Here is a 144,179-nt window from a genome sequence, read left to right as displayed (position 1 = left end):
CAGGACATTTGCCCATTCAACATTCTCTTACAGACAGCTAGGACAGAAGTGTGAACTTCTGTTGAGTAGTTCAGAGAACCAAGAAATCCCACCTCTGACTGGCCCTGCCCCCATCTATTCTCTGCCTCCCATTGAGTCCCAGCTGATCGGCTGGGTCTTCTTTGGTTGCCCTGCACAGGAGAAGGGAGCTGGAAAGCAGGTTAGTGGGGTGGGGAATGAGTGGGGATTTTACAGTATCTTTCCCCTGGAGTGGATGGGAATGGAGATTTTGCAGTATCCTTTCCCTGCCATGCCCACCAAACCACGCCCATCACATCACGCCCACCAAACCACGCCCACAGAACCGATAGTAAAAGAATTTGAATCCCACCACTGATTCAGGGGCTTCAGTGTAAGAAAGTCAAGGTGGCAGCCAGTGGTGGGATTCAAATTTTTTTTACTACCGGTTCTGTGGGCGTGGCTTGGTGGGCGTGGCAGGGGAAGGATACTGTAAAAACTCCAGTCAGCGGTGATATTTGCCAGTTCTCCAAACTACTCAAAATTTCTGCTACCGGTTCTCCAGAACTGGTCAGAACCTGCTGAATGCCACCTCTGAGGGCAGCTGAGATGTTGTGAGGCATATAAAATTCAGGCAGAGTTTTGATTGCATCGTCATGGCTGCCATCTTGACTGGGTGTCGAATGTGACCACACAAATTACCTTCTCTTAGTGGGTTCCCCAGTTGTATTAAAAAGATTTTCTAGTGAGAAAAAGGGGGGCCCTTTCCTGCTTGGCCAAGGCCAGGGAGAAGTGCTTCCATTACTGCAATTCAGGCAAGGCAGATCCCAAAACAACAGATGGGTGGAATAAGACATTGCTGCCTTTGGAGAAATCCACCCTTTTAAACATGTATCAGCTTTGAAAAAGTCGCAGAAATAGTCGCCAAATAAAACAACACAATTCCAAAGCAACCATTTTTTTTTCAGTTTGCATCACTTTGTGATGCAAAGATTGCACATTGCAGATTTGTCAGAGTGCATTCATGAACTGGAACAGAGCATGGTAACAAGGTCAGCCAATGAATAGGCATAGCAACTAAGTCAGAAAATGAGAACTGTTTGGAAACTGAAACTAGAAGTAGCCTAGGCGTGATTCTATATTAAGTTCTGCAGCTCTGAAGTTGTGTTGAGCTCTGAGTCTGTCGATTGAAGATAAATCTAACTTGCTTGCTTGCTTAAGACTGGAGCTCTGCTCTGAACTTGCAACATGTTTCTGTCTGAGTTTGCTCCATGTTGGAGAAATCCACAACTGGTTTGTAAAATCTACTTATTATGTTTATAAAGATGTTAAATAAAGCATCAGCCATCCGTGTTTATTTTTCTGCTGCAAAACTCTGAATAAGATTCTACCAAGCTCAATTGGTAGTGTTGACTCCTCCTCCTCAAAAAGTAGTATTGACAATAATGTCAATTTTTTGTTAAGAGATAGTATGAAAGAACAATCAATAACCTATGAGAAAACACTAATTCTGCTGCATCTGAGGAAATCTTTTTGTGAAACATTATTAATGTTATGTTGCATTGGTTGCAATCACTTTCATATTTTAAGATCCCAAAGAGCTTTGCAAAGCTACCCTTTGTGAATGAAGTTGGCTGCTTGCAGTTATGCTCTGCCTTTTATTTATAGTTGTATTACTTTATTTATTATTATATTAAATAACATTATTAATGTTTGCTGAGAGATCAGATGCTCTTTAAAAATTTTATATGGGAGTTATATGAGAAAGAAAATAAGTTCAGTGCACGAATGAAACTGTTTTGACTCAGCCCTGAAATTTTTAAGCAGTAGGTTAAAACTAAATCCCCCTGAGGCAGTGTTTTGAGAATGCTAGGCTTAATACATAAAAGGAAAGATGATTTGAAGCAGATCTAATATTAAAAGTATTGTTCCGCTTTAATATTCTCTCTCTTAGCTCTTCAAGTAGAAAGAGAAATGAGAAGTTGACTTGATGTTGCTTTTGATGACTCTGAACAGATCTTCAGCAGGGAATTAGGCAGCTACATATGGTTTTGAATATTTCTCTACCCACCTAAGAAGCAGGGATTTATATGGCTTATTTTTATATACTTGCTTTTTAAAGAGTGGGATTAGGTGGGATTCAAAAAAATGTACTACCATTCTGTGGGTGCGGCTTGGTGGGTGTGGTGTGGCTTGGTGGGTGTGGCAGGGGAAGGATATTATAAAATCTGCATTCCCACCCCACTCCTGGGGGAAGGCTACTGCAAAATCCCCATTCAGCCAGTTCTGACAAGTTCTGGAGAACCAGTAGTGGAAATTTTGTGTAGTTTGGAGAACCAAAAAAATTGGCCCCACCCCCATCTATTCTCTGCCTCAGCTGATTGGCTGGGTCTTCTTTGGTTGCCCTGCACAGGAGAACGGAGCTGGAATGCAGGTTAGAGGGGTGGGGAAGGAATGGAGATTTTGCAATATTCTTCCCCCAAGAGTGGGGAGGGAATGGGGATTTTACAGTATCCTTCCCCTGCCACACCCACCAAGCCACACCACATCCACCAAGCCATGCCCACAGAACCAGTAATAAAAATAATTGAATACCACCAGTGGACTAAGTGAACTGTTGTAAGCCAAGGACTACCTGTAAGAGATCATTCAAGTTTTTCAAACAAGAGAAAAACAAATCTGCCGTCCTATGAAGAGAAGATGTAATTTTGTGACAAGTCTTTTGTTATGTCCAATATGCTCAATTTATAGCTAAAGAGAAAGAAAGAATGCTAAGTAGTCTCAATGTCATAATGGCCCTTTTTTGGATTCAGGAATTTTAAAAAGCCCAAGTCTTCCCTTCTGCGTTCTCATCAAGTCTCATTTCTGAAGGCATTCAGAATGAAAAGAATTCAGTATTGCATCAGAAAAAGAATTCTGTGATTAATCTGAATTGTCTTACACTTTCCTCAGAGTTATCATTAGCTGACTAATGGAAGGTTGGGATATCTCATTTTATTATGTATCCATACAAGCCTCAAAGGTTTATGTTTTTCCCCTCTTAGGATATTATGAAATTGGTTGTCAGTCTGAAGGCGTTACAGTCCACAAACATTGCACAGCATTTACAGATGGCAGATTTCTTCATTTTCTACTGCCTGGCTGGATATGAATGAATCTCCTGTATCTATCATTTACACACCTCCTCACTGCAATGTATCCAAATCATTTATTAACGATTTGACATACACTTAGCAAATTTAGCAAATATCTTTTGAGAGATTCCCCTCACAAGGCATCCCACACAAGACGCATCAAGATTCAATCAAGAAAGCAGATTATGATATCACCAGACATATCCCTGAAAGGCAAACATCAAGAAACCGCATCTCGGTTACTTTGGCCATGTAATGCGAGGGAATTCACTGGAGAAAACAATGATGTTTGGAAGTGTTAGTAGTAAAAGGAAACCAGGTCCAACATGGACAGTTCTGGGCACTGATATGCAATAACCCAAAGAAATATAACAAGAGTTTATTTATTTCTGTGCAATCCATAATTTTCTTTATAATCATATTATCTGTGGGACTACTCTTTCATTTCCAGTTTGGGGCATACATTATTCTAGCTGCTGTGAGTATATGTATTATTATATATTCAATGTCTTTCTTATATTCACCTCTGATTATCCCTAATAACAACATTTCAGGCTTAAATTCTATTTTTAAACCAATAATTTTTTGAAACCAGATCCTTATTTTATTCCAAAATGTAGAAGCTGAAAGGACATGTAATAACAGCAGAAATGGTGAGAAAAGGACAAGGAAGATCAAAATTGGTCAGCACCTAGTGAAGATGAATTGCATAGTTTTTGGTTGGAAATATTGGATTAGTCTAATTGCCAAGCCGTTTAACAACATACAAAAAGGAGGTGAAATTGAAGAGTGGCTAATATCTGGCAAACTCTTTCTGATAATGAAAGATCCTGCTGCTGGCCAATTATCTGCTTACCAACAACTTTCAGACTGCTTATTGGTGTGGTAGCTGATGCCGTCCAACAGCATCTAGTTGAAAACAATCTCTTTCCACCTAAATAGAAAGGAAATAGCCCAACCAAGCAAAGGAGCAAAAGATCAACTCCTGATTGACAAGATGATTCTTGAAAACTGCAAGAGAAGAGAGACTGACTTGAATGTACCATGTACTGATTATAAGAAGGCATTTGACTGCCTACCTTATCCATGATTGGATAAGTGCCTAGAAATAACAGGAATCAGTAAAAACATCAGAGGCTTTGTGCTAAGATTGATGGCACAATGGAAGACACAGTTGCTGGTCAATGATTGGGAGAGGTTAATATCAAAAGAGGAATCTTTCAAGGACAATCACTATCACTGCTACCGTTGGTCATTGCACTGATTCCTGCATCAACAAAACTGAATAACTCATCAAACATCAAAAACATCTGCCAGCTGGTCCCATTTCCTTTACATGGGCAATCAAAAGTTGTATGGAAAACTGCCATAGGAAATAGAATCACTGCTCAACACTGTCCATATATAGAGTGCAGCCATGATATTGCAATGGAATTGGGCTGGACAAATGTGCCAAACTCAGCATCAAACAGGGAAAATTAGTGAAAACTGAAGAAATCAAGATATTGCCATATGGAAATAACTTCAAAAGTCTTGATTAAGACAATTACTGCAAATACCTGGGCATCCTTCAGACTGAAAGCATCAAGAACACTGAAGTCAAGAAAAAAGTTAAGAATGACTACAATTAAGAGAATCTTAACTTCCAAACTCAAGGGAAGCAATACCATCAAGGCAATTAACACCTGGGCAGTTCTATTCATTAGATACACAGCAGGCATAGTTGATTGGACTCAAGCAGAACTAAAAGCCCTGGATTGGAAGACCAGGAAAATAATGTCAATGAATCATGCCCTTCATCCATGCATCGATGATGACATACAATGTTAAATTGATGGATCTGGAGTGTTGCACATATGTCAAATGGTTAAAGAAGGAAACAGGGCATTGGAAGAATATTTGAAGGATAGTGAAGAAGATGTACTGAAGCTACTACAGTTAGTCCTCAACTTACAACAGTTCATTTAGTGACCGTTCAAAGTTACAACAGCACTGGAAATGTGACTTGTAACCATTTTTCACAGTGATGACCTTTGCAGCATCCCTATGATCATGCGATCAAAATTCAGATGCTTGGCATCTGACTCATATTTATGACCGTTGCTGTATCCCAAGGTCACACGATCACCCTTTCCAACCTTCTGACCAGCAAAGTCAATGGGGAAGCCAGATTCACTTAACAGCCAGGTTACTAACCAGGTCAGAAAATAGGACAAACCTTACTTAACAAATGTTGAGGTTAACCTGCATAGCAATAGCAATAGCACTGAGACTTATATACCGCTTCACAGTGCTTTACAGTCCTCTCTAAGCAGTTTGTACCGTGTATTGGACAGACCAAACTGGCCTAAAGGAAAGACCAAATGAACAAAAGCAGCATTGAAAGACAAAGTATAACATGCACAGTATATATTTTTGTTAAAAAGGGGAGGGGTGACAGATAATAATGGATAATAACAAGACCTGGCAATGGCCGAGAGCAGAAAAGATGAAGAAAGAAACAGAAGGGCTAATTCTGGCAGCACAAGAACAAGTGCATTCAAAGCAGTGGTGGGATTCAAAAAAAATTACTACCGGTTCTGTGGGCGTGGCTTGGTGGTTGTGGTGTGGCTTGGTGGGCATGGCTTGGTGGGTGTAGCAGGGGAAGGATACTGTAAAATCTCCATTCCCTCCCCACCCCACTAACCTGCTTTCCAGCTCCGTTCTCCTGTGCAGGGCAACAAAAGAAGACTCGGCCAATCAGCTGCGACTCGGGAGGCAGAGAAGAGGTGGGGGCGGAGCCAGTCAGAGGTGGTATTTGCCAGTTCTCCGAACTACTCAAAATTTCCACTACCGGTTCTCCAGAGCTGGTCAGAACTGCTGAATACCACCTCTGATTCAAAGCCACGATTGGGAAGATGGCAACAGACAGCAAGTGCTCCTGCAAAGAAGCTGATAAAGGGTGGATCACCTGGTTAACTGCTGCAAGAAGATCACACAGACTGATTACAACCAACGGCATGACAAAGTACCAGCAATAGTGCATTGGAAGATCTACAAAAAATCCCATTTGCTTGCAAGGAAGAACTGGTGAGACCATATAAAACAGAGGAAGTAAAAGAAAATGAAGACACTAATGTTCTCTGAGATTTTAGAATTTAAACAGGCAGCCACCTGCCACATAACACTCAGATTTAACAATTGTTGATAAGTCAAAAATGCCTGGCTTGGGGATGTGGCAGAACCTGGAAATAGTGGAAAGAGTTTGAGAAGATCGAAAAATACAAAAGGAGTGCAGAGAAGAGCAACAAAGATGATTAGGGCAGGCTAAAACATATGAGGAATAGTTACAGGAATTGGATATGTCTAGTTTAATGAAAAGAAGGACTGGGGAGGACATGATGGCAGTTTTCCATCTGCCACAAAAAAGAGGAAGGTCAACCTATTCTCCAAAGCACCTAAAGGCAGGAGAAGAAGCAATGGATGGAAACTAATCAAGGAGAGAAGCCACCTAAAACTAAAGAGAAATTTCCTAAGAGTTAGAACAATTAATCAGTGGAAGAACTTGCCTCCAAAAGTTGTGTGATAAGATCCCTCCCAACTCTGTTATTCTGTTTTTCTGCTACCTGCAAATAGAAATAGAATGACTGTGGCAAAAGAAAGCAAAGGTAGTACCAGTAGTAATCCCAAAACAACTGGATTATCACTTGAACACCATTGGCATTGACAAAATCATTGTCAGCTTTGCTCAGAATGGCTTATATCCTGAGACGATACATCTAATACCATCAAACATCCAATAGCAGAAGTCCGCGCATCTTAACATTGCCAATGCAATTCTAAGGAAGTCTCTGTCAAAGATTCGGTGTTTGACATGGTAATACTATGCTCTTTAATTAACTGAACACCTTCAGAATGGAACAACTCACCACGACCTGAACACCTTACTGTGCAAACAAGGGGGATAGAGAGGACATACTTCTTTTTTACCCTTCAATGGAAACTAAACAGATAGCATAAATAGCGAAGAATAGAGCTGGCAGAATCTTTCTCGCTTTCTCTGTTTTCTGTAATAAAGGCATTCATCTTGGATAGTATCATCATTAGAAACAGTGGAAATAAATAGGATACATATCAGAAATGTAGAATGCTTGGAGCATCATCTAGAAGATGGCCCATTTCCGAAGATGCTCAAATGTGACAATAAACTAGTCTAGTTGTAGCCGTCTGCAAGTTTTAAGCACCATGTCACCCTTCAGATTTTAGAAGTCCAAAGCACTACTACAACAGGGAAAGGAAGGGACGGGAGTTGTCTCTCCCCAATTAGATCCTCATCAGGGTTAAATGCAAATGGTGACATGTCAATTTCTTTCGTCACCATCAAAGGCAGAATTGGATGCGGATCAAAATGTAAACATGGTCCATGAAGAAGATAAAAGAAGGCAAGTTCCATTACTTCGAGCCCCATTATGTTCACTATTCTTCTAGAGAGTCTGTTGGTTGCCTTTTATCAAAGCTCTATAGAGAGCATTTTATCTTATTGCCTCTGTGTGTGGTTTAGGAGTTGTACAGAGGCGGAGAAAAGGGCAGTCCAAAGAGTGATAAAAAGGGCACAAAAGATCAGCGGATGTCCTCTTCCCTCATTGGAGGAGTTGTATAATATGGGGTGTAGAAGGAAGATACAAAAGATCTTGAGAGACCCTTCGCATCCAGGCCACTCGTTGTTTGAGACCCTACCATCAGGAAGACGATATAGAGTGCTGAAAGCCAGGACAAGTAGATTTAAACATAGCTTTTACCCAAGTGCTGTGATCAGGTTAAATGCAGAGTTATGAATCTGGTGGTCTTAACATATATATATATCCTGGTTGTACAGTTTTTAACTGGTATTTGTTTTAATTTGTTTTACATTGTTATTTGTATATGTCTTTTGGTGTTGTTCAGTTGTATGTTGTGGAAGAGCACCTTATTTCGTTGTTCTCAGGTTTCTGAGTACAATGACAATAAATTTATCTTTAATCTTTAATCTCTTTTCACAGTTGCCAGCTAGAGGCTTCTAGGAAAGAGTTCATGGAAGAAAAGAGTCAGCTTCCCCGTTGCTTCCCGACAAATGTTATTTAGAAATACAGGCCTTCTCATTCAAACATTCCATGCCGCCTTCTCATTTCATAAATATTTTAAACCTTTAATAGTGATGGATGTATCTATTCTCCTTAAATTAAGCCAAGTCTCCATTAAAGGCTTCTTCGCTAGTGGGGCTGAATGAGTTTCTAATTTCACAATTAACATCAGATGGTTTTAATGGCTTGGCTTATGCTGATAAATTTTACAGTTTCAAGGTACATTGAAACTCATCACAGGGAAGAAAAGGCTGCATGTTTTGCTGGCCATGTTTGTATGCTTTTAAATACAAGAGTAAATATTTAGGTCTGTCTATTTTTATTGTCTATTTATTCATTCTATATATTCTCCGTTCTAATTCTATGCTGATTGAAAGTCTTTCGGCGGTCAGCGATCCAGAGTTTATTTTCATTTCCGAAAAAGTTCTGAATCATAATGCAAAGTTTAAACGAATGCAAAAAACCATCCATGCATATTGTCAGTGTCGCTAGCCAGGGTTCTACGGTATATGGGCAAAAATCAAGGTGTCTGTTGATAAATTTAAACAACAAAAGAGTACTAACAATAGAGGGTCATGATTTGCAGCTTGGTTGGCATGCCTTTATCCGGAAGGGGAAAAACAAGTTACATTCAAATTTCCAGAGACATCAAGTAAGGGACACCCTGTTATTTGTCTGGGAGAGAATTAAGAAAAATCATTATTTATTTATTTATATTTATTTTTTTATTTGTCAATTGCTTACAAGATAATAGGTATAAGTAAAAACATAGTTATGAATACATGGATACATATAAGAAAAATAAAAAAATATAAAAGAAACAATAGGACAGGGACAGTAGGCATCTTGAAGCACTTATGCATGCCCCCTACAGACCTCTTAGGAAAGGGGTGAGGTCAATAGTAGACAGTCTAAGGTTAAAGTTTTTGGGGTTTGGGGAAAAAAACCAGAGTCAGGTAGAATATTCCAGACATTGACCACTCTGTTGCTGAAGCTGTATTTCCTGCAATCAAGTTTGGTGCGATTAACCTTGAGTTTGTATCTATTGTTTGCTCTTGTGTTGTTATGGTTGTAGCTGAAGTATTCATTGACAGGTAGGACATTGCAATGTGTGATTTTATATACCATACTTAGATCGGACTGAAGGCAGCATAGTTCTAGGTTTTCTAGGTCTAGAATTTCAAGTCTGGTGGCATAAGGTATTCTGCAACGAGTAGAGGAGTGGAGAACTCTTCTTGTGAAATATTTCTGGACTTTCTCAATTGTGTTAATATCAGATACGTAATGCAGGTTCCAGACTGATAAGCTGTATTCAAGTATTGATCCAGCAAATGTTTTGTATGCTCTAGTTAGTAGTGTGATATTACCAGAGAAAAAGCTACATAGGATTAGGTTAACAACACCTTTTTGGCTATGTAGTTACAGTGGGCTCTAGCACTTAGGTCATTTGAGATGAGTACTCCAAGATCCTTGAAAGAGTTTGGATCATCAACAAGGTCTTGATTATTCAGCCTGTATTTTATTTTCTGATTATTATTTTTTTGCCAATATGTAGGATAGAGCATTTATTTGTTGAAATTTGAAGTTGCCATTTGTTTGACCATTCTGATACATAGTCAAGGTCTTTTTGAAGGGTAGCAGTATTGTCTGTGGTGTTGAATAGCTTTACATCATCAGCAAAGAGAACGCAGTTGCTCTTGATATGATCACAGTGGTCATTTATGTAGAGGATGAAGAGAGTTGGTGAAAATTCCAACCTGGCTATCAACTATGGAGGTAATGATATATCCCAATGTATTAGATATAAACAAGATAGTCAGATATAAAGAGTTATTGGGTGAGCAAGGGGAACTAAAATCTAATCAAGAGTTAAAAGCACAAGGAATAGAGATAGATTGGTGGCCATATTTACAAACCCAGATGAGGTACAAAAAAGATTTAGAGCAATATGGTTTTTATAAAGATCAACAGGGATAAAAGATAAAATATTACATGGGGCGGCGGGGGGGTGGAATGATCACCACAATGTATAACTATATTTTAAGATTTAAAATGGAGGAAGAAACAGTTAAGGAGACCATGGTAACCTGGGCCAAACATTTTAGCTATAGTGTTGAATTGGAATATTGGGGAAAATTATGGGAGATAAATTGTAAGCTAACAATGTCAGCAGCCTACAAAGAAAACTTGTATAAAATGTTCTATCGCTGGCATTGCGAGGAAAATAGCCATGGAAACATGACTTTATACATCACATTGTTTAAGTATGGCCTTCATTTCTAATGGCTCTTTATGAACTGCCACTTTGGGAAGGAGATTCAACAAACCTACAAAATAGTGTTCCTCAACTTTAGTAACATTAAAATGTGTAGACGATATGCTAGCTGAGGAATTCTGAGACTTGATGTTAAGATTGAATCACTTTGCTTCTTTCAAACCTTAATGCTTTTCAAACTTGCCAATGAACTGCGGGGAGGAAACGTGAAATGGAATGTGGAGAATGTATGCAGAGATCGTGAGAGCATGGAAGCCATCAAGTTCACTGCTGCAGGTGCTTGAGAAAGTTGTTAGATCTGGGAGGATGGTTCAAGAACGGAGGCAAGACTCAGATAACAACAACAGCTCTTTATTTGTGACTTCAGATCTGAGCAAAGAATCCCAGCCGCAGCAGCCCCTTATATAGGGCCGGCTGCGGCTAGGCAGCCAATGAAGGCGATTTGAGTTTGCCGCTCTTGGCTGGGCCAATCGCGGCAGCCTGTTTACTAGCCAATCGGATCAGTCTGCGGTGACCAATCACGATCTGCTATTCGTGGGCCAATCAGAGTTGCAGGCTTTCAAGCCTGCTAGTCCGGAACAAAAGTGATGGACTGTTCCCATAACAAAGGAACGTCTCATGATTGGACAATGTGATCATCCAGGAATGGGGAGAAGGAGAAAGTATTGTTTAACTGGGCAAGCAATTACGTGGGAAAAAGAAAGCTGGTTTTATTTCTTCAATACCAACCTGGCATATCCCATGAAGTTTTACTTTGGGGGATTCAATTCTCCCAAGAGTGTTTCCTTGCTTTGAGTTCACTACTTGGGCGGTTGAAGTCCACACATCTTAATGTTCCCAAGGTTGAGAAAAAGGTGTTACAGAAGACAAAACCTTCTAAAGCTTATGAGTCTTGGTGACTACTCTTGTCTTCCACTGTTAAGACTCATCATCAAGGAGGAATGTGAGTGAAAAGCACTGGTGGGATTCAAAAAAAGTTACTACCGGTTTTGTGGGCATGGCTTGGTGAGTGTGGTGTTGCTTGGAGGGTGTGGCAGGGGAAGGATACTGTAAAATCTCCATTCCCTCCCCACTGCTGGGGGAAGGATAGTACAAAATCCCATTGCCTCCCCATTCCATTAACCGGCTTTCCAGCTCCGTTCTCCTGTGCAGGGCAACCAAAGAAGACCCAGCCAATCAGCTGGGACTCGGGAGGCGGAGAATAGATGGGGGCGGGGCCAGTCAGAGGTGGTATTTGCCGGTTCTCTGAACTGCTCAAAATTTCCACTACCGGTACTCCAGAACTGGTCAGAACCTTCTGAATACCACCTCTGGTGGAAAGTATTTTACATTCACATTCTCGTTTTGGGTTTGCCTTGGACCTCGTGGGAATGATGGCTGAAATAGATAGGCCTTTGATCTGATCCATCTTTTTTATGTTTTTATGTTCACAAGGGAGTTGCATAGTCTCACCCATTCATTATTTGGTTATTATGCATAACATCCTATTACGAGGGGAAAAAATTCTCTGGGGATGAAACATTTGTGGGAAACCTGTTTACTTGGCTCTTCCTCCTCTTCCTCCTCCTCCTTTGTGTAGATGAGATCCATGGAAACAGGACAAACAGGAGGGAAAACTGATCTGGCTGGAAACATTGGTTCAAAAAGCATTTGACCTGGCTTAGTGAAGTTTATTGCTCCACCACACAAAAATACTTCAGTGACAGGTTTCTTTCTTTCTTTCTTTCTTTCTTCTCTTTTTGCATATTTCTTCTATAAAAAGCTGTTTCTTCTCAGGCATCAGCTGCAAAGAATCCTTCCAATTAAATTTTAAGGGGAAAAGAAACATTTCCCTTTATTAGAATGAAGCCATCTACAGATGAAAATATTGTGGCATTTTAACCGGACGAGAATTTTGATTTGTTCAACTCTCTCCTTTCATCTCTCTCCTTTTCCTCATTTCCCTTTCATCTCCTCACATACCCCCAGCCAACCTCAATAAAAGGGATTAGAGTGATATCTGAAGAGATTATTTGAATGAATTACACACCGGATTAAGAAAGATCTCGTTGGCAATAGCATTACAATAAAACTTGTGATTAAGAAGGGAGGCACATGTTTCTTTAAAAAAATAAATGAGATTGATGCTTAGTTCTGCACAAAGGCATCTGCTAGCGGGGAGGATCAATCTCCTTCATTACATCTCCCATATTGTAGTTTGTTTGATTTTTTTTTTTTTTTTGGCAAACATGCACATTCATTGTGGACTCAGTTCTGCATCAACCATCCCTTCTATACCTACCTATGATGTTGTGGAATTTGTATCATGACATCTCAGAGTTTCCTCCTTTAAATTCCTGGGAATCTACCTCAGTGAAGATCTTACCTGGAAAATCAACACAACCGGGTGGCGAGAAAGGCCCAACAGAGACTCCATTGCAAAAGAATAAAGTGGAATAGCGACTGATGACCTCCTTTTACCGGTCCACAATAGAAAGCGTCCTCTCATATTGCATTACGGTGTGGTATGCTGACTTGACAGCCGTGGATAGAAAGACATTACAGAGGGTGGTGAGCAGAGGTGGGATTCTACCAGTTCGCACATATTCGCTAGAACATATTCACTAAGTAGTTTGGAGAACTGGTTGTTAGAAGAAATTACTGGCCTAATCCTGTAAGGAAGGCAGGAAGGAAACATTCTGGTGTTGCTTACAGAAACTGCCTCTCCATTAAACCATGTCACATTCTTGGCAGCACTAGACTTCCTGTCTCAGGAACGTCTCTGGGGTTTTTTTCCCCTCCTTTACTGGTACTTTGCTTGTGTGGAGTCACCATTTAAAGTTACAATGGCACTGAAAAAAGTGACTTATGACCATTTTTCACACTTACGACTGTTGCAGCATCCCCCAGTCATGAGAGGCCAGGAGAGGAGATGCGTGCCTTGATGTGAGTGACGTTGAGTTGGCCATGCCCAGCCAGTCACATGACCACCAAGCCACGCCCACCAACTAAGCCACGCCCACAGAACTGGTTGTTAAAAAAATTGAATCCCACCCCTGGTGTGTGTGGGGGGTCACGCATGCATGTGCAGAGTTGCGCAGCACATGTGTGTGGGGTCCTGTGCACATGTGCAGGGGCATGGGGGCCCCCATGTGCATTGCCTTATGGGTGATGGCACGCACGCGCACTTTTGGCCCGCAAGGCCGGAAAGGTTTGCTATCACTGGTCTAGCCTGAAGCCCTGGGTGTGTCCTGTCTACTAACCAGGCCCCATTCTGCTTAACTGGGTTCGAAGAAAGATAGCTGATGAAACTGTGAGGGTCTAATTTTGTACATAATTTTATAGTTGCCCTTAGCAGAGAATACTTTCATTGTCTTCATGACTTAAAGACGGTTGTAATCTATAAGTTCATCGCATTTATTTTGTATTGCTTCTAATGGAAGCTTAGAGAATTCTTACAAGACCATGCAATTTTCCTAGTCTGTTCATTACTGTCAAACTTTGCTGCAAGGAGTTTCAAAATATCCTGTCTTGAATGGATTTCTGCCTGCAGTTTTTGCTTTGCTTATGAATAGAGCTATTTAGATACTTGTCTCTTTCAATAAGCTCTTTATCTCTTAAGTGTTTGGCATCTGCTGTGGGCTATTAAGAAAGACTTGGGGGCTGCTTTCTACCTCTAAAAAGCATGTTTCTCCATTTTTCTCCTTGGGGAAATATAATATTCTGCCTTTTTTGTTATTTTTCCCAAAATATTTCATTCCTCTGGGATGAGGGTGGGGGCTTCCCATGGTCTATGTGTACACCCAGACAGAACCTTTGTGTTAAGAACAGAGATGTCATGAACACAGACCGCCACACCCTGATCTCTTATAAAACAAAACAAAACACCAATTTGGGGGTCTTTCTTACAAACATATGACTTTCCCAGGAGAGAAAAGGTTGTAGAAATGGAGCAGGTTTTCCTTAAGAGTAGCTGACCTGGTCACTTTACATAACCACAAGATACTCCTGCCTTTCTTCCCTCCAATTTCGCTGTGCTGAAATATATACCTTTATTCAAGCTTCACTGCAAAACCCCTTCCTTAGCCCCCACAACCATCACTCATGGCCTCAGGTAATTCCTATTTTTCAGAAGTTGCAGTTTTGCACTGCAGCGATGGAGGCTGCTAACGTCACTGGGTCAATGGCCATTTTCAGATATTTATCTAGCACAAAAGCAGCTGTTTCTTTTTGAAAACAGTGTGTGTAGTCTGGGTTTTCCAGCACAAGGCTGAGTTCTGGGAGTCATTTCCTGGACATTGGGAAAGTTGGTTAATTTTCTGGAAGAGTTTCACCTGCATCTGGACTTCCTGTCAGACAGAGTCAGAAAATGTGCTCCTTAATTCAGCGCAGATGGTGATTATAATAAAATTATAATAAAACATGACATCTTTTGTATGTCTTGCCTAGTTAGAAATATATGTTTTGAAAAGCAGGATCAGTCAAAAAAAGTCAAGAGGGCAGTTGCAGCTGCACAACTGAAACCCTGCCTGTAAAATTTGGACACTCGATGGTTAACTTTCTTTCCAATCTTTTTCAACCAAAGATGCAGCTTTATACATTTGTGTATAAGACCACGATGACACTTTATTGAGTGAGACCAAGGCCCATCTTAGTCTAATATATTGTTTCTCAGCATAGCTGGCAAGCCAGGTGTCTCTAGAGTGCTCACATGTGTTCCTCTGCAACTGCAAACCAGTGGTGGGATTCAAACTTTTTAAAACCAGTTCTATGAGAGAGCGCTTCATGTCAGTGGTGGGATTCAATTTTTTTTACTACCAGTTCTGTGGGCGTGGCTTGGTGGGTGTGGCTTGGTGGGTGTGGCTTTGTGGGCATGGAAGGAGAAGGATACTGCAAAATCTCCATTCCCACCCCATCCCACTAACCTACTTTCCAGCTCCGTTCTCCTGTGCAGGGCAACCAAAGAAGACCCAGCCAATCATCTGGGACTCAGGAGGCAGAGAAGAGATGGGTTCAGGGCCAGTCAGAGGTGGCATTTGCCAGTTCTCCAAACTACTCCAAATTTCTGCTACCGGTTCTCCAGAACTGGTCAGAACTACCACCTCTACTTTGCGTGCATGCGCAGCAATTAAAAAACCCACCAATTTTGAGCTTCGCGAATCAGCTGAGCTCAAAACCAAGGAAATAAAGGACAGGAAAGGGCGGGGCCAGGTGGGCAGGGCCAATTGCTCACCAGCTCTACCAATTCATGAGAACCGGTGCAAACCAGCAGCATCCCACCACTGCTGCAAACTGAGATCCATACAAAATTATGCAGCAAAAATAGCAGTAATAAAATTGGCTAGTCTCTAAAGAGACTTCTTTGTGGATAGTAATTTTATTCCTAAAGGTGTTAACACAATTTTCTACAAATATACAAGATTGTTCAGGATAGATATTAAGAGTCCTGCTGGCAGGTAGCTGTTCCAGCTCAGGGAAGTTGTTTAAATCAGGAAGATGAATAGAATTTGGAAACCAGCAGTTAACCAAGGAAATTGTTTTAGGAATGGTAAAATGATTGAAATTTTTTTTACTCTTGCCAATAATAATTGGTTTACAGAACTTGATACCACTTGAAATTTCCATACTATATCCAAGGATACCATCTACTCAGAGAATTGTCGTAAGGTTATGACACGAATCGCTTTGAGGGGGAAACAATAGTCCAATCAATGAACAATTATTACAGATTAAACCTCAAGAATCGTGATAGGACATGAATCTGATTATAATCGTTAATAATCCACAGCAATGTCAGGCAAGACTATCTCACTTGGCACTTGAATTTACTCCAACTCATTTTATTTTATCAAACCTCTCCTTATGTATTGGCAACATCTTTAACCAGGGATCATTAACACCTAGATCTTTCTTTGTTCACTTTTATTTTGTAGACAAAAAGAGAATTCTATAAATATTTGGAGAGTTTGCATAGTGAGTCACACTATTAGACGATAGAACCTAGAATAACAGAGTTGGAAGAGACCTTGACTGCAGCCCCCTGCTTGAGCAAGGGACTTATATCATTTCAGACAAACAGTTACCCAGTCTCTTTTTGAAAGCTTCCAGCAATGGAGCACTCACAACTTCTAAAGGCAAGCTATTCCATTGGTTAATGGCTCTCACCATTAGGAATTTTCACCTTTGTTCTCGATTGCTTCTCTCCTGGTTAAGTTTCCATCCACTGTTTCTTGTCTTGCCTATTGGAAAATAGTTTGACCCTGTCCTTGTAGGAGCTCTCAAATATTGGAACAGTGCTACTGTCTTTCTCATATAATAAGGCCGAGTCTTTTTTTTTTTGAGCCCCGAAAAAATGGCTAGGCCGTGTTTTCGGGGGGTGACTTAATTCCCCCTCCCTTGCATCTTCGGGCGGGCAGACGGCAATGGCTTGGATGTTGACCTCGCCGTTGGTGGGGCACTTCGTATCGGGGTCGACACAGGCAGCACCATATTCGGGTGTGCAACAAAAGTACTTCCTAACGGCAAGCACCCCCCATTCCCCCCCATTTTGCATGTTTTAATATAGGCCTTAATTTGGGGGGAGGGGCTTAATTTCATTTCATGCCTATAAAACATGCTGGGACTTCCTATTGGGGGAGACCATGTTGTTGGAGAAACAGGGTATCATATCTCCCCTAGTCCTTCTTTTCATTAGATTAGACATACGTAATTCCTGTAACCCTTCTCTGTATGTTTTAGCCTCCAGCTATCTAATCATTTTTCTTGCTCTTCTCTGCACTCTTTCCAGAGTCTCAACATCCCTTTTTTTTTTCTATTGTGATGACCAGAACTGGATGCAGTATTCCAAGTATGTAGTCTTACTAAGGCTTTATAAAGCAGTACAAGAACTTCACGTGATCTTGATTCTATCCTTCTGTTAATGCAGCCCAGGATTACGTTGGCTTTTTTTGGCTACTGCCCTACAACTGTTAGCTCATATTTAAGGGATTGTCCACTAGGACTCCAAGAACCCTCTCGTAGTTACTGGCATTAAGACAAGTTTCACCTAGTCTACACCTGTACATTTGGTACTTCTTACCTAAGTGTAAAGCCTTACTTTTATCCATGTTGAATTTCATGTTGTTAGATAGGGCCCAACGTTCCAGCCTGTCAATATCTTTTGGGATCTTAAGCTTGTCTTCTGGGGTGTGGGCTATTCCTGCCATCTTAGTGTCGTCTGCAAATGTGATGAGTTCCCCTTCAATTCCCTCACTGAGATGGTTTATTTGTATTACTCTGGAACGGGACAAGCTCTATTGCCAAATTAAGAATAATTGCTTAAACTGCAGCACTCAAAATTTACAACATGTAGAAGAGGGGTGTCAAACTCAAGGGGGGAGGTGGCATCCAGCCCACGGGGTGCTTAGATATAGCCCGTGGTGTGGTAATCATCATATTCTGTAAGTCCTCGTACAGTTTTGCATAAGATCTAGGGATTTTACAAACACTCCTCATGGGGGCAGTATTGCCTTTATGATGGGAGTTTGGTCCTGTTTGGGTCTGCAAAGCTTAGAGAGACCAGGTATATCGGTGAAAGTTCACAGTACCCAGCCGAGCCATTCCCGTGGGACTTTCTGTGCTTAGATATTCTCATGGGACTTTTCGCAGCCCTGCTGAGGCCCTGTTGAGGTAATGCTGCTGAGGTAATGTTGAGGTCATTGTTTTGATTTTGTACTTGCATTTGCTTTCTCAATAAAAGCTGGTACCTGGGTTCTCTCAGGGCTGGCATTTGCTCAGACGGTTCCCTGCGTCTCATTTCAAGTGCCAGACCACCACACCGTGGGGCTATCCTGGAAGCAGTGAAGGACCAGCCCATGGTGCCTCTGCAAGTGAAAATGGAGCTCTGTTTTTTTCCGGCAGAGGACTGCAGGAGGCTATTGCAGCCCAAAGTGGAGCTTGGGTGCCCGTTTCCGCTGGCAGAGCGCCCGGGCCACCACAGGCACCCCCGACACAAGTGATGTCAATCTGGCCACGCCCACCCTGGCCACGCCCACCCTGGCCCCGTGAAGGGATGCAGCCCTCAATGAAATCGAGTTTGACGCCCATGATGTAGAGCAAGTCAGGTAATTATGATTTCAGAGAAGTTCCATGCAAATCATTTCTGACCCTGCCTTCTCCTCTTCATAGGCCTGTAGCTGAAAGTTTTAGCTTAGTTTTGCTTACTTCAGAAAATTACAATAATTGTGCTGCGCTATATTCTGCGTCCTAGAGTATCAGTTTGGGCTTTTGCTACTAGAACACACTCAAACCAATGAATGAACATGAACCAGTAACTTCTTTTGGCACAAGCTTTTGGAGGCTAAAACCCATTGTATCAATTGCTGTCAGTGTTCCTCTGTGCAACAAGACAGCTATGAAAAAGACAATGTCCACACAATTAGGAAAGCAACTGAAAATAGAACTGCCATCACTATAGTACAGTGACTGGATTTCACAATCTATTTATTTATTGGAATATTTATATAGCCGCCTACTCGCTTATGGTGACTCTAGACAGCTGTCAACCGTCCCACAGCGTTAAACAACAAGAATATAACTTTGCTGAAAAGCCACATGGGTACGGAAGTAGAAAAACCAGCTCGGATGTTTTCGCACGCAAACAGTAGAAGAAAACTTTTCTTGCCTCAGAGGTTCCCAGTCCGTGTCCTTGGGATCTGGGTCTCTTTCACGCTTCCAGGTGGCACGCTTGCGTTCCGGAGTTCCTTCCCAAACCTCCCTTACATTCCGATGCCTTCCCTCCATTCTCCCATGGCTGTTGTCTGATGGCAAGCAGGGCTACGTAGAGAGTCAACCATGACAGTGGCTTACAGGAAATAAAAACACAACGTAGAAGAAATAAAAATGAATAAAAATAAAAATAGTAAAATAATATTTAAGTAATAACCTTCCCATCCCCACCCCTCAGCGACAATGCACACTCAAATCAGCCATTGAATGGGCTCTCATTCTCCCATTGCAAGAGTTTGAAGCCGATTTGGGAAGCTGGAAACGAGCCGTGGTAGGGAAGAAAGGAAGGAAGGAGGGAGGGGAGGGAGGGGAGGAAGGAAGGTTGGGAGGAGGGAGGGAAGGAGGGAGGAAGGAAGGGAAGGAAAGGAGGGAGGGAAGGAGAGGGAGGAAGGAAGGAAGGATGGGAGGAGGAGGAGGAAGGAGGAGGAGGAGGAAGGAGGAGGAAGGAGGGAGGGAGGAAGGAGGGAGGAGGGAGGAGAGGAGGAGGGAGGAAGGAGGGGAGGGAGGAGGAAAAGGAGGAAAGGAGGGACGAGGGAGGAAAGGAAGAGGGAGGAAAGGAGGAGGAGGGGAAGGAGGAGGAAAGGAGGAGGAGGAGGGAGGGGAGGAGGAAGGAGGAAGGAAGGAGGAGGAGGGAGAAGGAAGGGTGGGAAGGAAGGAAGGAGAGAAAGAGAGGGGAGGTGGGAGGAAGGAAGGAGGGGGAAGGAAGGAGGAAGGAGGAGGGGGAGGGAGGGAAAGGAAAGGAAGGAGCAGCCAAGGAGGGCCTGAGGAAGTGATTGCATAGCATTGGAAAGCAACTCAAACTAACCCCACCTGGAGTTTGTTGAGGCTAAGATGGGAGAGAGAGGAGTATGGCCAGATTCCATCATTCTGCTCTACAGTACAGTGGTGTTCAGGGAATCCTTGCAATGTCTGTTGACCTGGCCTACCTCAAAGGGATGGCATATGTCCCTTATAAAGAGACTGGGGAGAAGTTGACGCTGGAGGCTACTAAAGGGACTTGAGAAAGAAAGAATTGAGCAGGAGGCAAATCTGAGGAGGGGCTGTTTGTGACTGAAAGGGGCCTTTTGTTTTGGGAAATCCAAACCAGGGGTGAAGTTTATTTTTTTTTACTACCAGTTCTGTGGGCGTGCCTTGGTGGGCGTGGCAGGGGAAAGATACTGCAAAATCCCCATTCCCTCCCCACCCCACTAACCTGCTTTCCAGCTCCGTTCTCCTGGGCAGGGCAACCAAAGAAGACCAGCCAATCATCTGGGACTTGGGAAGCAGAGCATAGATGGGGGCGGGGCCAGTCAGAAGTGGTATTTGCTGGTTCTCCAAACTACTCAAAATTTCTGCTACCGGTTCTCCAGAACTGGTCCAAACTACACTTCTGAATACAACTCCTGTTGGTCACCTAACCTTCAGGGCATGCTGTAACTTTGCCCAGCTGTGGTTGAAGTGTATCAAAGAGAAGACATAAAAATAAACACTTCTGAACCGGTACAGCTAATGCTAACTCAAGGCTGAGGATGGGATGATTGGCAAAGATGCTTTCCAGGCATTATATACTAGTAAATGCAGGACCTGTGGCAGCTCCAGATGATGCTGTGGAATATTTATCACTTCCAAAATACTCTTCGTATCTTTGCAAACCAAGGTTGTAAACAAGGTTGGCCTTTATTGCCATCTGCCCTATAGCTTTAAAAATGGAACAGCGGACTCTCTCCCTCCCTCCTTCCCCCCCTCCCCCCCTCTGCGCGCATGTGTGCATCCATGCAGAATAAAGCTATTTTCATGTTTACACCTACCCTACCCACCCGCAATGGTTTAGAATGGCTTTCTGCAATTTCCTCCCATTTCATTTTACATTAACCTCTCTCTAAGCCAAGGGTGCTGTTTGGCGGTGCTGATACCGGCAAACAACTGCTTGCGTCATTCTTTTCCTAGGAGATGCTATTCAAAGGAAGTGTCTTTAACATATTTTCAGCATAAATTGTATTGACGCTGGCTAGGTTTGCTTATAGCACTAATTGAGGCCTGCCTGAATGTACAGTAACACAAAACAAGAAAATCAGAAATGGATTTTGCTTTTGTTTTTTTTAGACAAGTCGACACATGCTGTTGCTTCTGTAAAGTGCTTCCCCCCCACACACACACATTGAAATTGTTCTTTTTCTAACTTCTAAAAGGAAGGCTAAGAATCTGTCAGAAGCCTTTGCTGAGTTCAGGAACAAAAGCTTTTCAGGATCCCGTTTTCCCATCCTGCCTTTTTTAATCCAAATGCAGAGAATCCTGGGTACAGTATATTCTCAATTGATGCTGATTTATGGTGAGAGTCCATAGACTGGGATGAAGCTAAAACTCCAATTAACTACTTGGACATTAATTGTCCTCTGCAACATTGTAGATTCAGTGGCAGATAATGGAGGCATGGATTAAAATCCAAAATACAGGGAGGAGGAGGAGGAGGAGGAGGAGGAGGAGGAGGAGGAGGAGGAGGAGGAGGAGGAGGAGGAGGAGGAGGAGGAGGAATTATTATTATTATTATTATTATTATTCTTTATTGGCCAAGTGTGGTTGGACACACAAAGAATTTGTCTTGGTGCAGATACTCTCAATATTATCCTCAACTTATGACCACAACTGAGCCCAAAATTTATGTTGCTAAGTGAGAAATTTGGTAACTGAGTTTTGCCCCGTTTTATGACATTTCTTGCCACATTTGTTAAGTGAATCATTGCAGTTGCTAAATTAGTAATGTGATGGTTAAGTGAATCTGGTTTTCCCATTGACTTTGCTCGCATACAAAAGATGACCCTGGGAAACAAAACATGACCCCGGGACACTGCAATGTCATAAATGTGAGTCAGTGGAGAAGAATTTGAATGTAAACCATGGGGATGCTACAATGGTCATAAGTATGAAAACCAGTCATAAGTCACCTTTTCCAGTACTGTTGTAACTTCGAACGATCACTAAAAGAAGTGTTGTAAGTAGAGGACTACTTGTATTGTTAAAAGCACAATTTATGTAAGGATAAAAAATGAGAACATTCTACTGATAGTTGTGTGATTACTGCTTGGTCCCCATTTCCTCTATCTTGCATTACTTTCTGCTTGAAAGAGCTCTGCATCATATTAATGTCTTGGCTTGGAAAATGTAAATAAAGAATTCTATTCTATTCCTTATTCTATTCTATTCTATTCTATTTCTATTCCTTATTCTATTCTATTCTATTCTATTCTATTCTATTCTATTCTATTCTATTCTATTCTATTCTGTTCCTTATTCTATTCCACTCTACTCTACTCTGTTCTGTTCTATTCCTTATTCTACTCTACTCTACTCTAGTCTTCTATTCTATTCTATTCTATTCTATTCTATTCTATTCTATTCTATTCTATTCTATTCTATTCTAATTCTATTCCTATTCCTTTCTAATGTATATGACTACCATCTAAAACAAATAAGCCTGGCAGTTTATAAACAACACACACCAAAAACCATACTGTAAAAACCAATATAAAACTAAACCAAAAAAAAAAACCCAATTGAAAAGATACCTGAAGTACAGTCACAGAGGAACCTTTGTAAACTAACTCACAGTCCTCCTAATGCAAAGCAGGGAAAATCTAGGTCTTCACTGCCTTCCAGAAGACTAAGAAGATGGGGACAATTCCAGATTTCAGGGATAAAAGCCGCTGCAGGGCAGGTGCTGTGACAGAGAAAGCATTATTTCCTGGGTTCTACTGGAGGAAAATTGTTTGACTGAAGGGACCTGGAGCAAATGATTTTTGCCAGAACTGGTGGAAGAGGCAGAAATCATTGGAGGATGTAGAGTGTAAGAGAGAAGAGCTTGATAGTGTTATGCTAGCTCAGCTGCCAAGTTAGCAAGAAACAAAATATATGTTAGGTCCACAACAGAGAGATAATATTCAGAAACAGTTTGAGTACTTCCCTAACTTACTGAACAGGAGGAGGAGGAGGAGGAGAAGGTACACCACAATTTCTTCTATAGAATTGATCTCCTAGTCTGGCCTACTTAGTGGAGATGATATCAACTGGGAACCAGTGCAGCTTACGCAATAGCAATATCACATAAGCAAACCTTGCCGCTCACATTATCACATCTACTGCTGCATTCCGGCTGAAGCGTCTATGTGTTTTTCAAGGGCAGCCCCACATAGAGTGTCATGCAGTAATCCAACCAGGAAGTGACTTAGGTGTGAGTAAATGTAAGCAGCCTCCTGATTCAGGAACAGGCACAACTGGTACACAGGAAGTTTTATGCATCAGCTCCCCAAGAAGGAGATGTGAATCTAGAAGGACCCCTGCACTGCACGTCAACTCTGTCTGGGGAACTCTGTTACCGCGTTTAAAGATCCAAGATGAAAAATGCCCAGGAGTGTGTCTCTCTCTCTCTTTCTCTCTCTCTCTCTCTCTCTCTCTCTCTCTCTCTCTCTCTCTGTGTGTATGTGGCAAATCCACAGTCACTCAGCTGCCAGGTTGCAGCCTGTTCCTCTCCCTCCAGGTCTTCAATGGTACTCAAGATCTCAAGGTTGAAATGCAGTTAGAGTACATTTCAAAAGTAATCAATAGCACACTGAAGATACTTAACTGGGCATCAGTGATAGATCTCTTCTACCAATTTCAAATAAATATTGAGTGGAGAGACATCTGAGTCCTGAGGCACTGCCACATCAGAGGTTTAGAGGTAGATCTTTCCTCCCCACCACCGACTGGACCATCTTCAGAGGAAGGAGGAAAACCACTGTAGAACTGTGCCCCATTCTTCAAACTCTTGAAACCAGTCTAGAAGAATGAAGTTATTGTAAACTGCTGAGACCCAGGACAGACCCCATCCTAGCCCTCTAGTCATCCACAAGTACAATTAATGCCATCTTGGTACTATAACCTGGCCTCACACATCTAACTGAGCCACGGTGGCGCAGTAGTTAGAGTGCAGTACTGCAGACTACTTCTGCTGACTGCCGGCTGCATGCAGTTCAGCAGTTCAAATCTCACCAGGCTTAAGGTTGACTCATCCTTCCATCCTTCCGAGGTCGGTAAAATGAGGACCCAGATTGCTGGGGGCAAGATGCTGATTCTCTAAACCACTTAGAGAGGGCTGTAAAGCACTGTGAAGTGGTTTTGTAAGTCTAAGTGCTATTGCTATTGCTAACTCAAACCTTCAGACTGATTTATAGCTCTTTAAAAATAGCTAATATCACTGCCTTTTTTCCCCCTGTAATTGATCAAAATCCAGTGGAGAAGGACATATGCACGGGTTCCCTTTTAACTGAGAAATCCCAATTTTCCAGGGATTTATGCAAGAACCTCAACATATAGGGCAGGCTCCCTACTCAGAATTAAAAATACCTGGAGTGTCTTCTCTACCTGTCTGCATATTTCTCCCATTCTTCTCCCCACAGTGTGTGTGTGTGTGTGAGAGACTTTCAAAATATGTGGGTTTTCTCCACTCTGCATTATATTAATCTGTCAGTTTATATCCATAATGAATCCTACAGTTATGCTTTTTCTTATTGAATTCACTATATGGATCCAACAACATGAAATTCAACGTGGAGAAAAACAAGGTTTTGCACCTAGGCAGGGAAAATCAAAGGTACAAGTACACATTAGGCAAAACCTGGCTCAAAAACAGTAACTGTGAGAGGGACCTTGGGAGACCTAGTGGACAATCGCTTAAATATGAGCTAGCTGTGTGTGGCAGCAGCCAAAAACAAAAGCTAATATAATCCTTGGTTGTATAAACAGAGGTTTAGAGTTGGGATCGTGTGAAGTGTTAGTACTACTTTATAAAAGCACGGTAGGACCACACCTAGAATATTGCATCCAGTTTTGGTCACCACGTTACAAAAAAAGATGTCGAGATTCTGGAAAAAGTGCAAACAAGTGCAACTAAGATGATTAAAGGCCTGGAGACAAAAACATAGGAAGAATGGTTGCAGGGTATGGATACTCTAGAGAAAAGAAGGACTAGGGATGCTACGATAGCAGGATTCCCGTATTTGAAGGGCTGTCACAAAGAGGAGGGGGTCCACTTATTTTCCAAAGTATTAGAGGGCAGGACAAGAAGCAATGGGTGGAAACTAATCAAGGAAAGATTCAACCTGGAATTAAGAAGAAACTTCCTAACAATGAGAACAATTAACCAGTGGGACAGCTTGCCTTCAAAAGTTGTGGGTGCTTCGTTACTGGGTGCTTCATCACTGGACAGCTACTTGTCTGAAATGGCACCCCATTGAACGAGGGGTGGTGCTAGAAGACCTCCAAGGTCCCTTTCAGCTCTATTCTGATTGATCGTATTGTCAATGCTTTCACCAAAGCAAGGAGAGTTTGAATCCACAGGCTAGGATTGTTCATCCTATCACCTTGCAGCATCCTCATTTCACACCAACTTACAAACTGAATTTCCCTAAAATACTAAGCTCAAGTGGGGTTGCACCAAGACAAATTCCTCGTGTGCCCAATCACACTTGGCCAATAAAGATTTCTATTCTATTCTAGCGTTTGAACCGGGCTGTTCTGCTCTTCAGACTAAAGCCGGGAGACGGAGGGGGCACGGGGGAAGAGGCCGGCGGGACTTTGCTCCCGAGTAAGCCCATCTGGCACCGCATCTGGCACCCAGAGGAATCCGGGTAGGGCTTTTCCGCAGGCTAATCGCCAACCCGCTCGGGAGTTCAAGAAGAGTTTCCTCTCCGGCGCAGCCTTGCACAACCCTCCAGAACCGGGGGTGCGGAAGGGACGCCGCTTCGGAAAGTAAGTCCCGCTGTGAGGTCTGATTTCCCCAGAGCTGCTGGGAGGAGAATTACAGAGTTGGAAGGGACCTGGGAGGTCATCTAGTCCAACCCCCCCCCTCTCCCCCCGCTGCTCCGTTTCTGACAAGTGGCCGTCCGCGACTCTTCTGGAAAACCTCCGGCGGTTGATGGGGCGCCCACACCTTCTGAAAGGCAAGCCTTTCCAATGGGTCTCCATCGTTCTCGCTGTCAGGAAATTTCCCCTTATTTTCTAGGCTGAATCAGTTTTCGAGGCTGAATCCATTGTTCCTGGTCCTCCTCGGAAGATGGGAGGGAGGAACGGGAGTTGGACCGAGCGCCCCTCTCCGCCGCCGGCTTAACCTCTTTCAGGCGGCGGCGTAGACCGCACGCTTCCTCCGGCTGCCGCGCCGCTCCTCCTCCTCCCCCCCTCCCCCTCCTCCTCTTTCTCTCCACCCCCTCCGGCTCGCTCGGGCGCGAAGGGAGGGGCAGGGGGTGTCGCTCTGCCCGCGCGGGGAGGCGCCCCGATCCGCCCTCGGCAAAGAAAGCTGGCTTGAGAAGCAGGCGGGCGCGGGCGAAGCCAGTCGCGCTCCTTCGCGGTGATGTCGCTGCTCGCTGGCTCCAGCGCTGCCCGCAGGGGGACCAGGTTGCCGTTCAGGTGGGTGAGCCTCCGCAGGTCCCGTCCCCCCCCGCACTCCCTTCTCCCCGCCGCCGCTGCCGCCTCTCAGCTGCCCCCTTCCTCCTCCCCTCCCTGCCTCAGCCGGGCGGGGCTTCTGGCGCGCGCTGAGTTCGGGAGGACGCCCCCACCCCTCAGTCCCGCCATCTCGCGGTTGGGGCTGCTTGCTTTCCGGAGAAACTACACCGTCTCCCCCTTTCGAGGGTGGGGAAACACGGGCCTCTACGTCCGCTGCTCCCTCGGGCGAAGAAAGACAGCGGGGAAAAGGGTTTCTCTCTCTCTCGCTCTCTCTATCCTCCCTATCTGTCTGTCTGTCTGTCTACCTACCTACTGTACCTACCTACCTACTGTACCTACCTACCTACCTACCTACCGTATCTACCTACCTACTTACTGGATCTACCTAGCTACCTTATCTACCTACCTACTGTATCTACCTACCTACCTACCGTAGGTATCTACCTACCTAGCTACCGTATCTACCTACCGTATCTACCTACCTACCGTACCTACCTACCTACCGTATCTATCTATCTACCTACCGTATCTATCTACCGTATCTATCTATATCTTTCTCTCTCTTTTCCTCACGGCTCAGCCTACCTCGCAGGGGTGTTGTGTGTGCGTGTGTGTGTGTGTATGAGGGATGGACGGAGGACACTCCCGAGAAAACCCCTCACTGTAAAAAAAAACAAAAACAAAACAAGGAGCGCCTTTCTTTCGCGAACGGAGTAAACCCTCAAAAGTCTTCCCTGGAACCGTCTTGGACGCCCTCAACATTTGCCCCCACCCACCCACCCACCCAAAGAAGAAGCCGGGAGGTCGTGCCTCAATTTTAACGCTTCGGGCAATCTTTTCCCGCCTCCCCCCACCCGCCGTCCCCCCTTCTTCCTTCCCTCGAGAGGCGCTCCCCACCTGAGGAGGTCTCGCGCTGCCCCGAGACGCCTCGGGGAATCGGCGGGACGGGGCTGCGAGGGAGGGAGGGAGGGAGGGACGGGGGCGGCGGCGCCGGAGGGTGTGTGTGTGGTGGTGGGGAGAGTCTTCAAGGGCTCCCAGGCGCTGCCTGCCTTCTCCTCTGCCCCGCCCCGATTCCGCGGCTCGCTCTCTTGAAGCGGCTCCGGCTGCGCGAAGAGGCTCCCCGGGACAGGCGGCTGCGGAGCCGGCATGGAAACTCCGCCCTCCTCCGCCCGCCCCCCTCAACAGCCGGTGGCTGCATCCCCGCGCCGTGGAAACCGGAGACCCGGGCCTCAAAAAGACACGAGAGTTCGAAATAGTTTCGTGGAGCCTCCCCTGGTTCTCCCGTTGCCTGCAGGGGAAAGTTGGGACAGTGGATCCCCCCCACACCCCCAGGTTGGCTAAAAAGTGAACTGGGCAATGGGTGCCGCTAGCTTCGAACCTCGCCATTACAGGTAGTTCTCTTACAACAGTTCGTTCAGTGACGGGTCAAAGTTACAAGGGCACTGGAAAAGGGGGGATTTGGGACGGGGGTTTCGCACTTACCACGGTTACAGAGTCCCCCCCCCACCCCTCAGGTGATTTACATTTGGGTGCTTGACACCTGATTCGCATTTATGACGGTTGCAATGTCTCAGAGTCATGTGACACTCCCTTTTGGGACCTTCTGAGGAGCAAAGACCATGAGGAAATCAGATTCACTTTAACCCCTGTGTTACTCATTTAAAGATCATCGATGCTTAACAGCTGTGGCAAGAAAAGTCGTAAAACGGAGCAAATTCACTGAACAGATTTCTCACTGTCACATAAATGTTGGGATCCGTTGTGGTTGTGAGGATTGCCTGTATGTGGAGATCCTCCAATGGAGGGTTGTGTTGCAAAACTCCCATGTGTCAGTGCCAGTTAATGACTCCGGATGACTTAAAATAAAATTTAAGACTTTGGTACAGGTAGTCCTTGAGTTAATACGGCCACAATTTTATGTTGCTAAGTGAAACATTCATTGAGTTTGTCCCCATTTTACGACTTTTCTTGCCCCAGTTGTTAAGTGAATTGTTGCATTTATCAAATTAGTAACCCGGTTGCTAAGTGGATCTGGATTCCCCATTGACTTTGTTTGTCAGAAGGTCACAAAAGGGGATCATGTGGCCACAGGACACTGCAACTGCCATAAGTATGAACCATTTGCCAAGTATCTAAATTTTGATCATGTGACTATAGGGATGCTGCTATGGTGTGAAAAATGGTCATAGCTCACTTTTTTCAGTGCTGTTTGTAACTTTCAATGATCACTCATTCAACTGTTGTAAGTTGAGGACTACCTGTAAGCTCTCACAGTTTAGTCCAGGGGTCTCTAACCTTTAAGACCTGTGGACTTCAACTCCCAGAATTCTTCCTCCAGTCATGTTAGCTCAGGAATTCTGGGAGTTGAAGTCCACAAGTCTTAAAGTTGCCAAGGTCGGAGACCTCTGGTTTAGTCTGAAAACGGGTGACCAGGCAGCCCATAACTACAGTACCAGGGGTGGGTTTCTACTGGTTCTGTCTACTTCTGTAGAACCGGTAGCTCTGAAGAGCAGCAGACATAGAACCGGTTCTATGTCTGCTGATGTTTTTGCCCACCCACCCACCTGGGCTCTTACCTGATCTTTATTTCCTGATTTTTCAACTTCAGCTGGAACGAGGCACAGCTGCAGTTAAAAAAACAAGAAAAGATGGCTGTTTCAAAGGCTGCTTCTCGGCAGGCAGCGTGCTAATGATGATTTATGATGATTTACCAGCTGCAGCAGCTCACCGGCAGGGAAGCTTGTAATTCCCGAACTGATAGTTAACCCTTTCGTATCCCACCCCTGTACAGTACACAATAGAGCATTCCTACAACAGGTACCTTGCAAAGTTGTGGTCGACTCAAAAATAATGGTATAGCAAAATAACAGAGTTGGAAGGGACTTTGGAGGTCTTCTAGTCCAACTCCCCGCTGAAGCAGGAGGCCTATACTATTCTGGACAATTCTGGTTGTTCAATCTCTTTAAAACCTCCAATGATGAAGCACCCACAACTTCCAGAAGTAAGGTGTTCCACTGATTAAGTGTTGTCAGAGTCAGGAAGTTTTATTCTTAGTTCTAGATTGGATCTTTTCGTGATAACTTTCCATCCCTTAAGTTCTTGCCCTGCCCAACCTTGGCAACTGCAAAATGGGTTGACTTCAACTCCCAGAATTCCCCAGCCAGGAATGGGGAAAAGAAATTGTAACCAGCACCCACTATATTTGTGTATGTGTGTGTTTGAATGAGCGTGTGTGGAAAAAGAGAATGAATATGTATATTATACTGTATTTTGACAGCAGGCTTTTCTGGAAGTTGACAAGCTTGCATGCTGTTGCTCCACATCTGGGATGACTGAAGTTCCAAGCAGGAGGGGTGGAATAGAAGTCCTCTAGATTCCCTTCCAACTCTGTTATTCTGTTAATTCTGTTAAATTAGTGCAAGCATGCAGAGCCTGTTTCCTTGATTTTTCTCACAGCCCCTTTAGCAAGAGTGACCACAGGAAGCCTCTGTAATTTCTTCTCAGTAGCCAAGCACTGTAATGGGTTTTGCAGAAGTCTTGTGATTCTGCCTAAATCTTGTGTTACATTTTTTCTGGAGTTGTTTTTCTTTGCAGTCCTGCCCAGATCTAGCCTGTGTTTGATCCTGATCCATTTGGTACCTCTTTCCTGTACCAAATTTGGCCCCATCCTATTGACTGAAGGACAGCTAGTTCTAAGTTCCTTAATATATGTTTATCTCAAAGATGGACTGCCTGCAGGTTTTTTTTTGGTCCTTCTTGTGTGTCCCCAGAACATCCATCGAGCCAACAAGGATAAATTTTCCCAGCAGGACAGTAATAAACCGACAGTCAGGCTGGGGGTTTCAGTTTACTGCTTCACTAGTCACAAATTTAAAAAGACTGAAAAATACAATTAAAAAGCCCCAGCAATAATTTGGTGGGAATGCTCTTTGCAGATAAACCACTTTTATTTTAGTTTGAAGAGATAAGAAAGATGAGAGCTGTGGGGGGGAAAGAGAAGTAATGAGGAGGCAGCAAAAGATTGATGATTTCTAGGGTCAGAATGTAAATGGTACTGTATCTTATTAGAAATACCCTGGTTATCCACAGGATATGGCCAGAAAAGCCGTGATGGTCATGACTGTGCAGCTGAAGCTGTCTGTTTTTTATGTACATTAGGCAGAACTTTGGCTATACCATGGCCGCCATCTTGACTTTTTTGACCATATGAGATCATCATATAAGAGATGAAATCCAGACTAGGAAGCTGAAAAAAAAAATCAAGTAGAAAGGTTTTTTTTCAATGGTACATAACCTGTCACTATTGCCAAGAACAACATGAGTTGATTTGCCACAGGCAAGATGCAGAAATAGAGGAGACCCCTATAGTTCTGTCCCTAATGAAATTGAGGGTTCTTTTTATTCAGTTGCCCTGACTCATTTATTATTTAAGTCACGACTATTTCATGGTTTCTCAACCTTGGTGGTTTTAAGATGGTGGACTTAAACTCTCAGAATCTGGCTGGGGAAATCTGGGAGTTGAAGTTCACTCGTCTTAATGTTGCCACGGTTGAGAAACAACCTTGGATAGGATAAGAAGTAGCAGATGGAAACTTTTTCAATAATAGATTTCCTGTCGGTGAGGGTAATCAGTGAAACTGGTTGCTTTCAGAAGTTGTGGGTGTGCTCCATCATTGGAGGTTTTTAAGAAAAGATTGGAAAGCCATTTGTCCAGAATGATACAAGGTCTCCTGCCTGAGCAGTGGATTGGACGAGATGACCTCCAAAGTCCCTTCCAACTCTATTATTCTGTTTTAGGGATTACAATACTGCAGAGTTTCAGAGGTCCTGCGCTAAATACATGAATTCTCCACCTCGCCCTTCTGGAGAAAGCAATTCTTGTGTGGGATTCTGCAGTTGTTGTTTTGACCTTTCTCGAAAGGAGAGAGAATAAGACTTCCTCAGCCTAAGAAGTTAAAAGACTGGCCGATTTGGACCACCCAGGCTGTTCTCCAAAAATGCATGTCTTAGGACAGGAATTCCTTTGCATGTGCTTCCAAATAAGTGGGAAGAGGATTGAGCTTCCAATGAGCTCTGCCGCTAAGCAGATTGAATTTGGATTTGGTAGCCCCAAGCCAACACAAACATTTATTCCTCTCCGTAGGGCTTCTTAGACCCATCGTGAGGAGCACTAACATTTAAGCAGGAGTGGGGGTTGTGGGGATGCTTTCCACTCCCACCCAATGTTGCCTCCCCATGGCAAAAATAAGCACCAGTCCCTCTCCGTAAGGCAAGTTTAGCCAAAGGCTTAGAACACAGCAGGCTGAGCCATTCTAAGTAACTCATGCTGGTAATGCATCTGCCCCCCCGCCCCCAGCTCCTGTGTGGCCTCTTGAACGGGCTGTTTCTGAACCCAGGTCTAGTCTTTTTCTGAAAGGTTACTAAACCCAGGATCAGAGGGAGCTGAAGAGGGAAGCGAGTCAGAAGAGGGCATCTCCCAGAAGGTTTCCCATGAGAGATGGGTAACTAAGGAGTCCAGCTCAAATCCCAGATTCAGTAGCAGCTAGAAGTAGCCATTGGACAGCCAAGAAAAACTTGCCCACTGAAGCAGATCTTGGGAATCACGTGTGAGTAAGCCTGTGAACCTTTTAATCTGCTATAGGTACCCCATCCTACAACCACACACACACACACACACACACACACACCTGCTTTCAGGACTTGAGTTTCAAGAAAGCATGCTGTTGGCTCCTCTTTCTCCAGGGTAGTCTCCCACTGCAGACTTAAAGGCATCACTGCCCCCGATTCAAGAGAAATCCATGCACCTGTTACCTGTCAGCAATTTCTGATGCCAAGCCCATCATTCCTCAGCTTTGGACCACAGCTGCAGAACCACCTGTACAACTGTAGGAAAAGAAACAGCTGTCAAAATGTGTCGCTAACCAGTGTTATATCAAGATCCACCTCCAGCCCTCTGAAGGGCCTTTTCCTTTGAAGTTGCATCCTGGTAGTTTTAGAAGAAGAACATTGGAAAATGTCACTTAGAGGCCTCCTAGGCAGGGTTGGTTCTTCGGGCAGTAGGAAGCCTGTTCTCTGGTGGAAAGAGGAAAAGAGGGGGAAAGAAATTAGTGAAGGTGAACTCCCTTCTCCTGTGCTTAAAAAGCTTGATTTTTTTTTCTTTTTAATTTGGTAAATTTATATGGCCATCCACCTCACACGAAGTGAATCTGGGCTGCGAAGAAAGTCTTCCAAGCAGACTTGAAGAAGAGAAAAATAGATAGCTCCAGAAACTGAAAAGGATGGAAGTGAGCCAGTGTCTGTTATTTTCTACCTTCCAGAAGGCAAGGTTAGCAAAATTATTTGCTACCTCAAAACCTCTGCCTTCTTGACTGCTCTGCGTACAATTGACTTATGAGTCAACGGTTTGCCATTCTTAATCATTGGTGTCTTGGAGAGATCATTAGTGTTTCCATGACAATGTGACCCTAAGATTGTTCTGGTTATCGTTCTGCTTGGGCTTGATATTTATAGTCACACCGATGAATGGGGCGCCATGGTTATCTAGCTGAAGAGCACTTGCTTCTTCACCTGCCCTGATTTCCTTACAGTATCTGATACGGAGAAGCAATATAGACTCTCTGCCTCTGACTATTGTCTACATTAGTGTTTCTTCTGCTCTCTGGGGAATTTCTGGCAAGTGAGGTCCATACATCTTGTTGACCAAGGCTGAGAAACACTGATCTATATTTTTTTATTTTTTTGTGGACTGATATGCTAGGCAGGGAGAGTTATTTCTCTCCTGGAGTGATTTTAAACTTCATGGATGAATATCTGGCATTTGTTTTAAGTCATTTACTCTGTATATTTGCTCAGAGTATCTCAAGGCGGTGTACTTTCAGGGATAACGAATTGTTTTAAATTTTATAAAATATTTGTCTGCGTTTCTAAGAACTCTTTCTGGAGTTGGACGTTAAAACTAAATAAGGGGAAAATAATTTTTAGGAACTAGTTACCTGCCTAAACTTTGGCATACATGCAATCATATTTCAACTTTTTGTACATTCTTTTTCAGGATGGGAATTATGGAGTTGATCACATCTGGATGGCAGATGTTGGGGAAAGTTAATTTATGTGACGTATTTAATTGGATCTTTCATAAAGATATAATTCTATCATTCCATCTGGTTTGTGTTGTACAATACAAACCAGGCATGGAACTATGGTAGAAGCAAAGTGTTACTCTGGACTGACATACTGCCCCTCACTCATTTCTCATTGCTCTGCATTTCGTAAAGAGGAAATTTAATTTTGAATCTGCTTCTAGCAAGTCTTGAACTGTTAAATGACTGTGCAGAAAGAGTGACTTAAAATGGAAGTTCGGGTTTCTTGTGCTTTAGTAAATGGGTTCGGAAGAATAACGGCGCAATTGCATTCCCTGTCTCAATTTTTAATGTTTCTGCTTTCTCGCTGCCTTGTAGATTCCCTGTCAATTGCAGTGAGCAGGGCAGATTAGTTCTGACATCCAAGTGCAGCAGCTGAGCAGCAACAAAAGAGGAAATTGTAGGATGAAGACAGAGTAACAAGACTGAACAGACATATGGATTTGAAGGGGTACCTAGCATCTGTTGGAAAACTTTGGAGTAGCTGTGTCTTTTTCTAGGCTCCTGGGCCTGCTTCTGTAGCTGATAGACCTGATCCCATGAACAGATATGCGTTGCCTCAGGATGTTCTCAACAGTGGTCCATAAGATCCATTACATTTGGCCTTTCGAATCCAGGTGACTGTGCAGCCCTAACTGATAAGGAAGCCTCTTCTGCTTTAACTGGGAAAGAGAACAACCAAAGTGGCTAAAACAAAACTTGTAGATGGTATTAATCCACAACCAGAGGGGCAAGGATTAGGGTTAGGATTCTATCCCAGAGCAGTAACTCTATTGAATTCTACTGTATAGTGCAATATTAATGCAATGTTGGGGGGTTTTCCATTCAAATGTACAGAATGTGAAGGATGTGTGTTTGTGTTTATCTACATAGTCATAATGTACACTGAAGATGGTTATTTAATTTTGTTGTACGGGGTGCAATGACAACGAAGTAAACTGACTAAGGCTATCGAAAGCTGGTGCCCTTTGAGTCAAGCTCCTAACCTAGTGGTTGAAAAGGAGCCATTCATGCAGTTTTCTTGGCAGCAGAACTGAGTTGGCTTCTACCAGGATTTTTATTTTATTTTTTTACTTCCTACTATAGGAAAGGATAAGATTTCTGGTGGTCTCCCATCTGGGTGAGACCTTTGTTGGCTTTTTCAAGGTTGGGAGAACATCTTGAACTTTGCTTTTATTCCCTGCAAACTTGCTTCTAAGAGGTAATATGCATTTTCTCTGAGCATCCTTTTGTTATGATAAAAGGATGCTGCGATAATAAGCCGTTATGTGCTTGTTAGGATGAGCCTTCAAGCAATAAAAATTCTTATGTATTATATATTCTTGATGGTCTGGCAGAGTCTTAGCGTTCAAAGTTGAGTCAACTCAATGGTCAGTGAGATAGATTTGGAATGCTACTAGTAAGGCATGAAGGGTGAGGAGTATATTTCATTCACACATACACACAAAAACACTATTTGAGAGCAACAGTTTCTGGAAACAGATTCATTTACCTCGTGGGTGTCAAATTTGCTGCGTCACGTTGATGTCATGGGATTTTTCGCAATGTTTTTTCCCTTCGCAGAGCTGGGGTGGGCGTGGCCTGTGCGTGACGCATCTGCCCTGTGGACCACCAACTTGACATCTCTGATTTAGCTGATTGTGTTTGATAGAATCAATTTGGATGATTTTTTCCTCACTCTACGGCATATGATCAGTCACTTTGGCAAATGTTGAATGAGACTGAAATTCTGCTTATCTTTTGGTTGTTTTTTGAGGCTGGGATTTTAAAATGGTGCTAAACAGCAGGTAGCTGTTGTTTTCTTTGCCAACGCAGCTCTTTGTCAGGAAAGCTCTCATTTGTTTTTGACCTCAGGGAGGAAAATGGATCTGCTGCAGACTCATCTTGCATTTTAAGCATCAAAATGTCAGTGATGATATTATTAATTAATAATTCAGTTTCTTGATTGGCATGTATCTTAGCTGAGCAGTAGCAACATGTGTTGATGCAACAATTCAATTTTGCTAAGGTAGTTTACAAATTTCACCAGAAATCCTTGATGATCTAAATGTACTGTGCCATTATATACTGTCCAAATGGAAATAATTTGCATAGGAAATAATTTGCATAGTTAATTAATATTTAGAACTGCTTTGGCATTTAGAATACTCTACAGCATCAGACTTGAGATTCTAGGCTTAGACAACCTTACACTATGCCGACTAAGATTGGACTTAAGCATAGTACATAAAATCATATGTTACAATGTCTTACCAGTTAATGAATATTTCAGCTTTAACAACAACACAAGAGCACACAACAGATATAAACTAAATGTAAACCACTCCAAACTCGATTGCAGGAAGTACAATTTCAGCAACAGAATGGTCAATGTCTGGAACTCACTACCCGATTCTGTTGTCACCTGCTCAAACCCCGACTCCTTTACCCTCAAACTAACCACTATCGACCTCACCCCATTCCTACAAGGTCTGTAAGGGGCGTGCATAAGTGCACAATCATGCTTACCATCCCTGTCCTATTGTCCTCAATTATTAGTTCCTATTTCTTGTATTTAAACTTATGTTTATTCTTGTTTCTGTTATATTGTAAGCTTTTGACAAATAAAATAAATAAATAAAATAAATAGCTGTGTCCCTACAGTTGAAGTACTTGGAAGGCAGATGTCCGTGTAAAGCCAAATGCCAACATTTGCAAATGTTGGTAACCATCTTCGCTGCTTTACCCCTACCCCTCTTTTATTATTTATCATGGGCCTGAAACATCTTCTCATCTTGTCTTCCAACCTATAAAAGCTCTGAATAGCTATTTACAAGTCTGATTGAAGCGCTGTACCAACTACAATGAATAATTTGAAAAGCAGTTTATCTTTGGGGTTTTTTTTTGTTCATCATGCAACATTCATGAAAATTTTATGCATGTATTACAGAGGTTCAAAAGCAACTGGTATATCATCTGTAGAAATGCTTTTAGACAGCCCCTTTGCCACAAATGCAGTGCTTACAGTTTGTCTGCTTAGTTGACATCTTGCAAACAGTTCCCAAACAGTCACAATTAGTTAATCCTGAGGTGCTATTCCAGCATCAATTTCAACAGTGGTAAAGAAAGAATATATTCCAAATTTTTGAACAGGACAAATTTTGCTAATGAATTCATTGGATGAGTTTGCAAAGAACTACTTTTTAGAACATAGCTGCATTCAAATGTAAAACCAATTAAAGTGTTAATTTGCATTACAAAAGATTATTGTCTTTCAGATACAAGGAAAGGATCTTTTGAGGAGATGACAAAATGTTTCAGAAAATCGGTTTGCACTTCTTTACTACCCTCACTGCTTTCCTTCAGAGTCCAAGCTCATTTGTACTGATTGTAACCTGATCAACATTAAACCCCAGTTATATCGTGGGCAGCTGGCGGGAGATTTCATTAGCTCATTAAGTACCACGTGCTCTCCATCTTGCAGGAAAGTCTTGAGTGCTGGCTAATAAACCACTCTTGAAATCTAGGAACATCTAACCCATCTTTTCTTAGGAAGAGAGATCCTAATGGTGGAAAGATTTATTTATAATCTACAATCAGCTTTTTTTTAAAGCTAACTTCCATACAAATGGTTTAAATGTTCAACAGGGCTTTTATCTAATTGCCCACGAAGTAAAATGGAGTGCCCTGTCTTTGAGGTGACTGAAATCTTGATCCCACACTCTCATAACATCCATAACCCAAAGTCTACTTTGACCGTGTGCTCTATTGTTTCATTGCCCTCCTTTTCAAATTCCATTTCTGTTGTTTCAAGAACAATTTCATGCACAGTTAGGAGCAGATTCCATTGGATATGGTAGGAATTACTTCTCTATAAACACATACAGGGTTATGTTGGTTAGATTCCTTCACTGGCATTGGCTTATTCATATTTAACAACCCTTGATGAAATGGTGCAGAAGGGTATATAGATTCTGTGCATTTGTTTTCTTAATACATGACCAAGAGTTTTACCTGAAGTGTCTTAGGGCTAATGTGATGACTCGGGGCGTGGCACAAAAGCAACAAAGTTGACAAAAGTAGGTAAAGTCCCTTTAATACCTCCAACTTGGCCCCCGATGTCCAATTATCTTTGGCTGGAGAAAAAATCTCTCTCAAGAACAGTTTTTAAGGGGAAGAAATTCATTCCGAACCCAAAGTACATATAAATTATAAATAAGAACCAACACAAACCATGCCGCAGCAATTAACAAGACAGGACAGGATAAGGAATTGCAGACTTCCAAAAGATAAGAAACACACAATTGGGAGGATGCCAGAACCCAGATAAGCCTCAACAAACAAAGATAATGCACACTTTGCTTCCAGCAACTTTGCTGTGCGTAGTTTGCCTTTTTAAACAGTTTTCCCAGCTGCAGCTAATGAAGGGGATCAGGGCCCTTTCCTCCCCTGTAACCCATGTAACTCATGCCCTAGGATGAAGAGGGGGTGGCCCTGGGTCTTCCCCTGAATGCCCAGCCAGACTGTGCCCTTCCCCAGTTTCTTCCACAGCCACCAGACCTACACTCCCTGTCAGCTGCTCAACGTCACCCTCAGAATCAGATTCCAACAGGGGCATGACAGCTAACTAACTCTGTCCAATATTACTTTTCTTAATTGTATCTGATTTCTAACTGTTTCTAAGGGAACTTGATGGGGTTTTGTGAGAAACCAAGAGCAAAAAGTAATTTTTTAAGGAAAATTCTTTGGGACAAACAAGGGGTGTCCATAACAATTTTTCTAAGGAAAAGCAATCACATCTTGGTCATTGAACAGTGATTTGTCAATGTCAGGTTTTAATTTTATTCCATTTTATTACTAATTTTGTATCACTAGCACTTTGCCTCCTGATTGGGGGGCACTTCAAGATACAGGTAGTCCTTGATTTACAACACTTCATTTAGTGACTGTTCAAATTCACAACGACACCGAAAAAAGTGACTTAGGACCATTTTTCACACGTATGACCATTGGTCACATGATTTACATTTGGATGCTTGGCAACCCACTCACCTTTATGACAGTTGCAATGTCCCAGGATCATGGGATCCACTTTTGTGACTTTCTGACAAGCAAAGTCCATGGGGAAGCCAGATTCACTTAACAGCTAGGTTACTAATTGAACAATTGCAGTGATTCACTTAACAACTGTGGCAAGAAAGGTCGTAAAGCGGACAAAACTCACTTAACAAACATCTCACTTAACAATATAAATTTGGGGCTCAGTTGTGGTCATAAGTCGAGGGTGAACTGTATGTTCTGAAATACCTAGGTACGTCCTTTTAACCAGTGCATTCTGTCCCGTCCCCTATTATCAGCATAATTTAATATGTTGCATAGAGGGCCACAAGAAGAGGCATTGTGATACTAAATAATTTTTGTTAGATTCAGATAATAGTCAATGAAAGAAATGTTGGAAATATCGTGATTTGTAAGCCATTCGACTTGTTTATGTCTAACCGGGATTGAATTGTCTGGAATAAATAATATGTGACTTGAGTCACAAATGAAAGTTACCCTGCATGGCTTAGAGCAGGGTATTAAACTTAAGGCCTGCAGGGTGTTTAAATCTGGCCTGTGGGTCCGGGTTGGAAACAGCAAAGGACCAGCCCGTGGTGCCTCTGCCAGCTAAACCAGAGGCATGGCTGCAGGAGACCATCACAGCCGAAAATGCGGTGCAGTGTGTGTTTGTGTGTGTGTGTGTGTGTGTCCCGGTTTCATTTTCAGTGACAGAGGGCTAGCAAAACAAACTAAAAACAAAAGGAACATGCAGGAAGGGACAGGAAAGAAGAAAGGGAAAGAGGGAGGACAAAGAAAAAGAAGGAACGATGGGAAAGAGAGCAAGGAAGTAAAAATAAGGAAAGAGGGGAAGGAAGAAGAAAGGAGAATGAAGAGGGAAAGAAAAGGAAGGAAGGAAGGAAGGAAGGAAGGAAGGAAGGAAGATTATAATTAGAGTGAGAGAGGATCTCAGGGAAGCCCTGCCTTGGCACTTGGCCACCGCAGGTGCCCCTAACATGAGTGACCTCAAGATGGCCACGCCCATCATGGCCGCACCCATGACAGCCACACCATGCACCCAGCCCTCCGAGGTCAAACACAAACCTGATGCGGCCCTCAATGAAATTGAATTTGACACCCCTTGCTTAGAGCATGTAGAGATGCAGGCAACTTGAAAGAAAATACTGGTTCCTCACATCAATCTGGTGGTGATTCGCATTTTAGGCCCTGCATGAAGTTGTGTTCCAAGACTCCTGTTAACCCTCAGGGTCTTGTATGAAAGGATAAAGATTTCAAGGAAATTAAACAGAGCGTCTCCTTATATGCGACTATACAAAAGCTAAGATAAAAAGGGCTTCTTGGAATCTGATTTATAGTAGCTGGTTGTCAGCAAGGATTTCCTCAGTCGTGAAGCTGTTTGCATCCGGGAGGGAGTGAAAAAGCAACAAGAAGATTGCAGACTTTATATTGCAATGTGTGCATTTTTGTAATCTTACATGTATGAATGCAGACAATCCCTAACTGTCTAAGAATCAGGGTATAATAAATATTGATAACTAAAGAAGGGAGGTGTTTTTTTTTTTTCATTTAAAGAGTATACTTCACAGGAGTTTCTGCGGGGTGTGTTAAAAAATACTGAAGAAAATCAGGATGGTGCAATCAAAGCTCCAATTTATTTGTGTGTGAGTATGTCACACTCCTATATGACACATATGATTGCACTGGCACAGCCACTCACTGAGGGCACCCTCTTGCAGTTTCCCTTGCTTCATAAATATATTTTAGTTGTGTCATCTTTGTAACCTATTGATAAAATACTCCCTAACTTTTACTGTAAATGAATAGGGGAAACTTATCAAAGCTCTTTGTGATGCAGTTATTTAAAGGGATGTGACATTTTATGTTTCCTTGGTGACATTTTTTGAAAGTCATCCCATTAGCAAGACAAATTTAATTCTTCCAAGGCCATTTCTAATAAGAAAGTTGCAAGAATAATGTGCCTCAGTAATTCATTTTATTACAACTCCTTCAACCTCATGTGCAGATTAGTGTAGGCAACCAAGTAAATAATTATTTAACCACCTTTTAAAATTACATTTCGGACTAACAAAATCCAGCTATCAGTGCCTTTTTGAATTAGTGCTAGGAAGAAATGATCATATCTTACCATGAAATGGAAGGCCTGACTTATTTATTATGAAGAGAGATATTCAATAACAGATACCAGAACTGAAAGTGCCAAAAGAAATGTTAATTCAGTCTCATTGATTTCTGTTCACAGATTAGACTGACACGGAAAGAGCTGAGGCACATCAAGAAAATATTTATTGTATTTTTCATAAATATAGTTGTAAAGATACGCACATAGACAATATAATTCAACAGTGCTTTCTGTCCGTTGTGGAAGAGCATTGTTCGGCATTGGCTGGGTTCATGGAATGAAACCAAACATATTTCCAATGTCCTGTTATGTGTAAATCTCATGATGGGTGTTCTTTAACCTTGAGATCTTGCTGTGAAAACAGCCAGCAGGGATGGTTTTGAAAAGTCTCACTTGTTCAGTTGAACTAGAACTGCCAAGGCAACGAACAGAATCCATTACAGGTTGGAGTTGAAAATGCTTCAGGGCCCCTTTGCTGTCTCTCTCAAGCCTTTCCCATTTTTTCGAAAGAAATCTCAAATCGATTGATCTCATGCAGGATTTTCAGAGGTTTCAGCCAAATAAATGATAGTATTTGCAATATTTGTAGCTCGGGTGTAGGATGAAGGTAAAAGTTCATTCTCCGAGCTTGGGAGTTGGTTTCTGAACAGTTCATTATCAGGCTGGGTAACATCTTCAGCATTTTTTCAGCAGAAGGTGTTAGTTAGCCAGGTAATGAAATGTTTGGAAACCAACCCACAAGCTCGGAGAATAAACCTTCACCCTCAAATGATAGTACTTCCAGTACTTGCCTCTCACACAGGTCAGGATCAGTTGTAACGAGAAGCCATGATTCTAATGTATCTAGATAAGCCTCTATCTTCTTTCTTTTTTCACAGGAAGTGCTCCAAAAATTCAGCTTCTGAAATGAATCCTTCATGACCACACCACCCAAACACCAGAGCTGTGGTTTTTATTTTATTTATTTGTTTGTCAAACATGTATAGGATAAAACAAGTATTTATGAACATAAACAAGAACAAATGAAGTAAATACAGAACAATGGGGACAGTAAGACAGGGATGGTAGGCACGCTGGTGCGCTTATCCATGCCTCCTTTAAGGATATCTTAGGAATGGGGTGAGGTCCACAGTAGACAGTTTGAGGTTGAAGCTGTGAGGGGTTGAGGCTGGAACAATGGAGTTGGGTAGGGCATTCCAGGCGTTGACCGCTCAGTTGCTGAAGTTGTATTTTCTGCAATCGAGTTTGGAGAGGTTTACCTTAAGTGTGTATTGGTTGTTTGCCCGTGTATTATTGTGATTGAAGCTGAAGAACTCATTGACAGGCAAGATGTTATAGCAGACAATTTTGTGAACAATGCTTAGATCAGACTGCACGTGGTGCAGTTCCAGATTGTCCAGGCCCAGAATTTTGAGCCTGGAGGCATAGGGAATTCTATTGTGAGTGGAAGAGTGGAGTATTTTTCTGGAGAAATACCTCTGAACTCGCTCAATTGTGTTAATGTAAGGTGACCAACTTTTTTACAATGAGAAGGAGGACACAAATAAATTGAAGAAAAAAAACGAAAGCCACTCTTGCGCGTGGCGCACTCTTGCGCGTGGTGCACTCTCTCAAACAATTTTCCTGTGTGGAGCGCATGCGTCTCATTATCGTACCTCGCCGCATTGTACCTTGATGAATCGCCATGTCAAATACAAATATGTCACATCACACACAACGGATCGGATCGGCATCAATCAAATACGGAGATTTACAGATTAGTCTTCAAATATCAAAAAGGAGGACATGTAAGAGGACACTTTCTGAGAGAGGACAGAACTTACAAAAGGAGGACTGTCCTCCCTAAAGGAGGACGGTTGGTCACCTTAGTTAATGTCCGATATACAGTGTGGGTTTCAGGTGGATGAGCTGTATTTGAGAATTGGTCTGGCAAAGGTTTTGTATGCCCTGATTAACAATTCAATGTTGCCGGAGAAGAAGCTTCACAAAATAAGCTTAACAATTCTTAAAGCCTTTTTGGCAATGCTGTTACAGTGAGCTCTGGGGCTTAGATTGTTTGAGATAAGTACTCCTAGGTTAGTGAGGAAAAAGTTAGAATGAAACACCAGGTTCGGAGCCCATCATAATTTAAAATAAAATACAGGGAGTCCTTGACTTACAACTATTCATTTAGCAAATGTTTGAAGTTAGCAACAGCACTGTGGAAAGTGACTTACAACTGGTCTTCACACGTAAGACCGTTGCAGCATCCCCACAGTCACCTGATCAAAATTTGGGCACTTGGCATGTATTTATAATGGTTGCAATGTCCAGGGTAATGTGATTGCTATTTACAACGTTTTCACGTGACAAGCAAAGTCATTGAGGGAAGCGATGATTCACGTAACTGCAGTGGTTTGCTTAAACGTGGCAGAAAAGGCCATAAAATTGGGCACAACTCATTCACCCCCCTTGCTTAGGAACCGAAATTCTGGTCCCAGTTGTAGTCATAAACTGAAGACTATTCTGTAATCCGGAGAGAAAGTTTAGGATTGGCTTTAAATTAGAAGAGTGAAAGATGCATTGGAAATCCCTGGGTGTCCTAGGAATTGCTTTTCTGATATTAAACCATAAATGAGTAATTATCCTTGGTCAGGTTCACTGCAGGTGTATTAGTTTGCACTCTAGAATTTTCTCCCCCATTTTTGCTGTATGTGTCTTGCTAAGCTACTGGGGCAGGCAGTAAATCAACAAGAAGTCTTGATTGCAGAGGCTATTATTGTGTTGCTGCTAAAGATCTTTTTTTGTTTTTGAATGACTTCTTTCTGCTCAACCCAAAATCAGCAAATGACTTATGTGTTGTGGTGTAGCATGAGAATCCAAGTAGGGATAGCAATAGCACTTCGACTTAAATGCCACTTTACAGTGCTTTACAGCCCTCTCTAAGTGGTTTAAAAGAGTCAGCATATTGCCCCCCCGACAATTTGGGGGGCCTCATTTTACTGACCTTGGAAGGACGGAAGGCTGAATTAACCTTGAGCCGGACATATTCGAATTGCCAAATTGCAGGCAGCCAGCAGTCAGCAGAAGTAGCTTGCATTGTAATGACTGTGTCACCACAGCTCTTGAAAATGCAACAACAACAAAAACAATAGGAGGAGAAAGTATTTTCACAAAATACATTAAGAATTTGCAGCCTCCTGCAATAACACCAGTGGAATTGCAAAAAACTGTGCTACTCAGAACATCGTACATTTTAAGAAGATATTTGGCTGATACCTAGGATGCTGGCAGCCACCGTACCAACCATCAGCACCAGTTAATGATATTTGTGATACATTTTTAAATGTTTAGTTGTTTGAGTTTCATGTTTAATGAACAAAAGTTTATAATAATAATAATCACACAGTCAGGCAGATGTTCAGACTGGGTTTGGCACTTTTGTCTACCTATCGAGTCCTTACCAAGGACCTGGGATAGGCAAATCTGGATTTTGATGGTGTTACAGATATCGCTGCAGGATGGAAGCTGCTCCAAGTAAAGCTGCCTTCTGCAACTGACTGATGGCAAATTTGTCAATGCCTATGGTGTCCAAGTGGCGCTCTAGTTGTTTTGGGACTGCACCTAAGGTATCTATTACTATTGGTTCTACCCTTACTTGCCTTTGCCATAGTCTTTCTATTTCTATTTGTAGGTCTTTGTATTTTGTTACTTTCTCCATTCTTTCTCTTCTATTCTGCTGTTTCCAGGCACTACCACATCCACCATCCCAACAACTGTTAAGTGTAATGTGGCAGGTGCCTCTCTGTCTGGATTCTGAAGTCCCACAAGATCTTTTCATTCTCCAGAATCTTCTCAACCTGATGTTCCCAGTAGTTGTTACTATACTCAAATCCAAACTCTTGGCACAGTTTCCAGTGAATGATTTTAGCAACTCAGTTATGATACTCTAGGCAGTCAGTTTGTGAAATTTTGCTGCACCCACTGATTAAATCGTCAACCGTTTCATCTTTCTCATTACAGAGGCGGCATTAGCTGTTGGTGGTGACATGCTGAATCTTTGCCTTCATGCAATTTGTGGCTAAGGCTTGTTCTTGAGCAGCCAAAATAAAGCCTTCAGTTTCTTTTTTTCAGAATTCTCGATTATAGCCAATTCCAAGTAAGCTTTTGGCCAGCTTTGCCTTCAATACTTGTCAGGTATTGGCCATGCATAGCTTTACTTTTCCAATTTTCAATTCGCTTCTCAATTAATTCTTTTTTGTATTCAGCTTTTGACTTGGTTGTCTTCAAAAGGCCTCCTTTATGTACTTCCTGAATCATTGGCTCTTCATTTTTCTGGATGTAATCATTCAAGCTGTGTCTTTCTTCTATAGTCTGCTTTACTTGTAGGAGACCTCGACCACCCTCTGCTCTTGGTAAATATAATCAATCACCATCACTTTTAGGATTCAAGGCATGATTCATAGTCATAAGCTTCCTTGTTTTTCTGTCCAAATTGTCCAGCTCCATCTGGGTCCAGTCAATTATTCCTGAAGAGTATCGAATCACAGGTATAGCCCAGGTATTTATTGCTTTTATGATGTTTCCACCACTCAATTTGGACTTTAAAATCTTGCCAATTCTTCAAACGTGCTTGGCTGAAGTTGATTCCTTGACCCTATTATACATTAAATCAGAGGCTTCTAAAATCCCTAAGTACTTGTAGCCTGCTTCTGGTTTCATTGCCTCTATCATTTCTTCATTTTCAAGTTCTATTCCATCATCTTCTATAACCGTGCCTGTTTTGATTGCCATTGTTGCACATTTGTCAATTCAAAGTGCATGCCAGTGTCCTGGCTAAATTCTTTTGTGTTTTCAATTAGTGAATTCAGTTCATTTTTTGTTTTACCAAACAGTTTCAAATCATCTATGTACAACAAATGCAAAATTTTCAATCCTTTCTTTGCAAGTTCGTATCCACAATTCACCTTCTTTAAAATGGTTCTGTCAGCATTGACAGAATAAATAATAGGGGTGAAAGGGAGTTACCCTGGAAGATGCCTCATTTAATTTCAACTTCACCCAGTTCTTCTCTATTAGCCATAAGCTTTATTTTCCAGAGGTTCACTGAAATTTCCATGAATTTTCGAATGTTGCTGCTGATGCCAAAGATTTCCAGGCATTTCTTAATCTAGCTGTGGGGGACTGAATCGAACACTTTCTTGTAGTCTATCCAAACATGAACAGACTGGTTTGCTATTTCTTCAAATTCTTCAGAATTAGCTTGTCAATCAGCAGCTGGTCTTTTGGTCCTCTTCAGTTTTTGCAATACCCTTTCTGTTCCATTGGCAGCAGATCTTTCCCTTTCAAGTATCCATAAATTTGATTCGCTATTATTATTGTTGTTGTTGTTGTTATTTAGTGAGATTCACATTCTTTGGAGCTGGTGGATAGCTCAACAGCTTGAGTCTTAACCAAGGACCTAGGAACTATTCAGGTAGCATCAGAGGACATAAGATGTTCCAAGTAGGGTGTTTTTTGTAGAATCAGGGTATTCAAGTCTGATAAATTCAGAAATAATAATAATAAATAATAATAATAATAATAATTTGTTAAGCTTGACTCCTGATGAGGCTGTAGACACATCTATGTTAATTTTTTGGTAACCAAACAAAAGTGACTTGCCCAGTGATGTCTGGACGGTTAGGGTTAGGGTTAGGGACTCTTCTCTGTGAGTCCACAGAGATAGGGGACCTGCAGGGAATCAGAAACATCAAGATGGCAGCAGTGGTGGGATTCAAATTTGTTTACTACCGGTTCTGTGGGCGTGGCTTGGTGGACGTGGCAGGGGAAGGATACTGTAAAATCTCCAATCAGAGGTGGGATTTGCCAGTTCTCCAAACTACTCAAAATTTCCGCTACCGGTTCTCCAGAACTGGTCAGAACCTGCTGAATACCAGCTCTGGATGGCAGCCACAATACCAAACGAACCCCTGCCATTGGCTGTGATTGTGTGATTGCAACCAGTCTTTTGACTCTTCCCTTTAAACACCTCTATACAATCAGTTATTGTGATCTCCGGTCTGACTTTTAGTTCTTCTAAGCATTTGATCAACAGGATACCTTCTGTGCTGGAGGCATTAGACCTTTGGTGCTCATTAGCCTCCTCCTGTAAGCATGGAAAAACCCAAGCTCCACTGTGAGTATATGAGAATTTTGAAAGTTTCCCTGGAGACAGCTGAGCTGTTTATTTCTGCTTATTTTTTACTCCTTTGACAACTTACCTTCCTTTTTCCTGCCTCTCCCAACCTCTAGGTAAAATTAACTGTTAAAGAGGAAGATGAACAACAGAAATAAACAATGGGTCCTGTTGCCAGGGAAGGCTTTTAGATTTTCATTTGCCCATGGTTTCTTTTCACTTTAATCATGAATAATTTAAAGTCATTTGATCCCATCTCTCTGTTCAGACCATTTTAATGAAAATACGAGCATTTCTGCTTCCTGATCATCTCCACCAGGGAGCTGCTGGCTTCATGGTGTCTTACGGATTGATTGATCACTTCTTCTTTGAATTTATGGTTCTACTCCATCATTTCCGTACACTTAGCTTCTTTATGTCCATTTTTTAGTGCTGTAGATTACTGCTAGAAAACAACATTACTTTTATCTGGCCTGATCCTTCCTGTCAAAAAAAAAAAATCCCTTATGATCTGGTCTCATTTTGTCAGCACCTCCCTTCTTAGAATTAATCTCCATCGTGCTGTTTATCTGTATGTATTCTTGAGCCCCAGAAAAGAACGTTCTTTTCACTTACTCATTCTCAGCTGCAAATTCACTAAGCATGCTGATCGGCATCACCTTTGTCTTCTAACATTAATCCAGGTTTGTTTGTTTTTTGCTTTCCATTTTTATTTTATAATGAGAATCTTCTAAATCTTCTATTCTAATTTACTTTCAGCTAATGAAATAAATTATTTTGAACTCCAGTTCCGGTTCCAATTGTCATCTCCTCAAACCTGACAGTACAATAGCTGTAAATTAACACAGAGAAAGATCCGTTCTTGGGCAACTCTGGGAGGAGAGAAGCAAATGATATTGCAAAATCACAACATTGTGCAGATTCCATAAACGTAGCATTTGCCGCATAATAGGCTACTATGATGACATCATGTCATTGTGGTTTCCAGTGAGCACCCATGTGCTTATCTTCCTCGTTCTTTTGTTCTGTTTTTCCAATTCCGTTCTTGGGGTACCTCTTTTACACTAAAGATTCCCCAGAAGAATGACGGCTGGGTCTGGATGAATGTTAGTCTTAATAGCAATGGCACTTAGACTTATATACCACTTTATAATGCTTTACAGCCCTCTCTAAGCAGTTTACAAAGTCAGCATATTGCTCCCAACAATCTGGGTCCTCATTTACCGACCTTGGTAGGATGGAAGGCTGAGTCAACCTTGAGTCTGGTGGGATTTGAACTGCCAAATTGCAGGCAGCCAATAGCAGAAGTGGCCTGCTGTACAACTCTAACCACTGCACCACCAAGGCTCTAATATATGCCACATTAAAGCATGCTCTGCACAAAGGCCTTGCTGTAATCAATGAAGAAATGACAAGCCTTCTTAAATAATAAATAATAATATGAACGTGTTCATATTGTAATCCAAAATGGCTGGGAAATTTTAGAAGTTTGAAGCCCACACATCTTATAGCTGCTGAAGTTGAAAAAGCCTGGTCAATGCCAATTCTACGGCATGGACAAAATTTTCCTGCAAGATGAACCTACATGTATTTATCGAGTAGTGAATCCAGCTGTGCTCAGTGCCTTTGGAAGTTGAAAATTGTGGTCACTGAAGGGTAATTATTTTTATTTAAATGACTTTGACAACAGCTGTTATTGGGGATCTGTGAATTGTGTCTTGCTTTTCTAGTGTTCTGTCTTAATGAAAGTCTTCATGCCTAAGAGTTTACCAAAACATTATGCAAAAGCTGTTGTTGATTTCTGGACCAGTTGAGATATATGTGCATGTGATTTTTACATCATCCAAACTATAGTTTTGAAGAACCCATCTGAGACAAATGTGGGATCTGGAGAACAGAAGAAAAAAGACCCACATATTTATGGTATTTCTCAGTTGTTGCTTGGCTCTTCCAGCCAAGCAACAGTGTCCCTATGCTGTCCTTGCTCCCTGTAGTAGAGGGAGAAGAATCCCAGTATAAATCTTAGAGCCATCCTTGATTCTATAGATATTAATTGACAGGAATTGCCCACATGTGGGAGTCAGGATTATCTTCCTCCAAGCGGAAATGTGTTTCCCACCTTGTAAAGTTGGGTTCGTATGGTTTGTACTGTAAGTTGCAATGTGGGTTTTCCATGAACCATGAATTAAAAGGTTCAACCATCTTGATAAAAACCCGTAAAGGTTTTTTTAAAAAAACCCTTAATTTGAAGCCCATATGTGGTACCAATAAAGGGGAATATTTATAGCTCAGGTCTGAAATGAGCTTTGCTTGCTGCTATCTGAGCTTGGTTGTTTTCTTGTGGATATTTTGTTACTTAAACCAAGTAACATCATCAATGCTAGTTACTGCAAGAATTCACTGCACTTCATTGAAAGAGAATTCTACAAGGGTACATTAGATAGTATTGTTATACTAGAAATAATAATGAGTATAGAAAATATGAAATATAGGTGATTAATGTGATAGATAAAATTGGTACTATTATGTAATGGAATTTGTTAATAACTAAATGAAATAAAGAGAATAAGAGATTGAAAGTAGGAAAGGATGGGAATATTTTAACTGTTATCAATGATTTATTAAAATACAATTGAAAAGAAATGTGAATATCAGATGTTAAGATGAATTTGAATAGAATAACAACTCTATTAATTACTTTACTGCTTTTTCTGTTAAGGATTGATTGATTTTTAAGGGAACGTACCAAATAAAACTTAGTTAATAAATTATATGAAATGGAATGTTATAATTGTATTTTTAGAACCTAGTGTGTATTTCTAAGGGGAGGTACGAAGCAGAATTCAGTTGATAAGAGTTATATGTTATAAAATAGAAGCTAGAAAACGAATGTTATAATTGTTAAGATATAAATTAAATCTTAAATGAGATTTGAATGGACAGTAATTTAAAGATATAAAGGTGTTACACTCTAGTTTGTAATTACAGGGGAAATTTTATTTTATGAGAAAAGAAAATACGAAATTGTAAATAGGACAGACAAAAGTATAAATATAATGATTAGAAAGATACTGAAATTTAGAAAAAGATGAATATGTAATCGAGTTTATGTCTGTATAGAGAAGTGATAACCTGGAATCATGCTGTTCTCAAAAAGATATTTTAATTGTATGTTTTGTGAAAACCCAAATAAAATTTTTACACACACAAAAAAAGAATTCACTGCACTTCTGCAAGAAAACAACCAAGTTTAGAGAGCACCAAGGACCCCTCAATTCAGTGACTTAATTTCTTCAGTGACTCTTTCATATGGGTTCTATTGTATGAAAGAAGAGCTGTGTTAATGAAGATTTAAAATGGTTAGCTATTAGAATGAAAGCAAACCCATTGAACTTATCTGTATTATGTATGTGCAATTTGCAGTAATTCATTTCTACTGTACAGCGTAAAATATTATGGGTGCTTTTAACCTAAAACATCATGCCGCTCTTCGTAACAATAGCAAATACAGGGTTGAATTATACAGGATTTTGCATTCCCTATTCAGCAACCCTGTCGGAAATCAGCAAAAATGGTTAAATCGATTTAGGAGAAATATCTGCATTGACCTCCAAAGCCCAACCCTTATGAAATCTCACAGAAGTACGATTTGCAAGTGACTTGTGAGAAGTTTTCTTTTGGCCACTTCAAAATTTTGGAGAGAGACAGATAAAAATATTTATGGCCCTGGGATTCTGCAATGGTCATAAGTATGAAAAATTGTCACAAGTCACTTTTTTCAGTGCTGTTGAAACTGCCTATAGGACTATCTGTATTATGTGAAAGAGCACAATGGGACTGTTTTGAAGGATCGTCTTCCCTCCAGATTCTTAAACTTCTAAGTCAAAATCGTCTCTCTTTCATCCACCAATATTCCCTGGTTGCAAACTGCAGTTTTAAAACTGCTAGGATACTGGTCCCCATTTCAGGCTCACTTGAATCTACTCATCCTTACATCATCAGACATCCAAACCTTTTCAATCTGATCAAATTGCCCAAATTTTCATGTCTACAAGTAGTTCATTTCCCACTACAATACTGTTCTTTTCTTTTGTCTTATTTAAAAAACAAACCCCACCCTTTTTTCCTCCTTTTGTTAAAAAAAAAAACCTCAGTCAGCCTCTAGAGATTCTGTGTTTTTTCAAGTGTGTGCTGACATTTCTGAAATGGTTTTGTGTTAGAGATTATGTTCTGATAGTGCGGAGGGGGGGGGGAAGCTGTGGGGTGGATAATTAAAAAAATAACACACCACGTGCACAAAGACTTTTTTGTGTGCAAAGGCTAAAACAGACAACTCTTTTCCTTCATTTAAAAATAAAATACTGATGTGAGATTTGAAATATCAAAGGAGAGTGAAAGTAACCATCAAGCAAAAAGGTTATGAAAAATCACAAGAGAATAAAGAGCACAATGCTGGTTAAGTATATGAGCTGGAATGACATTCACTTTTAAAAACATTTTGTGGATTCACTGCAGCCCTCCCCAACTCAATGCCTCCAAGCTGTGTCCATTTAAACTCCCAGAATTCTCAGTAGTGGCCACAAGGGAAAGAGATTTCTGGCAGTGGAAGTCCATAATTCTGTCACTGTCCAAGATGGGTGACACTAACCCTGAAGTTTCATTTTGTATCCCCAGCAAGTTTTATTATAAGTCTATCTGGGATTGGATCATTAAGAGTTTATGTATAAGGATGTATTTTGTGTACATGTACTCTTCAGAATTCCATAAATTTACCATTAAAGAAGGCCAGATTAGCTTAATTCTTGTTTCCTTCATGAACATACCCCGTTTTCTTCTTCGCAGCTTTAGAGAGCAGTTTACCATGTTATTTTGACTTACCAAGATGGGATTTCCTGGTGGTCTCCCATCCATGTTTTGGCCAGCCCTGACCTTGCTAGAAGTCCAGTCAAGATTATGCCTACTTGCTAATGCCATCCTTTGGATACCCTTTCCTGAACCAAATAAGGTCCCTCTTATTCACAGCAAGGACAAAAAAATCTTTTGTCAATTTAATTAACTCGTAAGAACTTTTAGTTCAGAGCTGTCTATGGATGAAAAAGAGATAATTTTCTTCCTGAAGGGTTTCATAGCCGAAAGATTTGGTAGGACTAGAAAGGGTAGATAAACATTGTAGGTTGTCTGGAGCGTATGATTAATAGATGGTAAGACTTATTTATTTTGCTCTGGTCAGATAATCAGAAAGCAGAATTCATCCTAGCTTGCAAAACCAGTAGCATTTATTTCAGCAAACTGACCAAATTACAGGAATAAATCATTGTGATAGCAAGTAATGTAGCATGCAAATAAGTAACCTGTGTGATTTTAATGGTTTGTGGGTAGTTGTGCTTCCATTTAGGAAATGGATTTATGGAGTCCCTATTCTTAGAGTGTATGGCTAGATCATCAATTTGATGTCTCCAAGGCTTTATTCTATCCATGGCATAAAGACTATTGGAACTCCAAAAACTCATTGGTTCTTCCTCAGTAGCCCATCATCCAGAGGTGGTATTCAGCAGATTCTGACCAGTTCTGGAGAACTGGTAGCGGAAATTTTCAGTAGTTTGGAGAACTGGCAAATACCACCTCTGACTGGCCTCGCCCCCATCTATTTGCTGCCTCCCGAGTCCCAGCTGATCGGCTGGGTCTTCTTTTGTTGCTCTGCACAGGAGAACGGAGCTGGAAAGCAGGTTAGTGGGATATGGAGGGAATGGGGATTTTGTAGTATCCTTCCCCTGCCACGCCCACCAAGCCATGCCCACAGAACTGGTAATAAAAAAAGTTTGAATCCCACCACTGCCATCATCCACCACTATATTGTCAGTCCATGTATCCACATCATTCCATGAGGTACAAAGGCAGGGCCAGGAGTTTTCTTGGTTAGAAATACAGGAGTGGTTTATCCTACGGGAAAGAAAATGCAAAGACAGAATTACAGTAGGCGCAAGGAACATAAGGAGCAACTACTAATGCAAAAGAAGATGAGTTTTACGATCAGTTTCAATTTGAAATCAACTGAATAGGAAAACCTGAAGTGCTGCTTGTGATTGTAGGCTGCAGTGCCACCGTTGGAAAACATTAAAAGAGGAAAATGAATTGGATTGCCTGGCTTAAGAAACCAAGATGACACAGTAGACTGACTGGTTAGTTTCTGCCACTTTAATGATTTCTTCATTGGAGTGAAGTCTTCATATAACCAAAACATGCCGGCATAGATGAACATTACCAGATGGATTATGTTATTGCTAAGATGAGGTGCAGGGAGGCTCAATGACAGCATCAAAGACCATGGTGATGGTTGTGGAACAGATCAAGAACTGCTCACATCCCAATTCCAAATTAAGCAGAAGAAGAAGAAGAAAGGCAGATAGCTATGATCTTGAACACATGCCCACCAGTTTCAAGAATAGCTTTGAACCCCATTGACAGAGAACCAGAGAAACTGGAATGAACTTAAAGGGGGTCATTAAGGATAAATATGAAAAGAAATTGCCAAAAATGAAAATGAAGAAAGAGAAGAAAACATCACTGAATATTTGCCAAGAACTGAAAAGAAGCCAAGTGCATTAAAGAATCTCAGAAAAGAACTTCACGAAGAGTTTCAAAGAGCTGTTAGAAGAGACAAGAAGCAGTACTACAACATTTGTAAAGACGTTGAGGATGGAAACAGACATGAAAAAACAAGATCTCTAAACTGAAAATGAGGTTCCAACCTTGAATTGTTATGCTAAAGGACATCAACGGGAAGATTATAAACAATTCAGAAGAGATCTAAGCAAGATGGAAGAAGTACACTGAAATACTATAGAATAGAGATGTCAACATCCAATTTACCTTAGAATATTTTTTAATTTATTTATAAAAATCTCTAGGATTAGAAGATGAGGTTTCATCAACAATCTGGCCATTACCAAGCTGGAAAGCTACAGGGACTAGTGGAACGCTTACAGAATTATGGCAAGCAACAAAATAAAAACCAGTCAAGGTTACAACCAGAAGTGGTATTCAGCAGGTTTTGACCAGTTCTGGAGAACCGGTAGCAGAAATTTTGAGTAGTTTGGAGAACCGGCAACCACCTCTGACTGGCCCTGCCCCCTTCTATTCTCTGCCTCCCGAATGATCGGCTGTGTCAGACCTGAGCTATCTGTGTCCAGATTTTGCATTATCCTTCCCCTACCACACGCACCAAGCCATGCCCACCAAACCACACCCCCAGAACCAGTAGTAAAAAAAATTGAATTCCACCACTGGTTACAACCAACCTAAGCCAGTGAATCTGGAAAATGACATTCAGTTACAGTGGCCAATAGATTGTTTCTTTTCATATTTATCCTTAAATGAGTCCTTTAAGTTCATTCCATAATTTCTCTGGTTGTCTGTCAGTACATCTATATTCCAGTACCAAAAAAAAAACAAAATTTGTAACACAGTCTGCAGCAGATGTATGGCAAATAAATCTTGTTCCCAGATTGGAGAAGTATTCGGTAGCCACGCAGGCCACTCTGCCTATATGTACACATGACTGCACAGGCACTATTTCAATCAGTAAAGATAATCCTTATAACTATAATTGAACCTGAAATTACAGTTGTTAAGTTTTACTTATTTTATTTAGCTTATGGCATCTACAGAGGTTATGCAATCACTGATATACATTTTAATCGCCACTCTTCATCTAGATCGTAAGACTGTTCAGTATTGCAGGCTGACTCTGCCAACTGCCATCAGTTCGATTGTGACTGACTCAAGGTTGACTCAGCCTTCCATCCTTCCGAAGTCAATCAAATGTGGACCCAAATTGCTGAGGGCAATATGCTGGCTCTAAAAAGCCGCTTAGAGAGGGCTGTAAAGCACTGTGAAGCGGTATATAAATTTAAGTAAGTGCTGGTGCTATGTTATCCCAAATTGGTTTCCTAGACGTAAGTCTTGTGAGAGGAAGAGAGTCTAATAATTTATGTATTGAAAGATTTCTAGGAGTTGATGACATGTTTAAGAGTGTCTGTTGTTGTCGCCTGAGATCAGGAAGGAGAATGTTAGAAAGAACATGAAGTTGTGAGAGCAGTGTGCATTTAAGGGTTCCTGATACTATTCTCATTGCGTCATTAAGTTGAACATCAATCTTGCTGATATGACAACTTCTTCCCCATACAGGTGCAAAGTATTCGGCAACAGAGTATACTAATAATTGTGCCATTATATGCAATGTTTTTGCCTTTGCTCCCCAGCCTGTTGCTTCCATTTTTCTAACCAGGTTGTTTAGGTTTTCAGTTTTTGTCCGATTATTTCAAGACGTTATTAATTGTGAGTTGTGCCGATCATTAAGCAGGTCATGCAACTGACCGAATTGTATGACTTTTCTTTTGCTGTAGTTGTTACATAAATCACTATGGTCATTAAATGAATGTTGTACTTGTTAAGTGAACTCATTGTCTATAAAGGGATTTTTTTTTTTTTGCCAGAAATCGGAAGTAAATGCCAGTTTCCAACAAACAAAAAAAAAACCTCCATCAAAGATCGCAGTCACATGACTGTGGGATGCTGAAAATGACATAAGTGTGGACCAATTACCAACTGCGGTGAGGGGGAGCTTTCATTCAGAACTTTGAATTCAGGTTGAAGTATCATTCTGGGAGATCCGTTGGAAGTTGGGATGGCCTCTGGTCATAAATCAAGGACTACCTGTATTTCAGTCTCGTCAGGCAGTAGCACTAAATGAACCATAAACAGCTTATGAGACCAAGTTTTGCTTGGAGTTTTTTTCGTAAGAGAAAATGTAAGAGATGGAGATTCCATAATTTGCTCTGTTTGTGTTCATAATAGACTATTTTTGTGGAGTCCAGCAGAGATAATGGCATGCAAACTATTGCTTTTATTTTCAGACTCCTTATTAATCCAATTTTTTTTTTGGTGGAAAAGTCTCCAAATTTGCATGTGTTTTCATGCCTTTATTTGCAATGTTATGGATAGTGATATGAAGTGTTTCTGTTGTTGTTTAGCATAAAATCTGTAAGAAACAGCGTGTTGTGTCTAATCCCATTATATGTCTTGGCTATTGTAGAAGAACACTAATAGGACTTGTTTATTTCCTAGGATTTTTAAAAGAATGGTTTGCAGTTCTGTCTCAGTAATGTTGATACTTTACATCTAACTAAAACTAAATACTTTTAATTGCAAGCATGGATTTCTAATAACATGATGTTCTATACTGGTTTTAGCTCCAGATTAGCTTTCCTTGTTTCTTTTAGAGAGCCATTTTATCAAGCAAGACTTTTTCCTACAAAGCTACAAAAAAATTCTGTTTACCACAAAAGGAAGATTTATTTGGTCAGATGCATTTTGTCTTGCAGAATCTTGCCAATGAGAAACTAACATTTTAAAAAGGTCAGAGAAACACAGCTGAGCCCAAGCTCTGTCAAATATGCGCTTGAAGCTACTGGCAATTTTCTTTATATGTTTTTGTCACTTACAATGTACTTTATTTTAAAATGTTCAAAACTGTATTCAATGCTTATTTAAAATTAGCCTGTTGAATGTTCAAATAGATCATAAGGCTTGGATTTTTTTTGATATAAATCCTTAGAGCGTTCCTCAAATAATAAGATATGAAAGCCATCTATTCACATGGTAAATGCATTGGTGAAATCCCGCAGAGGATGTAGGGAAGTAAAAAGTATAGAACTAAAGCTTTCTTTGGGTTCTGAGAGCCTCATGGCCCCATAATAGTTTTTATGGCAATAGGTATTTCATGGCAAAAGTTCAGATTGCTGCTGAATTTTTCCAGGACTTTTTTTAACTTCTCAGTCTGAGCTGTCAGATTTCTTGGTTGTTATGTCCACGGGACTGACACAAGTTCCCTATCAGGTCCGTTCATCCTGCGGGGGCGTTAGCAGCCCCCATTGGCTGGCTCCCTTCGACAGCCGGCTATAAAAGCCGGCTGCTAGGTCGAGCCAGCCGCTGTTCGCTGGAAGGTCTGTGTTAGCATGCAGACGCGACAGCCCCCTTTATTCCCCGAAGCGTGTTATTTGATATGCTCTGGTGTGGCCTCCCCTTTGTTCCCGAGATAGAACATTGGCGACGAGGATGGGATCTGGCCAACCAGCAGCAGATATCAAAAAGAGCTGAAACACACACCAAAACACTGATCCGTAGCCGCGCCGTTGAGAGCTCGGTCAGTCGGAAATTACGGAAGTGAAGGAAGAGCGTGTAGCCGCTCAGTAAAAGCTACATGAGAAAGTAGGGCACTGAGAGCCTCAGCCGCCCAGCAATTGAGCACAGAATTCAACCGCTGCTGTTCGGATTCTGTTGTTAGCAAAGTTTCGGCGCTGCGCTCACAGCCGCCAGAACACGTTAGGCGCGCGATTTGAATAGCTGTCAGCACGACGCTACAGCTATAGCCGCCTATGCCCTTGTAAGGGCGCGAAATTCAAACTGAAGTCAGTAACGGCGCTACAGCCATAGCCGCCATAACCACATAGAGCGTGAACCCAGAGAGAGAGATCCTCTAAGAGCTGAAGTAGCACTGCGAGCTGCAGCTGCCACACTTATCAGGGCCTTTGTATTCCCAGAGAGATTAGTCAGTCTACCAACAGACTGAACACCCAATATGAATTCAAATCCGGCGTTTCCACCATTTAAGCCAGACGAAGACAAGTGGGACTCTTACAGAAACCGCTTCAACCACTACATTGATGCCATCGGTCTGGCCGATGCTACAGAGAACAGGAAGAAGTCGTACTTCCTGAGTTACTGCGGGGCTGCAGTATTCGATACCGCCACAGCGCTATTCGCCCCAAGAGAATTAAAGAGCGTTCCTTGGTCCGAGCTGTTGGAGACACTCTCCAACCATTATTCCCCAAAGCCGTCGCAGATAGCGAGACGTTTTGCCTTTCGTATGAGGAAGCAAGCAGACGGGGAATCGATCAATCAGTATATGGCCGCCCTGAGAACCGCAGCTCTCCACTGCGAGTTTAAAAATTATCTAGACGACATGCTTCTTGACCAGCTCGTCTGTGGTGTCAGAGACGTAAGATTACAGAGGCGCTTGCTGGCCAGAAAAGATCTCAACCTCACACAGGCGATCGAAGAAGCCTTGGCCGCAGAACTAGCGACCCAGTCGGCCGCTGAAATACAAGGAAGTGCAGCCAAACCCAGTCCGGTCACTGTTCATTCCAAAGAAACAGTGAGCGAAGAAGACCCCACCGAACACTTAGAAGTCCATCGCCTCAAACCCTTCAAACAGCCACAGGTAGGAGCTAGACCAAAAACGGCAACGCGCCAAAACACATCCTGTTGTGCCTCCTGCGGGGGGTCCCATGCCAGGTCGACTTGCAGGTTCAGGAACGCCACCTGCAACAATTGCGACAAGAAAGGCCACATCGCCAGGGCCTGCCAGGCAACGCACGCGGCTCCACAAAAGCCAACGTCCTCTTACTCCCCTCTGGGGCCACCCAGGCAAGTAGAAAATTGTTATACGTGCTACCAAGCTAACCACACTTTTCTGACACCTAATAAAATTAAACTCTCTATTCATTTAGAAGGTAAACCCTGCCTTATGGAAGTCGATACCGGGTCAGCACTCTCGATCATCTCATGGAACACACTAAAGAAAATTCGGCCCAGCCTGTCCAAGAAGCAACTCCAGAAGAGTCGTCTCACTTTGAGGGATTATCAAGGGAAGAATATCCCAGTACTCGGAACAGGCAAGTTCCTCGTTAGATTCAAATCCTTTAAAGGCCATCTGCCTTTAGTGGTGGTAGATGGTGCCCTCCCTAGCCTTTTGGGGTTGGATTGGTTTCCCTATCTCGGCCTTAGCTTAACGGGAGTACATGCTGTCTCACCTTCCGATATCGACTCACTATTTTCAGACTATGCTGATGTGTTCAGCAATGAATTGGGTTGTTATAACGGTACGCCCATTTCCTTTTCGGTGGACCCCCAAGCAGTTCCCATCCGCTTAAAACCGCAGAGAGTACCATTTGCTCTGCGCTCTAAGCTGGATGCAGAACTGGACAAATTGCTTAAACAAGGGGTGATCGAGCCCACAGATTTTGCTAAATGGGAGACCCCAGTTGTCACACCCTAAAAAAGATGGCAGTATAAGAATGTGTTCTGACTATAAGACCACAATCAACCGCTATCTACAGACTAGCGCGTACCCAGTTCCAGTAATCCAACACTTACTACACACATTTGAGCAGGAACCATATTCGCCAAATTGGATATGTCACAGGCTTATCAGCAATTCCTGTGGATAACCAAACGGCCAATTACAAACTATTGTCACCCACAGAGGGGCTTTTCGATGCAAGCGCCTCCAATTTGGCGTTAGCGTCGCCCCAGGTATCTTCCAGTCATTAATGGAACGGATACTGCAAGGCCTCCCTGGTGTAGTTCCGTACTTTGACGACATTTTGGTCTCAGCCAGGGACAGGTCCCAACTTTTCCTCAGAGTCAGAGCGGTATTGGATAGGTTCAGGCAGCATGGCCTCAAACTAAAAAGGGAGAAGTGTGCCATCGCTACTAAGCAGGTGGACTTTCTTGGGTATAAAATAGACGCTTCGGGCATCCACCCCATAGAGTCTAAAGTCAAAGCCATTCACGAGGCACCCACTCCTTCTTCCAAGTCGGAACTACAAGCTTTCCTGGGTTTGCTAAACTTCTATGTGTCGTTCCTACCCCACAAGGCCTCAGTAGCTGAACCGTTGCATAGACTTTTAGACAAAAGCATTCCTTGGCATTGGGGACCCAAAGAGGAATACGCCTTTAAGGCAGTTAAATCGCTACTCACTTCGGACGCTGTCCTAATACAATTCGACCAGCGCCTTCCTCTAGTCTTGGCTGCAGATGCCTCACCTTTCGGGATTGGGGCTGTCTTAAGCCACAGACTCTAACGGCTCCGAAGCACCAATCGCATTCTTTTCTAGAACCCTTTCAACAACCGAGCGCAATTATAGCCAAATTGACAAAGAGGCCCTAGCCGCCGTTGTCCGCAGGTCAAAAATTCCATGAATTCCTTTTCGGTCACAACTTCGAACTTGTCACTGATCACAAACCACTGTTGGGGCTCCTCTCAGGAGAAAAACAAACACCGCAAGTCTTATCTCCCAGGATGACTAGGTGGACCTTATTCCTGGCGGCTTACTCGTACAAACTCGTTCACCGCCCAGGAAAAAATCTTAGCCACGCCGACGCCCTCAGCCGCTGCCCATTGCCAGCACCAGTGGAGGACCCGGCCCCGGTCCATGCCATTTTTGACGCCAGTGAGTTCAACATCCCAGTCTCCGCTGGCGACATCGCCCTCCATTCCAAAAAAGACAAACTTATCTCCCAGGTCCTGGACTGGGTACGGAGGGGGTGGCCGGGCAGTAATCTCTCAACTGAATTCTCACCGCTGACCCAGGGGCTTCAGTGACTCTCCAATCACCGCACACGAATCCTAGCTGGGACCTCCAGAGTGACCAGTCTCCACCAGCCGAGTCGAGGGAACGGACAGTAGACCGGGACTGTCCTACAGAGTCGCCAGTCGTACCAACCAACGACACCACCGGGTTGCGGGACAATGACAATTTAACAACCCAACCCGAGGACTGTGACCACTCCCAAACTCCAACACCAGATCGATCCTGTCGTCCGACAGAACCAGTTCCTGATTCCCATAACTCTACGCCACTTGGTGCATCACCAGAATTGCGCCGGTCCGGGCGCTCGCACAAACCACCCGTTTACTTAAAGGACTATTCATGTTCGTATCTGGGGGGAAGGGGTGTTATGTCCACGGGACTGACACAAGTTCCCTATCAGGTCCGTTCATCCTGCAGGGGCGTTAGCAGCCCCCATTGGCTGGCTCCCTTCGACAGCCGGCTATAAAAGCCGGCTGCTAGGTCGAGCCAGCCGCTGTTCGCTGGAAGGTCTGTGTTAGCATGCAGACGCGACAGCCCCCTTTATTCCCCGAATAAAGCGTGTTATTTGATATGCTCTGGTGTGGCCTCCCCTTTGTTCCTGAGATAGAACATCGGTGGTCTCCCATCCAAGTATTAACTAGGCCCAACTCTGCTTTAGCTTTTTGAGATCAACTAAGGCACTGTGACTTTGCTCTTGTCTTCCTCTGGGATTTTATATTTGTTACAATGCCCAGTCTAGCCAAGAATTATGGCATTTCCTGGTGGTCTCCCTTCCAGATACTAACCACCCTCCAATCAGTAGGCCATAAAAAGCTCCAGGGGTGGGATCCGACCAGTGTAACTATTGGTTCGGTGATTTACGATTTGTGCGCTCGTGTGAAACGTCGTCAGCTTGCTGCCTGGACAGCTGAGCAGCGTTGCGTGTGGGTGTAGTTGAAAAAGCACTTTTTTCCAGCTTGTTCAATCGCAGCTGTGCCATGCAAAGCATCTGAGGTTGAAAAAGCAGGAAATAATGGTTAAGTAAGAGCCCAGGTGGGCGGGTGGGCCAAAACAACAGCAGACATAGAACCGGTTCTATGTCTGCTGCTCTTCAGAGCCACCGGTTCTACAGAGCCAGACAGAACCAGTAGAATCCCACCCCTGAAAAGCTCCTCCTGCTGAAATGGCCGCCAAGAGACACGACTAGAAATGTAATAACAGTCAGCCCGTAAGGAATGGCTTCCTTTGAAAAAGGCACCCTTGTTGGTCTTTCCTCTTAATTTTGAAGCTGGAAAAATTAACCACTCGATTAAAGAAGAAGGGAAGGTTTGCTTTCATATAAATTTCCCTCTCTCTGCAATCAACTGTGATGAGTTAATAACAATGTAGATGAAGGCTAATGTAGAGGTCTGGGCTTGATCAGTCTGCTTAAACCTGCAGAGGTGTCAAACTGGCGGCCCGTGGGCCAAATACAGGCCACAGGGGTGGGCTGCTATCGGTCCTCCCCAGTTCAAGTGAACCGGTAGCTAATTTTATAATTTTTAATTGCCGGTTCGGCGAACCAGCAAATCCAACCCCTGGCTGGCCCCGTCCACCACCCCCTCCCAGGAGTCTCCACGCGACCTGTTTTGAATCCCAGATAAGTACAGGGCCTGCGTGGAGGCTCGGGGTGGCTGAAAAACAGGCCCCCCGGAGGCTCTGGAAGGGGAAAAAACGGGCCAGAGGAAAGCCTCAGGAGTCTGGGGAGGGTGAAAATGCCCTTCCCCGCTGTGGTGCAGGAGGCCGACTAGGCCATGCCCACCTAGCAACTGGGCAGAGAACTGGTTGCTAAAAATTTTGGAGCCCACCCCTGACAGGCCACGCCCACTCCAGCTCCGCGAAGGGAAAAACATTGCAAAACATCACGTGATGGCAAACATGATGCCCCCCCCCGTGTTTGACACCCATAGCGTAAAGGAAGTCAGAAATCCCACGATAGTGGATGCAGTGTGTCCTTGTGTATGGTTCTGCATCAGATACATTTGCAAAAGGAACAGGGCTTTTATTGCAATGCCATACCCGGCATCTTCAAGACATCCCATTAAGCTGACAATATGAGAAGTGGAGCCTTATAGGAGATTCTCAGAGGGGGAGGGAAAAAAACCCCAGGAATTTTGTTTTTCTGTCCAATTGAATGTCATAGGAAGTGTTTAAAAGCTGCCGCTTCGATGTCTTGCACACTTTTAATCCTCCTGTGGATGCCCCTCTGAGTCTGTTGCAGTTGTGAGATCTTGTTTGTTTTCATCGGCAACGCTCTTCTGCTGTCTCTGCCTTGCACATCAAAATGGTCTCTGAAAGTTTCCAGTTTGGTTTTTGGGGCATTGTTGGAGTGAGAATCATGTGCTACAATTGTCCAGGGAATACGACTAGGAAGATACAAATGGGAGATGTTTCCTTCCTGAAGAAAAGTTGTCGAGCCTCAGAAATCATCCAGCCTTGTCTGTCTGTCAGAAGACAACTCGTAATTGTTTTCATTTGAAATGCTCCCTCTGATAAGATTTTACAATTGAATAGTTGCTGCAGACATGCCAATCCTTTTCACAAAGGCAAGAACAATAATAATATCACTGGCAAAGGGTAGCAACTTACTTGTGGCTCCCTGGACGGCTATAGGGCTGGACTCCCCCCTGATAGTGCCAAATATATGATAGCTTCTTCAGCTGGCTGTCTTTCAAGGTTGGAAGTTGAATGGTTTGCTTTGAAAACACCTAGTCCAACTCCCTACCTAGTCTATGATTACAGCTGGATGGCCATCAAACCCACCACTTCCTATTGTTGAACATTAAGAAATTCTTATTATGCAACTCTTATGTATTTTCTAACTCATTGTTTCTTGTCGTGTTGTCTAGAACACATTGAACAATTCTGCTCTATCTTCTAAGCATCAGCCTTGAAGACTCTTGAAGAGAATCCTAGGTAGTTCTCGATTTACAACCACAACTGAATCCAAAATTTCTGTTGCTAAGTGAAACAGTAAGTGAATTCTGCCCCATTTCTTACCACAGTTGTTAAGTGACCCACTACAGTAATCAAATCAGAAACATGGTTATTAAGAGAATCTGGCTCCCCTGTTGACTGCGTTTATCAGAAGGTCACATATGGTGATCACATGACCCCTGGACACTGCAAAGGCCAGTTGCCAAGCATCTGAATTTTGAACACTTGATCATGGAGATGCTGCAGTGGTTGTAAGTGTGAAAAACGGCCATAAGTTGCTTTTTCGGTGTTGTGGAACTTTGAACAATCACTAAATGAACTATTGGAAGTCAAGGCCTACCTGTACAAGTCTCCCATCTGACTTATCTTCTCTAGGCAAAACCACCCCTGGGATGCTACCAACCCTTCTTAATTTTTTCTTTCCACCTCCCTTCTTCTTAGTTGATCTCTGGACTGGCTTTACTTTCCTTGAAGGTGTTTGCATCTTCCATATTCCTGTACAGTTTAATGACTACAGAATAAAAGGAGTGGGGAGAATGCTTATTCTCTTGTCTGTAACACTTATGATCATGGCATTATAGCGGTCTGGCCCAGTGGTGGGATTCTAACAGTTTCCCTACTGGTTCTGTGACCGCGCCCATTGTGCGTGCGCAGCTTTCCAAACACCGGCTGAGGCTCTGCCACGCCAGTCAGCTGAGAGGATAAAGAATGGAAAAGCGCAGGGGCGGGTGAGAGGACAGCTTTTCTCTTCTTTCTCCTCTCAGCTGATTATTGGAGCTTTTTTTTTTACTACCAGTTCGACCAAACCGGTAGCAATTTTTGTTACCGTTGTACCAGGCCGAACCAGTCGCATTTCACCACTGGTCTGGTCTATTTAGTGGGTCTACTAGCATGTGTGAATCTTCTTCCACGGGTTGCATCTCATATTGTTAATCTGCATTTTTACCAATAGAAAAAAATGACATAAAACGCCCTTCTTTCTTTCCTGTGGAGACTGCAAGCCACTGCTTCAGAATCACTCCAGAATCAGAATGCTTTGTGTTGAGAGTTTCCATTGAGACCAGTGGCCCTCAAGACTGATTTATGACTCTAAGGGAGAGGTCAACCTGGCAAGCTTTTCAGATCAAGGGTTTTTGGGTTTGATTTGCAGTGGAATTGGGGGACAAGCTTATGGAAAGTGGGAACATTTTTCGCCAGGTTGGATCCACTGCATGAGCTTAAACAAATAGGCCAAGCTGTCCCTCTTCTCAAATTCTTTTTCATGAACTCTTGATCTCTTAATTTCCTCTCCGACGTGTCCTTTAAACCTGACTTACTGACCACATTGGGATGGGAAGAAGACTCAAAAGCGTGTGGCTTCCGTTTTTGAAGTCGAGGTTTAGCAGATTGTTCAGCCCCAGCTGAAGCAAACGTGGAAAGACTGATTGGCGAGCAACCTGATCAGCACAAAATGGAGGAAAAACAAGTAAGAATTCCCTATCTTGTCTTGTGGATAACCAAGGCAGTCTAGACCAGGGGTGTCCAACCTTGGCAACTTTAAGACTTGTGGACTTGAATTCCCAGAAGCTTTGCTGGCTGAGGAATTCTGGGAGTTGAAGTCCACAAGTCTTAAAGTTGCCAAGGTTGGACAGCCCTGGTCTAGACAGAGAAGATGAGCAGACATCTTGGCATGTTAACAAACGAAAGGTCCCCTCTTTGTTTAGAAAGACCTCCTGTCTTTGGCTCTAGCACTAACACAGAATCCAGAACTCACTGCTTTCAGCAAAGGTGTCAAAATGTTTGCAGCATGACTACAATTATGAGACAACCCAGGAGCAAAACACAGCACACAGAGACGTAAACATTTAACGGTGATTTAGCTACAGGACAGTTATATACAGAAATATACATGGTAGGCAAAATATCTTGCAAGCAATCAATCTTCTTCTTAACTCTACACGGAGAACTCTGCAATGAATACCGGATACAAGGAGAGAGAATACGCCCTCTAATGACTGCCTTATATAAACGTCTGTGGACTCATTCTTCATCTTAAAAGGTGTCATGCCCCTGTTGGAGCCTGAATCTGAGGAGGAAGCCAAACAGCTGACAGGAAGTGGGAATGTGGCTCCGTTGGCTGTGGAGGAGGCTGGAGAAGGGCAAACTCTGGCTGGATAGAGCAGGGGAGAGTTAGAACAAGAGAGAGGAAGACCCAGGCCCACTCCTTCTTCATCCTAGGGCAGCTGCAGGGAGAATGGAGAAGAGAGCAACATGGGTTGCATGGCTTACGGGAGAGGAAAGGGCCCTAATTCCCTTCATTAGCCACAGCTAGGAAGACAGTTGATCAGAAAGGCAGACTGTGTGTGGCAGGCTGCTGGGAGCAAACGTGACTATCCTTTGTTGTCCTTAGCTGTGTTCCTGGAGTCTTCCCAACTGTGTGAGTTTTGCCGTGCCTTCAAATCTGAAATTCTTGCTCCTGGTCTGCCAAACTAATTACTTCAGTTTGGACTTTAAGTTAGAGTTTTTCTCCATCCAGAAGGTAACCTGGACATTGGGGGCAAAGTTGGAGATAATAAAGGGACTCTTATTGCTTATCTGATTGTGTTGCCTTTGTGCTACACCCTGGGTCATCACAAAAGGGCACGTTTTATTTCTGCACACCCCCATCCCAAGTTGTCAACGGGAAATTCCGCCCCCCCAAATCCAATTGAATTCTCCAGCATTCTTGTGAGTCCACATACGGTGCGCTCTTATGACCCTAAAACTAACATTTTAAATCAGAGAACCATTCAGAGCTGATAGCAAGAAACTCAAAGCAGATTGTGGTCTGAGATAGATTGCAGACAATTTTTATTTTAACTTTGTAGGACTGACCTCTTGAAGTCATAATTGTGTTCGTGTAGAACTAGGGATTATCCTAGAATTGTTAAGTAACTACAACTTAACTAAGTTCAATCCCCCTTGAATACCAGATGACTTCTCTGACTACAGTACAGAGTAGTCCTCCACTTATAACCACAATCAAGCTCAACATTTCTGTTGTAAAGTGAGGAATTTGTTAAGTGAGTTTTGCTCCAGTTTACGTCCTTTCTTGCCACAGTTATTAAGTGAATCACTGCAGTTGATGAGTTAATAACGCCGTTGTTAAATGAATCTTGCTTCCCCATTGATTTCGCTTGTCAAAAGATAGTCCCATGACCTTGGGACACAGAAACGGTCATAAGTATGAACTAGTTGCCAAGTATCTGAACTTTGATCACCTGAGCATGGGGATGCTGCAAAGGTTGTAACTGAAAAACGGTCATAATTCACTTTTTTAGTGTGTTGTAATGTTGAACATCACTAAATTAACTGTTACATCGAGGACTAACTGTATAACCAAGTGCTAACCAGGATGGATAAAAATGAATGTTTTTTTAAAATTTAAATTGGATTTTTTTGATTTTTATCAAATGTAATTTTATTGATTTTAATAAAATGCTTTTGGAGTAAAAATCTACCTAAAGATAGTTTTCTATTTAAGATACATTCATAATTTAGTTTATTCAGCATGAAATGGAGCTTAGTTATGTAGCATGAGTGTATATTCTGCAATATTAGGACTATCGGTGAGTCAACAGCAGGTCAGAAGAGGAGCTGCTGCGAGACAGAATTGCTCTTTAAAAATTATGATTTAATCGAGTTGATTTAAATCAAGCCTTTTTACCAGTGATTTAAATCAAATCCACCCTGGTGCTAACTCTTAGTTGAAAAGATTCCTAGGCATAGGCTTTTTAGCAATAAATCAGTTAAATTGATGTAGTGCAGTGGTGGCTAACCTTTTTCAGCTCCCGTGCCAATAATTGTACTCACACTCTTGCGCTCGCACTCGCGTGCCAGCACCCAGAAGGCAATGTGTGCTGGCCCCTGCACACCCCCTGCACATGCGCGTGCGATCCCCCCGCCACACACCATGTGTCTGTGCATGCGTGCACGATCCCCCGCCACACACCATGTGTCTGTGCATGCGCGCGCTATCATCCCCACACCCCATCCATTTGCACATGTGCACAAGATCCCCCATGCATGGTGTGCATCTCTGCACATGCATGCATGTCTCTCACGCAACTCCACAACCCCACGCATTTGCGCCGGATACCTAACAATCAGCTGTCAGGCGGTGACGGCGCATGTGCATGCCCAGTGGGGTTTTTCCAGGCGAGCTCTCGCGTGTTGGCAGAAGTGGCTCAGCGTGCCACAGGTTTGCCAACACGGATATAGAGTCTGTCAACTTCATTGTGAGGGTAAAGGGCATGATTCATTGTCGTGCTGACTGGGGAATTCTGGGACTTGAAGTCCACACGTCTTAAAAGTGGATGAGGTTGAGAAATGCTGGTCTTTTGCTTTGGATTGTGGCATGAGAGGTTACAATGCTACCATTTTTCAAATTTTGAGACAGGTCCGCATGAAGACTCATTCCATTTTCTGTCGTATCCCTTGCCAGGCCTTTGTGATGCTACAGTAATTCTGTTCCTTCTCTTCAGACATGTCTTCTTGACAGCATGTTCTTATTTTTCTTTTCTTACCTATGATTCTTTTTCCCTATAGTTTTAGGTTCATTTACAAACTTCTCATCTGTCATTACACAGAAGTTCTGGTTTGTCTTGTTTGACAGAGAAACACAAGTTTCAATTCATGGTATCTGCTTTTCCAATGGCATGCATTAAATAGGGATTTTTTCCCCCTTTTTTCTTTCTTTTTGGTTATGAAGTCCGAAAGGGTTAAAAAATAAACCAGATTGGAAACCGCACATTTAACTCAAGGCATAACTTCTCCCCTTCGTGTAGCTTGTCAAAGACTTTTCCTCCTGATCCTGTTTCATCCTTAGTGACATTTTGGGGATGTTTACCATGCTCTGCGCTGTGTCCACCCAGATGATTTAATTTATTCATTTTTTTTTTCAAAAAAAATTGTGGCAAAGAAATGCAGATCACCAGATTTAAAGCCTGTGTATCCCAAGATACATTTCTTTTGATGGCATTTACTTCTGGTTTTTGGCAGAAACAATCCATAAAGAGCAATGAGTTTGCTTAACCACTGAAGTGTTCACTTAACGACTTCTGCAAAAAAGATAAAATCTGATCTGTCACATGGGTGACCCACTTTAAGACCATCACGGCTTACAATCATAATGGACATTACAGTCATAATATCAATAGCACTTATATACCGCTTTGCAGTGCTTTCCAGCCCTCTCTAAGCAGTTTACAGAGTCAGCCTATTGCCCCCAACAATCTGGCTCTTTATTTTACCGACTTCGGAAGGATGGAAGGCTGAGTCAACCTTGAGAGCCAGTGAGGATCGAATTGCTGGCATTTAGCAGAATTAGCCTGCAATCCTGCATTTTAATCAGTGGTGGGATTCAAAAATTTTACTACCGGTTCTGTGGGCATGGCTTGGTGGGCATGGCAGATGATGCAAAATCCCATTCCCTCCCCACCCCACTAACCTGCTTTCCAGCTCCGTTCTCCTGTGCAGGGCAACCAAAGGACATCCAGTCGATCATCTGGGACTCGGGAGGCAGAGAATAGATGGGGGTGGGGCCAGTCAGAGGTGGTATTTTCCGGATCTCCAAACTACTCAAGATTTCCGCTACCGGTTTTCCAGAACTGGTCAGAACCTGCTGAATACCACTTCTGATTCTAACTGCTGCGCTATCATAATAAAATAAGAACTAATAGTGGCAAATCCTTGCTTATCTGTGTATTTTATATCTTGGGGAGCTTCTCTTTTGCAAAGATGGTATCCTTCTCACCCAAGTGCAACATCTGAAGATCAGCACAGGTGTAAGCATTCATACCGGGCTACCACTCCAGAGTACTGGGCTTTATGTAGAAACATGAGTTATGGTGCTCCTGGTCAGTGGCACAAGTCATAAGACTGATGGAGCATAGCAGAGGTGACATTCAGCAGGTTCTGACCAGTTCTGGAGAACCGATAGCAGAAATTTTGAGCCCACCAAGCCATCCCCATCAAGCCACTCCCACAGAACTGGTAGTAAAACAAATTGAATCCCACCACTGGAACATAGGATACGTGGGGCAGTCTAAATATAGGGTTGCCTATAAATTGAAAGGAAAATGAGATTTTTGAAAGCTGAGTGGACAGTGGCAAACTCTCCAGACCATTGCTGCAGAAAACAGAAAACGTATGCCGGTTTGCCGAGATGGATGTTTTTTTCACAACCTTAAGGTAATTTGAGTGTAATATGTGGGTCTGGGGGTTCATTAGTGTGGTGCCTCAGGAGGAATGTCATTTATCTGGATGAACAAAAAGCAACACCCAAGAGCCATACCTTTTGCTGGCTAATGCATTGCTCGAGGTGTGTTTGTGGTATAAATAAACCACACCTATAGATGCAAATAGGCTAGAAGATCTTGTCTCTAATCCTCCACTTCTTCAGCTCCCCTAAAACGTCCCGGCCTTTAATAATTATATTTATTCATTTGTGCCTTGAAGTTAGAAGCTTAATGAGATGGGAGTGGTTTTTTCTCCACAACGCTATGTATTTTACCAAAATGATTTTTTGCTAAACTGTTGAGAAAAGGGCGTCACATATGAGTGCCTCTACTCACAACAATCCTGCAAGGTAGAACGTATAACTCACCTAAGGTTCTGGGACTTAAATAGGGAACATTGGAAGTCAAATGGGTACTTGTCCAGCTCTTTAACCATTATGCTTTGTTTGCTTGTCCGACTTTTCTGGCAAGGTAGACATGAAGAGGGGCCCTTATAGAAAACTTGATGGTCTCCCCTTACATTTCTGAAAATATGAATGCTGATGCACAAGGTCCTTTCTTTTATTACCATTTTATTGCCTTTTTATTACCATTATTACCAGTGCAGGGGTGTCAAACTCAATTTCATTGAGAGCTGCATCAGGGTTGTGTTTGAACTCAGGGGGACGGGGTGGGCGTGGCCAGGGTGCATGCGGTCACTTGTGTCGCAGGCGTCTGTGGTGGCCCGAGCACTCTGCCAGTGAAAATGGGCTCTCAAGCTCTGTTTTCGGCTGCGACAGCCTCCTGCAGCCCTCTGCCAGCAAAAAAGGAGCTCGGGGACCATGCACAACCTCCCCAAGCTCCGTTTTCACTGGCAGAGGCACCGTGGGCCATTCCTTCGCTATTTCCAAGACAGCCCCATGGGCCAGATCTAAGCACTTCGCAGGTTGCATCCGGCCTGCAGGCCTTGAGTTTGACACCCCTGGTGTAGTGGTGTAGAAACTGGAAGACAGTGAATTCTAGTCCCACATGATGCCAGCTGGATGACCTTGGGCCAATCACTTTCTTTTGGTCCTGGGAAGGAGGCAGTGGTAGTCCATTTCTTAACAAAATCTTGCCCAGAAAACTGCAGGGATTTGCCCAAGACTGTTGGTTGCTATGAGTCAACACCGTCTCAAAAGCACCCCATGTTGTGGTCTGCCACCGGCCTGTGGACCTGGCAGCAGAGTCGGACAGTAGGGAGGAGCATGGGCCAGTTCTGGAGCCTTGGGAGGGCTTGGACAAGGGATCTGCGTCCGACACAGAGCGGGGTCCAGGACTATCTGAGAGTTATGTGCTCTGGAGCCTCTAGAATCTGACATCAGCGAGGCAGAGGAACAAGGGCAGCCTGTTCCCAGTGCATGTTTGCACAGAGCTGCCAGAAGGCAAGAACAGTTAAGACAGAAGAGGCAACTCAGGAGTAAGGCTTGGAGATAGTAAGACATAAAGGAGGAGCAAAGGGACATGGGCCTTTGCAGGAAGTAACTTTGTTTGTTCCTGTCGGTTTAAACTCTGAAGCTCCATGTTGACTTTGTACTCTCTTTGGCCTTGTATAGCTAATTGGCACTTTAGTCATTGGCAGCATTTCAAGGGAGATAAAGGTGGGTGCTTATCAGTCTTATCCCGAAAGACTGTGGAAGACTTCTGTGGGACCATTTATAAACTGTTTGGGACTCATTACAGGCTGTAAATGCATAGAATAAAGCAAAAGGTTTTTGGGAACAGCGTGTGATTGTTACTGTCTCAGGAAGCCTTGGTCAGAACACTCCCAAAAGAAAATAAGATGTACCCATCAGTAGGCTCTCTTTCTCTTTGAAGCAGCAATTCACAGTATACAATAATTGAAGAGAATAAAATTCATGCCTGGGTCATATTTATTTTATGAGTGACGGGTGATTCATTCCATTCTCCCATTTGCAAGTCCTAAGATGCTTACTGTCAGCCGAGATGAATTTAGGGAAATGTAATAGGATTCAGGATATAAGGAAGGGTGAGGGGGAAAGGTCTTTATTTCTAAAGAATGTTTTCCTTATTTGCAACATAAACTGCTGTTGTCAGTTCAAGGGTGATTTTCACCATGACATTTGCAATTCATTAGTTTGTTGTTCCATTTCAATTCCTCTCGGCTTCTCTTTATCTGGGCTTTATGAGGGCACATTTTATGATGGGAAGTTCAACACCGAACATGAAACACTCCCATTCAAATGCTCAGATCAGGATTACACACTTTTCAAGACTAAAATATTCAGGTCTTCTCTTGACTGTAACTTAACAATAGTTCCAGCCCCGATGGACAGCATGTAGCCATCCAGGCAGGAAAGCTCCAGCCAAAAGGGAAGCTCAGGTATTTCTGTATCCATCCCACCCCGTTTTATTTTCTGTCAAAAACTATTACGATAGCCGTTTATGCCTAAGGGCATCAAGGCCACATTATTTGCCAGACAGTTTTAATTTAAATCAAGTTGCAGGGGTGGATATCAACTGAAATACAACTGCCTGAAGGTTAAATCCAAATTAGGTTTAGTTTTTGAATGCATTTCTCGCGGTGGTGGTTGTCCCCAAGGATAAACCATATGGGTGTTTTTTTAAGGTTGAATCAACTCAACATCTGGTAATTTCATGGGTTCATCCTTCGAGTTTTATTATTTGTTTATTACATTTATATCCTGCCGTAATTCAATTAAGGACTCTCAGTGGTTACATGCAATGCAAACGTCCACAGTTTTTTTTTAAAAAAATGGAAAAATTAAGAAGACAATTATAAAATAAGAATAAACAGTACCAAACCTCAAACAGTTTTAAGCTGTTTGTGGAAGACAGGGAGAAAGCCAACCGAATTGCAGCAATTCCAAAAAACCAGCCCTTGTCACAAGCTGTATTCCCTGGAAAAATAATTTAACTTCCAGTTCTGAATCTGACCTACTGCTAACCATGGAAAGCTTTAAAGCAGTGTTTCTTGACTTCCAAGGAAGCAGTGGCGAACTAAAGATAATTTCATGAGAAGAGGAGTAAAGAACGTGGCAAAGAGGGTAAAGAATGAATCCGTTCCTGAATTCCCCTCTGGATGAAGGAGAGAACTTGAGGTCATCCACAGGGTTCCATAGAGATGTTCCCCATGACCAGAGCTCTGGAAGCAGTTCAGTCCAATCTTGAGTATAATACATAAAATTATCTACTGCAATGTCCTGCCTGTCAATGAGTACTTCAGCTTCAACCACAACAATACAAGAGCACACAATAGATACAAACTCAGGGTAAACCGCACCAAACTTGATTGCAGGAAATACGACTTCAGTAACAGAGTGGTCAATGCCTGGAATACTCTACCTGACCCTGTTGTTTCTTCCCCAAACCCCCAAAACTTTAACCTTAGACTGTCCTGAAAGGGGTACTACTCACCCCTTTCCTAAGAGGTCTTTAGGGGGTGTGCATAAGTGTACCAATGTACCTACCGTCCCTGTCCTATTGTTTCTTTTTTATTCGTACCCATTTCATGTATTCATAACCATGCTTATACTTATACCTGCTATCGAATACTTGCTTGACAAACAAACAAATAAATAAATAAATACAAATAAAATAAATAAGAGTTAGCTTTGCCAAATCCATGGGACACTGGGTTGATCTACTTCCTTTCTTAATTACTTTTACTGGAAATGGCTTGTAAATTGCTTTTTGGATATTAAGAATCTTCAGAAGGGCAAGTTTTATTACACTGGATGATTTTCATTTAACCCACAGCGAAGAAGTTTTATATAAGTTTAAAAGAAAACGTTTTATTTGGAACTAAGCTGTAAAATTGTGATTAGAATAGTGGTTTTAGAAAGCCCTTAAATGGGTAAAGCAGTCAGGCAGACGGGAAATATGATTTTGAAATTCTTATATGAATACTTCCTGTACTTTAAAAAAAAAATCTTATTATGAAGATTTTAAATGTCCGTCCCCCACCCCTCCTCCCCGGAAAATATTCTGGATGAGAGATTTCTTTTAAGGCAGAAATAGCAGAGGTGAGCACAATACAACACAACACTACACAACTCAGCAGGCTCCCTATTTTACAGTAGAGGAACTTCAGAGAACTTGCGCTGAAGCTTTGAAAAAAGTGTCCTATCCCACCTAAAAATAAACCCTCTTTAAACAATGGTTAAAAAGTGAGGTCTGTTTAAAGATCAATGGGACCATTACTTTCTGAGCCCTTGATTTTCTAATCTTGTTGACAACCATTCCTCTTTGTGGGAAGATTCAGAAATCTGCCAAGTAACAACTTCTTGCATCTTGTAACTCCCAGGGTTTTCAAACTCAAGATCTTTAAATACAAATGTCTAGTCTTCATCCCTTTGATCATTTCCTTTCTTGGCAGCCAAGCCTGGCATGATTTCTTTATTCCTGGCAAGCCAACCTCTTAAGGGAATAATGCAGGACATCCATCTGCAAATCTAGTATAATATTCATTCTCAAGGTCTTGGATCATGATTGAAATCACTGTACATAAAAACCAAGCAAAGCTTTGATTGGCCCATTGGGGCCTCTTCACCTTTTTTTGGACCACATTCTGCAGGTCAATTCGAAACTCCTGAAAAATTAGTCTTGGAGTTGTGGCTTGTGTGGCTCTGTTAGGAATTGGATAGAATTAAAGAAAGAGGATGAAACCCAAACAGAGAACACGTATCCTTCACCAAAGCAAGAAGAAGCAGTCTTGACAAGCACGCTCCTATAGAAGTGATCAAAAGGCTGATTTCTCATTGTGAGATTCCAACTTTGGCAGTAGTTTTTCACACTTAAAAAGCACAAAAGTATCCAGGTGTCCACCATATTCGCAGTATGTCCTCAAGGCTCATCTTGAGATATTGGACTTAATTCAACACTTGAAATCACCTTGATTTGGAGATTCATTCCAATTCGATCCCTCCCTTTAAACCTTCAAAGAACCTTACTTGCTGTAATGGGAAGCTGAATGATCTGCAGTTACATTAATTACTGCTGCAATGAAAGTTGTCCAAGCTTCTCAATTCAAATCAGAAGGACCCTGCCAACATTGTTTCCAGCTTAAAAGCTTTTTATGAAAAGACATAGATCTTCTTGAGCTATGGCTCAATTTATCAGATGTATAAAAGTCCTATTTCAGTTTAGTCCCTGCACCTGCCTCTTCATAAAACGTGTTAATCGGAAAATGTGCAACCAGAAACAAAGGATCCCTTGTGATCCGTTGGCCAACCTACATTTAACATGGCTCTCCTCCTGCAATGTGCCCATTCATATCAGTCCCAAAGTAGTGAACTGCTCCCTTTTTTTCCCATCAAAAATGCTTCATGTTCTCTCAGCGTCTCCACAACAAAGCTTTCTGATTTTCTGAGGATTTGTAAGCTTGTTCTTACAACCACAGAGTTTCGTGGTGGGATTCAAATGTTGTTACTACCGGTTCTGTGGGTGAGGCTTGGTGGGTGTGGCTTGGCTTGGAGGGCGTGGCAGATGGGGTGGGGGAAAGTTACTGCAAAATCCCATTCCCTCCCCACTCCAGTAACCTGCTTTCCAGCTCTGTTCTCCTGCGCAAGGCAACCAAAGAAGACCCAGCCAATCAGCTGGGACTCAATGGGAGGCAGAGCATGGACGGGGCGGGGCCAGTCAGAGGTGGCATTTGCTGGTTCTCCGAACTATTTTAAATTTCTGCTACCGGTTCTCCAGAATTGGTCAGAACCTGTTGGATGTGAGCCTTGGAGGTCCAGCCTTCTGATCAATGCAGGCATCTTCATTAAAATAAACCCTGACTGGTGGCTATTAACTCTCTGCTTGAACACATCCAAGGAAACAGAGCCCACAACTTCTCTGGTTATTGGTAGCTAAAATCTTCCATTGGGATCTTCTTTCCTCTGTCTTTGGTTCATTATTCCATGTCCAGAATGATCAAAAACAGCAGTTTTCGTGTAGACAGCGTCTCTGTATAAGACTTAGCAACCTGATCTTCCTGGCTCCTCTTCTCCAAACCTGTTCTGGGTTCTTTGAATCCATCTTAAAGTGCTATTTCAAGTGTATTCCTTGGGAAACAAAGTGCTATCACATTCATCTGCCTATTTCCTTTCCTCAAAATGAACCATATCTAGCCTTTCAATCTTTTGTAGCTCCTTCATCATCCTTGTTGTTTTCCATTGACTCTGATCCAGTTTCACCCAATCCTTAAACCAGTATTTCTCAACCTTGACAACTTTTAAGATGTGTGGACTTTCAACTCCAGAATTCCCCAGCCAGTACGTATAGAACAAAGGGAAAGGGGTATTTTATGTAATATAGAAATTGTCCTTTGTACTGTGTTTATTTATATTAAGCAGCCTATGCAGTGGTGGGATTCAAAAAAAATAGCTACCGGTTCTGTGGGCATGGCATGGTGTGGTTTGGTGGGCATGGCTTGGTGGGCATGGGAGAGGAAGGTTACTACAAAATCCCATTCGCTCTCCACCCTACTAACCTGCTTTCCAGCTCCATTCTCCTGTGCAGGGCAACAAAAGAAGACCCAGCCGATCAGCTGGGACTAATGAGGCAGAGAATGGATGGGGGTGCGGCCAGTCAGAGGTGATATTTGCTGGTCCTCCCAACTACTCACAATTTCTACTAACGGTTCTCCAGAACCTGCTAAATACCACCTCTGAGCCTATGTTAAGCAGCCTAATAAGCATAAGATGGTAGCGATTATATTTGTATTCTACTCTTGCTTCTTGTTCTTAAGAGGTTCTAATCACCCAATGAGGTAGCCTAGCAAAGGGGAGGAGGGACTGACTGAAAGTTCCCCATGAATTTTCATGGCCGACTGAGCTGTGAATTTTCCTCTGCCCACGTAGCTCTGCCCACATGGCTCTGCCAAAAAGTAACAGCTTCACCAATGTGGCACTTGATTATTTGTTGGATTGTATCCTGAGATATCAACAGTCTGAAGATGTAAGCTTGGAGAAGCTCAATTTCCAATTTTGTTGGCCCTAGGATGGCAATTGTAGATGGCAATAACCACTGATGATTGAGTTAATGATGGGAGCTTATTTCTATTGTTAGAAATAGATGCTTAGTACTATATTTATTTTCTATTCGTATAAATACATAATTATGAGTGCATTTTATGGATTGTTAGGAAAGCAATTATTCCGTAATTTTAAAATTTGAGTATGTAGAAAAGGAGATAAACTCTGCTTCCCAGTAAGCTTTCAAGGTTAAATTGCCAAGGCAGCAGATTTCTCATCCAATGTTTATAGAAAATGAAGCTACTAGACCAGACTTAGGGTTGATTGAATGAGCGTAGGCCTTATATTAGGAGCTTTGTGAGATGGCCAAGAGCTCCCTTTGATGTTTTCTTAAATGTTATAAAAACCTGTTGTGCTTAATAGCAGCCAGAGGCCTTTGAACATGACTGCTTCTGTTTTAACACCTTCTGATTAAGCCATTTTCATTTCCAAAGATTTGTTTTACTGTACTCTCTGCCCAGAACTTCATTCATCTTAACTCCTAAAAGCTAAGCAAGAATGACCTTCATTAGTATTTGATTGGGTTGTTCAAATGTTCTGGCCTGGGGCGGTGGACCTGCAGGGGAGAGTCAAAAAGTCAACATGGTTGTGCAATTCTGCAGATTAAGCACCACACTTGTAGCACGTGAACATGTTTTTTAAAAAAGAGGCAAGGTTCAGACTCCTCCCCAAGATGGCTGCTGAGGTATAAGAGGCTTGCTTTGTCTCCTCCCTAAGATGGCTGCTGTGTTTACTGCTAGAACTGGTTCTTTGGCAGCCTTGTCCCCTGGATAAATGACCCATGACAAGATGGACAGATGTGGAGCCACCTGGATGGGGGAAGCTTAAATATTGCAGCTCCTTGTGGAAGCAATCAAAAAGTCAATGGGTGTTTCCATTTTCTGGCAGAACATTATCATAAGCATGCCTGGGATTTTTAAGTTCATATTTTGAACTTTTGTTTTTATTTTTAAAGGTTAATTGTCTGGCTGAATGCAAATTTATTTCAAAGCCTGCTGCATTCTTTCTATTCTTTTTTTTTCATTTTTTTTTACATACAATAAATCCATTTCATTTCAATCGTGTGTCAATTGGGTAGATATTTCATGTGCTTACAAATAATAATAATACTCTTTTTATCAATATAATAATATAACAATAATCACATTCCCATATAAATAATATAAGTACTATCCAATATATCTACTTCAACAGCTTCTCTTACTACTTTATAACCATCTAATCTATTTTTTTTATTTATTTATTTTCTAACTATTGATAAAACAAATCCCATACCATGTAATATTCAGATTCTTCCTTTTCTTTGATTTCTAAAGTTAGTCTATTCATTTATGCACATTCAAATTTTATTTATTTATTTGACTGCTCTTGTCAATTTCTGCTTTCCATATGGAAACTTGGCACATGACTCTGGATTTGTATTTTATTAGCCTGCAAAAACTTTTGGGATTGAAATAATCAGAAAACATTTTCTCTGCCTTCTTTGCTTGCTCCCTGCTTTGAAAAACACCGTATAGGTTTATAGAGAGAAGGAGGCTGACACTCAAAGGGAAAAAGAATCTGGCTAGCAACATGCAAACTAGTTGAATTTTTTTTCTAAAAAGTTTGATGCACTTACAAACTCTGGAAAACATTTTGGAAAAAAAAAAAGACATTAAACGTTAAACTTAAAAGAAGAACTTGTTTTCAAAGTAGCAGATTTGTTGGGAAGAAACACAGACGCAGGAACCACACAGATTGTGGTGAGCATTGAGAAGAAATGTCATTTCCTAGCTGTAAATTGGCCAGGAAGAAATATAGGTTCAGAAATAATAGAGCCAACTCCATTTTCCTTCTGGAAGCTTAACATCATGCTTTTATATAATAGCAGAGAGCTCTTTGAGTAGACTAGTGGCAAATGATTTTTAAGGGGTTTGAAGGATAGTGGGAAATGGATTTCATACATATAATTGAGGAATGATCTTATCTGTTTCTCAAGGGAAGATAGATTGGCTTTGGAGATTGGATTTATTGTATTCAATTAATCAGCAATTGATAAGAGATGATATACTGTAAAGAAACCAACATGGATATTTGATCCAGGACCAATCAGAGTTGATATTGTGGAAGATTTGGAGTTGAAGCCATAGTTTATTACAATAATAGTTTGTTATCAGATAGTTCTGGAATTTCAATCTTCTCTTTCTTTTATCCACAATTTTTATTACTTTTTTACTTATTACTTTATTACTTATTAATTTGATATTTTTATATAATGTATTTATTACCATTGTTTTTTTCTGTTAATTATTTTATTATGAATATAGTTTATAGATGACAGGTTAATAATTTGTAAATAGATTTAGTAGTTTAAAATTTAAATTTAAAATTCTTTTGGCCTATTTCGCAAAGGATGGGAAACCAGCATTGCTGTATTACATTAATCACCATTCAAATAGGGAGGGTGTTACATGTATATGCATTAGTCTTTTTTTAAAGACACTTTCTTTTTGATGTCCTGTTTGCTGTGTTTTTATTCTTTTGTCCTTTAAAATATTTTGGTGTTTTGTATCTTAACCTTCTTTGAATAAACTTAAAATTTTCTGAAAAGAAAAAGGGGCAAGATTCAATCACTTTATTTATTTTGTACCCTCCCTCATCCACGGACATCCCTGTTTAATTACAAACCACTTCCGTATTGTTGCTAAGAAAACTATTTATTAAATCAGTTGAGCCTTGAAACACATATTTTGTACATTCTTTGTATGAGCATCCGTGGGGGTGTGGCAAAAATAGCTATCGTCAATAAACTACACAGTTGATGCAAATTCTATAGTTGCATCATATGTTTAATCCTGTTACGTCTCACACATCTTTCTGATGTCATTGTGACTTGTTAGGGAGGTGTTTAGTTCTTTGAATGTGTTTTAGCAATAGCATTTAGACTTATATACTGCTTCATAGTGTTTTACAGCCCTCTCTAAGCGGTTTACAGAATCAGGATATTGCCCCAACAATCTGGCTCCTCAGTTTACTGACCTTGGAAGGATGGAAGTCTGAGCCAACTTTGAGCCGGTGAAGATCGAACTCCTGGCAGTGGGCAGAGTTTTAAAATAGAGAACTTGGATGAAATATTTAAACATACCCCATCTCTCCCTATATGTGTTTCATGATACGTCGTCCTGAGAACTGTAAAAAATAATCCCAACTTGAAGGGACCTGAAAATCTTTTGGGTTCCAAAATGTTTGGATTTTCATTACAGTTTAAAGAAAGAGCAAAGGAGATAGAAAAGGGGTAAGTGTGGGTAAGTGTGAATTCTGGAAGGGAGATATAGGAGGCAGGCAGAAAAATTACTAATGGAAAGTGAAAGACACACACAGATGAAGCACACAAAAAAAAGTGACTTGACTATAATTACCAGTTCCAGTTCCTCAAATCTGGCCATTGTAACTTGACTTTAGACACCTGTCAGTTGATTTGTATTTATTTCTAACAACCATAATCTCTGTTGGGACAAGATGAAAAAAAGCTATTTTTGAGCTAGTCTTGCCCAATACTGCAACTGAAAGAAATTGTAGGTGAAGTTTTGGATAAATAACACCCAGTAAATCCAGAAAGCCTCCGAAATTCTATTTCACACGCCAGTGTAGAAAGTAGTTAGCTGAAGTGCAAACAATTCTGCCATGTGCACGTTCCTTTACCACTTCTTCACAGTATTTATGAACTGCAAAGCAAAAAAAAAAAGCTATACTGTCAGAAGTACTGCATACTTTGGTTGAGTAGACTTTAGTCTTGAAAAGCCAGAGGATGATACTAGCTGCAGAGCCTTAAAACATCATCCCGCTTTTTTCATGCTGTTACATGTTGAAGATGAAGTTTTTAAGCCTTTGGTTTGTTAAATAGATCAATGTATGAGGGGACCTTGGTGCTCTCTGAGCTTGCTTGTTTCTCTGCAGACGTTTCATTACCCAAACTAGATAACATCATCAGTCCTGGTAAGGAGTGCAGTTTGCTGTCAGTTTGTATTCTGGAGGCTGGGTGGGGTGGTCTTACAGATTCTTTGGTTGGGCTGTTTTCTCTTGGCTCTTTGGCAGTTCCTTGATTGGGGTATTGTTTACTTGTTTACTTGACTGTTGATCTGATGTTGACCTTGGAATTATCCTATGCTGATCTGGGTGCTGATTGCTGCTGGAGAGGCACTTGGGTCTTTTTGTTCCTTTTATTGGGTGATAGTCTCTTTTGCATAGTCTATAGATGTCGAAAGAGTGCAGAGAAGAACAACAAAGATGATCAGGGGACTGGAGGCTAAAACATAAAGAATGGTTGCTGGAACTGAGTATGTCTAGTTTGATGAAAAGAAGGACTAGAGTTGACATGATAGCAGTGTTCCAATATCTCAGGGGCTTCCACAAAGAATAGGGAGTCAAGCTATTCTCCAAAGCACCTGAGGGTAGGACAAGAAGCCATGGATGGAAACTAATCAAGGTGTCATGCTCTTGGTAGAGTCGGACTCTGAGGTAGAGGAGAAACAGTCAACAGGGAGTGGAGGTGTGGCTCCGGAGGTTGTGGAGGAGGCTGGAGAAGGGCAGAGGCCGGCTGGGCAGTCAGAGGAAGAACTAGGCCCATTCCCTCTTCATCCTATTACATGCAGGGAGGAATGGAGAAGGAAACAACTTGGCTTACGAGAGAGGAAGCGGCCATGATCCCCCTCATTTAGTTGCAGCTGGGGAGAATAGCATATAAGAGAGACGGTTACAACACAGCATTTCCAGAAGCAAAGCGTGATTTATTTTGGGCTGAAGTTATCTTGGTTGGCATCCTTCCAACAGACTGCCATGTTATCTCCTTGAAGTTGGTAATTACTTATCCTGGTCCGTTGTGGAATTTCCTTTAGTGTAGTTTGTTTGGTTTTTTATTTCACCTCTATCTGCTCATTAAGTTCGGACAATATTGCTTTCTTTTAAAGACTATTTTTAAATAAGTTTTATCTCCAACTGAGAATTATTGAACAGTGGGGCCAAGTTGGAGGCATTAAAGAACATTTATTTACATTTTGGATTTTGTTACATTTTTGTTACATTTGTGTTACACTCCAGGTCATCACACAAGGAGAAAAGCTTGTGGATGCTCCAACACTGGAAGTTTTTAAGAAGAGATAGGATAACCATTTTTCTAAAGTGGTATAGGGTTACCTGCCTAAGCAGGGGGTTGGACTAGAAGACCTCCAAGGTTCCTTTCAGCTTCTCTTCTCTTCTGTTGTTAATGTCTATGTGTCTACTGATGGCTGATTTGTCAGACTGCCAGACCTCTAGAAATTCCCTGACATTTTTGGTCTTGGCTTGGTCTAGGATGGTCACATTTTCCCAATTGAAACTATGGTTAAATCTGTCTATATTTTGTGATGGCTAGTTGGTGTTCGTGGATGCGGTTTGTCAGTTTTCTGCCTGTTTGTCCTACATAGCAGTTGTTGCAGTCCTTACATTGTATGTTGTAGATGACTCCTGTTTTTTTCTTCTGGGGTTCTTGGGTCTTTTGGTCTGCTTAGGATGTTCTGAAGGGCTTTAGTTGACGTGTGTGCTATGCTGATTCCATGTGGTTGTATCAGTGTATACACACCGTAAGTGGAAATATATCCCCCTCTTCTAACTTCACAATTTTGTCTGGTTCACTAGGTAATTCTCAAACAGCCGAATGAAAAGAAAACAATGACAAGTTGTGGTCGGCAATCCTTACATACACTGATTATTGTATTCTGTTCGCTCTTGTCAGCAGGTAAGTCTGATTTTTTCATTTATCAGTGGCTTTTATTATGATTTCAAATCCCTGAAATATCTGCTGTGCTCAAGCTCTAGGTAGTTGCTAAGAAAAACTAAAATAACATCTTTTTTTTTAATGAGCTTTTCACGGGTCAGTACAGAGTTAATGAAAGACAATAGAAGAAAGTGACATTTGTTTTTCTTACAAAAGCTCCTTTCACCATCTGGTTGTTTGGTTGCTGTTTGTTTTTAATCAACCGTAGAGCTGATATGTCTCAGGAAAGGCAAGTCAGCCATCCTAGCAATAGTTTACTTATTTAATATATGTGGATATTATTTCCTGCTGCTCATTGGTTCAATAGAGCAACACCAGTAAAAATAACCTATAGGCAGATATTTCAAGACCTGTGTATACCTTCAGTAGGAAGATGTTTCAAAAGCAGAGGGGAAACAGAGTTAAAAGGGTTTTAAGAAGGGATTGATCAGCAACTCAGATAAGGTGGTATAGAAGAACAATGGCATTTCCAGGTTGACATGGACTTTGTGATTATAACTAGGACTAAGGTTAGGTCAAGATGGCGTTAGCAAAGGTCCACCACAGGGGTGTCAAACATGTGGCCTGAGGGCTGGATCCTGCCTGCGATAGGCCGCAGAGTTGGCCCACGATAGGCCATGGAGTTGGCTCGCGGGCCATCCCAGAGATGGTGAGAGACTGGCCCCTGCTGCCCAGGGCCTGGCCACACCCATTCAGTCAGCAACAACCAGGCCACATCCACCTCGGCCCCCCAAGGACAAACAAAATCCCGATGCAGCCTACGACAGGATCGAGTTTGACGCCCCGGTCTACCACATGTAAAAAAAAATCAGGTGTGGTTTTGATTATATGGCTGTGGCCATGATCTTGCCCCTCCTTCTCAAGGACAAGTTGGAACAGATCAAGAGATAATGACTGACTCTCCTGTTTCTGAAAAGGGCACAATCTACTCATTGTCTAGATGTGTCTCCCATCCTAGCTAAAAGAAGCTGCCATTTTTACCTCCACGAAGGTAGGTTTTGATTTAATTGTCTCTGATGTGAAGCACAGCCACTACAACCACAGACTCCGAAAGGACTCTCACAAGGCTTATTGATCGCAATAGATAGATTGCAATAGATGTTTGGGGTGGCTTTTTTAATCTTTTTGTTCTCATGAATGTCATGGACACCTTTGTATGTATTTGATGCATCATTAGCTGCAGACAGTCAGGGGGCTTGGTCTCGGACAACTCCTGGGTTGTATTGATTTCAACAGGGAAATTAAAGGGCTTTGTTTACCGGAAAAATCAATGGGACTTAGCCATTAGAGCCTAATCAGTCCGTGAAATGGAGAATCTCATTTCACATGTAAGGCTGAAGCGTTGGGGAAAAAAATGAAACCACATCTTTGGTTGGAAGAAAAACGTTAAGCCTACGGACCCACAAAATTAAGATACTTCCAGCTGATTGGAGATATAGGATTCCACCAGTGTTTTTCAAACTTGCGCCCACTTTAAGACGTGTGGAATTTTCAGCCTCCAGAATTCCCCAGCCAGCATATTTCCCAGTGAGCAGTCAGCATAGAGGGTGGCGTTAGAACCCAACATACTGGCTGGCAATTCTGGGAACTGAAGTCCACGCATCTTAAACTGGCCAAGATTGAAAAACACTGCATTGTACTGTAAAGTGTTAAAAATGGTATTCGGTCAATGTCCGTTCCGATGAGAAGAAAAAACGTGGGGACTTTTTGATCGAAACTAATCTAAGCTATGATCCTATTGTAAGTGTTTGGGGAAATTTCATTTTGTTTTGTTTTGCCCCCACATTCACAGCTGTGGCATTATGGCAGAGGTCTCCAAACTTGGCAACTTTAAGACTTGTGGACTTCAACTCCCAGAATTCCTCAGCCAGTTGAAGTCCACAAGTCTTAATGTTGTCAAGTTTGGGGACCCCTGCATTAAGGAAATCCAAGATCTATCTGAGATTTCAGAGGTGTGTGTGCATATGATGAAGGGAATAGATCTTGGAGAATGAGGGGGAAAGATCTTGCTTGGGGATCCGTTAGACAAGAGCAGCAGGATACACACACGCAATCACTTTTAACACTCAGAGAAAGAAACTTAGGAAGCAGATGCCATAATGGCTCAAGAAGGCGACGGGAAGTTTATACTTGGCAGATTTGACAGATTCAAATCTGTTAATATAATCTTACAATTATTATTGTTCTGTTCATTTGCATGTACACTGAGCATTTCTGTACCGGAGACAGATTCCTTGTGTGTCAAATCACACTTGGCCAAATAAAATTCAGTGCAATAAAGTAGAATTAATTCATCTAATTGTGTTTCCTGTCTGGTGTATCTGGGAGGCCTGACATCCATCCTGCAAATTTCCTAAAGTTTCTTTCCCTGACTGTTAAAGCCACTGGGAACTCCTGCCACTTTGTCTAATACTGGTAGTCTTCAATTTACGGCCACAATTGAGACCAACTTTTATGTTGCCAAGTGAGACATTTGTTCAACGAGTTTTGCCCCGTTTTTACGATTTTTCTCGCCATATTTGTTAAGCAGATCATTGGAGTTCTTGATTCGGTAACACTGTTGTGGAGTGAACCTGGTTTCCCCATTGACTTTGCTTTGTCAGCAGGTCGCAAAAGGGAATCACGTGACTCCAGGACACTGCAGCCGTCATAAATGTGAGTCAAGCATCTGAATGTAAATCACGTGACCATGCAGATACTGCCAACGGTCAAAAGTGTGAAAAATGTTCATAACTGACTTTTTTTCAGTGCCGTTGTAACTTTGAACAGTCACTAAAGTCGAGGGCTACCTGTACTTTCCTAGGTGGCATGGCTTCCCCTCATTTCCCCCAAGGACATAGGATTCATGCCATTGCAGAAATGTACCTGCTTTGCAGTGCTACATAAAAGCTAATTGTTCTTCTTTTCTGTTGCCAATGAGTTACAGAGAGATTTACACCTTGCCTTACAGCTTTCTCTGCACATTTTCGAGTCTGTGAGCCATACACCGATTACAAAGGTCGTTCTCACTTTGGATTCCATTGTCCCCGACTGTCGGACAATAAATCATACATCTTTTGCTGTCACCACAACAACACCGTGTTTAAATATTGCTGTAATGAAACGGAGTTTCAGACTGTTATGCAGATGAATCTAACAGGCAGTGCAGATGGATACATGCATAAGTAAGTAAACATCATCCACTGAAGTTACCTCTTCCTTTTTTTTCTGTAATCAAAATTTGATTTTTCCATATTCAAAGTTTTACTGAGTCATGAAAGCAGGTAGCAAAAATGTGTTTAATTGCCCATGGAGCTAAAAATGAAAGAAGTAAATGACGCTGGAAAACGAGGAGGAGAGGGAATTGCCATTTTTTTTCTGCAGAGCAGAAATGTTATACTTGGCTAATTGCTATTTTAAACTTGTGCAGGCTTTGCATATTCATTACTTCTACTCATTTGCACCTAAACAGTGAGGTGCACTTGGTTGTACGATCCCTGAAGTGTAGCCTCTTCATAAATTTTCTTTTTATATTTTTATTCTAAATCCCATGGCCTTTTTTTATTGCTTCCCTCCTTCCTTATATTTCCTTTTATTTTTGGAAATCCCTTTTAAAAACTCTGGTTGAAAGCCGGTGAAGAAAGCAATTGAATTTCACAGCAGGTTTATATATGAAAGGAGTTTTCACCAGAGCGTAGATTCCGAATTTGCTTCTTAGTGCCAACACTCAGAGCTGAGAAACAGCAAACTAGAGTCTAGTTGGATAATGGGAACTTCCCATCAGTGTGTCATTAGCAAAGCCATATACATGGAGTTTCAAACAGAGGTGGTATTTAGCAGGTTCTGACCAGTTCTGGAGAACCGGTAGTGGAAATTTTGATTAGTTCAGAGAACCAGCAAATACCACCTCTGACTGGAGATTTTACAGTACCCTTCCCCTGCCACGCCCACCAAGCTACACCCACAGAACCGGTAGTAAAAAAATTTGAATCTCACCACTGATTTCAATCATGTCTCGTGGCTGCCATCTTGACTTTTTTGACCCACTCCCCTGGATACACTTATTGGATGCTTCCATTCCCTCTTTCAACCAAGGGTCATTTCTTTTATTTGCACTCATAATTGGATTACTTTGGGGTGAATTACTGTTTGGAATCCAATATGGCAATGTGATGCTGGTTTATCTGGACAACACACACAATATCAACCAACTCTGGTCTGTAACATTATAAAAATGGATTGAACCAAAGTTTGTCCATAGTAAGATGAAACATCAAATGGAGGTTAGTTGAAAATTGAAGTTAACATTTTCAATTTATCTATAGTTGTATGGAGAAGAAAGTAAAATGAAAAAAAGATGCATACCTGAAGGATATTCATATAATATTAAACCAAGACTTATGATCTAGGCTTCTTAATTGCATCTTTTCCCAGTTCAAGTATTGATGATCTATTTTTGTGGATGTAAACATATAAATACATAGAATGATGATCTACTGATTGATCTCACACTTCAACCCTTGAAGTTTCTGCTTATTTGGTTTAAATGCCAGGTGGTTTTATATGAATCAGAATATTTGTTAGTCCCTCCCTGTAGGCACTTGCATAGATTGAAAGCTCTGTTCTTATGTCAACAAGAATGTTCTTTGGCTTGATACAGTTAGAAAAATAAAATATAGTACATGTGGAATCCCGATATCTTTGAAAGGAGGTCTCACAACCCAGATCAAATTCAGTCACCTTCTGCTTATGCTGGAGTTGACATTCTGCTGGTCTTTATGGAGATACAGAAGGATAAGACCTCAGTGTAAGTCCTGGGCAGATATAACTAAAGAATGTCTGTCTTGGAAGCTGGTGGGAAGCAGAAGATAATTGGATCTGTGAATGGTCAGGCTAAAGTAAAGGTCACAGAAAATGATCTTCCTCAAAGCTTCTCTCCATTTCTTACACCTCTCTTGTAAGTCAAAAATTACCTGTATACATCAAATAAATAAATACACCCCCCGCCCCATGGAATTACAGTTGGAGTCATTTTGTAAAGCTTCTCCAGCAGAGAAATATGTATGGAACAGATTTCTTGAAGTTAGAAATAAATTATTAACTGTAGCTTTTTCAATTTTTCAGTTTTAAATTTCATCCAATTTTGGGTTAAGATGAATGAACAGCAGGAATGTTTACATTTTTGAAACAAAATGTACTTTATTAAATGTCTACAAAGAATAAAATATTAACCAAAAAATAGGGAAAAAATTTCAAGAGGGAGAAAGAAAGTAAAAAGTAATTTCGGCATTTGTTTGACACAGTTACAAAATACATTAAGCTTTTCATCTGAAATTTTGTAATGAACAATATTTCTATCTTCATCAACCATTCTAATTGTCAAATCCAAGAATTAATATAGTATTCTTTCTGCCTCAAGTAAAAAGCCCAGCAGTGGTTTCCACATAGAAACAAAGGTAGATGCTCATTTCTTTCATCTGAGTATTTAGTTTCGCACCTCAGCCAATTCCATTAATTTTACCATCCATTTCTCCATTGTGGGGATCTGTAGCTCTTTCGATCTCTGTACATTCAGTACGAAAATCTTTACTGCTGTTATCTTACCTAGGAACAAAGTACCATATTTTGAGAGGAACGTTTCCTGAAACAAAATGTGCTTTACATATTTTGATGACGCTTTTAGATGAAGCACGATAGGAAGGAGGAGTTCTCCCATGCAAAATAAGGATCCTTATTATTGTTGTCATTCTAGAAGTGCTTTGTAGTGTGGTGTCAGATTGAGTGGTTGCCATGCAGAATTATACAAGGCATCTGATTATTTGGATTACAGGGCTGATATAAAGAGGTTTCTTTTTATTTTTAATCCCCAAATGTTACTGATGAATCTGTTGAGAGAAGCAAGGAACACGAGAAAAAAATATTGAAGGGGGATTGGAGAGAGTGTTTTTGAAAGTAGCATGCCATGCTTAGAATGTCTTTTTTGCCCCCAAAATGCCCTACGGAAATTTGACTGTGTCGTAACAAACATTCTCTTGATTTGCTATTATTGCATGCATTGCATGCCTTATTTTCAATTTAGAATTGCATTTTTTTGAACTGGATTGCTGGCAGAGGGTTGCAGGATGCCGTCCCAGCCAAAAACGGAGATTGAGAGCCCATTTTCATTGGCAGAGGCACCACAAGCCAGTCCTTCTCTGTTTCTAGAGCAGCTCGCGGGCCTTCAGTTCAATAGCCCTGCCTTATGCCATTGCTGACATGCAAAAGAATTTTACTGAGTCTTACCCCATCCGTGAAGGGGAGAATTGTTTGTTAGGTCCTCCTCACTTCTCTGTTTCCTAGAAAATCAGATTGGCTTGGCTTTTCACTGAATCTTCTATTTTCAGTTATTCATGGGATTTTACCATTTTATTCTGGGGAACCCTTTCAGTATTGGTGTATACCTTTTTTATAGATTTTATGGTAACCTGCTTTAGCAGAAAAATGATGTAAAACTATGACACACACCAATGAGTCATGGGTTTTGTTGGCTGGTGGGGGAATTCTGGGAGTTGAAGTCCACCCATCTTAAAGTTGCCAAGGTTGAGAAACACTGGATTAAACCTTTTCTCTGCTTTGAGAATCCTTGCTAAGTTCTCCCCAAACATCAAACAGTAGGAAACTGTTTGAAAACAGCAGGGAAAGAATTGCTTTGAAAGCCCATTTGCTGATCTCTGTAAGAAAATGATTTAAATTGAGATGCAATTCTCAAAGATATAGTTCCTTCTTCTATTATTGTGTGTGCATTTCTTAGCAAATTGGGGTTGACTTTGGTGACTTACTTCCATTATGCGGAATTATGGAGTGTGGAGTGAGCTGAGCTAACTACCGTAAATGAACAAATAAGAGCAGATGAAATGACTGCTTTTTAAAATAATGAAAAGTGTCACAGATGTTCTTTTGGTCTGTCCATTTCAAGTATTAATGCTAAAATAAATCATCATTAAAGACCAATGAGCAAGTCACCAAGAGGAGAATTGTAGTCCTTGAGTGAAACTGATATTTTTTTGCTGCTGAATTGTAGAAGATTTATATGCATTTCCAATGATCTTTTGTTTTAATATTTCTCCTAACAGAGTATATGTATTTTCCAGTGCCTTTTCTTTAATATAATGCATTTTATTGAATTGAATTGCAACCCTCTTTGAGTCCATTTAAAAATAACAACAATAAATGTTATGACCAAATACATCTTACGCATCATTATCTTTATTTATTTTGGGGCCCAGTTATTCACATTTTAATCTCTTCTTTTGTATTCTCTCTATTAGTGTAGAAAATGCACATTTTAGGTTCTTTTTCTATGCTTCTACATTTGGGAGGTAGCCAATGAGAAAGTTTCTGTTGAAGCACAAATTGATGAACCTATACCCACTTTTTTCTCCTTTTCACAGGACATAAACTCATCCTGTTTTCATTTATCACTCTTCCATCTTTTTGTAATACTTGTTTCACTTCATTGGTGCTAATTGATTGGAACAGCTGTGGGGCATCCTCAGAGGATGTATGTATGTATGTATGTATATATATATGTGTGTGTGTGTGTGTGTGTGTGTGTCTAGTTATAGCTATGGTCATCAGACTGAAGACTCTACCTGTTTTTGGAATATGCTTCAAAGAATTTTAAAAGGAGGCAGCAGTTGCAGCCACTATCTTGGGTGTTTTATCCTCCCTCCCACAGATGTTTCTGAAGAGGTGGCATTTTTCAACACTTCCCCCCCCCCCCGATGAAAATGGAACAAGGTCACAATTCTGATTGGACGTTATGAGGTCACTACATGGCAAAATCTCAATCTGGACTGTGTCACCAGGGACAATTTAAGCCTAACAAGCATTTTGATCATTCTGAGGAGAGACGTTTTAAATAGGCCATGAAAGTTTGTGTCAACCCCATACCTCCCAATAAAAGGAAATAACTTTTTTAAACACACACACACACACACACACACACACACACACACACACATATATATAATTTTACTCAAAACGAGATTAAAATACAAAATACCCCAAAGAATTTTTAAAAAAGAATCAAAAAGTAAAAGGACCAAAACTTAGAACAATTAAAAAGAAAAAATTGCATCAAAGAAACACATATACCCATAAATCCTTTCTAGCTGAATACTGATTAACAGATTACCACAAACATTAGTTCCCACCCGTTACAAAACAAGTCCTTCCAAAAAATTTAATAAACTAAATCTATTTACAAATTGTTGCCCTGTCTTCTGTAAATCATTTTAGTGACAAAGTGATTAACAGGAAAATAATAACACTAAAACAGAACCAAATTAAAGTATCAAAACTCTCTGATAACAAACTGTTTTCATATGATAGCCTCTTATCCAGGGGTGACAAACTCAAGACCTGCGGCCAGCCCGACCCGACCTGGCCCATTTAGATCTGGCCTGTGGGGCCACCCTGGAAACGGTGAAGGACCAGCCTGTAATGCTTCTGCCAGCAGTTGTGGGATGCCATCGCAGCCAAAAACTCAGGCCACCACAGGCGCCCCCAACACGAGTGATGTTGACCTGTCTGTCACGGCCTCCTGCCCCCTGAGGTCAAACACAACACTGATGCAGCCCTCAAAGAAATTGAGTTTGACATCCCTGCTCTTACCTATCCCAAGTCATCTCAAAAGTTATAAATAATTTGTCCTGGATCAAATAATCCATATTGGTTCCTCAATTAAATATAATAAATTCAGTCTCCAGAATAAGCCGATCAAAGTCCAAATAGAAATAATTAGTAGTTAACTGTATTAAATCCATCCAGTCTCTCCGAGTCTTTATCACTTCCCTTCTTAGTCGAAGAGCTGATAATGTTGGAATACACAGACTTAAACTTCGGAACAACAGATGAAATCTCATCTCTTATCCTCCAGCTGTGACAATATCTCTTTGATCTGGAACTGAGTCAGAGTCCTTTTGTATATCTTCTCCAAATATTTTTGCAAAATCAGTATCGTGTCATCAAGCGTTCTAAAAAGATAATGAGCTAGAAGCTGCCAAATTCAGATTTTGACAAACTTGAACCATGGACCCTATCCAACAAAATGAATTTTAATGTGAAGGAAAAGCAAAGCTTTACATTTAGGCTGGGAAAAATCAAAGGTATAAATACTGATTAAGCAAGACTTGGCTTAAAAACAGTAACTGTGAAAGGGACCTTGGAGTCCTGGTGGATGATCATTTGAATATGAACCAACAATGTGCAGCCTCTGCCAAAAAAGCTAATACAATCCTGGGTTGTATAAACAGAGACATAGAATCAAGATCACGTGAAGTATTAGTGCCGCTTTACAAAACCCCAGTAAGACCACATGTGGAATACTTCAACCCATTTTGGCACCATGCTACATAAAAGATGTTGAGACTTTGGAAAAAAAGTTCAGAAAAGAGCAACTAAGATGATCAAAGGCCTGGAGATTAAACTATATGAAGAACTGCTGCAGATTTTGGTTCTGGCTAATCTAAAGAAAAGAAGAATTAGGGATGGCATAATAGCAGTATTCCAGTATTTGAGGGATTGCCCATAAAGAAGGGGGAGTCCAATTATTATTAAAGCACCAGAGGGCAGGGCAAGAAATAATGGTTGGAAACTAACCAAAGAGAGAAACAATCTGGAATTAAGGAGAAACTTCCTAACAGTGAGAACAATTAACCAGTGGAACAGCTTGCCACCAGAAATCATGGGTGCTTCCTCACTGGAGGTTTTTAAGAAGAGACTGGACAGTCACTTGTCTGAGATGGTATAGATTCTTCTACTTGAGCAGGAGGCTGGACTAGAAGACCTCCAAGGTCCCTTCTAGATTCTATTATTTTCCTTTCTTAGGTTTCAGCCACTGTTCAGCCATGAAACTTTATTAGGGAACAAAGAACATATTTTTTCTTCTATATTTCAATCCAAAATTATATTTAAAAATTCAATAGAAGTAGAAATAAACTCCAAATATTTTGCAATTTCAAAAGGTACAGAAATGCACTGGTGAGAGAGGTTTTTTTTTTTTTTAAAGAAACTTCAGGGGGGCCCCAACGCTACTCATACTTCCATATTGGAAAAGGAGAAGTTATCCAGAATAACATATATCAAAAAGAAGAAAAAAGAAAAAAAAACTATTAGAGTCCAGCAAGGGGTTGAAATAAATTAGCTTTCAGCCATTATTCAATATTTGAAGCCAGAAGCAAAATAAACAATAAATTCAAAAGTGAAAGTTAAAACTCAGCATGCTTAAGATAACAAAACTGCTGAAAGGAAGATTTATATGGTTCACTTCCAAAAGTCATCTTGGGTCATTCCTGAATGCTCTCCTTCAAAATCAGACACCAGGTACTGCCAAAGAACCAGCTTTGGCAGCAAAATCAGATCATCGGTAAGGGGGCGTGCATAAGCACACCAAGGTGCCTACCGTCCCTGTCCTATTGTTTCTTTTATTTTTCTTATATGTATCCATGTATTCATAACTATGTTTTTACTTATACCTATTATCTTGTAAGCAATTGACAAACCAAATAAAATGAAGTAAATAAAGGGTAAAAAGAAAGTCCCTACCATGCAGCCATCATCTTGAGAGGAAGTCGGAAGGAAATATCTTTTAGTGACATCATGGAATCTCCATGGAATTTTCTTAGCAGTGCCACTATTCTGTTGGCTGGGTTCGAGGTCATTTTTTTGTATCATTCTTGTTACCATCTGATCTAGAAAAAAAGCTAACTGAATTTCATTTGGGGGCTTGGGATCACTTTCCAATGCCCAAGTAGCAAAAAAATAAGTCTTCTAGATTTATTTCTGCCAACTTCTATGCCTCTTCTATGCTAGAGTTATGCGGGAACAGCTAATTAGAATTAGAATTCTTTTATTGGCCAAGTGTGATTGGACACACAAGTGAATTTGTCTTGGTGCATAGGCTCTCAGTGTACATAAAAGAAAAGGTACATTCATCAAGAGTCCAGAATCATAAGGTACAACACTTAATAATAGTCATAGGGTACAATAAGCAATCAAATCATACTAGGAAACAGTCAATATAAATGGTAAGTATACAAGTGACAAAGTTACAGTCATACAGTCACAAGTGGGAGGGGATGTATGATGAAGAATCATGAGAAGATTAATAGTAATAGCAGGGCAGACTGTGTAAATAGTTGGACGGTGTTGAGGGAATTATTTGTTTAGCAGAGTGATGGCGTTCAGGGGGGAAAACCTGTCCTTGTGTCTAGTTGTTCTGGTGTGCTGGGCTCTATAGCATCGTTTTGAGGGAAGGAATTAAGACCCACATCTTAAGAAACTTCCGAGTGAGTTACTATTCTGAGCATGGCTTTCCAGCAGGAAAGAAGTTAGAATGCTAAATCACACAGACATCCAGAGAATTGCTTTTTTCCAGATGTTTGTCTCATTTAAGAATGTGAATAATCTAGTTACTCCTAGCAAAATGCTCCCAACCAGTGGGAGCTCACTAGGAGGGGCAGTGAAGCAGCAGGGTGCCTACTTGGTAGGTGGGTGATTTAAATGCACCAGAGCAGTTAATTATCAAACAAATTGCTGTTGCAAATTGCCTCCTACCAATTGCTGAGATCTAAACGTGGAGAAAGTTGGGCCTTCGGGTCTTCCCTCCCTGTCATTGAGTGTGTGTGTGTGTGCGTGTGTGCGCGCATGCACATCAGACTCTTCAAATGGCATCACTGTGCTCTTTAAAGTCCTTCTAGCTGGGAGTCTGGGTTGGTCATGTGAATCCAACCAGAGTCCACCATTCTCTGTCTTCGGGTCATCCTTTCACCACCCTATGTCTCCTTTGCCCTACTTGGTTTAGTAGCCAAAAATATCCTGCTTGGAAATTTGTGCCATTATAAATAAAGATAATCTCTAATGATGTTGGCCATCAAAGCAGCCAGGCTTCCACTTACATCTGTCCTGTTTTTTTTTTTCTATCTGTGTCTGTGTGTGGAGAGAAAGAGACATTGGTTTTAAAGATCGGAAGCCGATAAAATGGGACGCAGCTTCCCCCAGGTTTCCTTATCAGCCCCAGGCACAGGTTTATTTATGTATTTATTTATTTATTTATTTATTTATTTATTTATTTATTTATTTATGTTTATTTTCTTTGGTTACTTGGGGAAGCTTGGATGAATGGTGCAGTGGCCTAGAAGTGGAGCTCTTGCCTCACAATCAGGAGAATAATTGTGGGTTCTATCCTAGGTAGAGGCAGATATTATTCTCTCTGGACACGATGAGAATATATCTGCTGAACAAAACTCCTCATTGGCAACAGGAAGGGCATCTGGCCAGTAAACACCTCCATTCAGTTGCCCAACTCCACCCCGCAAGGGATTATGAGGTCATTAAAAGAAGATGATGACTTGGGGAAGCTTGGAAATCCCCCTCCCCCCCCAAAAAAAAACCCATACAAGAGGAAGCAAAGAAATAGGCTCAAGCTTAACTTCAGGAAAAACTTCCTGATTATACACATTTTTGGCCTGTGAAGCAACTGCCAGTTGAAGTGATGATAGGTCTTCAAGCTGAGGCTGAATGGCCATCTGCAGGGGGTTTTACAGGTACTCCTCGACTTACAGCAGTTCATTTAGTGACCGTTCGAAGTTACAACTGAAAAAAGTGACTGATGACCATTTTTGACACTTATGACTGTTGCAGCATCTCCATAGTTACATGATTTACAATTGGATGCTTGACAGCTAGTTCATATTTATGACGGTTGCAGTGTCCCCGGTCATGTGATCAGTTTTGACGACCTTCTGAAAAACAAAGTCAACGGAAAACCATTTCCATTATTATTGTAGGAAATCCCAAAGAAGCAAACCCTAAATGCACATGCCCCAAAGGCACCTACAAATCAGACCAAAATTTGTAATCAAAAAGCTAAGGAGGTGGTTGTAACAGTGTGACTGAACACATTTAAAAATGATCTTTTTTTTTTAAACCACACCACACAAATGCCTTGCTAGGAATTCAACTCTGCATAAAATTGTATTCCTCAGTGAAATATCTCCAGATATTTCACAGAGCGATTCCAGAACATTTCTTTGTACACCTGGGTTAAAAACAGCTGAAATCCAGCCGTTAGCCAAAATGATCTGTTTAAGGGAGAGTTAAAAAAGGGGGGGGACACGGTGGCTCAGTGCCTAAGAAGCTGAGCTTGTCGATCAGAAAGTCGACAGTTCGGCTGTTTGAATCCCTAGCGCTGCGTAACGGAGTGAGCTCCCGTTCCTTGTCCCAGCTTCTGCCAACCTAGCAGTTCGAAAGCATGTAAAAAATGCAAGTAGAAAAATAGGGACCACTTTGGTGGGAAGGGAACAGCGTTCTGTGAGCCCTTGTTGTTTACTCATGCCGACCACATGACCACGGAGACATCTTCGGACAGCGCTGGCTCTTCGGCTTTGTAACGGAGATAAACACCTCCCCCTAGAGCCAGAAATGACTAGCACGTATGTGTGAGAGGAACCTTTACCTTTTAAAAAAACACCTGGTTGCAACACAAATAAAGAAGACCTAAGGCTTCAATTACATAGGTGCAGCTGCCATTTTTAACCCATATCCCATATCCACCCTTCTCAGGTTACACTCCTGTGTTTTATAGCAAAAGATTTATTTGCTGTATATAAACAGGAATGATGCCTTATCGATGCAGTACCCATTTAATACTAAGACAAGATCTTGATCACACAGCTGCTTAGTTCAAGAGATTAAATTTAAAGGCAGACGTTATCAGAGTTAACAGCATCTAAAATGCAGACATTTTGTCTTACGATCAAATCCTTTTTTTAAAAAAAAATTAAAATGTGTTATATTTAAATTCAGATAAAATACATTTTTGTATTTAAACTTGCCCAAGCAGATGTTGTTTTTAAGGAACAGATGGAGAGCCCACATAATGGCCTCATTGAACAAATTGCTATTTTAAAATTGAGTGCTCACTTTTCAGTACATAATTTTTAATGAACCAGAGAAGGCACTTTATGGACAAGTGGTATGCAGAGAGACTATTCAGTTCTGAGAAGAGCTGATTTCCCACTCAGGATATTTGTGAGTCTACAAGTGACTTCTAACAAGTCAGAAGTGAATACAGTATTTCTTTTGACACCAGTTGGGATCACAACTTCCATGTCTAAGCAGGGTGGTCATTAGGTGAGTTGTGCCTCATTTTTACAACCATTCTGCCATGCTCCTCAAGTGAATCAGCAATAGCACTTGGACTTATATGCAGCTTCACAGTGCTTTACAATCCTTCCTAAGTGGTTTACAGAGTCAGCATATTGCCCCCAACAATCTGGGTCCTCATTTTACCCACCTCGTAAGGATGAAAGGCTTGAGCCTGGTGAGTTTTGAACTGCCAAATTGCAGGCAATTGGCAATCAGCAGAAGTAGCCTGCAATTCTGCACTCTAACCACTACGCCACCATGGCTCATATCAGGCTTCTTCCAGTGACTGTTTAGCGGAAGCCAACTGAGCAGTTTGCAAATAGCACTGCATCTGGCCATTGCATACAGGCCATTGCAAGGCACTAAATTTTTTATCTTATGACACTGTTATGTTCATAAGCCCAAGGACAGAAAAAATTGTCAGTCTTTTTTCCCCCCTCTGCTATCATAACTTTGAATGGCTGTTAAATGATCGGTCGTAAGTCAAGGATTACTTGTGTTCCCTTCTATGTATTTCAGAGTCATGCAGTAGCTTGTAAGCCAAAACAGGCAATTTCGTGAGCAACCCGCAGCTTTTCTGTGGTTTCTTTGCTTTCTTTCCATCACCTGAAATGCTCAATCACAAGCCATTTGTTTAATCATTTTCCTCAGTCTTTTTTCTGCCCACTAAGTAAAAAATCCAAAGAGATTCCTTATATATATGACCCGTTGTCATTGTTTTCATTCAGATAACAGCCGTTCTGCAGTATTTTTTCCCCCCAAAAAGGTAAAACTGAGATGAGGTGAAGAGCAGGGACTCATTTCTCCAGGCTGTTCCACTGAAGATAAGACTCCAAAGGAACCACCTCCAGCAATTATTTAATTTTTATAAGAAGAGCACACGGACAAGAAAATGAACGTGAAACTGATGGAAAAGTTGCCCTGACTCTATAAAATTGGGTATTGAGAACAACCCACCAAACAAATCGGATGGAGAAAAATAACCAGATTCAAACTCTGCACGACCACACAATATTGGGGATTATGACTGAGCAGAAGCTGGAGGTCCACCATGTTGTACGGTGGAATCTCAGTGCCTCAGCCATGAATTAGCAGGAAGGAAGAAGCATTTTTTATTATAGAATCATAGAATAACAGAGTTGGAAGGGACCTTGGAGGTCATCTAGTCCAAACCAGAGGTGGTATTCAGAAGGTTCTGACCAGTTCTGGAGAACCGGTAGTGGAAATTTTGAGCAGTTCGGAGAAGCAGCAAATACCGCCTCTGACTGGCCCCGCCCCCATCTATTCTCTGCCTCCCATTGACTCCCAGCTGATCGGCTGGGTCTCCTTTTGTTGGCCTGCACAGGAGAATGGAACTGGAAAGCAGGTTAGTAGGGTCAGGAGGGAATGGGATTTTGCAGTATCCTTCTCCTGCCATGCCCACCAACCCACGCCCACAGGACCGCTAGTAAAAAAAAATTGAATCTCACCACTGGACTAAACCCTGCTTGAGCAGGAGAGTCTATTCCAAATGTTAGCCTCTACCTAGGGTTGAACTCACAGCCTCCTGATTGTGAGGGGAGAGCTCCACCTCTAGACCACCAGAGCCCAGGAGACATTTTACTTTATGTCAAAGTAGTGTCAAAGTAAATAAATACTGGAAAGCCCAACAAAATGCAGCTTCCCCCTTTTTTCTGTTTTCTCTTGAAAAAGTCTACTCTGCCTATACCTATCCACATTTTTCTGGAGCATGAATAGCTTTAGAAGGAAAACCGACAGGTGTCAGGTATCTTCACAGATTTCACTGTAGCATCTCTGAACTGTTTGCAAGCCAACATATAACACATACAGTCCTCCTGGCTCATTTTGGGGAAAAAAACAAACAGAAGTTGCTTTTCTAAGACAGCTGAAATAATGGTTTCATCAGTTTCAAGTACTGTTTTTATGACTTTTGTTCTCTTCATTTTTTTTTTTAATGAGAAGAATCTTTGTTTCTATAGTTTTGCAAATATTTGTTTCCAATGCTAAATCTTCAGAGCAGCAAATGCTTGGCTGGATTGTGCAACACATGAACTACATACATTGCTTTGGATTGTGCTAACGTTTGGTGCAAGCAAAGTATCACATTATTGTTATGTGTGGGTAATCTACAATTGGATTCACAGTCTAAGACTGGTGGAAACTTAATAATTTCATGTTCTAACCAAGAACCTAAGAATTATTAAGGAAGCATCGAAGAATTTAGGCAGTTCCAAGCAGAGTGGAATTTTGTAAATTAGGGTACTGAGGTCTGATAAATTCAATATTTCCAGATATCAAGGAAATCCTTTAAGTGGGTCTAGAACAACTCGCCATGGTCAACTTGCTGTGACAACTTTCCATGGCCAATTTGCCATGAGACAAGTTGCTGCGGGACAGGAGTTACAATAATATTGAAGAAATGGTGGAATAGAACCATTAAAAAAGGGTGCAGAAAGAGGGACAAAATGAAACGGGAATGACAAAAATTAAAAGATTTTTAAATTATTTTAAATAATTAATTTGAATTGTTGAATTGTCCTGTGAAGAATTATCCTGCAGCGATTTGGCCCTGGCGAGTTGTCCCATTCCACCTTTATCTCTCCGAGAGCTCCAGTCGTGATCACTATAACAAGGGATTTATTTTTTCAATAGTGCTGACCTTCAATCTGCAAGCCCCAGTATTTCATAATTTTTCCCAATTGTTTTTCCTCTATCCTAGCGACTCCCAGAATAGCAAAATCAATGAACCAGGCCTTCTTCTTTACAATAACTGTGATATTTGGCATGTTATGAACAAAAGGCCTGTCAATCTATTCTCCAGAGCAGGGGGGTGTTCAAACTCGATTACATTGAGGGCCGCATCAGGGTTGTGTTTGACTGCAGGGGGGCATGGCCAGTTGGACGTGGCAGCTGAACATCACTCATGTTGGGGGTGCCTGTGGCGGCCCGAGAGCTCTGCCAGCAAAAATGGGCTCCTGAGTTCCGTTTTCAGCTGCAATGACCTTCTGTCAGCTAAAACAGAGCTCGGGAGGCGGGGCACGTGCATCCTTCCCAACCTCCATTTTCACTGGCAGAGACGGTCCTTTGCTGTTCCAGGTTAGCCCAGCGAGCCAGATCTAAGCACCCTGCAGGCCAGATCTATCCTGTGGACCTTGAGTTTGACATATCTGAAAGCAGGATAAGAAGCAATGGATGGAAATTAATCAAGGAGACATCCAACCTAGGACTAAGGAGAAATGTCCTGACAGTGAGACTAACCAGTGGAATAGTTTGCCTTCAGAAATCGTGATGTTCCGTCCCTGCCATTAGTATAGGGTCTCCTGTCTGAGCACGGGATTGAAGACCTCTAAGGTCCTTCTAACTCTATTATTATTATTTTTCTGGTCTTTTGCAGTTGACAGATGGAAATTTTGTCAATGTGCAGATTTTCTAAGTGTCATCCAAGTTTTTTGGTTTGTGCTGATGATTTGGATCACCATGAGCGGCTTATGCCATAACCTTTCAATTTCACTTTTTAGATCTTGATACTTTTGTCATCTTCTCTCATTCTTTGTCTTCTATTCTACTATTTCCTGGTATTATCTAACCTTTTATCTAGTATGTGTGAGTGTCTGCATGTATGTGTGTGTGTGTGTCACACACACTTAATTTTCCAGTCTCCTATATTCCCCACAACAACATATTCAGAGTTGGATTAGGCTGAGAGAGAGTGACTGACCCAAAGTCACCCAGCTAGCTTTCATGCCTAAGGGAGGACTAGAATTCACCACCTCCTGGTCACTAGGCCAGCATCTTAAACACTATAGCAATTGAATGCAGCATTACGTAGTTTATGCCAAGGAAGAATCACTTTGCAGAATCCAAATTTTTACACTGAGTAGTCGAGCTGCATAAGAATGAGTTGTGCACTACAAAAACGTATTATTGTGGTTTCAAATCATTATTATAGTACTCAGCCACAGATTCTCCTCTAGGATAGGAATTTAATAATCAATAATAATATATTACAAAGAATTATCATGTTTCTTATATATTGTACTTTAACAGAATGACAGATTATCGCACTGGGATTTCCTGCTTTCTTGTCTCAGTTAAAAATATGCAGTAGTTGCAGATGGGGAATAAACAATAATACTTTATGTTAAATGCTGAAATTAAGAGAAGGATATCATAGGCATCTCTCTTTTTAGCTTGTCATACCCTCCTCCTCTAAGACACTTTAATTCAGCTTTTTAAATATACATATATTATATATTTCTTGTACATAGGTAAGCTTAAAGCAAATAGGACATTACAAACAAATGAAATTACAGGAACAGTAGTAGAAAGAATATCCTAACAAGCTTTAGTAGTCAAGAAATTGATTATTACAATAATGGCAAGTGGAACAGAGCTAGATATGATATTCCGGAGTTTTGGAACTTAACAAAGGTTTTGAAGGGTGAAACAGAAGGGATTTTAAAAAATATTTATAAGCTTGTGACCAGAGAAAGGTGGGTCTTGGTTGAGTGCCCCTCTGAGAAACTTAAGGGGATAGGAAGAGAACCAATAATAATGAAGATGTACTGAAACAACATTGGAAAAGAGGGGAGGAAAAGATAGAAGAATAAAATTGAAGGATATATAAAAATTTGCTTGTCATTTCAAAAACACTTTTGGCTATAAGTAAAACACGAAAAAAAGGAGTTTCAGTAACATAAAATGTCAGTTAAAAACATAAAAGCATTAGTAACTTAAAATGTATCAGAATATACCAGAGAAAGACTTAGACTAGCTTTATTGTCACTTTAAATGTACACAAATCAGCATAAGATTAAAAAGAAATTTTAATGCGTACAGTTCTCAAAAGGTCACCACCTCCAATATACACTACATAAACATGACAAATAAATAAATAAATAGGCATATACCCACATATATTATATGACACAGAGAAACAACACAGTCTAATTCAGATGTATACATGCACGTGACGAGAAAAATGAATCTCCCAAGTTTACCAGCTGGATGGCATGGGCAGCAAAGCTGTTACAGAAGCTGGTAGTCCTTCTAGAAAATACTGTATAAAGGAATAGAATTTCCCTTCCAAATATTAAATTAGATTCCTTAATCTAGATCACTTCAGGTTTCTTAAATGCTGATTATCTGCTAAGACCCACACTAAGATCCATGGGACTTTTTATTGTTTTGATCTGATTTTGCACCCAACCAGCAGATATTTCAAATCCGTATGGGAAAATGGCATTCGTTATTCTGAGCATCCTGCATCTTTGTTGTACTGATGTTTCTACTGCTTTGACCACAAACTTCGTAGACTTGGAATCCTTTGAGCTGATTCCGTTCCTCCTCTCTTACTCAACGTAATAGAAGAGTTAACTATAGTTCAACTGGAAAATGTTTTCCTTTGGTTGATTGTACTTGAGCAACATAAACCTTTTATAGAAAGCACTCCTACGGAGGAAGTGAAAAGATTCCTGCAAATAGAAATGTGTTGGGTTTTTAAAACCGAGTTAGCGATAGGCAGCTTCTGAAAAGAAAATTGATCCTATTTGGAAGAGGAAAATGCTTAAAAGTTCAATTTTTTTAAAAAAACAAACACGATTTGATCCAAGAGCTTTTTGCTTCTGCATTTCTCTATTCATTGAACCAATACCTATGTATGTGAAAATGCTTTCGATCCCACCCTCGATGTCATCTCTATCCAATTGGAAATGACTTTCTGGAGAGCCTCTACAGAAGAAATGTAGGACAGAAATGAAGCAGGCTGTGAATCTAATTAGTAGTATAATGTAATACATTTTACAAAGCATTGCTAGAAGCACAACTCTGGGTAAAAAAACAAGAACACACATATTGGAATGCAAAACTAGGGAGCCACTTAGCAATCCTGTATTTTTCATAGGCCAAACTCTGCAATTGGCAAAGTCATATTGAGCAATTTTTACTCAAGCTGAACTGTCACAGCTTGAATGTCTCAAAAAGAAACATTGGATAAAGAAAAGGGAGAAAGTTTCCTTTAATATTGTCTAGTTTCTTTAGTCTTTTCCCCACCAAATTATTTTTTCTCAATGGATGGCATTGAAACATAGAATTTCCGAACTGCATTCTTTAGGCTATGTGATGCAAAAGAATTATTTGCCTTTTCAAAGAAGCCACGGGACAGGAAAAACTTTCAGAAACTTCATCTATACCAGTGTTTTTCAACCTCAGCATCTTGAAGATGTGTGAACTTCAACTTCCAGAATTCCCTATGCTGGCTGCAGAATTTTAGGAGTTGAAGCCCACACGTCTTAAATTTGCTGACATTGAGAAACACTGGCTTAGTCCATCCCATTTCAAAGATTCCAGGTTTCACAGAGTTCAAATTTCCCCTTCCCAGCCATGGCAGTGAGTTAGTCTGTCCAAGTTTTTGCAGCGTGTGTGTTTGTTTCTCTTATCGATGGACATCGATAGCAATAGCGCTTAGACTTACATACCTCTTCATGGTGCTTTACAGCCCTCTGTAAGTGGTTTCACAGAGTATTATAATTGCCCCCAATAATCTGGGTCTTCAGTTTACTAACCTCCAAAGGATGGAAGGCTGAGTCAACCTTGAACCGGTGAGAATCGAACTGCCAAATTGCCGGCAGCCGGCAGCCAGCAGAAGTAGCCTGCAATGCAGCATTCTAACCACTGTGCCACCATAGCGCACCACACAGAACATCAAGATGTACTATCTGTCATAGGCAGATATCCCGTCCTCTTGTTGAAGCTAGGCAAGGGGTGTGCAATGTTGCAGGAAGCCGCATAGGAGTCTGAGGCTGCCGGTTTCACTTTTGGCAAGAAAAGAAGCAGAAGCAGAGGTAGAAACATGGAGCCCAGCAACCAGTGGTACGATTCAACCAGTGTAACAACCGGTTCAGTGTAACAACTGGTTCGCTTCACGCGCACGACCAGCCTTTGGAAAAGACCATTTTTAGCTATCTTCTGCTGCAGCCCCGGTGAGTAAAACAGCTGATGTGTGGCAAACTGGTCTGCTGCGCAAATCATCTGTGCTCAAAAACAAAGAAATAAAGCACAGGAAAAGGGCAGGGTTTACCAGAACTACCAGTTCATGCGAACCGGTCCGAACTGGTAGAATCGCACCACTGGTAATAGCTGTATATTTCACAGCTTTAAGTGCCTAATTAGAGGAGCAGGAAGCAAGGCGTCAACAGTCCCTTTCTAACACCAGCTTTTCTCTTCTCTTTCTACAGCAATTACAGTGCACTGTTAGGCGTTTGGGTCTATGGGTTTTTCGTTGTAGTCTTGCTGGTTCTGGACCTTTTATATTACTCCTCCATGAACTACGACATTTGCAAAGTTTACATGGCCCGATGGGGAATCCAGGGGAAATGGATGAAACCGGAAACAAGCCGGTGGATTAAACCAACTCAGGACTCAAGGCAAGTAGAGACTCAGGCGCATTCTCAGCCTGCCTCTCAACCATCCCAGGCTGCCCACACTTTAAAAGGAGAAGCTTTAACTCCACCACTGATGTCTTTCCCGAGCTCAACTGCCTGGTAAGTTTTTCAAGGCATTCTTCTCTTTTTTTTCCATACCCTAATCTTTTATCTGATAGATAGTTCTTATCAGATGCCCTATCAGAGCAATGTGATTTTGTTTCAATGGTTGAAGCCTCCAGAGATGATCATGACCGTGTAATGCCTGTTTCCGTAAGCGTCAGAAGATAAGCTCCATACTTGGATGGAGCAGGCACAGGGCATAATCAAGATGGCAGACTGGGAAATCAAACAACATTCCAGAAGAAAGCAGTACAGTGATGGGATTAAAAAAAAAATTACCGCCGGTTCTGTGGGTGTGGCATGGCTTGGTGGGTGTGGCAGGGGAAGGATACCGCAAAATCCCATTCCCTCCCCACCCCACTAATCTGCTTTCCAGCTCCGTTCTCCTGTGCAGGGCAACCAAAGAAGACCCAGCCAATCAGCTGGGACTCAGGAAGCAGAGAATAGATAGGGGCGGGGCCAGTCAGAGGCGATATTCCGAACTACTCAAAATTTCCGCTACCGGTTCTTCAGAACCGGTCAGAACCTGCTGAATACCACCTCTGAAGCAGTGGCTAATAGTTCTCTGCATCTGCCAAGGAAACCAGCAAAGCAAGTTCTAACAAAGAGCTGGTAGATTGGCTAGAATAAATGTAGGAATTCCAAGCCACCTGGCTTCAAGCATCATGAGAGAATAAGTATGTCTGCTCTCTGAGACTTCCACAAGCGCCATCATGGTCCCCAGGACGAAAGGCCAGAGACAATTTCAGGACACGGACACACACCCCACTTCCCAAACTCTCAGCAGGAGAGAGGCTAATTGATCACTGAAGGCAAGCAGCCTGGCCCAAAGGGAGAAGTGCGCAGAGATCCAAGGTCAGGAGGCAAGATCATTGGGGTGTTTCCATATTTTACTCCAGCATGGCTCTAACCATAAGTGAGTTAATGTCCTGCTGCCTCTGGGGTCTCCATCCTACATGAGCTGTTGCCTTTTAAGGATAGTTTGGTCAGAAGCTAAGTGCAGGTTCAAGGGGCTTGCAGGCAGAAGCGTCTCCAGGTAGCCACTTGAGGGTAGTACCAACAGCCCTTCCTTGAGTTCTACTTCAGGCTCTGAACATGCATCAGTTGGACACCAGGCCTCTCACCCCAAAACCCATGGGGCCATAGTGTTTTGGGAAAATTCTGCACTTGGAAAATCATTCAGTAGTCAGCATTAATGAAGCTGTGGACATCGAGGCCTTCTACCTAGGTGGCCTTTGGGATTAAGATGGGTGTGGGTGGGCGTGCGTGTAAACAAAAATCAAGCTAGTAGGCATATATAACTGTGTAATGGGAACTGACAGCCTTAAACTTAACTCAAGAGCTTAAACGGGAAGAGCCATAAACTGGCCATAGAAATCTAGGATTAAACCTCCATTTTCTTCAGTTTTAAGTGGGGACAGAACTTCTTTAGAACATTTGTGGCCTTCATCTTGATAGGGATGATGATACATTTTAAAAGGATATAGAAAACAGTAGAAATACCAGAAAATGTGGGTCATTGCTTTGTGTTCCTTTTTTAAAAATGGCAACCCTCGATCATTGCATGGAGAAGAGGTCAATCCATGTTGCTGGGGTTTGGGGTGTTTCCAGGAGTATCCGAAGAGTAGAGTTCAGGAAGGTAAGATGGCAGCCACAGTGCCCATCAAAACTGGGCGGAGCTTCCCTCACACCGTCATAGCCCCCATGTGGATTTTCTGGACACCGTCGAAGGCCTCCATTTTCCTGCTGCAACAAAAAAGGAAGGTGGAAGACATGTGGGTTTGAGAGGAGCTGGAGAAGGAGAGAAGGAGAAAGGAACCAAAATGGGGCTTTGTTGAGTATTGGAAAAGCAGATTCTCAGATGTAAAAGAAGAAGGAAAACGCCAACAAATTCACTGTTTTACAAACATGAAATATTTTGTGGCATATTGTCCTAGCTACAATGTTGTTTTTTTGCCTCTTTCATCCTTGCCCGAAAAGAACAATGAAACAAATGGAGCAGTTTTGTTTGAAGAGACAAATAGATTTAGTTTTTGAGTTCTAACCAAGGTGACGATGGGCAGCAGCGGTAAAATTCTTTTGGCAACCTTACAAAAGTCATTTTTTTGCCATCGCTTACCTTGGATTTAACCTAACAACTTGGGATTTTCTTATGGTCTCCCATCCTTCAAGGATTAGCTTTTGGCAGAGAGCCAACACAGCTAGATGCTGATAACTAGCTGGGATTTCAGAAATTAATAAGATTACAAAAGAATGGGAACATGTCTGATGTTCTATTTTCAAGAGGGGAAATTCATAGTTTTGGCATTGAGTGGAAAATATTTCCTTTGGACCAATTTAGAGAAAGCAGAAAGATCAATTGAACTGTGCACTAGCAGTCTAGATAATAGTTTGTAGCTCTGTATTTTGCCTTTGATTGGGATGCATGATTAATCAAGCCTATTGGAATGACAAACACACAGAAAAATGTGAAATTCTAGTTACTTGATCTGTTGCATATGTATCCATCCCAAAGAAACAGCAAACGTATGCTAAGTGATGCAATCTCCCTTGCAAATGTGTGCGTTTGATTTTGTAGAAAAAAATATTCAGGGCATGCAGTATGAATGTACAAGAAGATGAAAATATCCACACACACTCAAGGGCAGGTTTAATCTAACCTTTATAGAATCTGTTTGAATAGCAGTAAGGCAGTTAAGTATCTACCCAACTAATTTTGCAAAACTGCTACACAGAGCATCCTAAGAGCCAGCTTTTCCACTGGTTTTCCTTAGATACAAATGGAAAGAGCTGCGATGACTGTTGGAAGAAATGTCCATCTGGGTTCAGTTCCAAGCGGGGAGAAAGACACTTGGAAACATGGAGGCTGCTTGGAAAACTGGTTTAATGCAGCAGTACCATTAAGCACATGGTCCTGGTGCAGCTGAACACATGGAGTAGAGAGTGAGAGATATTTATGCCCTAGAGCTTCCTGTTCCTGTGCAAGAAGTGTAACCTATTGGTTGTCAGACTCCCAGGAGGCTATGTGGGGGTCCAGCTAACCTTGTAGGCTGTCTGTATCCCAGGCTTGGTTGAATCTTGCTGGGTGATGATGCAATGAAGAGGCTTGTGTTCTGAAAGGATGTTGGACAATTCCTATTATGGCTTAATGGCTTTGTCCTGGTTTGGATCTTGAGTGAGGGCTAATCCTATCACCCTGGAGTTGAAGGCCTTTTGTCTTGTAGATAGGATGGCTCAATCTTTCTGGGGCTATTAACAAAGGGGGGGGGTGCTTTCCAAGAGTATGTTCCAGATATAGATAGATAGATAGATAGATAGATAGATAGATAGATAGATAGATAGATAGATCCTTATGTTTTCACAGGTATTTATATTTATGGTATTCAGCTTTGTTCAGGTATTTTCCCATGTCTTTATAGTTGTACTTTTATAGTTGTGCTTTTAAAGATTCTGCCAAAACGTCACTACAACTATAAAAGTACAACTATAAAGGCGTGGGAAAATACCCGAACAAAGCTGAATACCATGCACACACACACACACACACACACACACACACACACACACACACACACACACATGAAGCTGTGTCATGAATTCTGCAAAGCCATTACCGATCAGAAGCATAATGGTAAAGGTGACATGATTAGTTTCCTAAACATTACAATGCTGAATGTTTTCCCCAGAAAGAGCTGAGACTGGCCTCTGTAAAGGTATTGAAGAAAACATTTTTTTCCAATATGCTCTGTCTAGGGTTGATGAATAATTAATCCACGTGCTGGTGAACGACCTCTATAATTGAAGAAAGCTTTTTGACATGGGTAGCCAACCATCCATTCCCCAGGTTAAAAAGAACCCATACATTCTCAGTGCCCGTTGCAGTAACGTAGAAAAAGGAGCACCTCCAGGCCTTCACGCAGCCTACATAGACCTTGTGATGGGAGAAGTGATTTTTTAAAAAAGTGTGATCGATTTTAGCTAAACAAGCTCTGCTCCTTTTCATCCCCTGCAAATTTAATGGCCTAGATTCTTGCAGGAGAAAACCTGCAGATATTTTGTGCGTAGTGCCAAGTTATAAATGGCACTTGTTTTTTTTTAAAAAAAATTTATTGGTTTTTAAAAACAAACATAAACAAACAAAACATAAAAACATCAAGCTATCTTCCATAGGTGTACATACAGTGTGCCGGTTGGTTTACACATTGTTTTGTGCTTCCATTTTCATAGTCTTCAATTACAATTACATTACATATAATCTCATATTGTCAATCAAAAATTAAATACTTTAGTATCATTATTAATCAATCGTTTGACTATACTTTTAATCATTCATGTTTTACAAGATAACCATAATTTACTTAGTTTATTTTATAACAATTCATATTATCATCCCAAATCTATCCTAAAATCATTTTGTAAATATAATAAGAAATAGTACATCTTTATATATTTATTATTTTCTAAAAGTCATATTTCATTACTGTACTTTATTGTGTAACCATTGATAGAAATGATCCCAAATTTTATAAAATTCTTTATCCTCTTGTTCTCTAATTCCAAATGTCAATCTACTCATTTCAGCACATTCCAATATTTTCTTAATGATTTCCTCCTGTGATGGTATTTTCTCATTTTCCCAGTTTTTAGCAAATACAATCCTAGCCGCTATTAATAAATTTACAATCAGGTATTTCAAGTCTTTACTATATATTTCAGGTAAAATTCCCAATAAAAATATCTCTGGTTTCAAGTCTATATGTTTTTTTGTCATTTTTTCCAACCACATGTGGATTTTAGTCCAGTATTTTTTAGCATCCGCACAAGTCCACCACATATAGTAATATGAGCCAGGTGTCTGATGACATTTCCAACATTTTTCGGATTTATTCTTGAACATTCTTGCTATTCTTGTTGGGGGAAAATACCACCTGTAAAACATCTTATACAGATTTTCTTTATAAGCTGTTGACATTGTCATTTTATAATTTTGAGACCACAATTTTTGCCATTTCTCTAAATCAATCCCATATCCAAAATTCTTCCCCCAAGCAATCATAGTTTCTTTATCTTGTTCTTCTAGTTTAATTTCTAATAGATATCCATACAATTTTTTAATCACCTTTTCATCAATACCTGTCAAAATCTTATCTAAGTCAGTCAGTTTATCATAGAAACCTTCTGTTTTAGAATCTTCAGCATACCTTGAATGTATTTGCGTATATGAAAACCAATTCAACTTTATACCTTGTTCCTCTAGTTTTTGCATAGATTTAAGTTCACCCTTTTCATTCAATATTTCACTATATCTAACTGTTTGTTCCTTTTTGTATATTATAGGATAAGAAAATGCTTCAATAGTCAAATAATAATAATTAAAAGGGCGGGGGAGGAAGGGAGGACAAAATTTCTTCAGGTTCTTGTATACCTTAATCCAATTAATAGTTAGATAAAGAAAAAGACTTAAGAAAGAAAAAAGAAAAAAAAAGAAAAGGGAAAAATTCTTCAGGTTCTTCAACACCTTAATCCAATTGAAAGGTCTCAAATAGAAAAAGTGCATAAGAATAAACCAGAAAGATAGATGAAAAAACAAAAATACCAGGAAAGGGGAAAAAAAGGCCTTTTAAGGCTTTCCCTTTAAAATAAAAAGCAAATGGAGAGATTGGACTTCCAAAAAAACAAACAAACAAACAAACAAACAAAGACAAGCTCCAACAAAGCCAAAACCCCAAATAGTTATTACAAAAAAAAAAAGATAAAAAAAAATACAATAAAGCTGGTGAGGAGGGATAGCACAACTTAGGAAAAGTAAAAAGGATACACTGCACTTTGTTTGATTATCCAAGGCTCTTATTATAACTCTCTTCTCCAAAAACTTATCACCTTTTTCTCCCCTACGTTTCAACACCAGACTCCAGCTGTTGATAGAAACCCAGAAGAGCACCTGCAATAATACTCTCTCATGCTTTTCCCTCTATCTTATCAAATAGCAATATCCTTGAAAAAGAGTCTCAGGTCTTTCTTTCTCAGCTTTGTCTGGTCACAGGGAAATAGAATATTTTCAAGCCTCTAGTTGGCAGTGTTACAAAGTTTCTTTGTTCTCACTTTCCCCCTCCTTTTCCGGGCAGGATATAATAAGAATTAATAAAAAAAGAAAAAGATATTTAAAAATAATGAAATAACTAAAGGGAGCCTCTAGCCTAAAATATTACAAAATCAAAAAGGACAAGAAAAAAATAGATATAAATGAAAAACACCAGTCCAGTTTCAAAATACAAGATCATATACAGAAAATCCAGCAATGAGAAAAAAAACCAAAAACCTTACTTTGACATTCCTATTTAAAATCGCCGCTTAATCACTTCTGTCAAAACTTTTACAGATTCTTTCTTTTCCTTAGAGTGTCCTTTCAGATCTTAGAATAAAAAAAAAAGTTCTCACCAAACCGGCACACGCTCTCTTTCTGCTCTCTTCCGTTTCGGAGCTGTCCCAACTTCAGCAGCTTTAATGGCTGCCTCTTTGCCGGTGGCAAGAAGGGCTTCTCCTGGATCTACCAGGGACTTTGCAGTATCCCTGGGATCGACGGGATGCGCTCTTCACTTTCACCGTCTCCAGGAGCAAAGATATTGGCAGCGATCTCATACTTCCAAGATCGCATGCCGTATCGTCGCGATGCCAGCTCCGCCCTCCCATAAATAGCACTTGTTTTGAAGTTCCCCAAGCTTCCTTTTAAATAGAGGACTGATAATATTTAGGTGAGTTTGCAAGAGATGTTTCCCATGCTAAAGAATTGTATTAAAAAAAATAACTGTTATGACACAGCTAATTCTGGTTCTCCCCAAACTTCCTTTTCCTACCAGCCTGCATTTGCACATTTCTAAATATGCACATGTATTATATTTCAGTATATGCCTGACATACATACCGGTAGGTACATCTATCCAAGGGTGGGCTGCTATCAGTTCAACCTGGTTTGGACAAACCTGTACCAAACCGGTAGCTAATTTTATGGCCGGTTCAGTGAACCAGCAAATCCCATCCCGGTTGGTCCCACCCACCCTGCCCCTCCCCTCTCAGGAGTCGTCACGCAGCCCATTTTGGATCCCAGGTAAGTACAGGGAGGAGGCTCGGGGAGGGTGAAAAACAGGCCTCCAGAGAGCCTCCGGAGGCCAGGGAGGGCATTTTTGCCCACTCGGGGGCTCGGGGAAAGCCTCCGGACCCCGGGGAGGGTGAAAACCCCGCTGCCATGGTGCAGGAGGCCAACTAGGCCATGCCCACTCAGGCCACGCCCAGCCAGCAACTGGGTAGAGAACTCTTCGCTAAAATTTTTGAAGCCCATCCCTGCATCTCTATCTGTTTACCTTGTTCATTGAAAATATCCTCACAGTTAATACAATTGCACTTTGGATTTATTTACTTATTTTTTTGGTTACATGTGTTTATGCTAAGGTCTATAGTGGGACAACAATATTTTCCTTCTTTCTTTCTTAATTACGGTTCATTCTTTAACCTTCTGGATCATCTTTATCTTATTATTTATCATTGTTATGCGGAGGTCTTGGCTGATTCTTCCAGCCTTCTTTTAACATTACTTTTTCATAGCTACTCTCTCATCTTCTCCCCCCAGGGCCTTTCCTACTAAATGGGCCCAGCCAAGTGGCAAATGTTCCTGTTAGCTGTGTTGCACCCTCTTTGTCAAAAGAGAAGAATGGCTCCACAAAACGTTTACTTCCATCCTTGTAACGGGGCTTGTTTATTTCTGCAGCTTTCCTTGTAAAGTAGGGAGCGTGTAAACAGTTCATTGATGCCAAATATACTGTGGTTCTCATTGGGCTGTAGGTTGATTTGCAAAAAGTTGAGGTGGTAGGTTTCTCCCCAGGGGGAGCTTGCCAGACCCAGAAGGAGTTTGGAGGTGGGAAAAGAATGACAGTGATAAGGAGGCCGATTGTGGAAGAAGAGGAAACACCGAGTTGTGAAGAGAAGGCAGAAGAAGTTGGTAGGCATAGATGGGGAAACCAGATAAGATAATCCCAAAGGTGCTTTTTCAGGAGGCACCTGGACTTTCTTTTTTTTCTTTGAAGACGTTTCGCTTCTCATCCAAGAAGCTTCTTCAACTCTGACAGGACAGTTGCTTCCTGAAAAAGCACCTCTGGGGCAACCATGACCTGGAGAATCTCCACAGACTTTCAGATGAGATAATGAAACATTGGTCAGTAGACAATCCTCTTCCGCCCCTTCCTATTTCCTTATTCTTTTTCTTCTCCTCTTCCATCTTCATAAGTTCTGGATAGTTAAGGTGATCAACCGTCCTCCTTTAGGGAGGACAGTCCTTCTTTTGTAAATTCTGTCCTCTCTCAAAAAGTGTCCTCCTTTTTGATATTTGAAGACTAATCTATAAATCTCTGTATTTGATCGATGCCGATCCGATCCGTTGTGTGTGATGCAACGTATTTGTATTTGACATGGCGATTCGTCAAGGCTTGGTACAGTGCGGCGAGTTGCCATTATACGACCCATGGGCTCCACACAGGAGAATTGTTTTGAGAGAGTGTGCCATGTGCAAGAGTGTACCGTGCGCAAGTGTGCGCCATGCGCAAGTGGCTTTGTTTTTTTTCTTCAATTTATTTGTGTCCTTCTCATTGTAAAAAAGTTGGTCATCTTAGGATAGTTCATTAATGCCTTTTCATGAATGTGTGTGTGTATGTGTGTGCGTGTGTGTGTGTATGTATACTCACAATGGCAACTTCAAGTATCTGCTGAGTAAATCTTCAGGATTCCAGCTAGCCATTTTTTGTGTTCATTTTTATGACCACACACACTATCAATATCCATCCCTGGTTTAATACAGGTAGCCCTCAATTTTCGACCAAAATTTGAGCCCAACATTCCTGCTTTTTAAAGCGAGCTTAGCCCCATTTCAGGATTTTTCTTGTCACAGCTGTTAAGGGAATCACTGCAGTTGTTAAGTCAGTAACAACAGTTGTTAAGTGAATCTGGCTTCCCCATTGACTTTGCTGGTCAGAAAGTTACAAAATCTGAACACACAACCCCAGGAAAATAGCAACTGTCATAAATGTGAGTTCGTTGCCAAGCGTCTGAATTTTGATCGTGTAGCCACGGGGAAGCCTTAACAGTCGTAAGTGTGAAAAATGGTCATAAGTCACTTTTCTCGGTGCCACTGTATCTTAAAACGGTCACTAAATGAACTGCTGTAAGTCGAGGACAACTTGTACAGTGCTTCATGCATGAATGGCCACCGGGTCGTAGTGAATTATTTCTAATAAATTGTTTATGTGCTGATGTTTTTTATGTATTGGAAAAGTCTTGGAGACAACAGAAGGAGTAAGCCATAAATGAAGTCCATATTGTAACTCAGTGGGGTTTTACGTAGAGTTAGGGTTACCATTACCGTTACCATTAGGCTAAAAAGACAATAGCAAATGGTATTTTTATCAGGTGTGCAATTCTTTCTAAATGCAGGAAAAGATCTATTTTCCCTCACAACCGCCTGTGAGGTAGATTCGGCTGAGATAGAGAGAGGCCCTAAGTGACATGTGCGCTTCTGTGACAAAAGGTAGACTAGAATCCAGTTTTCCTGCTTTTTTCAACCTTAGCTATCACATCACACTCACTATTTCTGTACTGTTGCCATCAAAAATATGAGCTACACATCAGCTAGCAGAACTTCCCCAGTGTGATTCACCTTCAGCAATTTTAGCTGTGTCAGACCTGGTTAGCAGTTGAAGGTCATGACAAAGTTCTTCCATTCTTCCAAGAAAACTACCTGAAATCACCACGGGCTGAGCTGAACTCAACTCAGAAGGTGTTACCTTTCTCCAATTCACATTGCTCCCATGAGCTATTGAAATGTGAATTTTGTGAATCCCCTAGAGGAAAAAATCTAAAGGAGGCTGAGGAATGAAACCAAACAGAGTCACCAGGAATTGAATTTGCATGAGGAAATATAAATACGAATGGGAAACATACGGAAGTAGTTAGAAAAACCAAGATGGCAATCAGAAAAGCCAAGAGGGCAGGTCACAACACACAAAAAGAAAGGCTTTAATCACCTGACTGTGGACGCCATCTTGACTGTTTTGACTCTCTTGTAGACACTCCTGGAAAAACATAAATAAAGTTAGGAAAGAGACGGTCAGGTTTTGGCGTGAAGCTTTCTTCAAATTAAACAAAACATTTTACAGCAAAAGCTTTACCAGAGTGGAAGAGTTTTGCCACATTAGCAAGAAGCAACATAAATTGTGGGTCCTACCAGGGGTGGGATTCTACCGGTTCTGTCCAGCTCTGTAGAACCGGTAGCTCTGAAGAACAGCAGGCACAGAACCGGTTCTGTGTTTGCTGCTGTTTTGGCCCGCCTGCCCGCCTGGGCTCTTACCTGACCTTTATTTCCTGCTTTTTCAACCTCAGCTGCTTTGCGCAGCATAGCTGCGGTTGAAAAAGCAGGGAAAAAGTGCTTTTTCAAACGCTGCGCACCCGTGCACAGCGCTGCTCAGCTGTCCAGGCAGCAAGCTGATGACGTTTCACACGCGCGCGCAACAAAATGCAAATCACCGAACTTGTAGTTACACCAGTCGGATCCCACCCCTGAGTCTTACATTGACTTTTGCCCACTCAAAATGCACCCAGAAGAAAAAAGTGACATTGTCGAAAGTGCATCCTTCAGTTGGTACTTGATACAGGTTTCCGTCCCGAGTTACTGCTTCTGAAATAAAACCTTTTGATTTGGATAAAAGTGAACCATATCCTCCTTTCACCTTCTCTTTTTCAGGCATACAAAGATGAGGGATCAGGATATTTATATTTGCATACAAGTTACAGTAAAAGAATAATAATTATATCAAAAGTGTATATATCTAATTAGTACTTTTGAGTGCAGTGAATGCCTGTTCGCCAATTGAGTTGCCTTCCTTTCATTGTTTTCTCATAAATATTATGAAATATTTCCAGGGGTCAGTCCTAAAAAGTTAAATAAAAGTTGGTTGTAATCCATCTTAGACCATCATGTTTTCCAGGACAAAGATGTATACAAATGAAAATGGCTGAAGTTTTTTAATAGCTAAAAGAAACACACAAATAATAAATCAAAAGAGATAGTTGGATGTGTGGCTTTCAACTCGGAAGAGTGGCTTGGACAACTTTCTTATCTTGGATTTACCAACTAGATGTTTTATATTATGAAGAAAATTCTAATAAAACATGCAGAGAAAAGGAAAAGAAATAAATTTTGGGTCATTACTTAAAAGGAGTTTTAAAAGGAAAAAGAAGAAACATAAAGTTGGTTTATTCAATCAGGATTAAAATATGTTTTTTTTTTCTAGTAACTTTTAAAGAAAAATTCTTAATTAGAACTGAATGACAAGCCTTTAACAATTTGTTTATAGATAAGGTATGGGAAGAAGATTTTTTTTGTTCCATTTTTAGAGAAAGTGGTAAGATATGGTGTTACAATTGAAGGAAAGTGTTAAATTTGCTAAGAAAATTTAGGAAGTGGAGATGAAGAAAAAATGATAACTTATAGGACGCTATTTGAAGAGCTTAAAGATCAAGATTTTTAATACGTTTCTGGTAGTTGTTAAATTGATTTTCCTTGATTAAGTTTCAATTATTATGCTTTTGTGTATAGATATAAATTATGGGAAGAAGAGATTTTTTTGTTGTAAAAAAATATGAAATTGTTTTATTTATAGATAGATAGATAGATAGATAGATAGACTGAAAGAAAGGAAGAGAAAGAAAGAAAGAAAAGAAAGAAAGAAAGAAAGAAAGAAAGAAAGAAAGAAAGAAAGAAAGAAAGAAAGAAAGAAAGAAAGAAAGAAATGGAATGAAAAGGTCTTTAGTTGAAATATTAGAGAAGGTCATAAATTATTGAAACTGCTATAGTTGTCTTGAACAAGAGGAAAATCATTTCTTTATGCATCTTTTTCCTTATATTTTTCCTTCCCCTACCTTTTTTCTATTTGCACGTTTTATTTTTTTTTTTTTTTTCAGATTTTGTATCTTTGTATTTTCAACTTTTAATAGGAATTCTTATTTTAAAAAGAATGTGGTTACTGTATTGAAAGTTATTTTAACTTAATACTATAATAGCAGTCTGATTTTACGCAAACAAGGTTTCTTGGTGATGCTGAAACCAAAATGTTTACAGTAAAATACATGTCCATGCAGTTTTCCATTTTCTGCGTTTCTATCATGGAGTAAGATAAACAATGCAAGGAAAATCTATGTAGGTTTACTTTTCAGCTTCTGGATTTCCTTAACATTTCTAATCTAAGGTTTTCTTCTCTATCCGTGGTCATCTCTAAGGTTAGGGTTAGCATTACGGCCAACCAGGCAACTCTTGAGTTAGGGTTAGGGTTGAGAAATATGTATGAGGCAAGCTACTATGTTATTAACTTGATTTTGTGTTTTGTTTTTAATTTGCTTTCTGAAGTATTAAACAAGGAACGTATGTTAAGATCAGGTGAGCATATATAACCCACACAGATTATATACTTCCAATTATATCTGTGATGGGGCCCTCAACCCCTCTGGTTTTCTTCCCCAGGTGTCCTCCTCTTTTGTACAAGAAAAGTTTGTGTATGTGTATTTCCTTTATGTTCTCACCCCCGCCCCCATTCATCTATCTATCTATCTATCTATCTATCTATCTATCTATCTATCTATCTATCTATCTATCTATCTATCTATCTATCATCTACATACATACATACATACATACATACATACATACATACATATCCACACACATACATACCTACTGTTCTGTCCTAGGCCCCCCCAAAAGCACTAAGTCAATTCTGAATCCCGGCAAAAACCTCTTTTATTACATTAAGGTGAATTTATTTCATTCACAGTCAGCCAACAGCTTGGCAAACAGTCTTGCGAAGGTATACTAATTAGCTCAGACCTTTATCAATCCTGGAATGCTACCCGGTAAAATTCCATACTCAGTGCTGACAGGGAAGGGCTGGGTTATACAGACAAATCTGCATGAGGCTGGAACGAACAGATGAACGAATGAGTCAGTTGTTTCCTGCAAAAGCCCCTTCCCCTTTTGCTTCTCTTTTAATCCTGATGGGAGGGGCCATTCATTGTCCACATGTGGCCTTTTACTCCCATGTCAACCCTGAGTTCTAAATTGTGCCTTCCTTTTGGCAGCTCTGCGCCTGCACAGGCTGGGAACCAGATCCAGAAGCTCCCCCGCCTCACTGCTGTCTGAGCCCGAAGGCAGCTGATGACTGCCAGCCTGCCCTGGCCCCATCTCTGCCTCTGATGCAGAGCCCTCATCCGAGCCTTCCTCAGCCTCCAGGACTGGCCCAGGTTCCTCCCCAACCTCCTCAATACTGTCCAACTCTGCTGCCAGCTCCACCAGCCACCGGCAGGCCACAACACTTACATACACTCACATGTATAAGGTACTCCTTGACTTATGACCACAATTGAGCCCAAAATTTATGTTGCTAAGTGAAACATTTGTTAAGTGAGTTTGCCCCGTTTTACAACTTTTCTTGCCACATTGTTAAGTGAATCATTGTATTTGTTAAGTTAGTAACATGGTTGTTAAGTGAATCTGGATTCCCCATTGACTTGGCTTGTCAGAAGGTCGCAGAAGCTAATCACATGACTTGGGACACTACATCAGTCAGTTGCCAACCAGCTGACTTTTGATCATGTGACCATGAGGGATGCTGCAGCGGCCATAACTTTCAAGAAGAGATTGGACTGCGATTTGTCAGAATTGGTGTAGGGTCTCCTGCTTGGGCAAGGGATTGGGCTAGATGACCTACTTTCCAACTTTCTTTCCAACTCTGATTATCTGTTATCTGTTATAAGTATGAAAAACTGTCATAAGTCACCTTTTCAGTGCCATTGTAACTGAACGGTCCCTAAATGAACTGTTTTAAGTTGAGGATTACCTACACACACACTCACACACACATACAGATATTCCGCCATTCATCCTTTCTTATTAGGTTTGGTCAAAAGAAGCATCACAATTTCAAAATCTTTTAAAACAAAATTTGGGCAAAGTTTTCTATTTATTTCCTCTTTCCCACTGAAGCAGTATTATGCACATTAGTAGGAGCCCATTTTATTCCAGGTTACCACATTCCATACAACAAAGGATTCTAACTTTTTTTAAAAAAATTAGGGCAACCTTCGGCATAATTGAGTCATTCCACTGTATGATTTCAGCCCCATGATGCCATACTGGTTTCAGTGACAGAGATTGAAATCTGCATAGTTCTCCCATAAAACAATAATGATGATGATGCTCGCTACACTCTACAATACTGCCTTCATATTTTTTTTCCTGGTGTAAGCAACATTTACATCCATTGGTAGGTCAAAACAATATTGTAGCCATGCCCATGGCAAACCCTCCCCCACATTTTTAATGTGCACTGATGGACAGTTGCCACCTTCCTCTTTTAGGTGTGACTAGTGAAACCATAAGTAAACACTCTGAGGAGCTTTGAATTCCCAAAAATACAATTTTATTGGACATAGTATTAATTTTGGAAAACCAGCTCTGGTTTTCCTACACAAACGCTTGCCTAGTTAAACAGTAGCTTCCCTTTCTCCCCACTCCTGGGCGATCACATTGTCCAATTATGAAACGTCCTTTTGTTATGGGAACAATCCACCTCTTTCTCAAGCACCTGCAGTGGTGACCTTGATGGTTTCCAGGTTCTCGTGCACAACTTCTCAGCACTCCATCCCACCCTTCTCTCCCCACCACTTCATTGGCAAGTTGAATAGCGACAAGGTTTGAAAGAAGAAGCATAGCGGTTCAATCTTGACAAAAGGGCTTCAATCACATCACTGCAGTTGACATTTTGGCTGTTTTAACCCCTTCTTCCTTGTACATCTCATTTTATATTTTGGAAGCAAAACAGGCTGAAGAAGCGGCAGCTGTGGCACAAGAACAGTTAAGAAAGATGTAGAACTACTTTTAAGAATTTCAAGTGTTTTGCATGCTTGGAATGCCCTGTTTGAAGGTCAAAACCATTGTTGTTGTTTTTTAATTTGGCGCTGGTGATTCCTACCTACCTGGAAATGTTCCAATCATTCCTAAAAGTTCAAAATAGTCATTCCTGGCTTCTGGAGTGGTAGAAATGAAAGCATAATTCAGGGAGAGGGTACTTTTGAGCTTAAAATCTTTTTTTGCACAATCCTTAACACTACTTACTTCTTGTAGATATGATTTATGTCACGACAGACCAAAAGGGATAGGGCTTCAGTTGCAAGATGGAGGTTTTCACCTTGCCTTTTTTTATAAATAAATATTCCTGACCCAGAAGCAATACAGTAGTAACTACTTACAAGGCTGCATAGGCTTACATTATTTAAGCCTATTCTAATGAAATCTGTGAGGGTAAATCCAGTCAGCCGCTAGTTTTCAGATGGCTTTTAATTAATACATAGAACATCAGCATGGAATTTGACTATTACATGGCTTTAAAAAAACAAACTATTTATCACATATCTATAATGTGACTGAGATCTGGAAGGGAGTCCCCAAATTCATTTTATGCACTTCAGCAAATGGAGCAAGCCAGTACTGAATGGAGATAAGTGAGGTTTGCTCTCGCTATTGAAGAAGTTGATTATAAAGCCTTTTCAACAGCTGGTTCTATGAAGTAAGGAAAGAAGAGAAAATTATTTTTGTTGTTGTTGTTGTTGTTGTTGAAACAAAGTTCTCTTTTGGCACAGAACAGAGCTGTGCCAAAACAAGAAGCACTTGGAACGCCCCCGAAGGCCATCTCTACCCTTCAAATTTCTTTCTTCTTAGTAAAAGAAAGTCACCAGTGCTTGAGGAGTTGTTTTATTAAAGAGTGCTTAAAGCAGCAGGAATCTCTTTTCAGGTGTGGTGGAAGGTTGAAAAAAAAGTGGGGTTGCTTTAATTAGGAACAGAGGGACACTATGTTCCTGCAGATAGATTGGTCTAGGCGGGGTTTCTAATCATGCCTTACTCATAACCAACTGCAACCAAATACAAAATGTTCTGGAAGCCCAGAGAATGCATATTTCAATCAATATATTGCCAGGGTTTTTTTTTTTTTTTTTGAGTAAACAAATTATACTCTCAATTTCAAAGGCTAGTAAAATGTACCTTCATTGGCAGCACTCTCTTATGACATAACATCGTTTCTGATTCTCGTTTGCTCTAGTTCCCCTTCACTATGCAAATTTTAATCCTAATCAATACAAATTTTAGAAACTGCCTGCTTCTTGCCAGGTAAGGATTCAGTGGCCAACATAGCAATGGTCTTTTTCCAGAGCCAGATGAGAAGAGCATTGAAACTGTAAAAGGATTCTAAGCCAGCATGAGCATCCCAAATATTTCAAGACATGCCTAAACAAAGTCCAAGTTTTAGTGGGCTGAAAATATTGAGAGAATGTGTGTGCATTCCCTCAATATTTTCTTCCAAAAGTATCCCCAATTGCTTTTGAAACTGCTCTGAATATTTTTATTTTTAAGGGTGTTTTTTTAATTTTCAGCTCGGATGCTCCTCAACCTGGAACACATTGGTTAATTTGTATGACAATAACTTTGGAAGAATTCATAGAACATACAGTAATAGAATTAGAAGGGACCTTGGAAGTCTTCTAGTCCAACCCCCAGACCCTACACCATTTCAGACAAATGGTTGTCCACTCTCTTATTGAAAGCCTCCAATGATGGGTCACCCTCAACTTCTGAAGGCAAGCTATTCCATAGGTTGATTGCTCTCACAGTTAGGAATTTTCTTCTTAGTTCTAGATTGTTTCTCTTCTTGGTTAGTTTCCGTCCATTGTTTCTTGTCTTGCCTATTGGTGCTTTGGAAAATAGGTTGACTCCTTCTTCTTTGTGGTAATCCCTTAGATATTGAAACCCTGTTATCATGTCTCCCCTAAACCTTCTTTTCATTAGTCTTGATATACCCAATACCTGTAACTATTCTTCGTATATTTTATCCTCAATTCCCCTAATCAATCTAGTTGCTCTTCTCTGCACTCTTTCCACTCTTTCATGAATATTGCATCCAGAACTGGATGCAGTATTAATGAAAATTTTTGCTGGTCCTCAAAGTACTTGGGAGAATCATGTGCGATTTCCCCCATTTAGCCTGAGAGTCTAAATTTATCCCAGCACAATGGCAAAAAAAACCTATGTGCTATAAATTCCCAGACTTCATTTTAAAAGATAAGCTACTGTCTTATATTTATGTTTTTATCCACAGGAAATGAGACTTGGAAGAAAGCAGCCCCCCTTATAATGTTTCATTGGATGTTCAGAATGGGCTACATTTAGAGAGAACAAAACTCAAGATACCTTGGGAGTTCAGGCCATAGGGAAACACTAGGAATTCAACATAAACCCTTTTTTTTCAGTTCTGAGCCACAATAACAGGTGGCATGGTAATCCATCCTGACTGCTACCTACCATCCAATTTACAGAAAAATTGGCCAGGAAATGACTTTTTAATTTAAAAAAAAAATTATAACCCTTATAGAAAAGATTCTTTTTTAAAAAAAAACTATTTGTATTATGCTTTTTCAATTTATACACATCTTTAACATTTTTGACCACACTGTGACATCACTGTTTTATATATATATAAGCATCTACACATTCATATACATTAATCCTTATTTCTACTTTTTAGCCAATTGTACCATTTGTCCCAGACCCCATAGTGTTCTGATTCTTCTTTGCCTTTTAATTCTAACGTGAGCTTGTCCATCTCAGCACATTCCAACACTTCCTGTATTACTAATTCCTCAGACAGTATATTTCCAGTTCCCGTGACCATTTGTCTGTGGATTAGATGAGAATAATAGGCAGCATGCGTTTTCATCTATCTACTAAGTACATTTAAAGGATAGGAAGGAGGGTTATGGATTTGAAGTCTGTTTATTTTGCAATCTTTTTTTTTTTCAAACTTAGACAGAAATCTCTTAGAACACATTTGAAGTAGCCATTTTGCCCAGCCCTACTAAGCGCTTGGCTATATGTAATGGCAGTCGCTATACTTGCCCTATAATTAATTTTTAAGCGGTCATTGCCTGTCATTTCTCTTTCCACATGTGAGTAAATAAGCAGAAATTACATGACAGCTCTAAAAACTTGGTACCTCTGATGGATTGATTGATTCAAAACATGTATAGACATGTGCTGTCCAGAGGATACCATATACAGGTAATCCTCAGCTTACAACATTTTGCTTAGTGACCATTAGAAGTTACAACAGCCCTGAAAAAAGTAACTTATGACCATTTTTCACAGTTATGACCATTGTAGCATCTCCATGGTCAAGTGATTTACATTTAGATGCTTGACAACTGACTCACATTTATGACGGCAGTGTCCTGGGGTCATGACCTTCTGACAAGCAAATACATTGTGGAAGCCAGACTCACTTAACAATTGTGTTACTAATTTAACAACTGCAGTGATTCACTTAACAAATACGGGAAGAAAAGTCGTGAAATGGACAAAATTAACTTAGCAGCAGAAATTTGGGGTCATAAGTTGAGGACTACCTATACAACATCTACTTTACTTCCTATTACAGACTAAATACTTGCAAGCCTAAGTTTATTTTCGCAGATATGAAATTACCTTTGAGTTTCCTTTCGCCTAGGCTTGTTAACATTTATTTCAATGAAATTGAAAAGCATATCTATATACTTTATATAAAAGCGAAATACCACTCACGCATCAACACAAAATCTCCAGAATCGTGAGGTCTACAAACATGAAATTTGGCACGTATGTCTTCTTGGCTTCTAGGTGCTCACTAAGAAAGGATTTTTCAAAACGATCATCAGAGGATTAGTATTTCGTATATTATTATTAACACCCTCTGATGCTAAGGAGTTCTACTTCCCCTCCCCACCTGAAAAGAAATCTGTTCCAAATGCAAAACACCAGCAGAGGAGAGGAGTTTCAGTTTTAGTTTCACAGCACCAAGCAGTTTTAGTACAGAACAGTTGAGCTAAGCCACACCCAGACTCCTTGCTGTCTCCTCCTTACTCACGCAGCAAATACTGTTTCAGTTTCCAAACAGTCCTCAACTCTCTCGCACACTGACAGGACGCTAGCCAGATAAATACCGATGGATGCTGGTAGGCAGAGGCAAAATTTTTATTTCCTTATTTTCCTCCCCAAAAACTAAGCCCGACCATGTAGTTTTGTAGCAAAGGACAAGTATTGAGCTAGTCTAAATATAATTGAATTTCTGTGGATGTAGGTTTTAGATTCATAGTGGAAACTCGGTTGAAGCCGGAAGTCCTTTGCAATTCATGTTTGCAAATAGTTTTCATCTTTCATTTCATCTGCAAGTACAGTATGCTCTTCTCCAAGGAGTTCCAAAAACAAAGGTGCCTGGAATTGCTAGGATTTTTTTGGTTGGAGCAGGCCATTGTATTTATTTGCATGAAAAATATCTATAATCAAAACATTATTCTAGCTGCGGACTCTGGCGTGTATCATATGTTCCTGGTTGCTTGGTGCTAAACTTTTACAGAGGAAGAAGGAAGAATAATTAAGTTCAACAGCCATAATTTTGACTTTGAAGCTGTAGCATAATTCCAGCAGCAAGTAGAGTTACAGACTAATTATAGCATTTTTTTCTCTCTGGTCTGGAAACCATTTGAGAGCAGTGTGATCTGAAACAAGATTATGTTAGGTACTTTTCCACAACATAAATCAAATACCAATACACTAAGCTTCTAGTCTCATAGAACATCTATGTTCTGCTCTATGATGATTTCTCCTAAGCCATCTGCTAAATCAGTGGTCTTCAAACTTGACAGCTTTAAGACTTATGGACTTCAACTCCCAGAATTCCTCCTCCAGGCATGTTAGAGTTCAGGAATTCTGGGAGTTGAAGTCCACAGGGCTTAAACTTGCCAAGTTTGAAGACCCTTGTGTTAGAGTAATACAAGAACAGGAAATGCATCACAGGAACAATAGAGATGAAACCTGGAGGGGCAATGTGATACAGGAAACCACTACAATAGAGGGGAATGATAGAGCTGCATATAAGATAGAGCAGAGGTCTTCAAACTTGACAGCTTTAAGACTTGTGGACTTCAACTCCCAGAATTCCTCCTCCAGGCCTGTTAGTTCAGGAATTCTGGGAGTTGAAGTCCACAAGCCTTAAACTTGCCAAGTTTGAAGACCCTTGTGCTAAATCTTGATATCACCAAGTCCCAACAATGGGTGAAGCATAAGTTCAGTTTTTGTATAATTGCACAAAATAAACCAGCAGAGTAGAAAATCAATGAACTAGAATTGTCACAGACAAAAACTTAGGACAGCTTTCTCTTGAGAAAGTCTTAATGTCCTCTGACAACTTCTGCTTTTTCAAGAGTTTTCAGATCTGAGAGTGACATGCAAATAGCCCTGCAAATGAAGGCCAGAGCTGATAGGTGCCATGTGGCTGTGATGGTGAACCTATGGCACGCGTGCCAGAGGTGGCATGCATAGCCCTCTTTGTGAGCACACAAGCCGTTGCCCCAGCTCAGTTCCTGTTCTGACCCACGCCTTTTTCCAACAAATCAAACACATTCCAAATGGAACAGAAACCTTGTAATGTTTTTACAAAATAACTAGCTGTGATAAGCACAAGCCTTGCCAAACTGTGCGAGACTTGTCAAAAGATAACAGACAAGAAATAATTTGCAAAATAAGAACCTTCAAATACAAACCCAGGATGCTGGAATGTCCACGAGGCTGGGGTTTCAAAACGTCTTTGCCTTCTGCAAAGTACTTTCCTTTCACAGCTGGCTTTTATCTTCTTGAAAGAGGGGCCATTACCTTGCAGCCTTACTCCTGAGTCTCCCATGCTGTTGTAGCTGCTCTTTCCTATGAGCAATCCTGCATGCATGCGCACTTAGCATAGGCTCCTTGGGAACCTCCTCACCGCTGCTGCCAGCCCCCACAATCTCGGAAGGCAGCAGTCCACTCCCTAATGGTCCTGGCCCCTCATCTGAGTCCTCGCTCTCCTCAGCCGTCTGCACCTGCTACTGGCTAACCACAACAGCTATGCTGCACATGTGTGCGTGCCTCCTGCTGACTAGCTGCTCTTTGGGTCTCTGCCATGCACGCACGAGGAGCAGGTACCAAGAATTTGATATAGGTGGGCTGTCAGAATTATGGGCTGCCTTTTCTCTTTGCAAAGAGGTGTTTCAAGCCATATTCTCATTAGATGGCTTGAAACCCTCTGCCTATGTAAGGGAGATCTCACCACTTGCTTAACTTGTCCTTTCCCACACAGAGGTAAAGTGTTGACAAAGTGGGCTGGTAACAAGGTCTCCTATTCTAGGAAGTTGGGTTTTTTAATGCTTGTTTCATCTCAGCTCTAGAGGAATAGATTCTGTAAGGGAAACAATCTGGTTCAAAACCACCACTAAAAAAAAAAAAATCAAAGAGATTTCTGCAGTAGCCATCTGCTCGTACACATTCTCCTGGCCAGTCAAGACATGTGAAAGGTTTTATTTTTGCTTTCTTTGTAGATTGCAAGATGAAAATCGGCTTTTGTGGAGAAGCCTCATTAACCCTGATAAAATCACTGGGGTAGAAGATGAACTTTAAGAGAGAGTCTCAGATGCCAACTTGCAGCGATTAAATTGCAAATCAACAAAATATACCTTTAGGATGGGCCTCCAGAGTGTATTTTCTTCAGCTGACAATTTTTGTCAGTATAAGAACATTCTTTCATAATCGTTTGTGTTCCCATATGGAGGCACTTTTGGAGTGTGTCAAAGAATAAAACAGGAGATATAGGAAGCAAAGCCAGGGTCATCCATGAAGGACTCAGGTTTAAGGGACATACTTGAAGTACCAGTATATGATAGAGTTGCCATTACCAAAACTTGGTGGGATGAAACTCATGATTGGAATAGCAATAGCACTTAGATGTAGATACCACTTTATAGTGCTTTACAGCCCTCTCTAAGCCATTCACAGAGTCAGCCTATTGCCCCCCAACAATCTGGGTCCTCGTTTTACCCACCTTGGAAGGATGGAAGGCTGAGTCAACCTTGAGCCTGGTGGGATTCGATCTGCCAAATTGTAGACAGCTGGCTGCAGAAGTAGCTTGCAGTACTGCACTCTAACCACTGCGCCACAGAGGAATGTACTCCTAGAAGGATGTAACTGTTCCAAAAAAAAAATAAAAAATCCCAGACCTATCAAAAGAGGAGGTGAAGTTGAATTATATGTAATAAATCACTAATTCATAGAATAACAGAGTTGGAAGGGACCTTGGAGGTCATCTAGTCCAACCCCCTGCTTGAGCAGAAGAGTCTATTCCAAATATTAGCCTCTGCCTAGGATCGATTGCTGCCTCCTGATTGCTACAGAAAAGTGCACGTAAAACCAAGAAGATAAGCCTCTTTGAATGCATATGCATTAATATAAAAGGAAAAAAGAATGACATTGCCATAGATGTATGCTACACCCAACCAAACAGAGGAAATAAATGAATTGATTTTTGCTAATCCGTTAGCTAATGCCAGGAACACATCACAGTAGTAATGGGGAACTTTAAGTATCTTGATATCAACTGCGAGACAAACTCCGTACCAGATGGGAGATCCAATAAGTTCCTCATGAACCTAGCTGACAACTTTGTAACACAAAAGATAGAAGAGGGAAATAGAGGCTCCAGCTACACTGGACTGAATTCTTATTGACAGAGATGAAATGATAAAAAGGAGTTGAAGTTGTGGAAAGTTTGGGGAGAATGACTGTGCCTCACTGGAATTCACCATAACACAGGCACAAGTAATTGAACAAACTACTTTCTTAGCTTTAAGAGAGCTGACTTCAACACGCTAAGAGTTTAGGAAGGATTACATGGATGAAAATCCTAAAGGGGAAAACAACTCAAGATGTTTGGGAAATTCTGAAAAATGAGCTTATAAAAACACAATTTAACACTATGCCACAGAGAAAGAAGAACAAGAGACCCCAGACAAAGCCAGCATGGTTGCGTAAAAAACTGTGGCAAACTGAGAGGAAAAAAATATTTTAAAAATGAAATAGATAAAAATCTCCACATAAAAAATAGAAAGAGGAACAGATAACCAAAAACAGAATGCCAGCAAATAGCCCAAAACTGCAAGGGCAAAGTCAGGAAAGCTAAGGCTCAGACTGAACTAAGACTTGCAACAAATGACAAAAATAAATAATTTTAAATGGTTCTTTCGACATATAAGAAACAAGAAAAATCTCAAGGAGGCAATTGGTCCGTTAATAGGAGGAGATGGTAAGGAGATGATGGGTAGTAGGGAGAAAATAGAACTACTTCATTCACTGCATCTGTCTTCACACACGCACCCGGAACTTTTTTCAGGAATTTGAGTGAATTAAGCCTTCTGGTGAAGCAGCTTCAAACATTTATAATGCAGGAAGATGGATGCTCAACAGTTGTGACTGAAGGGCTGTATTGTGGGCAAAGATAAATGTGGTTTATTTCAAAGCCGTAACAGAGTGGAAAGCAAAAAATTTGGTGCTGAGAGAGGAAGAGGATCGAATAAAGAAACTTGCAGCCTGGGATCATGGGAACTGATCGTATTATTCCTGGAAGAAAGAGGACAGTATGTTTTTCTGTTGAGAAGTTTATAGCTGTACTCCCACCATAAGAGAATTCACAGCTTGGATACCTGGTTACTGAAAAGCACAGAAAATGAAAAGCACCCTGCTGGCTGACTTTCTCTGTCATAAAACATCTTGACAAATCCAGGTTAGGCTCAAGAGAGGCCATAAAGCACATCCGTTTATAGCATTACCAAATCCAGATATTAACCCTAGACTAAACTTTTCTGTGATTTTGATTATAGATTCCTGTTTTCTATGACAGGAATCTTTCGCTTTATTTCAACAAAGGTTCCCAGTCATCCAGGTAAAAGTTGTCTGGAAGTTGAGTCAAGCGAACTGGACTTTTCTTGTTTGGTTTGAAATATTTCACAGCTTATCCAAGTAGCTTCTTCAGTCTGAGCCAGATTGGTTGGGGGACCCTACATATGTCCTCGAGGGTGATTTCATTTCTCACCTAATCTGAATAGGCTCTAGGCAAAGAATTGTTAAGGGTTATTTTTAAGTGTGGGGACAGATGGTATCTGAAACCTCCATTTCTACACTTTAGCATAATTGGATTTAGAAGTGGTATTCAGCAGGTTCTGCCCAGATCTGGAGAACCGATAGTAGAACTTTTGAGTAGTTCGGAGAACCGGCAAATACCACCTCTGACTGGCCCCGCCCCCATCTATTCTCTGCCTCCCATTGAGTCCCAGCTGATTGGCTGGGTCTTCTTTGGTTGCCCTGCACAGGAGAACGGAGCTGGAAAGCAGGTTAGTGGGCTGGGGAGGGAGTGGGGATTTTGCAGTAACTATCCCCCAGGAGTGAGGAGGGAATGGGGATTTTACAGTATCCTTCCCCTGCCACGCCCACCAAGTCACATCCGCAGAAGTAGTAGTAAATTTTTTTGAATCCCACCACTGATTGGATTCCTTAGCTCCTCTCACAAACCGCCTGCGTTCCCTGTCCAAAACATGAATATTATTGTCCTCAAAAGAGAACAGCGCAAATGGCTAGATTCTGCGCAGCAGGCACCGGGGATTCATCAGAAATATTTGTCTAATCCACCAGAGCTATTTTATACAACAAATGTGGCAAACCCTTTGCACTACGTATTCCTTTCCTTTTTAGCATTAAACTGACAATGGGCTACACAGTTTATGGGTTGTAATTTTACTGTAGTTAGGCCATGTATAATTGACAGACTGGGTTTTATCATAGATTATTATTTTACACTAGAATTTTTAATTGTATATTTACTGAGTGTTTTTATTTGTTCTGGTCTTTGGTCTGTTACGATGATGATGATGATGAAAATAATAATAAACAACTTAATTCGTTGGTTAAGTGAGTTTTGCCCCATTTTATGACCTTTCTTGTCATAGTTGTTAAGTGAATCACTGCAGTTGATAAATTAGCAACCCAGTTGTTAAATGAATCTGGCTTCCCCGTTGACTGCTTGTGAGAAAGTTGCTCAAGGTGATCACGTGACACACACACCCCTTAAATTTGAACCAATTGCAAAGCCTCTGGATTTCAGTCACGTGATCATAAGGGATGCGACAAAGGTCGTAACTATGAGAAATGGTCCTAAGTCACATTTTTCAGTGCCATTGTAACTTTGAATGGTCACTAAACAAACTTGTAAGTTGAGAACTCCCTGTATGTGAGGAGTGTGGTTCCCCCAGTTTTTACGCTGCTCCTGCATCAGTCCCCCAGGAAGATCAAGATTCACACGTTCGTCAGAAAGGTCACACTTAATGACCCATCTAAGAGAAGGATTTAGTAGCAATTATATTTAACAACTGTGCCTCCCCACCTAAAGAGCCTATATCAGTGGTGGCTAACCTTATCAGGCTCCCGTCCCAAAAATTGCACACACGCAAGCATGAGTGCACTCACGTGCCAGCATCCAGAAGGTAATGCGCGCGTGCCCCACATGCCCCCTGTGCATGTGCGCACAATCCCCCACACACCACCTTCTTAACTGCACTGTACCTCACAACTGATTTCTCAGCTGGTTTGAGGCCTTTTTCGGCCTCCCAGAGGCTTGAAAAAAGCCTGCAAGGCTTTCCAGGCCAAATAATAGGCCCATTTTGTCACTTCCGGTATTACAGGAAGTGATGAAACAGGCCTATTATTCGTCCTGAAAAGCCTTGCAGAGGCTTTTTTCAAGCCTCTGAGAGGTCGAAAAAGGCCTCAAACCAGCCAAAAAATCAGCTGTGAGGCATGCACATGTGCAGTAAGGTAAGTTTGCCTGCAGCTCTCATGCTGGCACAAATAGCTCTGTGTGCCACTTGTGGCACACGTGCCATAGGTTCGCCATCACGGGCCTATACAGATAGGTGAGAAATGAGACTGAAGAAGCTATTTGGATAAGTAGTAAGACATTTCAAAGCAAGAAAAAGTCTGCTTGCCACAATTTCCAGATGTTTTAATTTATTCTTTTTTTCCTATCCGTTTTTGAGGCTCATTTACTCTAGTGACATTACTCCAAAGCACTCTGGCAGTGTTAATAAGGGATGTGTTCACCTTCTCCCCACCACATAAGAAACACATTTCCTATTTTATGGAAAGAAAGAGGGGTTTAAAAACCTGTTTAAAAGAACCACGCCAAGCCTTAGAAAAATCACTGCATAAACATATCAATGACTGTTTATTTTGTCTTCACCCAAAAGGAATATGGATTTTGACATGAACAAGCACTTTAATGTTTCTGCATCAATGGGGTATTGATGGAACCTGATATTTCCCATTTGGGGTCTCAATTTCAATTCCAAAATTGGCTCTACTTCAATGCAGAGTTTTGCATTTTTAAGTTAACACCTGTGCTACTTACAAATGCATAACGTGAGCAGAACCATCACCAGACCTGATAAATCTGCTTCCTCTTATTTGATCATGGAACTGCTTGGATGGGAATTATTTATGCACATCCAAAATTAATTGATAAGGGGGAATGGGTTCTATTCTAGTGCTCTAAAGCTGTGGTCTCCAATCAGTGGGCCAGAGACCACCGGTGGTCCGCAAGAAAAATTTGGTGGTCCACAGAGAAATGTCACCCCCAAAGCAATTAATCCAGGCTGCACGGGAACACAAGGCTGCACCGCCCACACAGCCCGTGGGAACACAAAGCTTGTGTTGCTTGCATTATGAACAACACAAGATAGTGAGGGGAGGGAGGAAAGGGCAGAGGGAGGGAACTTGACCCATGTGCCTGGCCTGGCCACCAAGCTGCTTCTTTCCGCTTCTTTCTTCTTCTGCTTTTGGCTGCATGCAAGGAAAGCAGAAAAAGTCTTCCTTTCTCTCGCCCAAACTCTGCCAGAAATGAGCCTTTGGAACCCTGCAAGGCCTCCTGCTCCAAGAGATTGTGCCATTTTGGCAGAGTTTGGGAGAAAGAAAGACTTCTGCTGCTTCTGCTGCTTTCCTTACATGAAGCCAAAAGTCTCTCTCTCTCCCCTTGAGATCGGAGCTGCGATCCCAAATAAAGAATGATCGATTGGTAGGAAAATTGGGGCGGGGGATTTTCCTGCAGATTTTGGGGGGATTTTCCCAGGGTCTCTGGTCCACGGGATTTAAAATTATGAGTTTGGTGGTCCCTGAGGTCCAAAAGGTTGGCTACCCCTGCTCTAAAGCCAAAAGTGTGGCTCACATCAAGAGGCGAGGGGTCTTCCCCTACATGAATCTCCCCTTTCTTCTTGCTTTCTGCCCACTTGAGAGATACACAGGCAGCAGAAGAAGCAGGGTCTCAACTCATGCCAAGCTTGGCCCCTCTTGACTCCAAAACAGAGGTGGTATTCAGCAGGTCCGCTACGGAAATTTTGAGTAATTCAGAGAACCGGCCAATACCACCTCTGACTGGCCCCACTCCCACCTATTTTCTGCCTCCCGAGTCCCAGCTGATCGGCTGGGTCTCCTTTTGTTGCCCTGCACAGGAGAACAGAGCTGGAAAGCAGGTTGCTGGGGTGGGGAGGGACTGGGATTTTGCAGTAACCTTCCCCTGCCACGCCTACCAAGCCACACCATGCCCATCAAGCCACGCCCACAGAACCGGTAGTAAAAAAAAATTGAATCCCACCACTGTTCCAAAGCCCCTGCATTTTCCTGGTAAAGTTGAGAGTTATGGATTGCTGTGGCCTCATTGCATGATGTCCTTGGAACTGGCCAGTTTAGCCTATGAACTTCCATCCAAACCTCACCAGGCGTAGCTTCCAAACTATCCCTTGCTGACTTGTTCCATTGATGATAGCTCCATCATACCTTGCAAGAACATTTATTACACTTTCCATTTGGTATTATTGCATGGAGTAGTGTGTGTGTGTGTGAGAGAGAGAGAGAGAGAGAGACAGACAGACAGACAGATAGAGACAGAGAGATTTTCAACTTTTGTTACTAGGTAAGGTAGAAATTGCCAATCATTTCTCTGTTTCACCTTCAAGTAGGTTGCTATTGCCTTCTTCCCAATGTAACCTGCAATGTTGGCCATCTCCCATCCAAATGCTGATCAAGACTATTCCAGGCCAGGCAGCAGATGCTGCCACCAGCTGGGGCCCATCTAGAAAGAAACAGGGGGCAGAAATCTTGCCAGGGATTTGGCTACAGGTAATGGAGACTCCTTTGCTCCAGGAAGGTTCATGTAGTCATGTTCCTCTTCAGGTCCCGAACTCCCTCACCATCCCTGTAGAAACAACCCCCAGAAGGAATTTCTCCTGTGAAATTGGGTTTGGAAAGACCTGACTGACAGATGTATGGATTCAACAGGCGAGGTCTACTTGCCCAAGTGTTTATGTGGAATTCCATGCTCTATTGTGTGTTAAAAATGATGCCCAGGAACAAAACTCATCCCAGAACATAGTGATTCTTTCATAATTCAGCCTGGTGATATTAGCCATCTCTGGAGCCTTGCTGTTCTTTTATATCAACAATCTGACGGAGAACTTAAAAAAAGAAACCCTCATCGGGGGTCACCCATTAGTGGAGTTATTGAAAGAGGCCACTTTTTCCTCCCAGAGAAAGAGCTACCACTTAACCTCTCCCAGACACATTTTCCTCTTTCTACACCACTATTGGTCATATTGCAACCTGTTCCAGTGCCAGTTATGGCAGATGGGAGTTAGCACTGGACTCAGTAAAAGGTTGGCTGTCTCTGTAAGGACGCTGTCGATCATCAGCTTCTGGAAAACACATAAGATATGAGATGTGTCTTAATCTTTGCCAATTAAAACATTTGGCAGCTTCGAGCAAGGTATCCTATGCCCTGCCCATGCTCAGTTGCGATGGTTACATCATATGCAGAATAGTTGCAAATAATTGTGTCTTTCCTGCTACTGGCCCAATTGCATCTCTTTTGAGTTGAGTTGACTGCCGGTGGCTTCATGGACACAGGGGTTTTTTTTTGCCAATGGTAAAGTGGTTTTCTGGTAAATGCTAAAATGGCTTGCTATGATCTTCTCCTAAGATGATGGGTGTTTTGTTTTGGTTTGGTTTTTTCATTTTTCCAATCTAGCCCCAGTCCTGAAATTTTCTCTAGGAAATTTCCTCCAGCCCAAGTTGTAGGTTTTTTTTTTTTTAAAGTTAATGCCACTCCACTCCAGCCAGTGTAATAATCCCATGGTTGATATCAAATTGTGACTTCAGAAAATGATATTAGTTCTTTGGTCCCCTTCAAAATCACGCAGATAACTTAGTCACCAAAAGAGGAGGAGGCTGTGTTTCCAATTTATTAAAACAAATGCACTTAGTAAATTGTGTGTTTGTGGGGTTACTCACATTGCCTGTGTTTGGGATGGAATAAACACTGTCATGCAACCATTTGGAAACAGAGACAGTGGCATTCATAACAAGTGACTGCAGTGTCAGTGTGATGAAATGTGAACAATGACATCATATCACAAATTCTCCAATTATGGATTCACAGCATAATACCAGATGCAAAGGCATCTGTTGTGTTTGAGTTGATGCTGTCATATCTGTGTTTTCATGGTTCCATCTTGCTCCCCCTAATTCAGCTTTCCGTATCTCTGAATAAGTAAGATTATCATGTAAACAGAATTTTATAAAATAGATGCCTTAGTTGAGAGTGCTAAAAGATTTGTTTTGTATCCAACAGTCCACATCCAGATTTGACTCCAAGATCATACTGACCATTTTGTTTTAATCAGTATCAGCAGTAGTATAAAGCAGTGTTTCTCTTTTTTTTTGATAACTATTGATTTTCAAAACAGAAAATTGAAAAATTAGACAAGAAAAAGGTTTTAAAAAAGAAAAAAAATCAAGAAAGAACAAGTGCAAAAAGAAAAGGAAAATCTATAAAAATAGAAAAAAGAATGACTTCTGGCTTTCTTTGGCACAGATATGAATTAAAAAATAATACGAACTCTTATTCTAAGGTTAACATTTGTTTACATTGTTTCTATAATTCCAGTAATTAAATCTCAAAATCTTTAATTTCTGTCATTTTCTTGCAAAAAATCCAAAAGTGGTTTCCAAGTAGAAATAAAATTGATCATTTTTTCCCCTTTAATCAAGCTGTCAGTTTCACCATCTATACCAATGCTGGTTCAGGAATTCTGGGAGTTAAAGTCTACATATATCTTAAAGTTGCCAAATTTGAGAAACATTGGAATAAAGCATTCATCTTATCAAACAAGCACTTATGAGCTTGGAAGTGGGTGGTAAAAGGCTTAATGTTTCACCGTACATCTAAATATGACTTTAAAAGATTTTATTCTGAAAAGACTTACAATCAGAATGATGAAGTTAGTGTCCAGAGGGTTTTGGATTATTAGAGGTTAATTCTAGATAGAAAGTTCTGAAAAATCTATCTTACTAGAATTTCAGGATGTTGAATAGGATGTCCAAAATTACCTTATACAAGAGATAAGCAACATAAAAATTAATAAATAAGTCACGTATCTTTGATTGTGTGTGTTTAAAAGATTGTCAAAGTTATTACAGAAAAGTTGTGTCTATGGTGATAAAAAAATGAGGTATCTGGAGCACTAACCTAGTTATAAGCTGCATAAATTTCATGAAATGCAAAAAGCTAATCCTTTTTAATTAAGTTTGTTAGTTGGGAAAGGAGCTTTTCAGAACACATAATTGGTGTATTTTATTGAACAGCTAAAAGTGGATACAAAACTTACAGCTTCTAAAGAGACACTTTGCATTTGTTTGGAGAAGTAAAACCCAACTACTCTTAACATGTTTTTAAGTTGTATAACTGAGACTCTCCTCTTCGTTTAAACATGTAAATCTAAAGCCGTCATACCCCAAAATAGAATCATTTTAACACCAGCAAATGATCTTTGTAGCAAATGCCTTTTGCAAACCCTCTGGCACAACAGATTTAGTGCACAAATGTGCATATTTTGGAGGGGAAGACCGCCTCTGGCAGTAACAAAATTTCATAAAGACTAATTAAAACATCATCTCCCATTCTGCCAAACCAATGGGCAGAATCCTTTCCATGGAATTCAAAGGTGCTCTCAGCGCCATGGAGCCGATATGTCCATTTCCATTATATTTTTTGAGGCCCCTAAACATCTAATGTTCAATTATAATAAATCTGTGAGTTGCTTTAAAAGCTGTTGCTTTGCTCTGTTTTGTTTTGCTTTAATTTAATAGTAAACCTGGAAACCAGCCCAGCCATCTTCAGAGACTCCTATCAACCACTGAATTTCAAAAGGAGAACATTAGTCATTTGGTCCTTGGCTTTCAAAAGCTCTTCAGAGACAGCTGAACTAGTTAATTTCATTTTCACTTTACATATAAAAAGAGGAAACAGCCAGTGATGGTCATCCTTAATTTAAATATATGAGTGCAAATCAAATGAGCAAATCAGCCTGTTCATTTTTTATACACTTTTGCGTATAAGTTTTCTACTGCTTCAGGTTGTGAAAATAATTGTTTTCCATAGTCAGTCCTTTAGATATAAGTGGTGAATGACACAAGAGGGAGAAAAATCTATTTTTGTTTATCGTTCTGGAGTTGCTGGGGTACTCAATGGGGCAGCTAAGTTCAGGTTGTGGTGACCTATACTTTCCGTGGGGAGTCCTCCAGAAACCCTGAAGAACATCAGCTGATTAGCTGGTGAGGAAAGAGCTGTAATTATTGAGTGCCTGCAATTCTCCCTTTTGGTGGTGGTGTGCCATTTGTCATTCAGGCATATGCCAGTCAGAGGTGGTATTCAGCACGTACTGACCAGTTCTGGAGAACCGGTAGTGGAAATTTTGAGTAGTTTGGAGAACCGGCAAATACCACCTCTGACTGGAGATTTTACAGTATCCTTCCCCTGCCATGCCCACCAAGCCACGCCCACAGAACCAGTAGTAAAAAAATTTGAATCCCACCACTGATGGCAGTGATGTGGGGGCAGTGCTCCTCCAAACAAACTCACAAGGGAAGCTACAACCCTGTGCATACATCTCGCACTAAGTTTCCAAGGCAGAAGGGTGCTGAGCTATCTGGAGGAAGGAAGCTTTACACAGTTCGCTGGACTCTCCTCGCTTGAAAAGTCCCTTTTCAAATCTGGACCAACCATAAGAATTTGGAAACACTTAAAAAAAACCTCCAGCAAAAGTTATCCCCTAAGCAACTCAAGATGGGTTCAGTACTTCAACCGGTTCACCTTCACTCTTTGCTACCACCCACAAGAGGGAGGAATTTCCTGACAGATGCCCTGTCCAGGATGCCCCAGTATAACAGTGCCCCAGAGGAAGTTGTCAACTTCATCGTCCCTTCCAAGCAAATAGCCTCAGCTGCCCTCACAAGGCAGCAAAAAACCCTCAAGGAACAGATAGCTGGTGACCTAGTCCAAGCGCTGAAGAGGCCGATAAACGGGTTATAAACGGGCCAAAAACAGCCAGCAGAGTGCTGCAGGAGGCCATGAAGGGTGAAAACGAGGCACATGGGGGCCATGCGCAGACCCCCCCCCACGTCCCATTTTGGCCTGGAGGGTGCTGCAGTAGGCATCCTTCCTCAGTTTTTAGAAACCCCCACATTTCAGCAAAAATGGCACTTCATAGGTTCACCAGCACCTATCCTATGTGTCCAATAAATTGAGCTGCAGTTCACAAAAGATCTTGCCTTTCCATACTGTTAGAAAAGGAAATAGATGAAGTAATTGTTCCAGCCTTCCCTTCAAAGCAAATCTCTTGATTAACATTTAAGCCTCAGTTTGATGTATTAATCAGCACCCCCTTACTTATCCATCTTTTTCACACACAAAAACCTAGGTCGCCTCCGCTCCTTTTTCCCCAAAATGCTCTGGTTTAATTAGTTTCTCAGAGTGCACTTCATATTTGGCATAAAAGTACTAAAAATGCTAAAAGAATATTTCTTTCTGCATTCAGATGAGCAGATAATTTGAGGTCAGTTGGTATTCATTTTGTAATATGCATTTTTTAATTAAGCAGAGTGCCAAATTTGGTGACATAAAGAGACAACAGCTTCAATCCAGCTCAATCTAACAAATACTTCTGGGCTAAATCACTTCCACTTCCAGAATATATATTTTGTCCTGCAAATTCAAGACCCCGGATCATATCATCTTAGGAAAAGTCTAGCCAAGTGATGGCGAACCTATGGTTGTGGCACGCGAGCCACAGGCAAACTCACCTCATTGTGCATACGTGCACCTCACAGCTGATTTTTCTGCTAGTTTCAGGTCTTTTTCGGCCTTCCGGAGGCTTGGAAAAAGCCTCCGCAAGGCTTTTCAGGAAGAATAGGCCCGTTTTGTCACTTCCTGTAAGACCAGAAATGACAAAATGGGCCTATTATTCATCCTGAGAAGCCTTGCAGAAGCTTTTTCCAAGCCTCCGGGAGGCCGAAAAAGGCCTCAAACCAGCCAAAAAATCAGCTGTGAGGCGCTGTGCAGGTAAGGGGGTGGGGGGTGGCAGGGGGATTGTGTGTGCATGCGCAGGAGGTGGGAGGGCTGCACATTGCATTCTGGGTGCTGGCATGCAAGTGTACGCATGCTAACGTGTGTGCAATTTTTGGCACAGGAGCCCAAAAAGATTAGCCACCACTGGTCTAGCCAAAGCACAGTTACATTTGTTTATTGCCCTAGAGCTTTTTCCCACTGGTACCATGTTTACCAGGTGAGGTGGCCCTCAAGGAAAGCACTTACTTCTAATTCCTTGGAGTACTACAAGCAGTCCTTGAGATACAACGTTTCTTTATTGACCATGTAACGTTACAAAAGCACTGAGAAAAGGTATTTTATGACCAGATCTCACACTTGCAACTGCCACAGAATCTCCACAGTTGCATGATTAAAATTTGGGCACTTGGCAACTGGCATGTATTTATAGATAGATTGCAGAATCCTGGGATCACGTGACGGCCATTTGTGACCTTCCCAGCTGACTTCCAACAAGTAAAGCCAATGGAGATTTGCTTAACGACTGCATGATACACTTAAATGATTTGCTTAACAACTGTGGCAAAAAATGGTGGTTAAATTTTAGTCACTGAGCAGACACTTAAAAGAATAACAGTTGGAAGGGTTTGGAGATCTTCTAGTCCAACCCCTGGCTCAAAGAGGAGATCTTATTTCAGACAAACGGCTGTCCAATCTCTTCTTAAAAACCTCCAGTGTTGGAGCATCTAAACTTCTAGAGGCAATAGTTAACTGGTTGGTTAATCATCAAGTGAAGACTTCTGGTAACTTCAAAAATACATCTATTTAGCTTTGGAAAATTATAATACAGAAATAATTTTGCTGGGTGGATGGATGAATGGATGGATAAATGTGTGGGTGGATGATGGATGGATGGATGGATGGATGGATGGACGGATTTTAACTCCAGTCTAATCTCTTCCAGACTTTCCCTCATGGTTTCCAGATTACAGACCTTGGGGCTTGGGGTATCAATTGGCCCTTACTGGTAGCTGATGGAGGGGGGCTGTGTTTGTTAGCTACCCTTCCCTACTGGGTACCATGTGCTTGACTGAATCTTGTCTCTTTAACCTCATTTAAATCTATTCTGCAACCCATGTAGAGTCATTTCATGACTAAAACAATAGGCAGGTAGGCCGATATTTTTAATTTTGCTCTATCTTCCATGCATTATGTCTAGCTGTTTTTAATACTTTTAGGAAGCTAAGAGAGAGAAGTGAAATAATAGGCTAAGGTAGATTAAAAAGAATAGCTCAAACTTACATTCTGCCATATCCAATTCATTCAGAAGAATGACAAACTGAAATTCAACGGGGCTTGCTCCCAAGTGAAGAAAGGAAGCAAATAAATATGCAACTGTGGTGTATTATTGGGAATGAGCAAACAGGGAATATTCACATCTGTAGTTATATTTTGTAGTTAGCGGCAAATCAAAACCACAAGTCTAGAGGGGGGAAAAGAGAGAATATTTTTTAAGCATCCAGGACATAAATGATTACTTACAGTGTGTCCTCTTTTTTCCAGAAAAGAGAATACTTTGACGTGCCTCAAGATGGAAGAGGTAACATTACAGCCCAGAAAAGCAGCTTTATCTGAAAAGCACAATGGAAAGTTGTTGAATGATTAGGAACATGGGTCCAAGGAGATGGGTTATTTGAATCTCCCCCATGGCAAGCGATGGTATCCAGAGATCAAGGTGAGGCAATATTACTCAAATGATACCTTGGAAACCCAAGACATCCCTCCTGAAAGAAGAGAGAATTTGAGGGAAGACCATGCCCATGGATATCCAACCTAGGATGAAAATATACTACAGCACCAACAATTGGTCAATACACTTGTTTTTCTTCCCCATTCATTAAATCTCATTTGAGCCAACAGGTAAAGATCAAAACAAGAATGTGACTTTTCCCCCAAAGTTCTCTTGTGAATATTGTCACAATAGGCCAGATGTGGATTGGCTTAATCTCTTTGTGTCTTCCTGGTTTTCCTTCTTTGGGAGACAGGGGAGAGAAAAGCTATAATTTGAAATGGGAAAGTATTGTTTGAATGGGCGAAAAAAAAGTAGCAACCTCACAATTTCAGTTTCTGAGCACACCAAAGTGGCCTCTCTTACGTGTGTAGATGGGGCATTGGGAAAAGAGCATTTCTTTTTCCTGGCCCCAATTGGGGAAAAAAAATCACAGAAGAATGGAAACACTTGTAATAAGTGAAAGCAATAAAACAGCTGCTTCCTGTCCAATCAGGCCATTATCTCATTTGTTCATGTAAACTAATCTTTGCCTACTGGCTAATCTTAATACTTATTAATAATCCCTCAGGAACCTTCTGATGTTCTTGATGAGAGAACCACGGGGATTCCTTGGTTAAGGTTCAGGATTGTGGGCAAGCTTTGTGCATTCTGAAAGAACTTGATCAAGACAAGGAATATATCACTTGAAGAAAGAGCATAGCTGATGGTTCGTTGTTGCAAAATTCCGTTAAGCGCCACCATTACTATAGAGCAATTTAACAACTATTGGAAGAGCCGTTCCATTTAGCAGATTTTTTGTTGTTGTTGTTAGGCTTTTCCTGGAAATATTTTTTTTCCATCCATATAAGCCTTTTATCCTTTGATTTTGGAGCTGATGTAAACATTGACCATTTTCCGCAGAATAGCTGATGGAAAAGGAATACAAAACTAGAACTACACACATTGTATACTTTGGGTAGATCCAAGAAAGAATGTAAAAAAGAATGTAGACTTATTTTCACAGAGGCACCTTGCCTTGCACACAAAGACCCCTCCTCAAAAAGTGAGCATCAGAATGTTACGCTGCTCCTTGTCATGCAGCGATTCTGCCTTCCTGCTGAAACAGCCTGTTCAGATTATTCTTGCTTCTCCATTCCTTGCGAGGAACCTGAAATAACTAGAGGAGAATTATTTCTGTCCTCAAGGCACTGCATATTCCCTAACTCTTGTAGCAGCAAAGCATGAGCAGTGTTCCTACGTATTCCATCTCTCCATAAGGAGACTTGGTAGGTTTCGAGGATGGTTTCTGCTACTGGATGCTTTATTTAACACGTTGCCAATGTTTTCTGAGAAGTGCGGTGGTCACGTTTTCAGACCAGTGCAAAGAAATGCCCCGAAACTAAGAATTTGCAGCAAAAGGAAAGACAAGTGAAAATACACAAGTAGAGATTACATCAACTCGTATATGGTTGATGGATTATGCAGTCTGATGATCCTGCACGTGTGGTTGTGTTACTGGGATTGATCCCTTGATATTTCTTTAGTGTTCAAATAGATTTAAAAGTTGTATGTGTGACCCTCTTGAATCAATTTAGGTGATGTGAATCACCTTAAACAACTTGGCTTGCTTGGAGTTGCAAATATTTCCCATCATTTGACTTAGTATTAAAAATTAAGCCACTTGGAGATGTAAGAACAAATACCACCACAGATTTCTAAACCAATTCCTGCACTTCAGAGTTGACAGCCTGAAATGTTGTTGTTGTTCAGTCCGTAAGTCATGTCCAACTCTTCACAACCTCATGGACCATAGCATGCTAGGCCTCCCTGTCCTCCACTGTCTCCTGGGGTTTGCCCAAACTCATGTTCATTGTGTCGATGACACTATCTAACCATCTCATTCTCTGCCGTCCCCTTCTCCTTTTGCCTTCTTTTTTCCCCAGCATCAAGGTCTTTTACAATGAGTCCTCTCTTCTCATTTGGTGGCCAAAGGATTTGAGCTTCGGTATCTGTCCTTCGAAAGAACAGCCGGGGTTAGGGTTAGTGTGTGCGTGTGTATGTGTTAGTTTTAGAAGGTTTAGGTCATCATAGAACAGGTCAACTTCACCTCTTCGGCATCAGTGGTTGGGACACAAATTTGGATTACTGTGATATTGAATGGTTTGCCTTGGATTTGAATCGAAATCATTCTATCAATTTTTTTTAGATTGTACCACAGTACGGCTTTTCCAATTCTTTTATACTGTCTATGAGGATTCCTCCCATTTCTTCTAAGGCATAAGTGTCAAACTCAAGGCCAAGGGGCCAGATTCAGCCTGCAGGGTGCTTAGATCTGGCCTACAGGGCCATCCTGGAAACAGCGAAGAACTGGCCCGTGGTGTGGCCCTCTTGAGCTCTGTTTTCGCTGGCAGAGAGTCGCAGGAAGCCATCACAACTGAAAACAGAGCTTGGGAGCCCGTTTTCCTCTGGCAGAGCTCTTGGGCCACCGCAGGCGCCCCCAACATGAGCGACGTTGAGCTGGCCACACACCCTCTCGCCATGCCCATTCTAGCCTCCCAAACAGTAGCGGGAGTCAAAAAAAAATTACTACCAGTTCTGTGGACGTGGCTTGGTGGGCGTGGCAGGGGAAGGAAACTGTAAAATCTCCATTCCCTCCCCAATCCTGGGGGAAGGTTACCACTGGTTCTCCAAACTACTCAAAATTTCCGCTACTGGTTTTCAAGAAGTGATCAGAACCTGCTGAATACCACCTCTGCTTCCAAGGTCAAACACAACCTTGATGCGGCCCTCAATGAAATCGAGTTTGACACCCCTTTTTTAAGGATTCCTTGCCCACAGTGGTAGAGATAATGGTCATCTGAATACAGTTTTCCCATTCTTGTCCTCTTTAGTTCATTGATTCCCAAGATGTTGATGTTCAACCTTGCCCATCTCATGTTTGACCACATTAAGCTTACCTTAATTGACAGAGCTTACATTCAGGGTTCCTATGCAATATTGTTCTTTATAGCATCAAACTTCCCTTTCACCACCATACATCTCCACAGATGAACATCCTTTCGGCATTGGCCCAGATGCTTCACTCTTTCTGGAGTTATTTGTAATTGCCCTCCGCTCTTCCCCATTCACATATTGGATACCTTTCAACCATCTTCTGCCGTCTTATCTTTTAGCCTTTTGGTGCTGTCCATGGGGTTTTCTTGGTAAGGGATAGTGAAGTGAGTTGCCATTTCTTTCTCCAGTGGACTAAGTTTTGTCAGAATTCTCCACTATGACTTGTCTGTCTTGGGTGGCCCTGCACAACTCAACTCATATCTTTGAGCTGCACAAGCCCCTTCATCACAACAAGGCGGTGATCTATGAAGAGGAACAGCCTAAATACCGTGTGCCAAATCTTATAAATCCTTTCTCCCATTCAGCAGCATAAATAGGATGTTTCCTTATGTCGCATTGGTAGTTTTTGCAGGAGGCAGAAATTTAAGAATGTGAGAAATAAGTAGTTTGAGTGCAACAACTGCTGAAATAGTAGAACCCCTAGGCATTGTGAGGGCTGGGCACATTATGACAATATCACACAAATGACGTGAGTTATATAATGCCCAATGGTGCACATGACATCAAGAGACCTGTGATAGAGGAATGTATAGAGTGTAGGTCATAGACATATCCCACAACCAGGAATATCAGCTAAATTAGCTAAAACAGTAATAACAAATGACAGAGTTTGTTTAAATTGTGCAAGGCACAGAATTGAAATTGCCTGGAATATATTTTGATTTATTTTAGTGTGAGGAATAGAGACCTGACCGTGAAGTTTAATCATGTTACAAAGAAGAGATCTGTGGGGCAATACAATATTACAATTCAATCTTAAGTAATGTTTTCAGCAAATAAAATTTATCTAGCAAATGTTCATTGAAACAAGTTGTTTTCTGTACATATCCACTGGGTTTTCTTCCAAATTAACACTTTAGAAACTATACGTTTAAAATAAACCAACGATCTACTTTAATTGTGAACATTGTCTGAGACCTTTGTGAAAAAGCTTGTGTTTATGAAGGAATTTGTATTAGATCATGGTTTGTATGACTCACTGTACTTTGTAAGGGTTTATTTCCCTTTGGGAATTGTGTGTTTTTAATGAGCAGTTTTATGCTTCTAGTTTGTGTAATGTCGTAACTGATGTGTTGTTTTTTTTCCCGACTCTCTGCAAGGAGTAGATTGATATTTGATTGATAATAACTGTCTAAATTTTTCATATTGCCTACAATATTTGCATATGTTAATAAAACCCATACTGTATTAGAACAGTTTACCTATGGTGATAATAAAATAAAAGTAATTTGCTCTTTATAAGCTGAAAGTTGGCCTGAAGTTTAGTATTGCATTTCAAACATGGATTTTCATCCCACATCATTTGCTGTCCTGTTGTTCTGACCCAAACTTTGTTCCAAGAAAATAAACAGGAAACAGAGGTAACAGCAAAATCTTTTAATGATTTACGAATTCCGTTCCTTCATGGTTAAAAGGCTGTTTCAAACTAATTGTCTCTGATAAGAACAAGCCTTGCCAAGGTTGTGCAAGGATGCCAAGAATACTAAGAA

The 144,179-nt window shown here is 41.2% G+C and overlaps 1 protein-coding gene across 5 annotated transcripts; it reads left to right on the top strand.

Annotated features, from left to right (window-relative positions):
- Positions 1-25,854: 25,854 nt before the first annotated feature.
- Positions 25,855-143,938, top strand: SHISAL1 (shisa like 1). 5 transcript variants are annotated; one of them, XM_087934188.1, is made up of 6 exons: positions 25,855-25,891; positions 82,498-82,597; positions 85,587-85,800; positions 104,041-104,346; positions 116,795-116,824; positions 139,368-143,938. In XM_087934188.1, exons 2-6 carry the CDS (start codon positions 82,531-82,533, stop codon positions 139,468-139,470), a joined length of 720 nt encoding a protein of 239 aa, XP_087790314.1. In that variant the 5' UTR covers positions 25,855-25,891; positions 82,498-82,530; the 3' UTR covers positions 139,471-143,938. The 5 variants fall into 5 exon arrangements, with proteins under 5 accessions (XP_087790314.1, XP_026558398.1, XP_087790316.1 ...); XM_087934190.1 differs by lacking the exon at positions 25,855-25,891 and adding an exon at positions 26,517-26,666; XM_087934189.1 differs by lacking the exons at positions 25,855-25,891; positions 139,368-143,938 and adding exons at positions 26,544-26,666; positions 125,875-129,939.
- Positions 143,939-144,179: the final 241 nt, after the last annotated feature.

Source organism: Pseudonaja textilis, chromosome 5, assembly GCF_049901715.1.
Source record: "Pseudonaja textilis isolate UNSWEBS1 chromosome 5, rPseTex1.2, whole genome shotgun sequence".
NCBI lineage: Eukaryota > Metazoa > Chordata > Lepidosauria > Squamata > Elapidae > Pseudonaja > Pseudonaja textilis.
This window is presented reverse-complemented; position numbering and strand designations above follow the sequence as displayed.

Excerpts from the sequence above, each read along its gene's own strand:
- SHISAL1 (XM_087934188.1), top strand. The coding sequence starts at position 82,531 with ATGACAAGTTGTGGTCGGCAATCCTTACATACACTGATTATTGTATTC. Across the intron at positions 85,801-104,040 it reads GCAGATGGATACATGCATAA|CAATTACAGTGCACTGTTAG; the intron begins GTAAGTAAACAT and ends CTCTTTCTACAG. Across the intron at positions 104,347-116,794 it reads TTCCCGAGCTCAACTGCCTG|TATTAAACAAGGAACGTATG; the intron begins GTAAGTTTTTCA and ends TGCTTTCTGAAG.